The sequence below is a fragment of the Mastigoproctus giganteus genome, chromosome 5 (genome assembly GCF_048544385.1).
Source record: "Mastigoproctus giganteus isolate SK-2022 chromosome 5, ASM4854438v1, whole genome shotgun sequence".
Lineage (NCBI taxonomy): Eukaryota > Metazoa > Arthropoda > Arachnida > Uropygi > Thelyphonidae > Mastigoproctus > Mastigoproctus giganteus.
The window spans coordinates 236,312,641-236,422,976 of record NC_143579.1 but is presented as its reverse complement, the minus strand read 5'-3'; the positions used below and the strand labels follow the sequence as shown (position 1 = coordinate 236,422,976).

The 110,336-nt window shown below is 37.9% G+C and overlaps 1 protein-coding gene across 1 annotated transcript; it reads left to right on the top strand.

The window, feature by feature from the left end:
• The first annotated feature begins 29,326 nt into the window (after positions 1-29,326).
• rush (pleckstrin homology and FYVE domain containing family member rush hour) lies at positions 29,327-96,628 on the top strand. The gene is made up of 9 exons (XM_090374857.1): positions 29,327-29,369; positions 54,435-54,499; positions 59,017-59,154; positions 64,988-65,051; positions 70,803-70,928; positions 79,701-79,807; positions 89,984-90,140; positions 90,288-90,418; positions 96,014-96,628. Exons 1-9 carry the CDS (start codon positions 29,327-29,329, stop codon positions 96,149-96,151), a joined length of 969 nt encoding a protein of 322 aa, XP_090230983.1. The 3' UTR covers positions 96,152-96,628.
• The last annotated feature ends 13,708 nt before the right edge of the window (positions 96,629-110,336 follow it).

Here is a 110,336-nt window from a genome sequence, read left to right as displayed (position 1 = left end):
TTTGCGCTAGTTCAATTAAGTTACTTTATGGGCATACTCGGTAAGTTAAGTTTGAGTTTTGGGAAAGAGACTGAAGGCTGGGGGGAACAGATAGAGATAAGGGGACAATAGGGAAGGCATCCCCGTAAAGATCAGTGGTGACAGGCCCCACCAAGAGAAAAGGGGGAAGGCAGGGGAAGGGAGGCGATGGGAACCCGTCTGCTCCTCCCTGCCAGGGGATGGGGATTTAAAGAAACCACCTGAATCTGATCTTCTGCCAAATGACGGAAGGTCATATTCAGGTTGCGGTTCCTAACAGCCTGACTGGGGGAACTAGAAGGTCATTCCATTAGTTGGTATTTGTCATCCTTCAGTTGTATTTTCAGTTCTTCCATTTGCTACTTTCGGTTTTTTCAGGGAATCTTGTACTACTACATGAGGCTCATTTGGCAGATATCCATAATCAGTTTTGGGGCTGCCATAGGCATTCTCATCTTTATTCATTGTCTTCTCTGTTTAGTAGCATAGGTTCCTTGCTTCTCTGTCCTTGCTCGTTTAGTTTACGGCTCAGAAGAGCTCAAAGCTGTATACGGTTTGAGCTCTTCAGGGCTACCACCGCTGATGAGTATTCCTGGATCCCGGTTTCAGTAATTCTAAGTTGTTTTTGGTATATTCTGTGTCTCCTACACGGAGTGTGTCCCAGATTCCCGAAGTCTGACTTAGTTTCCTCTGGCGAGGCTGTCGCTTCTTCGTATGTTCCTCCTTCTGGTCACTGGGTTTGTTGTAGTTTGCTTGGGTTTTACGAGAGTGGGCGACTTAGGCCATGTTGCTCTGTGTATATTGTTTTCAAATTGCGTGTGTTCTGAGGTCGATTTTCTGTTTCTAGGACGGGAACGATGTACATCGGGTGGAAGAGGGTGTACAGGTTCTTTCTTCCTTCTCTGAGGTTATATCCATACTTGCTGCCGTTAAGCCTGGTGGATAGCGGGTTGAGTGCTAAACAGAACCACAGTGGGCTCAGAGTATCTCCCTGAAAGATTCCTCTTCTGATGGGGATTGGTCTAGTTGTGCTGTTCTCGACCTTAATGGTGGTACTCCATATCGTCATTGTTGCTCCTAGGAAGTTTTTCACTATTGGATTGACCTTGTAGATCTTCAGGGTCTCTACTAGCCAGCTATGAGGTATGGAGTCGAAGGCTTTGCGGTAATCGATGTAGGCCATGTATAGGATGCGGTGCTTCTTGTAGGCTTGCACCATAACTGCGGCATCTATGGTTAATTGGTCCTTGCTTTCTTTGCTCCTCCGCTTGCATCCTTTCTGCACTTCGGCCATTATGTTCTGACTCTCTGAAGTGGCAGATATCTTCTTGGTTATGCAGCTGGTCAAGATCTTGTACATCGTTGGGAGGCAAGCGATTGGCCTGTATTTCGTCGGGTTTCTGGTATCTTGGTCTTTAGGCTTCAGATATGTGACTCCTTCGGTGAGAAACTTCGGGATTGTCCCCGGGTTCCTTATCATTCGAGTGAACTGCTCTGCTAGGTGCTCGTGTGTGCAGGTGAACTTCTTGTACCAGTAGTTGTGAAAGTTATCAATTAGTATTAGTATTAGTAATGGCCGCATGGTGCAAGAAAGCCTATGGCTTATGCTGCACCAGCCAAAAAATAAATAAATAAAAAACCCGAATAAAACAATGATAAAAAAAATAATAAAATAAAATAAATAATAATAATTAATAAAAGAAAACGAAATTAAACCTATCATCCTATGCACTTCCCTGACCCGAAGGTACTATCCAGATGACCTTTGAATTTCCCCAAACTGTCAGCCTCTACCACCCATGTAGGCAACATATTCCAGTAATTATAACTCGCTGGCTAAAATAAAACTTCCTGCAGCCCAATCTAAACATTTCCCCCCCCCATAACTTGAATTTATGTCCCATAGTTCTAGCATCATTTATAATCTTGAAACTTTCGTCCTCATTCATTTTACTGAATGCCTCTCAGAGCCTTAAACACTTCAATCAAATCTCCTCTGTCTAGTTTCCAAACTCTGCAACCCACATATTCGAAGTCTTTCTTCATAAGGACGCCCTTTTGCTGATCTCACCAGGCGAGTTACCCGTCTTTGCACCCTTTCAAGAAGCGCGATGTCTTTCTTTAGGTGCGGTCTCCATACTTGAACACAATATTCCAAGTGTGGTCTAACAAAAGCCTTCTATAATTGGATTATAGCTCGGACACAGCATGGCTTTGTTAAGGGGAAGTCTTGCCTGACCAATTTGATTGGATACTATGCTACAGTCACAAAAGAACCGGATGCAGGGAATAGCTTTGATATTATATACTTGGATCTTAGAAAGGCTTTTGATACTGTTGCACATGGAAGACTGTACACAAATTGGAGCAGTGTGACATTGGAGGAAAATTGCTGCTATGGATAAAGGGGTGGTTGAGGGGGAGAAGACAGAGAGTGGTAATCAATGGATACTGCTCATCGTGAACTAATGTTATTAGTGGAGTCCCTCAGGGCTCAGTGTTGGGTCCATCATTGTTTTCTGTATTTATAAATGATATTGATGATGGTATATCAAGCTTAATGTCCAAGTTTGCAGACGATACAAAGGTTGGCAGGGTTGTCAAGGACACTACTGATACTATGCTGCTGCAACAGGATCTGGAAAGGTTGAGCAGATGGGCTAAGAGGTGGCAAATGAAGTTTAACATTGACAAATGTAAAGTACTACAGATGGGAAACAGCAACCCCAGAGCAACGTATCAACTCTGTGGTACTACACTGACAGTGGTAGAGAATGAAAGGGACTTGGGGGTAGTTTTGCAGGCAGATATGAAGTTCTCTGAGCAGTGCAGACGGGCTGCAAGAGTAGCTCATGGAGTATTGTCAATGATATACAGGAATTTTTCTAGCAGGGATAAGGAGGTGATTATTCCCTTGTATAAGGCAATGGTCAGGCCACACCTAGAGTACGGTATACAGGTCTGGAGGCCTCATTTCAAAAAGGATGTAGAGCTGCTGGAACGAGTACAGAGAAGGGAAACAAGATTAGTGAATGAAACAAAGGGGTGCTCTTACGAAGAAAGGCTTAAGTTTTGCAAATTACAGTGTCTGGAGACTAGGCACCAGCGAGGTGATCTGATAGAGGTGTATAAAGCCTTGAATGGTTTGAGCATGCTCAATGCTGATGGGATTCTTCCTCTAGCTCAGAATAATCACCTGAGAGGGCATAAATTCAAATTGAGGAAAGACAGATATAGGATAGACGTGCGGAAATTTGCCTTTAGCCAGCGGGTGGTTGGTTGGTGGAACAGACTTCCATCCCTTGTAGTGGAGGTTGATAGCCTAAATAAGTTTAAGGCTCAGCTGGACAGGTATTTTGAACGAACAGAGGGGTGAAGTGGAAGTGGGTTTTTTTTTTTTTTTTTTTTTTTTTTGGCTGATGCTGCATAAGCTTGCTTTCTTGCATCAAATGCCTCTACCAATGCTAATTATAACGTTCCTATCTCCACTTGCAAAAGTTCGATAGATCATCGATAGGACACCATGGGCCTTCCTTGCAACCTGTTTACAATGCCCAGAGAATTTCATGTCTGACCGTATCGTAACACCCAAGTCCCTTTCCTCCAGTACTGGGTTTAGTTGAACTCCACCAAATGAATACGTTTTTTTGGGATTACTGTTTCCCAGGTGTAATACCTTACACTTTGTTGGATTAAAGCATAGCTGCCATTTTTCTGACCATTCCTGAAGTCTATCTAGGTCTCTCTGAAGAAGCTCAGCTTGACAGTGATCATTAACTACTCTTAACAATTTTAACATCATCTGCAAATTTAGACATCAAGCCTTCTATCCCTTCATCAATGTCGTTTATGAAAATTAAAAACAACAGTGGTCCTAATACTGATCCTTGGGGAACCCCACTTCTTACATCAACCCAATCTGAGGAATAGCCATTTATCACAACCCTCTGCCTCCTGCCCTTAAGCCATCCTGCTATCCATCTAAGGATTTTCCCACTGATTCCAACCTGTTCCAGCTTATAAAGCAATCTTTAATGTGGGACTGAGTCAAAAGCTTTGCTGAAATCTAAATAAACAATGTCGAAATTATTCCATAAATCCAACTCGTGAGTGACCCTTTGAAAATAGCGAACCAGATTTGTTAAACATGATTTTCCCTTTACAAAACCGTGCTGAGTATCCTTGACAATTTCAATTCGATCCAAATGATCCTGAATTCCACCCTTGATCATTGCCTCCATGATTTTCCCTACCACTGAAGTCAGACTGACAGGTCAATAATTTCCCACTTCACTCTTAGAGCCACCCTTATGTATGGGGGATACATTGGCACTTTTCCAATCCAAGGGAATCTCCCCAGAGTCTAGTGACGTTCGCATAATTAGCCTCAATCGTTCAATGCACTCACTTGCCACCTCCCTTAAGAGGGTATATTCCATCAACTCCAGGAGCCTTACTGGCCTGTAGGCTCGAAAGTTTTTTCATTAAATAATCTTGCGAAATTTCAATATCATTAATTACATATTTTTTCAACTTCGCTCCCACAATTTCCCATTGGAACAAAAAATTTTCATTTGTAAATATCGATGCAAAATAACTGTTGAGTTCATCTGCAACGGCAGCTGGTGTATTTAATACTATCCACTTTCCCTTACGTAAAAGTCCGATCTGGTTTGTCCTACTCTTCTTGGCATTTATATATGTGAAGAATTCCTTATCCCCCTCCCTCTTTGTTCTGTTTGCTAGTGATTTCTCATAAACTGCCTTTGCCTGTCGAACCTTTTCATGGCTCTATTACAGATCATCTTGTAGCTGTTAAGGCTTCAGTACTTTTTATTGCTCTGTAACCTTTCCATGCCACTTTTTTCTGCTCAAGTAATGTGGCAACTTCACTATTCATTCAACTTGGAACCCGTCGTGGAGTATTTTTTTAATGGTAAATACGCATTCAAGGCGTCTGTGATTAATGTTTTAAAAGTACAGTTTTAAATTAATGTTTTAACAGCTACAAGGTGATGTGTAATAGAGCCACAGAAAAGGTTCGACAGGCAAAGGCAGTTTATGAGAAATCACTAGCAAACAGAGCAAAGAGGGGGGGGTTAAGAATTCTTCACATATATAAATGTCAAGAAGAGCAGAACAAACCTGATTGGACCTTTACGTAAGGAAAAGGGGATAAATACACCAGTATTTATCCCCTTTTCATATCCAAGTAATAAACTCAACAGTTTTTTTTTTTTTTGCATCGATATTTACAAATGAAAAGCCTTTTGTGGCAATGGGAAATTGTGGGAGCGATGTTAAAAATATGTAATTAATGATATTGAAATTTCGCAAGATTATTTAATGAAAAAACTTTCGAACCTACAGACCAGTAAGGCTCCTGGAGTTGATGGAATATACCCTATAATCGTAAGGGAGGCGGCAACCGAGTGCATTGAACCATTGAGGCTAATTATGCGAGCATCACTAGACTCTGAGGAGATTCCCTTGGATTGGAAAAGTGCAATTGTATCTCCCATACATAAGGGTGGCTCTAAAAGTGAAGTTGGAAATTATCGACCTGTCAGTCTGACTTCAGTAGTAGGGGAAATCATGGAAGCAATGATCAAGGGTGGAATTCAGGATCATTCGCATCGAATTGAAATTCTCAAGGATAATCAGCATGGTTTTGTAATGGGAAAATCATGTTTAACAAATCTGGTTCGCTATTTCGAAAGGGTCCCTCACGAGCTGGATTTAGGGAATAATTTCGACATTGTTTATTTAGATTTTAGCAAAGCTTTTGACTCAGTCCCACATGAGCGGTTGCTTTATAAGCTGGAACAGATTGGAATCACTGGGAAAATCCTTAGATGGATAGAAGGATGGCTTCAGGGTAGGAGGCAGAGGGTTGTGATAAATGGCTATTCCTCAGATTGGGTTGATGTAAGCAGTGGGGTTCCACAAGGATCAGTATTAGGACCACTGTTGTTTTTAATTTTCATAAACGACATTGATGAAGGGATAGAGGGCGTGATGTCTAAATTTGCAGATGATGTTAAAATTGGGAGAGTAGTTAATGATCACTGTCAAGCTGAGCTTCTTCAGAGAGACCTAGATAGACTTCAGGAATGGTCAGAAAAATGGCAGCTATGCTTTAATCCAACAAAGTGTAAGGTATTACACCTGGGAAACAGTAATCCCAAAAAAACGTATTCACTTGGTGGAGTTCAACTAAACCCAGTACTGGAGGAAAGGGACTTGGGTGTTACGATACGGTCAGACATGAAATTCTCTGAGCATTGTAAACAGGTTGCAAGGAAGGCCCATGGTGTGAAACATTTAAGGACTACTCAGGTTTTCACCTGTCCCTTCTCATAGGAGTGTCTTGGATATGAAAAAAGCATACCAAAGGAACCTCGTGAGGTACAGAAATGATGAAGGAAACAACACCGACAAAACAAAGGAAACAAAACGTACACAAGGACTTTATACAAAAAACGCAACATAGCACTGGCTGCCATGATACAGATGCATCGCTGCCAAAGATGGAACAAAGGTAAGAGGTGGTCCTCAGTAGGAGATATGGTCACCCCTAACATCGATGCACGCTGTGCACCGCCTCTCCATACTTAGAACAATGTTGTTGATGAATTCTTGCGGTAACATCGTCCATACTTCTGTAAGCGCCATCTTCAACTGGTGAACATTTTCTGCTGGGTGTGGACGTGCTGCTAGGCGTCTCTCCAGCGCGTCCCATATGTGTTCGATGGCAATTAGATCGGTGGAACGGGCAGGCCAATCCATTCGAACAATTTCCTCACTTTCTTTCCAAAAGCATGTCAACAGCTGCAGTGCAATTGGGTGTGGCGTTATCATCCATAAACAGGAACTCGGAGCCAATGGCACCTCGCAACAGACGCACATGGGGAAGGATTACCTCAGTATAGTAGCCTGCACCGGTTAGAGTACCGCCTTCCAGTATCTGGAGTTGTGTACGTCCATCCAAGATCACGCCTCCCCAGACGAGAACACCCCTACCCCCATATCGCTCCCTTTCAGTGATGTTTTCGGGATGATCCCGTGTGCCAACCACTCGCCAGATTAGCTGACGTCCAGAATCGCTGCAGAGGCTGAATCTACTCTCGTCATTAAAGAGTAACTCAAGTAAAGATTTTTTGGTTGTAACCTTCAGAAACAGTGTTGGTCCTTAAGTTTTGCACTTCAGTGTATTAACCGAATAGTTGAAACCGTCACTAGCAACCGATTAAGTCAAACTATACACTCTGCTGAACTGCCATCTATCGTATATCATGAAAAGTACAAATTTTGTTTCCATTTTTATTAAAATTCCAAATGGAACCTCCCAAGATTAAAATTAAAACGTGCCACAAAAAGCATTTTAAAGCATCTTAAACGCAGTTCATCAGAACACAAAAAATGGCAGTTAATCGTTGATACGCGGATTATGGGATTAACTGTGATTGCGAAAAGCAAAGATGCACGTGAAAAGAGAACACACACAAGCTTGAAAAGAAAATATTTCTCTCTAAAAATTGACAGATCCGGAAGAGTGAAAAATGTGGACAATGACGCCTCAGAAGTGGGTACAATCATCAAGGACACAATAATTCATTTTCAAATTTATTTGTACACACGGAAACATTACAGAGTTGACAACCAATATTTACAAAAGAAGGGTGAATTCACCCTCAGGCATATTTACATACAGCACAAACTGCACTTCTTCCTTAAATATCTTTTAGTTGTTAAACCACAAGTATTACAGATAGAACTTTTATTTAGACATTTCTTAAAATGGATTACGTTAATCACAAGTCCTGCCCATAATAATTAAATTAAAGGAAGGGCTCCATACAGAGGGAGCCCAATTAAAGCGGGCAGGACTTGAAAAGGCACCTTTGTCTAGGGGGTCATTTCCACAGTGGCAGCTACACTTCATTCTCGAAGTTTCCTTCACACAAGTCCTGCCTATTGTAAATAAATTAAAGGAAGGGCTCCCTAGAGAGGGAGCCCACTTAAAGAGGGCAGGACTAGAAAAGGCACCTTTGTCTTTGGGGTCATTTCCACAGCGGCAGCTACATTTCGTTCTCGAAGTTTCCTTCACACAAGTCCTGCCCATAATGATTGAATTAACGGAAGGGCCCCCTAGAGAGGGAGCCCACTTAAAGAGGGCAGGGCTAGAAAAGGCACCTTTGTCTTTGGGGTCATTTCCACAGCGGCAGCTACATTTCGTTCTCGAAGTTTCCGTCACACAAGTCCTACCCATAATGATTGAATTAACTGAAGGGCTCCCTAGAGAGGGAGCCCACTTAAAGAGGGCAGGACTAGAAAAGGCACCTTTGTCTTTGGGGTCATTTCCACAGTGGCAGCTACATTTCGTTCTCGAAGTTTCCTTCACACAAGTCCTGCCCATAGTAAATACATTAAAGGAAGGCCTCCCTAGAGAGGGAGCCCACTTAAAGAGGGCAGGACTAGAAAAGGCACCTTTGTCTTTGAGATCATTTCCACAGCGGCAGCTACATTTCGTTCTCGAAGTTTCCTTCACACAAGTTCTGCCCATAATAATTGAATTAACGGAAGGGCTCCCTAGAAAGGGAGCCCACTTAGAGAGGGCAGGACTAGAAAAGGCACCTTTGTCTTTGGGGTCATTTCCACAGTGGCAGCGACACTTCATTCTCGAAGTTTTCTTCACACAAGTCCTACCCATAAATAAATTAAAGGAAGGGCTCCCTACAGAGGGAGCCCAGTTAAAGAACAGTTTACGGGGGGGGGGGGGGCAGGACTAGAAAAGGTTTTTGTCTTTGGGAGTCATTTCCTATCTGGCCGCGACACTTCATTCTTGAAGTTTCCTTTTGTGGCAATTGTCCAACACAGATCAGCATCGAAATGACAAAATCAGAAGATCCTCAAAGTTCCTCAGTTATCTTGGTGAGCGTCCTTCTTGGTGAGCGTCCACGGCGCCCTGAATGAAAAGACACCGGTTACCTGCCGGTTCAGGATTCCAGTTTTGAATTCTTACTGAATGATTTTTTCTGCATTCTTTCATTTTCTTTTTCTTTTTTTTTTTTATGATTATTAATTTTTTTTTTTACCTCTCTGGCCATCCTTCGGGATTTAATCGCATTCATCTGAATTTCGAATTTCAAATTTTCTTAATGTAATCGAATTTTTTTTTTTTTTTGTATTAACTCCTTCAGTTTTTTTTTTTTTTAATTTGCTGCGATACTGGTTTTCTCCCTTTGGAACGGACAACCAGACGAACCGAGTGCATCTTCTGGGAACACAAAGTGGGTCGGAGTCCGTAATAAGACGGTACATGTTTTAGTGGGTTGGGCCCACCTTCCCGTGGTCAGAACGAAAACTCAGAATCATCTCTTCAGAAGACTCCTCCTCCTTGGTAGCCAAGTGACCAAAACACAACAACAGAATACGCACAGTACTCACAGAATCACATTTCTTGCCTTTTAAAGTTGATCCTGTTGTTCACATCGACACGAGGCGGAGTTTAGCAGACGTTCCGGTTGTCGCCCACTACACATACAAATTTAAACACCAATCATCAAGAGGTACAGCTTGAGTGACATCATTTTTCGGAGTCAGCAATTCTCAAATACCGACTATAATATGATGCGATCATCTCCAGAGTAGCACCCGTACATCCATTGTCCACTTTGCAATCATCAGTGTTCAGCAATACACCAATTAGCAGAAATATTTTCGACAGTAGCGACCAATGACGCTCACTATCAGACGAAACTCTAGTTTAACAGCTATTCTGTCTTCATCTGCACAATGGCAGCAACCGTACACATTCTCTACGATTACGGATGTGAAAATTCTCCTTTCAGGTTGAAATAAACACATCCATCTGTGATCAGTAAAGGTGGCAAAGAGCATATTCCCCCACATATCTATTTGCACCAGTAGCAGTTCAATTCCACATTCCTCATCATCTGCAGCGAGTAACAGGTTCATTGAGGCGTTCGTTGAGGTAGCAAAGGATGCCATCATCTCCAGAGTAGCAGATTCCCACGCACATGTATTAGCAGCAGTAGTAGTAGCAGTTCAATTCCACATTCTCTCACCATTGCAGCAAGTAACAGGTTCGTTGAGGCTTTCGTTGAGGTAGCAAAGGATGCCATCATCTACAGAGTAGCAGATTCCCACGCACATGTATTAGCAGCAGTAGTAGTAGCAGTTCAATTCCACATTCTCTCACCATTGCAGCAAGTAACAGGTTCGTTGAGGCTTTCGTTGATATAGCAAAGGATGCCATCATCTCCAGAGTAGCAGATTCCCACGCACATGTATTAGCAGCAGTAGTAGTAGCAGTTCAATTCCACATTCTCTCACCACTGCAGCAAGTAACAGGTTCGTTGAGGCTTTCGTTGAGTTAGCAAAGGATGCCATCATCTCCAGAGTAGCAGATTCCCACGCACATGTATTAGCAGCAGTAGCAGTTCAATTCCACATTCTCTCACCATTGCAGCAAGTAACAGGTTCGTTGAGGCTTTCGTTGAGGTAGCAAAGGATGCCATCATCTCCAGAGTAGCAGATTCCCACCACATGTATTAGCAACTGTAGTAGTAGCAGTTCAATTCCACATTCGCTCTTCATCTGCAGCAAGTAACAGGTTCGTTAAGGTAGCAAACAGTTAATTGAGGTATTCGTGAAGGTAAATATATTCGGTGGTCCTTTACACAAAGGCAGCGACACTGCACTCTCCAGGTTTCGATTTTGGCTTCATTCTCCACAGTTAGAAGGAGCCATTTGAACAGATTAAAAAAATTAAAAAATTAAAATAAAAACTATATAACTTGTACTGTTTGTCTTGAGAATTTTGATAGTTAGAATAAACATGGAAGCACGCAGGAAAGATACTCCATTGGACTGATACAATTTTGAAGAGCGTGCACCATGCCGAAATCCGGAATATAACTTCGAACTTTTTTTCTTTATTTTTTTTATAAGGGAGTATATGACACTCTGGTTATTTTTTGGCGTCTCATCTTTTGTTTAATCCTCGCATGAGGATGTTCAAACCTGTAATGGAAATTATCAGAATTAAATTTGTTTGAAATTAATCAACACCGCGCTTTCTGAGTGTTTGTGATATCTTTGAATATAAACGCAAACTTTTAATTCTTTGGTTTAGAATATCTTAGAATAGCTTCTTTGTATACTTTATTTCCAAGAAATGTGTAAGTGCAGTGTACTTTGCATGTTCCAAGATCTATTTCAGATAAAATTGATTGGACAGAAATACTGCAAACCCCATCTCCAAACCTCGTGTAGTGGAGGAATTTGCGTGGATAGAAATCCACTTTTACAAGGATTCACCGTCGAACTGTTGCTGCTGTAATTCTGGCCATAAGACGTGTGACGAGGATTTGGTGTACGTTTTTCTCCTCTTTTCTTTTTCTCTTTCTTTCTTTTTTTTTTTTTTTTACAATTTCAGACACAGATAGATGTCCGCGTCTGAAATATTGCAGACGACTTCCATCTTGACATGGGATCTCGGCATCCATGTGGCGACTTTATGAGTCGTACAGTCGGTCTCTCGCGACGATAGCAAAGGAACCCTAATATCATAATTTTTCTTTTTCGCGTGAACAGCGATCCCGCTGGAAGTCAGCATTTGCGAACCGGTTCCCGAGGCAGTAGGATGGACGAGTATTCAAACGTTGAACTGGCCGACATGCACCTCGCGTATGGAGCTGCGGACTGTAACGGGCGCGCCGCTCTGCGCTTGTACCAGGAACGTTTCCCGCACAGCGTGCTCCTCATCATACGATTTTCGCACGTGTGCACAGAAGGTTACGTGAGACTGGTTGTTTTACGAGAGGTACCATTAATCGAGAGCGAACGACGAGGACGCCAGACAATGAGGAGAATGTCCTACGTCTTGCAGAAGGCAATCCGAGTACGAGTACTCGAGCGATAGGCCGACGATTGGGTATTTCCCAATCCACTGTATGGAGGATACTGTCAACAAACCAAATGAGTTCATACCATCTGCAACGCGTCCAATCATCGGATCCTGCGGATTATCCATTCCAGAGCACTTTTGCTACTTGGTTTCTTCAACAGAGTGCGGCAGACAGCGCATTTGCTGCGTCCGTATTGTTCACGGATGAGGCAAGTTTCACAAGAGAGGGAACCTTCAATCAACATAACGTCCATTTGTGGGCTTTGGAGAACCCCCATGGTACGCGAACACGTGAAACTCAACGCCGTTTCTCTGTGAATGCTTGGGCCGGCATTGTTGGAGACACCTCATTGGACCGTATCTTCTGTCCCCTCGTCTGGACGGTAGGGCATACTTGATCTTCCTACAGCAAGTCCTGCCCGAACTTATTGAAGAAGCACATGTTCCTCAGTCGTTGCGCCGCTCAATGTGATTCCAGCATGATGGGGCTCTCCCACATTACACCAATGACGTCCGTCAACAGCTAAACGTTACATTTGGACATCATTGGATAGGTCCTGGTGGTCCGGTTCATTGGCCTGCTAGATCGCCGGACCTATCATGACTGGACTTCTTCTGCTGTGGTCAAATGAAGACATTGGTGTACGAGATCCCCGTTGATTCAGTTGAAGACCTCGTCGCTCGCATCTCTGTTGCTGCCGGGGAGATTCCAGACACGCCAGGAATCTTCCAGAACGTTAGGTATTCCATGCGGCGGCGCTGTGAAGCCTGTGTGACTGCTTCTGGTCGAACTTTCGAACGCCTTCTGTAGCATGGCTTTTTGCCAATGTAAAACTTGTCATTAAAATGATTTCTGTTACACTAACGAGTTGCTGTTTCTGTTCTTTTTCTTTGCTTCTTTGTTCACGCGACGCGACCTCCCGCATGACGAAGGCATTTTGGATCCTGCTGTGCTATGCGATTCCGATTCCTCTTTGTGCCTCCTACACCTCCTGCAAGTTTGTGGCACTTGTAATGCATCATCCTGTATACAAAATCCATACACTTTAAACCTCTGGCATTGACAGTGTTCTGTTTCACACCCACAATGTATAGCACGCGGAGATGGGGGAAACCCCTAGTGCTGTTTTACACTAGACACAATCTACACTCTACTCTTCATATATTTCGCACGCGCAAATCAGGTGGTCCCAACTTTCGAGGGAACAACAGAGACATTGTGGGTTTTCGGTGATGCTGAACGCAGTGAGGTTTCCTCTGATAGATCCACGATTAGTTAAAAAAATGGTGATGTATAGGCCAGGGGAGAACCATGTAGCGGATTTTGGGTTTACTGTTGTTGTTATTATAGGAAGGAAATTTCTGGTAACTTCTCCTTTTGAAGAATGTGCCACCTAATTTCCTGAGACTTCAGTGGCAAGGACCTAAAAAAACAAAGAAAGAAATCCGCTGCAGATAGGGGTCATCCAAAACAAAAGGAGCACTTGTTGGGCGATTTGATGTTATTCAGTTTTTGGGAGTAGGGCTCAAGCAATTTCCAGTTGATACGGACGCTAGTTGTAAGTTAGAGAAGGGGAGCGAGACTGAAGACTTGGGGGGGGGAGATAGAGATACGGGGTCCATAGAGAAGATGATGCCAAGTCAGTAGAGCAGGCCCATACCCACCAGAGTGAAAAAGAGAGGCGGTAATGGGGGAGGAGACCAGGGTTAACCTCCCTCTCCCGCCGGGGAGTGGAAGCAAAGGACCACGCAAGGGAGCGTGGCTAGGGAGGCCTAATGGCAGCAGCTGTGCTGGTGGTTGTGTCACTCCTGGGACGAACGAAGGAAGGAGTGTTTTTTTTTTTCTCTCTCTCTCTCTGTCATATCCAGGAAGTTTCTTATTTTGATCTTCAATGGGTGGTGTTTTGGTGCCTAACCCGTCTAGCAGTGAAGACAGAATGCGCAAACTCATTAAAGGCGGTGTACTGCTGCTCGTCCATTATAATCAGGTGCTCACAGCGCCCGGATTATCTTCGATTTTAGTTGCAAACCTTAGCCGGAACTCGCCATATTTATGGCAATCATACATCACGTAATCCCACGTTTCTTCGGCCCCGCAGTGACATAGTGGATCATCTTCAATGCCTACGGACGTTAGCTTCCCTTTAAAGGGTCCGTGGCCTGTCAATAGAAACGTAGTATGGAGGCCTGGTGAGTACCAGGGAGGAGGCTTTGTACTGATGAGGTTCACAGAGGGAATGAGCTTTTTGGTTATTAATCCTTTGTGGTGGTGTCCCATGTCTCTTTCCACGTCCTGTACATAACTTCAGAGATTCTGAAATATACGAAGATTTCAGATGCCTCCTCCTGACTAGGATGCATTACCTTCTAAAAACCAAGAACAGCACATCTTCGAAAGAGAAGAAGGCTAAGTCGCCTTTACGCGCTATGCACTGGATTTATTCGCACGACGGAAGACCCTAACATTGATGTAGTCTCTATCTGTGTCATCATCTAAACCAAGAGAAGACAACCACCTATATTCTGGGAATAAATGCAGAGGCCTACAAGCAAATTAGACTACACCACCACCAAATCTGAAAAGATCCAGCATAGGACAACGATAGCTGCATTCCTACTGACTTCCAACATCACCGGATAGGCCTTTAACTACGAAACTGGACATCACCACTGAAACTGATATCACGACCGGACCTGAGTGAGAAAAGTAAGAAGATTGTTCCAAATGGCGGTGACGCTTGTGCTCCCTTGCAACGCAACTTTTGTCCCATTCCCTTCCCTTATTTTCGCCTGTTGGATGTATTCCATTGAACGTATGGGATACTTTCTTCATTCCCCGTACTTTTACCTGTTTCCCCCTTTCTTGAATCTAAAGCCCACCCACTCTAAATTTTTTTTTTCTTTTTTACATCGATCTGTCAGGAAGCTTAGGCGACCCTGGCAGAGACTAGCCAGAGAATAATGGGCAGCCTGACTACCTCCTAGCGGTGTGTGTGTGTATGTGCGGGTAATGTGTGGTTCCACCAGGGACCTTGCGGCCAAATGCCAGGACTCTCAACAGAACCCAACACAATACTACACATTCAATACAACACTTTTCTGGCATTTACAGTAGTTCTGTATTTCTTCACAGTGTATGTGTGGCGCAGATGTGGGAAACCACAGACGGCGCCTGACCCTAAAACTATAGTCCATACACCCCGTCTGCGTGGGTAGGGCAGTGGTATCGTCAGCGTCCTCCCCACACCGGGTGGAAAAGGCCAGGGTTCGAGTCCCGTCGATGATGAGGAACTTTAATAGGCTTTTTTCACTCTGTGGCTGAGTTAGTCGGTCTTCAGGCGTAGATAGCAAGGGTTTTTCACCAAAAAATTGGGGGTTTTCGTCCAGCAAAACAGGCAAATCGACCACAGAACACACGCAATTTACAGACATTACACATAAACGGGTATATGTAATCATTTACGGGAGACCCTAATATATAATAATAGTACACACGCCCCGTGGACGGCCAGCCCTACAAATTCGCAGTCGAAAAGAAAACAGGCAGAACTTAATCCGTCGACTTCGTTCTGAGGACTCTCACGGGACATTATAACCTACTTCCGAGGATGTGTCCATCACTCCAGTGCTGAAACCTTTCTGCTCTTGCTCAGATGGCTGTCCTGCGATACAAAAGGACTTCTTCCTGAAAAAACGTTACTTGCTAACACCCTGTTGTATATTTTCATTGTAAATTTGTCATTTAGGTACTCCTGGCTTTAATCGTGTTGTTTAATTGGTCACGTTATGTCCTGTTATTTTTTTCTCATCTTTGTTTATTGTCATCTTATTCCTTTCGTGTTAACTCCTGGCTTGTAGCCCTCGAGGGTGTTGTATACAGGAATGTGCCTTTTGTTTACAGTAAAGAATTCTCTTTCTTCTGTACATAGTAGAAGAGGTCCGAAATTTCTATCCTGTTTTGATTCTAATCTCTTTGGATTACTGCATCACCTTTTAAAATCTCCTAACCATCACTTCTATAAAATAGATTTATAAGCATTTGGCTCTCACCGATACTTACCCCGGGTCCAATAAGATATGCACCCCCTTCTTTTCTTTCTTATCTCTCCGGATATGTTCCAAGAGTTCCTGTGAACTTCTAATGCGGTGGACTTCTACTGTAAATAGGTAACTATTTTGGATTTTGAGGGGATCGTCATCGCATTTCTCCACTTTAACATATTTGTAGACGCTGTATTTTCCATCACTGTAGTCGTAGTCGTCCAATTCAAAATTCAAATCAAAATCCCTTGAATCTTTTGGATAGAAGCAGGGAAAAACCCCTAAAAAATAAAAGCAAATGCAGAAATAAGTACAGTTTTAAGTTGAGCAGTTAAACAGTAATCGTCGATTCTTAAGAAGGGTGCACAATGAAACCGCTTTCGATTTAACTACCGAAAGGTCTTCTTATTATTGTAACGAAACGTGAAGAAGGCCAAAAAAGGAAAAGTATTCGATCTTATACCCGTTTAGGTGAAATTAGTCTTATCTGGTTCCGTTGTTGGAACAGATGAACAAATCAATTAAGAAACGAAAGAATTATTTTTTTAAACCGTAAGAAACAATTCATTGTATTTGGATTGTGTTCGTCCCAATATTTGTGCTTCATTATTACACCGGGCGATCATGTTTGCTTCTTTAGACACAAAAATGAGGATTTAATGAAGAAAAAGTACTTTTGAATAAAACTGTTTATAGGGTTTCTCCTTAAATTGCCTTTTGCTCTTCTTCTTAACGTGTTCGTCGTGGTTTGGCGTGGACTATTGACGATCGGACAGAGTCATAGTCATTGTCATAGGACGTCAGTTCATACGATGTGATAATAGAAAGAAGAAAGCTTTTGTTTATTATTAATATTAATAGTGGTCCAGGATGCAAGAAAGTTAGTTTAAATAGAATGAGACAAAACAAACAAAGAAACAAAACCCTCCCAGTTCACCTGTCCATCCTCTCAACTCTCAATTTGTGAAAACACAAGTTTCCTCGAGAATAGTAGTAGTAGTAGTAGTAGTAGTAGTAGTAGTAGTGGTGTAGTAGTAGTAGTAGTAGTAGAAGTGGCATGTGATGCAAGAAAGCAAATGTATGAGCTTATGCACCAACAGCCAAAAAAAAAAAAAAAAAAATCACACCATTCCCTCCAAATGCCTGTCCAGTTCCTCCTTAAATTTATTCAGAGATAAATTCTCTGAATCCACAACGACAGATGGAAGTTTGTTCCAGCAATTAACCACCCGCTGGCTAAAGGCAAATTTCCGCACACCTATTCTACATCTGTCCTTTCTTAATTTGAATTTATGCCCCCTTAGGTTCGTAATCTGAACAAGTGGAAGGATCCCATCAGAATTCAGCGTGCTCATTCAAGGCCTTATACAGCTCAATCAGATCACCTCGCAGGTGCCTAGTCTCCAGCCACTGCAATTTGCAGAACTTAAGCCTCTCTTAGTAAGAGGATCCCTTCATTCCCCTCACCAATCTTGTTGCCCTTCTCTGTACACGCTCAAGTAAATCTACATCCTTCCTAAAATGAGGCCTCCAGACCTGTACGCAGTACTCAAGGCGTGGCCTGACCATTGCCTTATACAGAGGGATAATCACCTCCTTTTCCCTGCTAGCAAAATTCCTATATATCATTGACAAAACCCCATGACCTGCCCTGGCAGCCTGTCTGCATTGCTCAGAAAACTTAATATCTGCCTGCACAATTACTCACAGGTCTTTTTCATTTTCTACCACCTTAAGTGTAGTACCACACAGTTGGTACGTTTCTCTGGGGTTACTTCTACCCATATGCAGTACTTTGCATTTGTAAAAGTTAAACTTCAGTTGCCACTTCTTAGCCCATCTGCTCAAATTATCCAGATCCTGTTGCAGTAGCACACTGCCATTACTGTCATTAACAACCCTGCCAACCTTTGTATCATCTGCAAATTTGACATTAAGCCTGATATACCTTCATCAATATCATTGATAAATATACAAAGCAACAGTGGACCTAACACCGAACCCTGTGGGAGTCCACTAATAACATTAGTCCAAGAAGAGCAGCACCCATTGATTACCACCCACTGTCTTCTCGCACTTAACCATCCTTTTATCCATTGTAGCAACTTACCCTTAATACCATTCTGCTCCAATTTGTACAATAGTCTTCCATGCGCAACAGTGTCAAAAGCTTTCTCGAAATCCAAATATATGATATCAAAATTATTTTTTGCATCCAGTTCCTTTGTAACCACATCATAATATCCTATCAAATTTGTCAGACAAGACTTTCCCTTAATAAACCCATGCTGTGCTTGAATTATTGCTGCAGTCTTGTCTAGATGATCCTGCAATGCATCTTTAACCAGTGACTCCATTATTTTACCCGGAACAGAAATTAAACTAACTGGTCTGTAATTACTCGTGTCACCCTTCGATCCCCCTTTGTGAATTGGGGATACATTTGCACATCTCCAGTTCGTGGGAACCTCCCCTGAGTCCAAGGATGCTCTCATAATTATGGCTAAGGGCTTGCTTAGTTGCTTTGCCGCCTCCTTTAATATAACTGGATAGATCCCATCCACCCCAGGTGCTTTTCTTACGTTTAACTTCAACAATTTCTCTTCCACTTTGCTCTCAGTTATTACAAGATTATTAAGCACCCTGCTACAATTTGATAACCTTCTGCCATTTTCAAACCTTAATAATTCCTCACGTGTGAATGTAGATGCAAAATACTCATTCAGTTTGTTTGCTATCTGAGCAGGATCATCAACAGTCGAACCATCGATGTCAAGTGGACCAGTCAGATTCATCCCCTTCCTTTTAGAGTTTATATAAGTAAAGAAATCCTTGCTGTTTTTCTTAGCATCTTTTGCCAAGGATTTCTCGTAATCTGCCTTCGCCTGCCGAACCTCCTTTGTGACCTGATTACAGATTAACTTATATCTGCCATAGGCTTCTGAGTCGCTTGATAATTTATATGCATCCCATACATTTTTCTTCTCTGTTACGAGTCTCATTAATTCATTTGTCAACCATTTAGGCCTAAGCCTTGAACAATATTTCTTAATGGGTATGAAACTTTTATTAGCATCTACGATTAATTCCTTGAATGCTTCCCACTTAGAATTTACTGTTGGTAACATCGTCAGTTGATCCCACTGTACAGAATTTAAAAACTGTCGGAGACCACTGTACTCACCTTTACGGAAGCAAAAACCCTTTTCTTTACTCCTGATGGTAATTATATCTTTAAGTAAATCCCACGTCAATACACTGTGATCACTGCCACCTAGTGGTTCTTTTATCTGCAAATTCCTAATACATGAATGATCACTGCTGATAACCAGATCAAGAGTATTACTTTCTCTGGTTGCCTCTCGAACATGCGTCTGCAGAAAACAATCATCCAATAATTCCACAAAAGTCTTACTAATGTGTGAGTGACCAACCCACAAGTTCCAGTCAATATCCGGGAAGTTAAAATCCCCCATTATAAGACATTCCGATTTACTAGCCCATTCTATTTTTCTGTACAATTGTTCATTGTACTCATTCGAGTCATTAGGCCTATAACACACTACTACTCTTATTTTTGCTTTCGCAGTGCTTATGTCACACCAAACTGACTCAACAGTGCACTGTTCATCTATATCAACTGGATGCACTTCTTTTGATTTAATGTTTTTCTTAATTAACAGCATAACACCTCCTCCCTTCCTATCCTGTCTATCCTTTCTGTACACGCAAGTATACATGCACCTATTCCTATTCCCAGCCACTCTAAAGCATCCCATATACCCACCTGTTTCACGATGACTGACATCCGTCCCTGAAACCCCCAAACCCCTCGCTCCAGGTAGCTACTTATTCTAATAGAAGTTGTATTCTAGTTGTCTAACAGAATAAAAAATAAAAAATAATAAAAATAAAAAAGTCATTCAACCTTCCCTTATGACCGAATAACTGTGCGAAATTTGTACAAAGCCCATAAGAGTTGCTTGCGTCATTGGAGGGATTGAAACTGTCCCCATTTTTACCTGGTTGGAGGACGATGATTTTGACCTTTTGGTACACGCAAGGGCTTCGTGGTAATGTGTCGTGTAGTTTCAAATGGGACGATTCTTCCACAAGCAACGTATAATTCGACTAACGAAAGATTTAAATCTAAACGGAGAAAACCCTTTAAGAAACACTGGCAGACATCCATTCATAAACTGCACTTTTAATCGGACAGTGGAACGCTAAACGTGGATTAGTAGGACGAGTGAATCTTTGAATCCTCTCGCAATTTAACTTGTAAAAAGTATAATTTTTAAAGGGTGGAAACAAGATTAATTAAAGCAGTAAGTCATTTACGACCACTAAATTGAATATCAATGTTTGTAAAAATACTCACTTTTAAGAAATGCTTTAATTTTACTCATTGTCTCCTGTTTTTCTGAAACAGATTCTCTGATCTCTGGCAACACTGATTACTTCCTAATATTTAATTCTGAAAACTATTAGATCTTCTTCCCGTTTAACTTAAAGTAGTCTTAACACGTTCAGTTGAGCTGTGAGAGTGAGAAAGAGCGATTGTTGGCAGAGATGAACAGATGAATGGATTGAGGAATTGTTGTTACCAAACCCTAAACAACAATTCAATTCATTTGGATTGTTGTCGTAATAGTAGTAGTAGTAGTAGTAGTAGTAGTAGTGGCACATGATGCAAGAAAGCAAGTGTAGGAGCTTATGCAGCATCAGCCAAAAAAAAAAAAAAAAAAAAATCATCACACTATTCCCTCCAAATGCCTGTCCAGTTCCTCCTTAAATTTATTTAACCTATCAACTTCCACAACGACAGATGGAAGTTTGTTCCAGCAATTAACCACCCGCTGGCTAAAGGCAAATTTCCGCACATCTATTCTACATCTGTCCTTTCTTAATTTGAACTTATGTCCCCGTAGGTTCGTAATCTGAACAAGTGAACTGAACCTACTAATTCGTAATCTGAACTAGTAGGTTACGTCATCATCATTATTGGAATGGGCCAATCATGTAGTAGTAGTAGTTTGTTTCCCCAGGCAAAAAAAGGAAAGAAAAAGCGAGATATTTAATGAAATAAAACAAAACAACATCATTCAGCGATATTCTGCCTTAGCAACCCGTGGCGTTGCATTGTTTTGAGCAAAAGTTATTCCATCGATAGCCTTGATCCTCAAACACCAATTCATACGATGTGCAATCTTGCTATCTATTGTTGGCTCACTCTTCAAGAACGCATATGCATCCTGGAGACAACTCTAATTTTGTCCTAAATCTTAGCAGCAAACAATTGCCCTCTGACCAGATCGATCTTCTCGCCTCCGGTATGAAGTTTCCAGTACTCCCTTCGAAACCGCCCATCACATAAATTGCCATGGGGCGGAGGCATCCTTAGCCCACCTCCCTGAAGAGACTGCTAATGACATCAGCTTCAGGACAGCCTCAACCGACGCCCTTAACTCCATTAGAAAAGAGAACGCCATTGTCGTCCTTCCAGCCGACAAGGAACGCCGCACGGTTGTAATCGATCGTACAAAATATCGGAACAAGGCACTGCTGAATCCTAATGTCTAGGAAGCTGTACAGGACCCCCTCATCAGGGTCTTGGGACGACTAATGTCAAAAGTGAACAAGTTGGTTTACGAGTGGTTCAAATCGGAGAAGATTTCCAGGTCTACCCATTGGCAGTTACATGCTACGGCATGCCAGCTCCAGCAATTTTATGTCTTACCAAAAGTGCATATACCAGGCGTCCCTCTCAGAACCATTGTCTCCTGTTGCAATTTACCAACTTACGAGCTATCAAAACACATTTAAAGGTAAAATAAGTTACCCCATTGGACTTACCTTCCCAAAGGTCGGAGTGACGGCTGAGGCAGTCACTCGCGAGAATTAAAATAAAATAAAATACTTTGTAAATAAAAATAAACTACTGGACATAAGCTGAAGCTAAACAAGTCCACCTCCATAGATGGATAATGTCGCAGAGAAATATTATTCAAACTGCGTCGAGTGTGGCGCAGGATAAAGTCACTTGTGTTCAGGCCTTAGCGGAGGGATCGGTTCGAAAGTTGGAGAAAATCTCCCGACCAAGACAGTGGAGCAAGTGGCGGGGTCCGCCGTAAGGCTACCATAAGAGAAGGGCAAGACCATCCAGCCGCACCAACTGGAAGCGCTTCCTGAACAACTGCGCTGTGACCACTCGGGAAGGAAGAAAACGCCAACGCACGAAGTGGAGCATTGAAATGAATAAGTACATCATGCCAGCATACTATGAAATAACCAGGCTAGAGACTGATATGACAATGTACAGGTCGCGACTACATACCAAGTGTTTGGAACGATACCCGGAAATTCAGATCACCGAACAGCGATTAGCAGACCAAAGAAGGACCATCGTCACGAAGAACCTAATAGCTCCTGCCATCTTGGGAAAATCAAGCAGCATGTCAGCGTTCAACTACAAAGCACAAAGAATATGGTCAATATGGAACAAGAGTGGGAACAGCAAGAAGAAATACAACCCAGAGTAGATTAAATTGAAAGAGACGAAGTCATGATATCCAGAATAGAAGAAGAGTAGAGGAAGGCCCTAACAGAATTCGAAGGAATGGGCCCCACAAGAACCCACGTGGTACCTAAGCAGAGGCCAAATAAAATCCTGTGAAGAGTAACAGACCATCTCAATCGGCAAATAATGCCACATCACCTTGATAACAATGGTGCAACGCTCGAGTCTATTCCCGCCGCTGTATACTGTGCGGCCATAGCAGCTACTAGGATTAATGGAAAATAAACAACGAGAGACAAGCAGCAAAAGAAACGAAAACAGACGGAACGACCAGCAAAAGAACCGAAAACAGACGGAATAACCAGCTTGGGAAAGAAAACTTCTGCAGAATATAAAATAAATTAAAAATTAAGAGTCAAAGTAGGTCAGTTGACCTAGTAGAATAAGTTAATAGACGTAATAAACTGATTGGTAAGGTGAAGAGCATCCTCAAGACATAAAGCTTCCACATCAAACATGAAACCAGAACTCAGAGAATAGGAGAATACTTGAACCCACTGAAGCAGAACCTCTTGTAACTCAGCAAGAGGGTACACCGATACAAAGAGAGTTCCGAGTGGAAAATAAAGAACCGAATCTTCGATGAGGACCAGAGAGCCTTCTACAGGAAACTGGTTGAAGATGAGAAAGCAGGAAATGGACCACCCGAGAAGAAGACGATTGAGGAGTTCTGGGGAAATATCGGGAGCAGGAAAGTAAGACATAACTGTAGGGAACCATGGATAGAAGTAGAACGGGAGAAAACCAAGGACATACAAGAGTGAGAGAATGAGAGATTGGAGGAGAAGAAGTAAAACAGTCGACCAGGTACACTCACAACTGGCTAATCCCAGGAATTGGTAACATCCACAATTACTGGTATAAGCAGCTCACCTCCACACACAAGCATCTAGCAGAGCAGTTCACTCAAATGATAAGGTACCCGGAGACAATCCCGAAGCGTTTCACTAAAGGAGTCACATATCTGAAGCCTAAAGACGAAGATACAAGAAACCCGACGAAATACAGGTTAATCACCTGCCTCCCAACAATGTACAAGATCCCGACCAGCTGCATAACCAAGAAGATATGAGACCATTTAGAGAGTCAGAACGTAATGGTCAAACAGCAGAAAGGATGCAAGCGGAGGAGCAAAAGATGCAAGAAACAATTAACCATAGATTCCGCTGTTATGCGGCAAGCATACAAGAAGCATCGCAACCTATACACGGCCTAAATCGATTACCGCAAGGCCTTCGACTCCGTACCTCATAGCTTGCTTATAGAGTCCATGAAGATTACAAGGTCAGTCCAATAGTGACAAACTTCCTGGAAGCAACAATGGCGAAATGTAGTACCACCATTAAAGTCGAGAACATCACAACCAGGCCAATCCCCATTAGGAGAGGAATCTTTCAGGGAAATGCTCTCATCTTAGATAATAACCTATCCTTCATACCTCACTTGAAACACATAAAAATGAAAATAAGAAGATACTCAGCCCTACTGGCTAGGATTACGAGGAAGGATTGGGGACTGAAAAAACGAACCCTAATGCTATATTATAAGTCAACCTTCATCCCAGCAATAATCTATGCAGCTGCAGTATGGTACACCAAAACATCACTGGTAACCAACAAGAAAATCCTGGATATGACTCATAGGATCATCCTATTGATAACCACACGAGCTTGCCGCACGGTAAGCACACCTGCACTGTAGGTGCTTGCTGGAGCGCTACCCCTGGATTTAGAAGCTGTGAAAGCAGGACTGCTCTACCTGCACTCAAAGGGAGTGGCGGCAAATCATCAGGACTTCAAAATCAACCCAGCAAGCAGTCAAAAAACGGAAAGAGCACGGCTACAGACCTACCTTCTTCAGGAGTGGCAACAAAGATGGACAGAGACGACAAAAGGCGAGATTACTCGTAAATTCTTTCCAGTACTGAACAAAATATACCCAAGGCAACCGGGCTGGTTCTTCCCGGGCTTGCACCTGACCTCGTTACTCACAGGACATGGACCCTTCAACCAGAAACTGTTCAGCTCTGCCTCGTCGAAGACCCAAATTGCACGTGCGGGGAGGTCGAAAGCTGGGACCACCTGCTTTACGACTGCCCACAATACGAAGACCTCAGATGCACCCTCATCACGAAAATCCATTACCTCCCCAAAGGACTTGAACATCATTTCATTGACACGCTCTCCCAGTATGCACGGGACCTCTTCACAAGGAGAAGGGTGTTAATTGCCATACACCGAGACTGATAGTACGGTAACATTAATCGCATAAAACAGAGACAACTCCTGGAAAACAAAACTGTGGAAGAAAAGAAAATGAATGGAAAAGAAAGGAATAAAGAAAAGAAGAAGAAAAGAGAACCAACGGAAAAAAAAAAAAAAAAGGACAGGGATTGCCTCATAGTGTCCCAATCTGAATCAAGTGGACAAGAATAGAGACAACAAACAACAAACTACAGCCTTGCTCCCAAAGCCTCACGGCAGCCTGAAGAGAGCACCCTAGCTCCCTTCACCTTTAAACCCTACTCCCCCGGGGAGACGATTCTCTCGTCGTCCCCCCTCATTTCTACTCTGGTGGGGCATGGGCATGCCACACTAAACTTGGGGCTGTCTTCCCTATTGGCTCCATACTTCTGTCTTTCTCCCCCCAGTCTTCAGCCTCCCCCCTCTCTATCTTCACGCTAGCGAAGCCCCACACACCTAAATTTAAATACATCCAAAATATCTTCCCACGTTCTGGCCCAACTCAAGCGACGTCAACCCCACGATTGACGTTGGTATGTGTATGCACGTTGCGTGTACATATGTGCATGTGTGTATATATGTGCTTGTATGCACGCATACATGCATGCAATATAAATTCAATAAAATTTTTATTTTTATTTTTTTATTTTTTTTTTTTTAGGTCCTAGCCACTGAAATCTCAGGAAATTAGGTGGCAGGACCTGCCAGAGTAACTTAAGCCTACTGGGTTTCTGGCCTGCCTCCACGGGGCAAAGGTGGGGCAACGTTGGGCCTCTGCAGGGGTCCAGCGGCTAAACGACCAGATGAACAACGGTACGCGACACTACACATATACAATATCCATACACGTTTAAATCTCTTGCATTTCCAGTGAACTGGTACACCCACAATGAAAACTACGCGGAGATGGGGGAAACCCCTGGTGCCGTCTGACACTAAATACACCTTACACCTTAGCCCACTGTGGTTCTGTCTAGCACTCAACCCGCTATCAACCATGCTCAATGGCAGCAAGTATGGATATAACCTCGAAGAAGGAAGAAAGAAACTGAACACCTCACCCACCTGATGTACATGGATGACATCAAGCTCTAGCGAAAATCGAGAAGCAACTTCAGCAACTACTCCGGATTACCGAAGAATACAGTAAGGACATCAGGATGGAATTTGGTCTAGACAAATGCAAGACCCACACACTGCACCAGGGAAAATCAGTTGGCCGAAACTAGCTACTGCTGACTGTTAAAGAGATCGAAGATATCACAGAAGGAGAAACCCACAAATAGCTGGGGATGATGCAAGCTCAGCAGTTAGAGCAGAAGGAAATCAAGAAGTGCCTGACCGAAAAATATCATCAGAGACTCAGAACCTGCTGAAAGCAAAATTGAATGTAGGGAACACAGTTAAAGCCATAAACACCTATGCAGCTCCAGTACAAATGTACATCTTCGGGGTCACAGACTGGACTAACACCGAGCTAGAAGATATTATGCGAAAAACAAGGACAATGATGACCAACAGCTGATTACACTACTCGAAGTGAGCAGTGGAGAGACTAACAATAGCTCGGAAAGAGGGAGGAAAGGGGCCTGATAGAGCAACAGAAAACAGCGATAGTTAACGTGAAGGATTACTTTGAGAACAACAAAGCAACACTCCACAAGGCCATAAGGAAAATAGATAAGTGGTATACCCCACTCAACCTAAGCGAGGAAACCCTTCCTGCCCAGACGGTACCAGGAACGAAGTTAGAAAGATGGGGTAAGGAGACACTCCATAGAAGACACTACAATGATCTCAATCAAGATCTCATCGATAACATTGCTTCCAATACATGGCTCACGAGTAAGACGCTCTTCCCCGAGAATGAAGGATTCATGCTGACCATCCAAGACCAAGTAATCAACACCAGAAACTGTAGAAAATGGCAAAGGAGCCCCGAAAGTCAGATGACATATGTCGTCGATGCCACCTGGCCTCAGAAACGATCCAACACATGACTGTGGGGTGCAAGGTGATCACCCAGACTGAGTACACTCATAGACACGACCAGGTAGCCAGGATAATACATCAGAAGCTAGCGAGGAAATACCAGTTGATCAAAGAAAGTGTACCATGTTACAAGTATGAACTCTAGGCAGTACTAGAGACCCGAACCCACAAGCTGTACTGGGACCGCGCCATAATAAAGGATAAGACCATCCCGCACAACAGACCGGACATAACACTTGTGGACAAGATGGAAAAGGCTACCTATGTGATTGACATAGGGATGCCAAACCCTAGAAATGTCCATAAAACCGATGAGATGAAAATTAGGAAGTATACGAACCTGAGACAGGAGATCAAAGAGATGTGGCATATGGAACAAGTAACGATCATTCCGATCATCGTGTCAACAACCGGTATGGTACCAAAGACTCTACATAGCAGCCTAGCAGGAATAGGTCTCCCAGAGAACACCTACAAGGAACTCCAGAAAGTCTCAATCCTGAACACCTGTACGATAGTCAGAGATTTCCTCCAACAACAGTAACATGAGACATTACAACCACCCTGTGTACTTGGTAGCAGTACCAGTCATGGAGTGGAATCCCCCAATTAGGGAGAAATAATATAAGAGCAACAACAATTGGGACAGAAGTTCTGTCCAAAGTCACACTGTCTGAGATACCTCCCCAGTCAAGTGCCAGATAGAAACGTTGCAGCCGCGCAATAACGGCTACCTATCTATATGTAGTAATAATAATAGTTTAATTTTATTTTAAATTTTTTATCAAGTAAATTTGTTTACAATAAATAATAATAACACGGTCTGCAACGCTGTGTAATTTGCAATCTGCTGCACTGCCATCTCTCGTCTACCATGAGAAGTACAAATAGTAATGGCTGATACGAGATTATAAGATTAATTGCCAATGCGACAACCAAAGATTCAGTGGAAACAAAACACACACGGGAAAATGAAATATTTCTCTCTAAAAGGATTGGCAGAGATGCGGAAGAGTAAAAAATATTGACAATTGACCTCTCAGAAATGGATTGTACTTTCTTTCTTTATTTCAAAGAGGGGCATTTTGTTTAATATCATTAACGGCTAAAATGCAACGGACGGCGTACAATAACGAACTTGTTCCCTTCCTTCGATGGGTTTGTTGAAGAAAGGGAAAAAGTGAACCAATGTGTTTGTGTCCTGTTGAAAGAGGATTGCGATGTAGTCAGGATTTTTGAATTTCTTCCTTTGTGCGTAAAGGTTATAAATAATGAATATTTAAAACACATTTTTCGAGGAGAAAATTGCAAAAAGTAAACTTTAATGCTCAAAAATTAACCCTGAAAGCTTCGTGTCATTTATTATTAAAACTTTTCTGGATTATACAGAATTCATCTCTCCATGCTTTATGTTACTTCTTCTAGGCGGATACAACCGACCAAACAGTACTGTATCGAAGCTTCCTGGCTTCTCATCGGTGCGTGGGCAGGTACGCTGGTGTTGACGCCTTAGTCATAACCCAGTCATGAAGTACAACTCGACAATATGAGAGATGCCTGATGGTGTGTGTGGTTTAACCTAAAAGATATTTCCTGGCTAAATACCTAAGAGTATCAAAGAGTGTGCGTTGACCATGCTTAAGTAAACTCCTTCATACCCTCAGGCATTTAACCAAGAAATATCGTTTAGATTTAATTTCTCTTTCAAGTATTTGACATGTTACATAATAAAAAAAAAAAAACTAACGCTCCTACAAGCGAAAACCCAAATAGCTGACTCACCTTGCATACCTCGAGGAGACCTCCCCACAGCGTACAAGAGGTGGCCAAGTCAAACTGAGCTTACCCTTAAAAAGGAGAACCACGGTCTTTTCGTTGAAAAGCTGTAGCTTTTGTAAATTTGGCCAATTTAGGAGTTCCTTCTATGAAGAACAGGAGTTGTCCTCAAACTCTTTATCGAGAATCCCCTGCAACAATTAACCCTAAGTATTCCGAGTAGGTGATGGTTCAAATTTTACTCATATTACGCTCAAAAAGTCGTCGAAAAGTGTGTTCCACATAAAAGGCCCGAAATTCTACCCATGGAACACCTGCGCTCAAGAAGAAAGAACTCCGTTTTCCAACGAGACTGAATCAGAATCCGCGGTCAGAAAATAATCGTTAAAGAAGTGAAACAGATTTCGGAGACAGGGGGAAATTCTAGCCTTCCGTAGGATACTATCTCACCACCCCACATCGAACTCACTCCTGAAGTCCATGATCAAACCGAGGACATATCGCCGCAACTCTTCCAGAACACTTATGAATTTTCTAATTGCATCCTTAGTTGTATTACCTTTATTAAATCCGTATTGTTTTGAAGATACCCAACGATTCATTTCTTGTCGGATATTATAGAGAGATTGATCTCTCATAAACTTTGCCCAAAATTTCTAAATGAGCAATCGGAGATATCGTGTTCACTGTCAAGCTGCACAAGGGGGGGGGGGTCCACCAACTATGAGCAGTAACTCGTCAATGCATACAGTTCACTGTAATGGCCAGAATGTGTATGTGAAAGGTTAGCGTTTATGACGTGTAGTTTTGAATTGCGTTTTCCGTCTGGCCTTTGGGGCCTCATTGCTTGTCACTCACCATTGGAGGTAGGCCACGCAGTAGACGAGAAGCAATGATACTATCGCAGGGTCCACCACGGAGTAGCCTAAACTTTCCATGGCGGGTCCTAAAAATATATTCAATTAGTGGAGCACGAGGACATAGTGCAAAAAGGGACTAAAGCTGGGAGAAAGTGTAACCGCTGTAGAGAAGGCAACTGCCCGAGTTCGGTGGAGCAAAGTTTCTCCATGAGGAGAAAGAAAAGGGAAGGGAACAATTCTCTGTAAAGGAAAGAAAGTCGCACAGCAAGCGAGCCGTGTAAAAATTGCCAAAATCGGCGGGGTTGAGGTTGAAGACATGTAGAATCCTACTCACCTAAGCACCTGTGAAGTGACATGATTCAGGTGTATAAGGGCTTGAATGGATTGAGCAAACGGAATGCTGATGGGATTCGTCCTCTTACTTACATCACTCACCTCAGACAACATGAATTCAAATTGAGGAAAGACTGTTGTAGGCCAGATGTGTGGAAATTTCTCTTTAGCCAGCTGGTGGTTGATAGTTGTAATGAACATCTACTAATGACGTTCCTCACATGCCTCTACTAATGCTAACAATAACTGCAAATTTAATCCTGTATATTCTCCTTGAAAAATGATTAAGCGGTGCAGAGCATCATATCAGTGTTGGGCGAAGCAAAACGGGTTGTGGTCTGAAGTGTCAAATGCCTTTAACAGGTGGATGTAAATAACATCTGCCCAGTTTCTTCCATCGATTGAGAAGCAAAAGAGAGTTTCGGGTCAATCGAGCCCACCCCCATGAAAGACGAAAACCGAACAGATCATGCGATAACTTGGTGTTTATATACGATGACGATTCTTTCTGGATAATTGAATCTAATATCTTAGCTGTTTAGAAGTGTTATTGAACTGAAGTCATCAGATTTTTTTGGTTAATTTACATATTATTTCCTGTACCGTGGGATCTTTTAAGTCTTTTTTGATCTGAGCTGAGCATTTGGCTTCTTGAATAGATTTCTTAGAAATACGTTTTGTTCGTGTATGAGAGGGAAGGAATTGACTTTTTCCCAAAAACAAAAAATCATGGAGATTTGATTGCATCCCCGAGAATTGTAAATTTCAAACTATTTAATAACCACTGCTATTTATAATTGGAAAAGAGGCTGATGATTGCACAATTCTATTGTGTTTATACGATCTCAGTTCATTACTTTATTGGGTTGTTTTATGCCAGTGCGCAGCCTTTCGGTCACTGTGCAAAAATCTTGTCAGCCTACTTTGAACTCTTGCGTCAGTCATTGAGTCCGACACTAGGACCGCCAGTGGCTGGATGTTACTTAGTTCTTGGTGAAATATCGATACACACCAGATATTTGCAGGAATGTCTCGTGCACACTACTTGCCACGTTCAACGTCACTTAAATCTGCCGCCTTGTCCATTCTCCAATCGAATTTCCCAGGAACAGCATCCCGACTATGTCCTCCTGCTTCACATTGAACGGTTCAAACACGTGACGCTGTTACAGAAGGGGTACCCTTCATGAAAACGTCAGGTAGATGTACCTAATAAAGTGCCCACATCGTGTATACACCATTTTTAAGGGAGTTGTTCAAAACTTAGTAGCACCACGACTGCTAAAAAAGCATTAGCCACTGAGTACACCAGCTGTCACCTTTCGGAACAAATCAGTCTCAACGATTCTTATCCATGAAATGGGAAAATGGGGGGATGCTCAAGACTTTCCTATTGCCTTAACGCCTTCAAAGCATATACCACATAAACTTTGATTATTTCGAACTACCGCACTGGATAATTTACAGCGTGCTGGTTACTACTTAACATAAATGCCACGTGCTACGCTCGTTTCTGGAGAAGTGCACTTCCATTTAAAACAAAAATACCACCACCCCTATCTTTTTTTTTTATTTAGTTTTTTTTCTTTTTTTTTTAGGTCCTAGCCACTGAAATCTCAGGAAATTAGATGGCAGGACCTGCCAGAGTAACTTAAGTGTACTGGGTTCCTGGTCTGCCTCCACGCGGCGAAGGTGGGGCAATGTTGGGCCTCAGCAGGCGTCCAGCGGCTAAACGACCAGATGAACAGCGGTACATGACACTACACATATACAATATCCATACACTTTTAAATCTCTGGCATTTCCAGTGAACTGGTACACCCACAATGAAAACTACGCGGAGATGGAGGAACCCCCTGGTGCCGTCTGACACTAAATACACCTTACACCTTACCCTTAACAGTGAGTATGTCTTCTATTTTCCTTTTCCTTCGCCCTCGTGGGCATAGTCCATAAGAACACCGTCCTCCCCAGGAATTTGAACTCTGATCTTTAGATCAGAGTTCAAATTCCTTCAATGACAACAAAATGTTTTATAGGTATTTTCACAACGTGGCTGAGTTAGTCGGTTTCAGGCGAGTGTAGTCTGGTTTTTTTCTCCAGCAAGTTCGAGTTTTTCGTTCAGAAAACAAAACATTGACTCAGAACCCGAAAGTTAGAGACAAAATATTATGGACCAACAAGGCCTTAGTTGCTGATGCTGTTAAAACACTACAACAACAACCAACTTTTTCCGTCTTGGACAAAACCGAACAATTCTATTAGGATCGCCCGGTAATTTCTTACAGATATTCCCATTTATTTGGCTTGGGCTTTCTGCTTGTATCCTTTGCTCCTCCGCTAGCACCCTTCCTGCTATTCGGCCGTTATGTTCTGATTCTCTAAGTGGTCTGATTTCTTCTTGGTTATGCAGCTGGTCAGGATCCTGTACATCGTTGGGAGGTAGGTAGGTGATTGGCCTGTATTTCGCTGGGTTTCTTGTATCTTCGTCTTTAGGCTTCAGATAGATTCAACAGATTTGAACCCTTGGGGTTTACATTTAATCAACATCCAAATTATTTTTATCATAAGGAGGAACCTATCCCTTTGGCCTTACCTTCGTTTGCTGCTGGTCTCATGCGACCGAAAATGGAGCCGCGTTGCGAAAAAAAGCATTAAAAATTTCTCGCATCGTTGACCGGATTCGGATATAGGCCTTTCCTCTCCGTGTGGGATTACGGTGTTTATATTTGCTGCGTCCTGCGAGGGGATGTCTAGCCTCTATTACTGGTTGCACTCAACCTGGCAGGGGAAAATTTAATTTTGGTTGCCATTTAATTCAAATTAATTTTTTGAAGTTTGAGGTTCTAGCATTGATTTATTTATATGTTTAAGCTGGCAACAGGCATAAACTTGATACAATTTGTTGAAACCCCAGGGGCTCACATCTGGTGAGTATGGGCTTGGCACACCCAGGGTCCTCAGCTGGATATCATCATTCTTCTCTTTCTTGGTGATTTCCTTCTACTTCTCTCTCTCTCTCTCTCTCTCTCTCTCTCACACACACACACACACACACACACACACACACACAGGGTAACTAAAAATTTTTTTTTGGCTGGTGCAGCATAAGCCTCAGGCTTCCTTGCACAATATGGCTAATAATAATAATAATAATAATAATAATAATAATAACACACATACACGCACGGACAAATGCACACGCCATTATGTCACATTCCTTTATTTAGTGAAGATTGTATTGTGATGAAAACGATTTTTTCAAAATGTTTCTTTGCATCTTCACTTGTTCCTAATAAATAATCCAATTGTAGAAAATTATGATCGCATAGTGTTTACAGATGGCGATAGTGCCTCAGATAAACATCGTTTTATTGCCTAACGAAATAATCACCTTAATGAAATAATTGTAACGGTAGGTGGATTTGTGTTTTAGAGAGTTCTGGCTGTCACTTATCTTTGATGGGCGTGCCTGTGTTGTTTGATAGTAGGTGTTTGCATTAGTAACGCCGCCAAAATGGTGGATAGGTTAGGTGAGTTTGTTAACAGATTGTGCTTTGAAAAGCAATCAGTGATATACATATTACTTGCATAGGTTACTAAGTGATTAGAAGTAGATGAATGAGTGAATTCAGTATGCTCAAATAGCGGGCATCGTAGTGCGCACGTTGTGTGTACAAGAAAATAGGGAAGATTTTCTCTATTATGTCGTGAGTTAAAGTTGCAGCAACTTGTGTTTGTTGATTACTGTTGTGTTATTACGTATTTATTGTTATCCCCTAAATTTGGGGTTCGGGTTCCACGAGTTTACCCAAATTTCTCCATGTATATTATTAGTGTTATTAAGTTTCAACATTAGTGATAGCGTCATTAAGTAGGACGTGTTTTAGTGGTATCTTTTTTTTAAAATTCACATCACATTTGGACTAGGCCGGCCACCAGATCGTCTGGTGTTTTTTTTTTTTTTTTTTTAATTTACTCTGATATATTTTTTCTCAGGGAAGATATTGTAGTCTTGGATCAGACTTGTGATGGTCTCCCTCTCTCAGTTACGTAACACTCAGCTAGTTGAGGTATTATGTTGCTTTCAACCAGAACATTCTTTTGTTCCTACATAAATTTTTCTGGTTGACATCTTCAATTTTCCACATTTCCATTACTCCCTGTTACAATCTTTGAGTGTCCTCTTGCTCAAGTATAATCTACGATCTTAAATTTAACAAAAAAGTGATCATTTCTTCTTGCGTTAGAATGAATTTTATTGTAGTTTATTTATTTCATAAGAAATGTATAAAAAATATATCTTTTGTGGTATGAACCTCAGACAAGTTTTCATCGGTGTTTTGTCACTTACAAACTCACTAAAATTGAACAAAACTTCATACAAGCTCACTAAAACTGAAGAAATCGTAGTTTTTTAAGTGAGTGTATAACAGTAATGACACGCTGAGAAAGTTGAGAATCATACTGCAAATTATGTTTTTTGTATATATTCTTACATTTATTCTAATACAAAGAGAGGTTCCAATTTTTGTTCTTAACCTATGAATGGATGCTCCTTTATATAAAGTACTGTATATCAGAGCCCTTTATAAATTTGAAAAAAATATATATACACATCTATATAAATTATGTCAATACCAGTTTTACTTTATTACTCTGCTTCCTTTTAATCTGCATCATTAACCATCTAGGTAGCATGCTTGAAGCATTCAGCACACTGAAAAACAAAACCTTTCACAGCATGGATTTGTTAATGGGTGATCTGGTCACACCAGTCTAATTGGTTACAGTGAAGTAGTAACAAAGGACCTGGATGCAAAATATAAGTTCAGCATCATATTTAGATTTCAGAGAAGTTTTTGTTATTGTTCTACATGGAAGACTGCTGTACAAATTGGAGCAGTGTGGTGTTAGGGGACAAGGGTTACTGCTAGTGTTACGGTTAGGGTTAAGTGGAAGAAGACAGAAAGTGGTTATCAGTGAGCACTGCTCTTCTTGGACTACTGTTATTAGTGGAATTCCCTAGAGTTCATTGCTGGTCCCATTTGTTGTTTTCCATTTTTGCTAATATTGATGAAGATGTTGCGAAGATTTGCAGGGTATTTAATCACAGTAATCAGGGTATGCTATGGCAACAAGATTGAGAAAAGTTAGTCAGATGGCTGAGAATTGGCAACTGAAGTTTAACATTGACAAATTTGTGGTACTATATATGAGTAGCGGTAATCCCAGAATGATATTCTGTGTGAGAATATTAGAGAATGAAAAAGACCTAGGCTAATTGTGCAGCAGTTAAACATGAAGTTCTCTGAGGATTGTGAGCTGGCTGCTGAAACAGCCAGCCCACACTCCTCATAATATATAGGAATTAGTCAGCAATATATAGAAAAGCCAGCAGGGATAAGGAGGTAACTATTCTGCTGTATAAAGCAATGGTAAGGGTATGTCTTGAGTACTGCGTACAGGTCTGGAAGCCTCATTTTTTGCTTTTATTAGGAAGTTGTGAATCTGTTGGAATGGGTGCATAGAAGAGGAATGAGATTAGTGAGGGAATAAAGGGATATTCTTACCATGAAAGATTTCATTTCTGTAAATTACTGCTTCTGGAAACTAAACAGCTGTGACAAGATCTGATTGTGAGATGTTTAAGGCTCTGAATTAACTGAGTAGACTAAATGTTGATAGCATCCTTTCTCTCATTCAGACAACACACACGAGGAGGGGGCATAAATTTAAATTGAGAACAGATGGTTGCAGGATAATGTGCAAAAATTTGTTTTCAGCCAGAGCATAATTGATTGTTAGCACAAACTTCCATCTGGTATTGTGGTAGTGGGTAGTTTGAGTAAATTCAAAGAACGATTAGACAAATTATTAGGGGGGATGGACAGGTAATGTGGGAATTTTTTGTCTGATGCTGTATAAGCTTGATTCATTTGCAAATTTATAAATTTAAATATCTATTAAAATTACATCAATGTTAATTTTATTTCTCCAGTATGATATTCACTTTTGATATGTTATTAATTATTTTTTAATTGGAAAAATTTAGTTGTAAAAAAATTCTTTACATCACCATTTACATTCAGGTATATGTGTTTTTCAGCGCTCGTTACCCTGAATTTAACTGTACAGTTTTCAGATTGCTTTTGTGTGCTGCTCATTTTATTTGAAATGAAATGGAATTAGCATTAGCCATATAGAGCAAGGAAGCCACAGACTTTTGCTGTGCTGGAAAAAAAAAAAAAGAGTACGTGAACTGAGAAAAATAGTTGTTATTAGAAGGAAAAAAAAAAACAATTATAAGAGGTGTCATGTTTTAATAGACTTTCATTTTTATTTAGTGAAAAATGGTTATGTTTTATGTGACTTCGGGAAGGATTCAAGCAAAAACTGGTTGTTGGTCATGGCCAGGGGTTATTGTAAACTAAAGTTTTACTGAAAATACAGATAATTTGTATTAATATTACAAATAATAATTTGGTGGATGGAGATTGGAAAGATTGAAAAAAGTGGAAAAAAATAATAAAGGAATGACTTTTCGATGTTGGGTTGAGGAGAACCGTTGTAATTACGGAATAAATCCTAAGAAGAAAGACAAAAAAAAAAAACAAATCAACAAGGATTATGAATGATATTTTGCATGTTCATGAGTGAATTTCATTAGACCCATTAGAACACCTGTCTATAAAGTATGCTAGTCTGTATCTTATACATTTAAAAAAAGTATTTAAAAAATATACATTTACCATATAAAAAGTTTGCATTGTTAATAGTTGTGTCCTCTGTAGTGTTAAAATAAAGGACGGCGTCAAAAGTTAAAAGTTTGTATTATTTTTTGCCTATTTATAAAATGGAATAATTTATACAAGCACACATTTATTTGAAGGCATGAAATTGGTGTGCTGTCTACACATTAAACTCTTTTTCCATTCCTTTTCTTAAATATAACTACAGTTAAGAGTAAAGGTAAGGACTTTTGTTTCTGCAAAACCGATTACAATGATCTTAGACAGTTATTAAATTCTTTTCATTTGAACAAACAGATATTAACAAATGCCAAATGGAAAACTTTCAGGGAAGTAATTGTATAAGCTTCTCTGCTTTTATACCAGCTAAGAGCTGCTGTTTATGGTTTAGACTTAATTGGGTGTCAGGTGAAAAGTGGTATTGAAATTCCAAAGCAAATCAAACAAATGCAGTGAAATGGTGAGTTAAATAAAATAATTGGGATGCCAAACTGTGGCCCCAGTAATTTGGAGCAAGAGTTGCATTTTGAATTTAATTAATATAAAAAAACATATCATTTGTGTTATCACTAGCATAGTTGTTACTTGAAGCCAAGCCGTTTCTAGTGAGTTCGGCATGGGTTTGAGTCCTGTCTATTCAGGAGAAATTTTATGGGCCTTTTTCATTCTCTAGCAAAGTTAATTTGTTTTAGGTAAAGGATATATCAGTTTTTTTTTTTTTTTTTTTTTACTCAAGAAAACTTGGCTTCATATTGAAGTAGGTACTTTGCTGCAGGGGTTGTCCTATCATGGAAACTACAGCTGGTGAGCCCAGTTTGTCTACAGCAGTGGTTCTCAAACTTTTTAATGTGAAGGCACCCTAAATCCATTATGAAAAATTCCTGGCACCCCAGCACTGGGTGCATAGGTGCTGGCAGAATATTTTGTAAGATTGTGCATGTGGAAGGGCAGTGAGGGAATTTTTTTTTTTTTTTTGAAAAATGCATGAAAAAAATGTTTGCCTGTTGGTACAGGATTTTTAAACAAAAATTTTTTTATTTAAAAATTGGCCTCATACCGCATTTTATTCACAATTTCTGTATCTCTAAGAATAATAAATTGTATGAAAAAATCTAAATTAAAGAAATAATATTCGATTGTTTTTTCATACTTATTTTAAAGTTTTTAGAACAATAAGTATGTTTTGTAATTTATATCCAGAAACTAAAATAATTCAAAATTAAAAAAAAAATAACAATATAAAATTAAATTGAAATTTTATTAATTTTAGGAAAAAATGCTTATTACAATAAAAATATTCTTAAAAAGAGAACAAAACATAAAACAATTAATGTAAATCATGTGCTTGATGTGATTTACATAGATCATTTATATTTGGGTATATTTTTAGACAAACATTTTAAACCGACTTCAGTCTTTCCCTCTTTTTAGCTTTGATATTAACGAGCATAGAAAACCAGAGTTCGCACAAGTACGAGGTAGAAAATTGTACCAAAACTTGAAGTGCTCTGGCTCCTATGTTGGGATATTCCTTCTTAATTAATATCCAAAAGGATTCGAGTGAAATTTCAGAGTATTTTAATTGCAATGTACGGTCATTGTGAATTTGTATTAATTCCTCTTCTTCTTTAAGGCTTAACTCCATTTTATTAGATGTCAATTCAACAAACGGATTTTGTATTCAGTCAAAACTGTTGATAGATATATCAGGAAAGTAATGACAAATCTATTCTTCTAGTGATGTTAAGTGTTCAGAAATTAACTTCTTTATATTTTTATTTTTTGTTGCAGCTGTCTTTGAAAACATTTCCATGTTGGCTTTGTTAACTTTAATTTTACAAAATTTTACCATGTCTTTAAAAGTGGCAATTTTATCAGAAGATTTTAATAAATTTTCATCTCTTCCTTGCATACTGGAATTTACATTATTCAATTGTTCAAATATATCTGTTATATAAGCAAATTTTGTATGCCAAAAATCATTTTTCAACAATAGACAAAATCCATTCTTGTTTTCTTGTTCAAAAAAAAAGTGAGTAGTTCTACTTTTAATTCGTAAACACGACTCAATACTCGTCCTTTGGACAGCCATCTGACATCTATATGAATAAAAAGGTTCAAATGTGCAGATCCAAGTTCTTCACACAGTTTTGCAAACAACCATGATTTGAGAAGCCTGCTCATAATATAATTAACCATCTTAATTATTTCATTCAGGACAGTTAGTAATTCCTCTCCCTAGTGTTTTTGCAATTAAAGCTTGTTGATGTAAAAAACAATGAGTAGATATGATATTCTTATTTCTTTTTTGGCTAGTGATAGAAAACCCTTTAATGACTCAACCCTGGATGGTGCACCCATCTGTGCATATTCCCACACACGATTCCCATGATACATCTATAGATTTTAAATACCCATTTAAAAAGTTAAAAGTATCCTTACCTGTTGTGGTTTGTTCTAATTCTTTGCAACATAAAAATTGTTCTATTATTTTTTTTCAATAATACAAACAAATTATTATTATTATTAACCATATAGTGCAAGGAAGCCTGAGGCTTATGGTGCACAGCCAAAAAGAAAAAATTTCTGAATTACCCTGATGGAGAGAGAGAGAGAGAGAGAGAGAGAGAGAATGAAAGTCAGAAGTAGAAGGGAAAGGAATCACCAAGAAAGAGAAGAATGATGATATCGAGCTCAGGACCCTGGGTGTGCCAAGCCCATACTCACCAGATGAGAGCCCCTGGGGTTAAATGCCAGTAGTTGGACTTTACCTCCAATATCTATAGATTCGTCTATTGTAATGCAAATATAGGAGATTCTTTAATTTTAGAAGAAACAATTTTTTCAATACAGTCGGTCCTCGTATAACACGTGTTTACATTACACGAATTCGATCATACACGATTTATAAATAGGGGAACGTTATCTTATATAACACGAACCGAATTCGCTTATACACGATTCGCCTTTGTGTTTACAAGAAATGGCAGTCGAACGCGGAATCACCCCAACTGAACGCAACACGATAGGAATGAAGAAGATTCCGAAAATGTATTTATGTGTTTTATATCAGTGAAGGGGAAACACATTTCACCATAATAACGTAAAAACCAACACAATTCCAGCTATCGATATAATAGCAAATGCAATTAGATGGAGTTTACTACCAGTTTATAACAGATTCCATTAGCAGAAACGCAACTGGAAATTGTTTTTATTGTTTTGTGGTAGTAACCCCCAGAAATGTGCTTTAGTAAAATGTGAGGTGTTAATAGTGTATCTCGTGCTTTACGGTGTTGTTTATTCAGTTGCTACACGCGCACAGCTTTGTTTATGTGTATCAAGCGTGCCTCCTCGTTTTATAATTGTGCTTTATTCCCTAAAAATGAGTAAAATACTTAAAAGGTGTGAAAAGGAAGCGTTCTGGCTAAGATACTGCAGATTCAGAGAGGAAAAAAAAAAAAAAAAAAAAAAGCAATATCGATAAACAGAGGCGGACTGGATCAAAAATTCTTAACCGGGAAAATTTATAGTGGCCTCATACTACGGTTTATGGCCAAAATCACACCGGCCTCCGGCCCACCGTGGTTTCCCCCGTAAGGCTTCTGTCCGCCTCTGTCGATAGAGAAAAAATATGAAATTGTGAAACGCTTTGAGCGAAATGAAAGGCCATGTGATATTGCACGTGCTATAGACCTAAATCAGGCAACGCCGAGAATTACAAAGAATGCAGAGAAAATAAAAACAACTTTCATAGCGGGAACAACTCAGTGTAATTAAAATCCATTAGATTAAGACACAAGAATTGGAAGAGATGGAACGGCTGTCATCTGTTTGGATAGAAAATCAAATAAAAAACAAGTTTGCTTACGATAGAAGCAAAAGCATTAGCAATATTTTATTACGACTTACGTATTATAATTTATACTTACGTATTGTAAAATATGTAAGTATTTTATTACGACTATTTTATTTAATATAATAATTTTTTTACGAATAAAATACGTATTTTATTCGTAAAAAATACTTTTTTACTATTAAAAAATACTAAAAATACTTTATTATAATATTTTTATTACGTATTTTAATCGTTATAAAATACTTAAATTTTATAACGATTAAAATTACCCGATTATTTATTGTTTGGTAATGTTTTGGTTCCAAATGTGTGTTCAATCTTGGGTGGTCGGCACCTAACCCTACTTTTCCCATAGGGCCTGTTGTTTATATTGCACGATTTCGCATTGCACGAGGTTTTCTAGGAACGCAACTATCGTGCTATACGAGGACAGACTGTATTATCTGACATATCACAAATATGTCTGCAAATCGTATCATCAGACAAAGGAATTTTCTTTAATTCTTCTATCCCAAAATTTTTACAAAGTACTGCACAGGCTGGGAGAATTAGTTTCTCTACAATAGTATGCAGTTTCATTTCTTTGGCTATTATTTCTGCCACTAAATAATTGGCTTCTTGTGCTTGCTCAGCAACTTGAATTTTTTTTTATAAAACTAGCACTTTGTTTTTCTTGTGATTTTAATAATCTTTTGAAGTAATCTGTTATCTGATTAGAAAGGTTACTGTTTTGTAGTGAAATGTTGCGATAATTTGCTTGGATTCATAGCGTCATCTGCCAATATTACTCCACAAACAATACACATAGGATTAGGTGCAAACTATCGGATCGGGTGCCAAGCTAATTCGAGGTCAAGCATTCCTGTTGCGAAATAAATAGTGATTTTCCCAGTGATAAGTTCTTTTTAAGTTATATCATTTACTATCAGCAGTTCATTTATAAACCAGTTCTACACTCGAAAAGCCTCAAGTAAGAACAAAGAGGGGAAACTGACCTTTCTCCTTTATTACATATATTTCTTTATTTACTAATCAACAAACTTTTCTATCCGCTTGGCTTCCTTGTGGCACTGGTCCTCCCTCCCCGTGGTGGGGCCGGAAACTTGGGTGGGAAAGTTAACCCCCCAGGGCAAAAAGGAGCTAACCAGGGATTACGATGATTATCCTGCACTTGAGCAGCCTAAGCGCTCATCTAGTACTTCAGTGATGCCGATCATGAGTCTAACTATGACGCAACAAAATCAAAAAGAATGCTTAAGAACCCAGAACAGCAGGAATGTCCAACAGAAACAAAGAAAAGGAGGTGATTGTCCCTCTGTATAAGGCAATGATCAGACCATGCCTTGAGTACTGTGTACAGGTCTAGAGGCCTCATTTTAGGAAGGATGTAGATTTGCTTGAGCGTGTACAGAGAAGGGCAAAAAGATTGATGAGAGGGAATGAAGGGATCCTCTTACCAAGAGAGGCTTAAATTCTGCAAATTGCAGCAGATGGAGACTAGGCACCTGCGAGGTGATCTGATTGAGGTGTATAAGGACTTGAATGGGTTAAGCACACTGAATTCTGATGGGATTCTTTCACTTGCTCAGATTACAAACCTAAGGGGGCATAAATTCAAATTTAGGAAAGACAGATGTAGAATAGATGTGCGGAAATTTGCCTTTAGCCAGCAGGTGGTTAATTGTTGGAACAAATTTCCATCTGTCATTGTGGAAGTTGATAGGTTAAATAAATTTAAGGAGGAACTGGACAAACATTAAGAGGGAATGGTTGTGTGAATTTTTTTTTTTTTTTTTTGGCTGATGCTGCATAAGCTCATTCGGTCCTTGAAGTTGTCACAGACATTCTCTCAGATATACCAGAGAAGCTGTACTTACAATCTGGGAATCTAAAACGCTGATGGAACTGATCTTTGGGTGATTCAAGTCAAGTGGACCCAATTTCGGTGAATTCCGGACATTACTAACAGTCCCACCAATGTGAAGGTGCAAGCAGTGGCTGTATGGACAATCCTAACCATACAGCCAAAACGCTTGATCTTTTTCTCACAAACAACTCTTGTAAGTATACCATCGAAGTGAGTGGTTCTTTAGGCACCTCAGATCATAACTTGGAGCCTTTATCTCATGGCTATTCCCAGGGGTCAAGATGTGGTGCCCGCACCACATGGAGGAACCGCCCCTCTGTGTTACCAGGCAATACTAGGTGGCAGATAACTCTCATCAACCGGTGCAATACCACCACTTTTCTTATTGGAGGCTTGAAGTGGTGGAACCCATGATTTGTCTCCAGAGCTAAGTTCTGGTCAACCTGTCCCCATTCTTCCATCATGCAGTATGACTGATGACTTTTGAGGTTATGATGAACATCATGGTGAGATCCAATCTTCCTTACATTTCAGAGTACAGCTCTAAAATGGTGTTCGCAGGCCGGCCTCTAGTTAGTACACTGGACCGAAACTATTGGTACCTCTGTAGGAGGCTTCTGGATTAGCTAGTGTATAATCTTGCTATCTGTACTCTGCCAGATAGTGACTGCAGGGAGTCCTAGTAGTGTATATACAATTCTGATCTCAGCGATGTCCATTTCCACTTGCAGTCTGCTAAACCCCATGTACTTTTTCTGACAAAAATCTGTTATCGGTTGATTCAACTACTGCTCATCTCAGTTGCCTAAACTATTCACTGTATGATTCCTTTTGCCTCAAAGGTGGTACTTGGCATATGTCCATTCCGATATTCCGTCAGAGACTTGGTAATTTGGAATCTTCTCTTTTTGATCTACTCTGGCTTAAAATCTCTCTACCTCACTGTGTCAAATTCATCGGTTGTCTCTACTGTTCTCCCAATTCCGCTAATCACTTGGAGCTCTTTGACTTCCTCTCTTTGCAACTTGACTTTCTCCAGTCTAACTTTCCTAACAGTGAGGTAATTTTCCTTGATGATTTTAATGTTCACAACTCCAGCTGGCTTCCGTTTTCTAGTCATACCGACCCAGCTGGTCGAGATGCTGAGGCTTTTGCAATTACTAATGACCTTGCACAGATTGTTCATTTACCTGCAAGAATACCGGACAATCCTAACCATACAGCCAAAACGCTTGATCTTTTTCTCACAAACAACTCTTGTAAGTATACCATCGAAGTGAGTGGTTCTTTAGGCACCTCAGATCATAACTTGGAGCCTTTATCTCATGGCTATTCCCAACCTTGTGGCGCCTCCGTAGCCAGGTGGGAAGGAGTAGCAATGCGTAGCACACGCTTCTTGATTAGATCGGGTTCGAGCCCGTGACCACCAAATACGGAGGATGCGGGAAGGTCAGGGAATGACCACCGCATATCCCGGAGCAATATGGCCTTAGTTGCTAATGCTCCTAAAAAAAAACCAATCCCAACCTCGTATTGTTTGGCATTACAAGAATGCAAAATGGGATGAGCTGCGAGATTTCTTTTCTTCTTTCCCTTGGTCGGATTACTGTTTCAAAACTTCTGATGTCAATGTTTGTTTGTTTGTTTGTATCGTGTCAGTGAAATTATTCTTGTAGGAATGGAATCCTTTATCCCACACTCCACTTTAAAATCTTGTCCTTTATCTAAACCTTGGTTTTCCAATAAATGTGCCAAGGCTGTTCAAGAGAAGAACGTTCCATATCATAATTGGCTTGTTTCCAATTCTTCAATTTCATTTTCTGCCACAACAAAGCTCGCAACAATTGTAAAGCAATTATTAATCAGTCCAAATTAGATTTTGAACAGGCTAAGAGTAGAAAACTTGTTTCTTGCCCTAATGGTAGCCGAGCGTTCTGGTCTCTTGCCAAAGCTATTGGCCGCAACTTTTGCCCATCTCTGCTCCCCCCCCTCTGCAAAACCAGATGGTTCTGTTGTCACTTCAGCCAACGATAAAGCTGACCTGCTAGCATCCCATTTTTCTTACAACTCATGTATTAATGATCTTTGTAAAACACCTCCCACCATTCCCAACATGCTCCATTCAATGCCTCTGTGGTCTTCCGTCAAAAGAATGTCAGAAGGATTTTGACGAATCTGGATGCTAAGAAAGCTCCTGGTCCTGATGGTATTTTTCTACTTGTTCTCAAAGCCTGTGCTCCTGAACTTACTCCTCTTCTTTGCCACCTTTTTTACTATCTTATTCCAAAGATGTTTTTCCTTCTGCTTGGAAATTTGTTCATATCCAGCCAGTTCCTAAAAAGGGTGACAAATCCTTCCCATCCAATTATCGTCCCATTGCAATTACTTCTACTCTTTCTAAAGTAATGGAGAGATCAATTAACCGCCAACTCTTAAACTATCTAGAAACCTTCCACCTGATCAATGACCGCCAGTATGGATTCCGTCAGTGTTGATTCACTGGTGATATTCTGGCTTATTCTACCCGTTTATGGACTAATTCAATGGTAAAGTTCATTGCAACATAAGCAGTTGCTCTTGACATCTCAAAGGCTTTCGATCGTGTTTGGCATAAAGGTCTTCTAAACTAGCTTCCATCTTATGGTTTGCCAGCTGTTTTTTGTAATTGGTTATCCAGTTTTCTCTCTGATCACTCACTGAGGATGATGGTAGATGTCTCTCTGTCTTCTAACTTCTCCACTAATTCTGGTGTCCTCCAAGGTTCAGTTCTTTCCCCCGCCCTTTTCCTCTTGTATATTAATGACCTTCTTCCATTGACTGGAAATCCTATCCATAGTTTTGCTGATGATAGCACATTGCATTCCACTTTCCATTTTGAGAAACCTTGCCCTGCTCAATCAGCTTCAACTTCTCGAATATCCGCTACCAATTCATTAAATGCTGATCTCCAGTGGGGCAAAGACAACTTAGTTGATTCCAATCCTTCTAAAACTCAGTCTTGTGTTATATCTCGCAAAAAGGATTCTTCTGCTTTTATGCTTATCTTTTGTGACACTCCGATTTCTAGGCAAAATGATATATCTCTTTTGGGGATTACCCTGACCTCTAATCTCTCTTGGCACAAGCACATTACAAATATTGCTTCCTCTGCATCTAAAAAACTTGGTTTTCTCTTTCGCTCCCGGTGTTACTTTCTTTCAAAACAGCTGTACACTCTGTACAAATCGCAAATCTGCCTTTCCATGGAATAGTGTTCCCACATCTAGGGCGGTGCCCCCAATATCTCTCTCTCTCAGGCTTCGTTTAGAAGAGGGCAGTTAGGTTAATTAATGACTCATCTCTAACAGAATCTCTCCACTCGCTGTCTCTTAGACGTACTGTTTCTGCTGCATGCCTTTTCTACAGATACTTCCATGGGCACTGTCCTGAATTGCCTTCTATAATTCCTGCTCTCTCTTTCAAAACAGTCTGAACAGGTGCCGCCACCAGCCAACATCCATTTACTGTCCAACTTCAAACTCACAGAACCAACTTTTCATCTTCCTTGTTTATTCATTCAACTGCCGCTTTCTGGAACAACCTTCATACGTATTTCCTGAAAATTACAGTACAGGAGTTTAAGTCTAATATCAACGAATATCTTCTTTCGTCTTCTCAACCTCCAACCCAAGCATGGTACTAAGTACTATAGGTTCTAATACTTCTTTTGTTTTGGGTTTTCATAAAAAAAAATAAGCTTGCTTTCTTGCATCACATGCCACTATTACTACTACTACTAACTTCACTCTATGTCAGATAAATCTGTGAGCACTTTATCACCATTTTTCATACAGAAATGTTTAGAAAATATGACGGGCTCTTCCAAAATGGTGAGAAGACAGATCTGGACACCTTGGTTGAGACACTGACTCTGAAACATTCCGAGACTCTGCTGAATCTAACAGCATTAGGAGGACTACCCATACAGGTATTCCTCCAAATGCTGTTAGATTCAGCATTTGGAGGTGTTTAATGTTGCATGTCAACCCACATGCAACATTAAACATGTCCATGGGAGTAATTTCAGAGTGGATCTGATGAACGTAACAGAAGTGGAACTGGTCCAGGAACTGAAACATCAAAAAGTGATTCAAGCCAAACGCATCATGATTAGGAAAGATGGAGATCTTATTCCCACCCACAACATCATTCTGACTGCCTATCTTCCCATCTAGTGTCAAAGCTGGCTATCTGAACTGCTGAGTACGACCTCATATTCCGAATCCTATAAGATGCTAGAAGTGCCGAAAATTTGGTCACTCGCAAATGGCTTGTAGAGAAGATTGTCTGTCCAAATTGTGGTTCCAAAGAACATTCACAAACAAATTGTGATGCTAAAATATTGCACTGTCCTAATTGCAGAGGGACACATCCAGCCTATTCAAAATCATGTGATCTCTGGAAAACGGGGAAAAAAATCCAGAAGTACAGGGTAGAACGAAAAGTTTCATACCAAGAGGCTGAAAAACAAATTATGCTTAATGAACGCAACACAAACTGAAGTATCAGTTCCCCCAACCGTATCGATTGCAGATTGGGCCCGATGTATACTGTCATCGTCGATGAAACCGACTCCTAAGGAGCAAAAGGTAGTAGACACAGCCAACAACACACCAGTCACAGTTCACCACCCACACGTCGATCATCAGATATTACAAAATTAAAAACAGACTCAGCTCCCAGTAGGAAGACAAACAATACCTCTCTAGTAAACATCAGTACCAATAATAAAGCAGACCCAAATGAACCTACCTTAGACCTTCACACAGAAAATGACATGGATACTGGACGCCCAAACTTTCCAAGAAGAGAGAAAGTGAAGTTCGATCACCATAAACAGCCTGGGAATAAAAAAAGAGTCAGAAACATCCTCATGCAGCAAAATCAAATAATGCATCGTATCATACAATGGAACTGTAGAGGAATTTGCAGTAACATTGATGATATCTACGAGCTAATCAATCGTTATCATCCTACAGGCATCTGTTTACAAGAGACAAATTTAACACCACATGTACCTCTCTCAGTTAAAAATTATACTCTTTTTAGGAAAGACAGAACTGTTACAAATACTGCTCATGGGGGGATAGCCATACTCCTAGATTGAAGAGCACTTTGCAAGCAAATTCCCTTACAAACCTCCATTGAAGCTGTTGCGGCATGTATAACGATTAGTGTTCTTAATGATTAGTATTACTGTGACATTTGTCTCTGTCTACCACACAGTCAACCCTATACCATTCATGAACTTGAAGATCTTATTCTGCAGTTGCCAACCCCTATCTGTTTATTGGGTGACTTCAGTGGACACCATTCATTGTGGGGTTCTCCCAATGCAGATGGATGAGGACAACTCATTGAACTGCCCCCTGACAGACGAAACCTAACTATACTAAATACTGGCCCAACACCTTACAACCGTCTCTCTACAGGTACAACCTCTGCAATAGATCTCTCCATCTGCTCTCTGTCCCTCTTTCCTAGTATTGAGTGGATGGCCCTTGACAATACGCTCAGCAATGATCGCTTCCCAGTAATATGTAAAATTCAAACAGCACATTCCATAATTTCAGAAAACCTCATAAAATGGAAATTTTCCAAAGCAGATTGGGCAAAGTTCAGATCCTGTGTGTCCTTTGATGACCAGATCATCGAAACCTCTCCAACCAACACAGTATCCGATCACATTACAAGGCAAATACTGGCTGCTGCATCTGCGATTCCACAATCACAGTCAATCATCCATAGAACCATAAATTATTAAAGGAATGAAGAGTGTAAGTGTGCAAAAAAAGAAATAAACCGAGCATGAAATTTGTTTCGCAAACATCCTACTTCGGTCAGTCTTATAAACTACAAAAGACTTAGAGCCAAGGCCCGTCACATTAGGAAGAAAGCTAAAAGAGACTCTTGGATTCGATTTGCAAGCTCAATTAATAAAAATACTGATACAAGAATAATATGGAGAAAAATAAAACTGCTAAATGGCAAATTTCCCCCATTATCCTCCCCACTTCTCAACTGGAATGGGCAGGAGCTTTCTACTCCCACAGAGATAGTGAATACCTTAGGGACCGTATTTTCACAGTTGTCTGCCTTGACAGCATATGATCCATCATTCCAAAAGATCAAAGTATTAGCCAAAAAATCCCAATTGAACTTCAGATATAGATGTTCTTCACCCTGCAATCAACCGCTTACAATGCTTGAACTTCAAGAAGCCATATCGACCTCAAAAAACAGGGCTGCAAGCCCCGATAGAATATATTACATAATGCACCAACACTTAGATAAAAAATTGGTCTCTTCACTGCTCACCTTTTTCATTTGCATCTTTCTTGAACATTCTTTCCCGAATTCCTGGCATCACTCCTATATAATAGCAATTCCCAAACCAGGGAAAGATCAGTCCAGAGTTTTATCTGAAAGATCAGATAAAACTCTGGAAAAAATAATTCACCGTTGACTCACATGGTATCTTGACTCCAAAAACCTAATTTCTGATAATCAATTTAGCTTCAGAAAAAATTGATCAGCCCTTGATCTCATGGTCAAAGTAGAAACAAACATCAGGAATTCATTCATCTGAAATAAGCATCTCATCATGGGTATACCTTGATATAGAGAAAGCCTTTGACCCCACATGGTGTTTTGGTATCCTGAGAGATCTGCATTCCCTTGACCTGAGAGGCCATTTACCATATTTCATACAGAACTTCCTTCAGCACATGTCCTTTCAAGTTCGATACTGACAAGTCCTCTCCGAAACATATGTACAAGAAGGGATCCCACAAGGCTCTGTGCTCAATGCCAACTTATTCGCAATAAGAATAAATCACATGACTAAAAATATTCCCAGCACTGTGAGTTCATACCTCTATGCCAATGATCTTACTGTTTCATGCAGTTCACAAAACATGATCTTCATTGAGCGGCAGCTCCAAATTTCAATTAATAACATTCAGATATGGATGGCACAGAATGGGTATTGACTCTTGTTAAAAATGTAAAGTAGTTTGTAACAAATGCAAAATGCATCCAGATCCAGAGCTGCATTTAAAAAATCATCCTATTTCAGTTGCGAACAGCATTCGTCTCCTTGGTCTGATATTCAATAGAAAATTGAACTTCGTGGAATACATCAAATATTTATGGACGTCATGCCAGAAAAAAATGAACATACTCAGAATTATTTCTTCAACATCGTGGGATGCAGATAGGTACATGTTACTTCATTTGTATAGAGCCCTAATCAGATCTCGCCTTGATTACAGTGCCCCAGTGTATGATTCTGCTAGGGAGAGCACGGCTTGCCCCTATTCAACATTCTGCCCTGAAGATAGCTATAGGCGCTTATAGAACTTTGCCAATTCAAAGTCTTTTCATTGAAGCTCATGAACTTCACATAAGCCTCAGGAGAAAGATGTTACTACTCAACTATACAACTAAAGTCCAAAGTCTACCTACCCATCCCAACAGACTGATAATTAATGATCCTCAGTTCACAATGTACTATAGAAATAAACCCAGGGCAGTTCGGCCTACTGCTCTCAGATTTCAGGCATTATTACAAACTTGGAATATACATTTTGACAAAGTTCAAGATCCAAAAACGTCCGGATCCCCCATGGTATTATATTAAACCATCCTGTGACAGTTATTTCCTAAACTAGTGAAAGCACTCTCTTGCCAATGTCAACATACAACTCCACATTGCCTACACACAAAATCATCTGCATTTTACAAAAATATATACCGATGGGTCAAAATCTGAGTAGAGCAGGTGCTGCAGCCATCTTCCCTCATAAAACCTTCTCTGTATTGCTTCCCAATGAATGCAGCAGCTATACAGCTGAATTATATGCCATCAAACTTGCAATAGAAAATATTCTCCATCTGTCCATCCATAAAAGCATGATATATACAGACTCTCAGAGTGCACTTATAGCTTTACAGAACATTTCTTCTCAAACATCCTTTAAGGTTTTAAGAAGGAATATATGTGGGTGTAATCCTCCTGCCCCCTAATTTTTGAGTTTGGGAAAGTGGTGATAAGAGACTAAATTCTAGATTGTTTGTTTATTTCATAAATTTTTCCCAACTAGATGACATTTGTTTATATAATAATTAGTAGTAATGGCAAATGATGCAAGAAAGCAAGCTTATATAGTATCAGCCAAAAAAAACACAGTTCACCCATCTGTACCCTCCATGAATTTGTCTAGTTCTCCCTTGAATTTATTCTACCTATCCACAACAACAAAAGATGGCGCGTCTGTTCTAATAATCAACCATCCTTCCTCAACCTGAATTTATTGCCCCTCGTGTGTAGTCTCAGCAAGTGGAAGGATGCCTCAATCCATTCAGAGCCTTAAACACATCAATCAAATCTCCTTGCTGGGGCCTAGTTTCCAGCTGATGCAAACAAGTAATACTGAATAGTTTAATTTAGCTATTAAAATGGGGGGGGGGGGAGGATTTGTTACACTTGGGTTGAACTACAGTAAGTCCCCAACATACGTAAGAGATGTGTTCCAGGACTTCTTACATAAGTAGAGTTTTACATAACTCAGGAATGACTAATAAAATATTGGTACTATATGCCTGATATGCCAAAATTACAAAAACCACATAAATCCTCAGACGAATGAAGAAAAATAGTTATATACCATAACAATTAAAAACTTTATCTGGGGACAGTGGTCGTGTAGCCGGAGTGGCACCTAAGAAAAGAAAACATTGTATATATTTGTGTATATATTTAAAAAAAATTATCTAAACCACACAATGATACATTAATCACAGGGTGGCACAAGCCTTTGCTTTGATGAGGTGGAGGCTTCAAGGGATGTGTTTTTGGATCTGGTCTTCCATCCACACAATAAGTAACTTTTCCACCTTGCCTATTAGTCCCGTTCTAGCCTTGGTTATTATAGTTACTTCATTGGTGCTGATCCCTTCACTGCTTCACGTATTCTGTCTTTGTCCTTTATTATTGTGCTCACTGTTGACACTGACATATCTAAATTCCGTGCAATACTTGTTAATGTTTGACTATTTTCATACATCCTTATTATTTTTATTTTCTGATCCAAATTGATTACTTTCCTTTTCTTGGTAGATTTACTAGTACTGCTATCACTTATTCTCTTAGTCGGCACCATGATAACGGTCAAAAGGAAATTTTTTCTAATGAACTTCACATGGTTAAGGTGGAAACACCGACATCAGAGGTGCCTCCGTGGGCAGGAGCAGCAGTGCGTAGCACATGCTTCTTGATTAGACCGGGGTTCGAGCCCGTTACCACCAAATACGGATTATGCAGAAAGGTCAGGGAATGACCACTGAATATCCCCGGAGAAATATGGCCTTAGTTGCTAATGCTCCTAAAAACCAAATAACAACAACATGTGAAAACACAATGTATTATCACCTTACTCGAGCTCATATTTTACTAAAGCACATTTCTGGAGGTCACTACCACAAAACAGTAAAAACAATTTGCAGTTTTTGGTTTATTGGACTTTTCTGTTAGTGCAATTCTATAATAAATGGGTAGTAAACTCCATATAACTGCATTTGCGCTAATACCGATAGCTGGAATTCTGTGAGTTTATATGTTATGCTGAAATATGTTTCCCCTTCCATTAAATGTTCGATCATATAAAAACATAAATTTTCAGAATCTTCTCTTCATTCCTAATTTTTAAGCTTTTTACACTTATTACTCAGTATCTCACTTGTGCAGTTTGTGCGTGCCATGTTCGTTGTTATTTATTGCTTATTTATTTATTCTTTTTTTTTTTTTTTTTTTTTTTTACTGTTTTAAATTTTACAATCTAAAAAAAAAAACAAAAAAAGCCAGTGAACAGAGAAGAAAAATGCATGGGATACATACAAATTAACACGTGACACAGAAGCCTATGATAGATACAAGTTGATCTGTAACCAAGTTACAAAGGAGGTTAGGCAGGCGAAGGCAGATTACGAGAAATCTTTGGCAAGGGATGCAAAGAAAAACAGCAAAGAGTTCTTTACCTATGTAAACTCTAGAAGGAAGGGGATGAATCAGATTGGTCCACTTGATATCGATGGGTCAACTGTTGATGATCCTGCTCAGGTAGCCAACAAACTAAATGAATATTTTGCATCGACATTCACACATGAGGAGTTATTCAGCGAGGGGAATGCCAGAGGTGTCTTCAACTCTGGCAGTAAGCTAGAGAATCTTGTAATAACTGAGAGTAAAGTGGAGGAGAAATTGTTGAAGATAATACAAGAAAGGCACCTGGGGGTGGATGGGATCTATCCAGTTATATTAAAGGAGGCAGCAAAGGAAGTAAGCAAACCCTTAGCCATAATTATGAGAGCTTCCTTGGACTCAGGGGAAGTACCCATGGACTGGAGATGTGCAAATGTGACCCCAATTCACAAAGGAGGATCAAAAGGCTACACAAGTAATTATAGACCTGTTAGTTTAACTTCTGTTCCCGGAAAATTAATGGAGGCACTGGTTAAAGAAGCACTGCAGGATCATCTAGGCAAGACTTCAGTTATAGCTCGGACACAGCATGGTTTTGTTAAGGGGAAGTCTTGCCTGACCAATTTGATTGGATACTATGATGCAGTCACAAAAGAACTGGATGCAGGGAATAACTTTGATATTATATACTTGGATCTTAGAAAGGCTTTTGATACTGTTGCACGTGGAAGACTGCTGCACAAATTGGAGCAGTGTGGCATTGGAGATAAATTGCTGCTATGGATAAAGGGGTGGTTGAGGGGGAGAAGACAGAGAGTGGTAATCAATGGACACTGCTCTTCATGGACTAATGTTATTAGTGGAGTCCCTCAGGGTTCAGTATTGGGTCTATTATTGTTTTCTGTATTTATAAATGATATTGATGATGGTATATCAAGCTTAATGTACAAGTTTGCAGACGATACGAAGGTTGGCAGGGTTGTCAAGGACACTACTGACACTATGCTACTGCAACAGGATCTGGAAAGATTGAGCAGATGGGCTGAGAGGTGGCAAATGAAGTTTAACATTGACAAATGTAAAGTACTACATATGGGAAACAGCAACCCCAGAGCAACGTATCAACTCTGTGGTACTACACTGACAGTGGTAGAGAATGAAAGGGACCTGGGGGTGGTTGTGCAGGCAGATATGAAGTTTTCTGAGCAGTGCAGATGGGCTGCAAGAGTAGCTCATGGTGTATTGTCGATGATATATAGGAATTTTTGTAGCAGGGATAAGGAGGTGATTATTCCCTTGTATAAGGCAATGGTCAGGCCACACCTAGAGTACTGTATACAGGTCTGGAGGCCTCATTTCAAGAAGGATGTAGGGATGTTGGAATGAGTACAGAGAAGGGCAACAAGATTACTGAATGGAACAAAGGGGTGCTCTTACGAAGAAAGGCTTAAGTTTTGCAAATTACAGTGTCTGGGGACTAGGCACCAGCGAGGTGATCTGATAGAGGTGTATAAAGCCTTGAATGGTTTGAGCATGCTCAATGCTGATGGGATTCTTCCTCTCGCTCAGAAAAATCACCTGAGAGGGCATAAATTCAAATTGAGGAAAGACAGATGTAGGATAGACATGAGGAAATTTGCCTTTAGCCAGCGGGTGGTTGGTCGGTGGAACAGACTTCCATCCCTTGTTGTGGAAGTTGATAGCCTAAATAAGTTTAAGGATCAGCTGGACAGGTATTTCGAACGAACAGAGGGGTGAAGTGGAAGTGGTTATTTTTTATTTATTTATTTTACTTAATTTTTTTTTGGCTGATGCTGCATAAGCTTGCTTTCTTGCATCGAATACCTCTTCTAATGCTAATATCAGTCAGTATGTATATATAAAAGAATTTACATAAGTCTGAATTTACATAAGTTGGGGACTAACTGTAACCTGTATTATTGTGTGTAATTTGGAATTAGTAAATTACTAGCATTACAACAAACCAAAAAGTAAAAAAGTTATTGCTTTTTCTTATTTGTCAGTTAAATCTTCAGAAATTTCAGTAGTTTAAAATATTTTCTGTTATATGTGTTAATTAGATTTTAGAACCTTATGAGAAGTGGGCATACAAATATGCCCATTTAAATCTGAAATTTATTTATTTTACTTTTTCAGTTAACAGCGAAGCAAATGCCCGAAGAATTGCTTCTGTTGAAAATGGATTTGGTACTTCTGGTGAGGTATGTGCTTGCATTAAATTTTTTATATTCTTAATGGAAAGTTCTGTTTTTATATCTTAGTCATATATCTTTTTATAATAATTTAAATGGAAGCAATGATTTTACTTTGTGCCATGGTGTGACATTAAGCTTCAGTATTTTTATAATTGTTCCTTCACCTTCATTTTTCTCCTATTCATATGTAATATGTCACTATAAAGTAAGGAGACTGATTTTTTCCTTAACAAACATGCCTGAACTTATACACCCAAATGTATTAGTTCACTCACTAATTTTTAAAAGGGCTTTGGAACTACTGAACGTTATACAGTCCTACATATGCTGTCTTAGCTGCATATAGAACTATAATGCAGCTGCCTAAACATAATCAACATAAAAAGAGGAGTCTGTCAGGGTGATGTTTTTTTCTCTCAATTTGTTCACTATGCTGGAATGCACCTTGTAAAAAGAAACCAGAGGATGGCACAAAGTGAAAAATCAGAATTCTGTTCATCAATGATATTGTTGAGTTCAAATTCTCTCAGAACTTGAATCAACAGCTATAGTGTGCAAACTAAACTCACCTGACAAAACTCAGTGGAAGAAAAACAGCCTCAGTAATAGATGAGTAATCCATTTTAATGTGTACCCACAGCAGCCAGAAGCATCTGTCTGTCTTAACCAACTATTCAAATAAAAATATTGCAGTTTTTGAACTTGATAGAAGAAAAAGAGCAGCCTTGAGCTACCCCACTTAAATATTCCAATAACAGATATAGCAACAGATATGTAAACAAGAATAAGTCTTTTTCAACAATGTCTCCTTTATATATATGAAACCACAAAGAAATAAGGCATTAAAAACAATGCAGTGGGAAATAATAGTCTGCATCTGCAGTATCATTAGAAAGGATCACATTAGAAACTCCAATATATGCAAAATGATAGATGTGGTGTGAAAAATAAAAATGGAAGATGGGCAGGACATGTAACTCAAGGACAACAGATGAATATATTAGATAACCAACTGCTATAAGGGACTAAATAAGAAAACCTAGCAGGCCACCCACAAATTGCAAGACTTAGTTGTTTAGGTATTGGGAAACACTTGGTGGAGAAAGGTTAAAGGCAGAGTAATAGAAAGTATTAGTAGTGGCAAATGGTGCAAGAAAGCAAGCTTATAAAGCGTCAGCCAAAAAAAAAAAAAAAAAAAAATACCTTCCCACATCACCTATCCATCCTTCAATAATTTTAGTTCTCCCTTGAATTTATTCAAACTACCCACAATAACAGATGGAAGTTTGTTCCAGCAATCAAGGCACCTGCTGGCGAAAGGCAAACCTCTACAGATCTATCCTGCAGCCATCTTTGCTCAGTTTGAATTTATGCCTCCTCACATGTGTAATCTGAGCAAGAGACAGAATGCCATCAGTATTCAGTTTGCTCAATCCATTCAAAGCCTTAAACAACTGTTAGATCACCTCACAGGTGCTTGATTTCAGATGATGCAACTTGCAGAACTGAAGCCTTCCTTGGCAAGATTACCCTTTAGTTCCCTTCACCAATCTTATTACCCTTCTCTGCATCCATTCCAGCAGATCTACATCTTTCCTAAAATGAGGCCTTCAGACCTGTATTGTATGCAGTACTTAAGATGTGGCCTAACCATTGCCTTTTACATGACATAACCACCTCCTTTTTCCTGCTAGAAAAGTCCTGTATATCATTCACAAAACCCCATGAGCTGTTTTGGCAGCCTGTCTGCACTACTTAGACGACTTCATATCCGTCTCCACAATTACCCCTAGGTCTTTTTCATTTTTCACTATGCTGAGTTTAGTATTTGGTTAATCTAGGATTACTGCTACCATATGCAGTACCTTGAATTTGTCAATGTTAAACTTCAACTGCCATTTCTCAGCCGACCTGCCTATTTTTTCTAGATTTTGTTACAGTAGTTTACCTTGATTACCATCATTAAACACCCTGCCGGCCTTTGTATCAGCTGCAAACTTAGACATTAAGCCTGATATACCTTGATATACAAGTAATATGCATCTGTGTGGGGATACTCCAGATGACATCATGCTACCATCAAGATAATACATTAATTTGCTGTTAATTTAACAATTTTCTGAACTAATAAATCAGTCTGCATTAGGGTCACTCAGAAACTAATGCCTTAAAATTTTCCTGGATAACACTGTAGGTATGTCACTTATTCCACATATTCACCACCACTATATTTTCTTCACTTCTGATCCAGAGCCTGCATCCCCTGTCTCATAAAAGTTTGCTGTCAGCTTTGAGACTCCTCACTTTTTGACAGCCACAGTGACAGCATTGTTGTTGGCAAGGTGTTCCCCACAGAGGCTGTCCTTTATTGTGCCCTATTGGTGAAAGTCTGGCACAAGGTTTGGGAATGTGCAGGGGATATAGTTTTGATGATAGACAGCTATTAAGTGCTCAATATAGGGGATATAGTAGAACAGTTCCTTTAAATTCTGCAACGGGTTCTCTTGTTAGTATACTGGTATGGGGTCTGGCATTGTGTTGAAGGAGAAATTTTCGTTTTCTGGTATTACTCTGACATTTATGAAAAGCAAAAGCAAAGAAGCATTTTTTTTATTAGAAAATTTAACAAAAAAAACTTAACAGAAACAACGATAATGATATTTCTATTAAGGTTATTATTATATTAATACCACTCTTGTACCATGTGAAATTAATAATATAGTTTATTAAGATACCCGAAACGTCACTTTAATATATAGTAAGGTAGATGAACAGCCTAATAAACTGTATTATTAATTTCACGTGGTATAAGTGTGGTATTAATATAATAATAACCTTAATGGAAAACAACCATGTAACCTCCTTTCCTAACTATAAAGATATTTCCGATTTGTTTAATAGATTATTCAATAACCACAGGTTAAATGAAGTATAGGAGAATATTTGGATAATTTTTATCCAGTTAGAAAGCAGTTAAGAAAGTTGGTCACTATATTTAAGACAGATTCTCGTGTCATTGATATCTGTTGGAAATATGTATATACATTTTTTTTTTTTGCTTAAATCCTATTTTCAAGTGATCAAGTTTAGTAAAGGTGCTGTTAACATATTGCCAAATAATGGTTTGATTGTGGTATAGAAGAGTATAAGTAATTTTCATCAATCTTTAAAGAAATGATTCCTGCACTCCCAGACTGAGATTGTTGTAACAGGATTTTACTGTGTATATATATATATATACATATACCGATGAGCCAAAACATTATGACCACCTACCTAATATGATGTTGGTCCTCTACTTGCAGCCAAAACAGCTCGTACCTGGAGAGACATGGATGCTACAAGATTTCTAAATGTGTCTTGTGGTATCTAGTATCAACACATAACCAGCAGATCCTTTAACTCCTGTAAGGGCCTTGGTTGAGACACCGCAGATCGGAGTTGCTGTTTCAACACAAACCACAGATACTCAATGGGATTGGTGTCTGGGGAATTTGGAGGCCAGGGTAATACCTGGAAGTCTTCCTCATGTTCCGTGAGCCAGTCTCGAACAATCCTGCCTGTGTGGTATGACGCATTATCCTGCTGAAAGACAGCACCGCCAGAGGTAAAGACCGTTGCCATGAAAGGGTGTACCTGGTCAGCAGTGATGTTTAGGTAGGTGGTAGACATCAGAGTGCCCGGCACATGGATGACTGGACCCAGGGTATCCCAGCAGAACATTGCCCAAAGCACGACATCGCTGCCACTGGCTTGTTTTTGTCATACGGTGCATCTGGGCGCCATTACTTCTCCAGGTAAACGACGCGTGCATACCTGGCCGTCCACATGGTGCAACAGGAAACGTGATTCATCAGACCAGAAAACCTTTTTCCAATCACTCAGGGTCCAGTTTCGATGCTCACATGGCCATTGTAGGTGCTTTCGCCAGTGGACCGTGGTTAGCATGGGCACTTGGAGCGGCATGCAGCTACGCCATTCCATTTTCAGCAGGATTCGATGTTCTGTGTGTTGTGGCACATTACTCCTGTCACCAGTATTCCAATTACCGGTGAGTTGTGTCACAGTCGCCCTTCTGTTGCCACGTGCCATCCAGGAGAGCCTTCGCTCACCTTCAGCATCGATTAGCCGTGATTGTCCAACACCTCTAGCGGTTCGTGGTTCCCCCTCCTCGGATCACTTTCGGTAGTTACTAACCACACTGACCGTGAGCACCCCGCCAGCTGTGCTGTTTAGGATATGCGCTGACCCAGTCGTCTGGCCATTACAATTTGGCCTTTGTCAAACTCGCTTAAGTCTGCTGCCTTTCCTATCTGAAGAACAAGAGTAACACTAATTAACGGAGCTCAGTATCGGATGTTTTTTATACCTTTGTCCCGACCTGTGCACGTGCCGTAGTTCACCTGCAGTTGCTTCGATTTGCATAACGACTCGTTGGTCATAATGTTTTGGCTCGTCGGTGTATATTGTCATAGTTAAATATTTTGGTGTATTGCAGAATTTTTTTTTGTTTTTCTATTCAGCCCCTTGCTATACAAGGGCGGGTACTTGTTGGAGAAGGAGTTCTTACAAAGATGTGTCGGAAGAAACCAAAACCTAGACAGTTTTTCTTATTTAATGATATCTTAGTATATGGAAACATAGTTATAAATAAAAAGAAGGTAAGTTTTGTTTTTTATATAGTATGTTTTATTTTAAGAATTTTTAGATGATATAATAGCAGAATGGATTCCAAGATCCCATGTGAACTTATCAATCAGTAGTTCTTAACACAGAATTTCTGTCTGTATGCCATAAGGGTATTATTACTCCTATATTGAAATCTTCTAAATACAAAATAAACAATAAAGATGTTATTTAATTGCATCGTATAACCCACTATAAAATAACTAGGAAGAATACAGGAAATGCTGAAAAAATTGACATTCCCCCACACACCATAACTCTTCATAACAGCTTTAATCCCCTTAATCGTAATGAAGTCATTACGATTCAAGTCATATCATGTAATCCTTCATAAAATGATCTAAAACCAGTAATGCAATATTGAAGCATTATATTGTTACAGTGATAAGAAACAATTTATTCTAGTTTAGTATTGAATACATATCATATTTGTTAATGTAATTCATTAATGGACTAGTGCATTAATATCACTGTCTATTTAAAATAAGTCACATGCACTAATTAAAAACTTAATTTTTAATAGTGAATTAGTGCATACCGAGACCTGAACAGACCCACAACCTTGTTTTGTTTATTTGAATTAGTACAATATAGAGGCAACTTTTTATGAAGACAATTTGTGTTGCTTATTATTAAAGAAAAAATTCTTTTCTAATACTGTAATTAAGAAAAAAAGTTTATTTTTTATTTTGTACTGATATTGTGCCGTGCCATTACAGGAAAAAATTTTGTTTTACTAGTGCTGTATAAAGGTTTATTTGAAGTAGTGCAGTAGCAAGCAACTTGTGTATGTGATAAAAAAACATTATTTTTAATTTGTTTGTATAACAGTTGTACATATACTCCACCTAACTCAGTGTGTTTTATCCAGTACTTAAGTTTTTGTATGTTGTTAAATAAAATTCTTTTTATGAGGCCAGCCATCTTTTCATGGCTGTTTTAATTCTGAGATATTCTTTAAGGTTTGAGAACAAAACTAGTCTTGGGCTCAAATCTGGGCTGTAAGGATGATGTAAAACAACTTCAAATTCCAGCAACAAAATTCTTTTCAAAGTTGCACGACTACAGTGAAGTCATGCAGTGCTGCTTCATCTTCCCCTTTATTTATTTATTTGTTTTATTTTTATTTCCCCCCTTTAGCTTGTCCAGTGCCTAATTGTACTGGGCTGTATTGATTGGGCTCTGTTTTTCAAAGAAAATAAAATAATAAAAGAAACATTTTTGGCATTCAGAACCTCAGTTGCACAGTGTTTTTATTGTATATTCAAAGATTCTTTGGTTTAAAACTGTAATTTGCAAATAGTAACAAGAGATGATATTTGGTGTTATCCTTACAACCCACAGAATGTCTGCCATCTGAATGGAAGTTTCCTGTATCTTCCAGAGAAAAAAAATTTGGATTATACTAGAATGGTTTTTAAAAATTTTAAAGGCTTATTTTATGACCACAAAAAATTTTACTTAAGTTTTTAAAGGTGGGAACTTTAAGCTTGATTATGAACTCATAATACATCACTGATTTATGACTTCCTATTTTATAACAGGAGGTCATACTATTTATTAATAAGGCCATTACAGGAAAAGGAGTTATTCAGGAAGGAGAATGATGTAGGTAAAGTAAACATTGGCAGTGAGCTGGATGATTTTGTAATAACTGAGAGGAAAGTGGAGGAGAGATTGTTGAGGATAAACATAAAAAAGGCACCTGGGGTGGATGGGATCTATCCAGTTATATTAAAGGAGGCAGCAAAGGAAGTATGCAAACCCCTAGCCATAATTATGAGAGCTTCTTTGGACTCAGGGGAGGTACCCATAGACTGGAGATGTGCAAATGTAACCCCAATTCACAAAGGAGGATCAAAGGCTGACACAAGTAATTATAGACCTGTTAGTTTAACTTCTGTTCCAGGTAAATTAATGGAGGCACTGGTTAAAGAAGCACTGCAGGATCATCTAGACAAGAATTCAGTTATAGCTCAGACGCAGCATGGTTTTGTTAAGGGCAGGTCTTGCCTGACCAATTTGATTGGATACTATGATGTAGTCACAAAAGAACTGGATGCAGGGAATAACTTTGATATTATATATTTGGATCTTAGAAAGGCTTTTGATACTGTTGCACATGGAAGACTGCTGCACAAATTGGAGCAGTGTGGCATTGGAGGCAAATTGCTGCTATGGATAAGGGGATGGTTGAGTGGCAGAAGACAGAGAGTGGTAATCAATGGACACTGCTCAACGTGGACTAATGTTATTAGTGGAGTTCCTCAAGGTTCAGTGTTGGGTCCATTGTTGTTTTCGGTGTTTATGAATGATATTGATGATGGGATATCAAGTTTAATGTCTAAGTTTGCAGATGATACAAAGGTTGGCAGGGTCGTTAAGGACACTACTGACGCTATGCTGCTGCAACAGGATCTGGAAAGGTTGAACAGATGGGCTGAGAGGTGGCAAATGAAGTTTAACATTGACAAATGTAAAGTACTACATATGGGTAACAGTAACCCCAGAGCAATGTATCAACTCTGCGGTACTACACTGACAGTGGTGGAGAATGAAAAGGACCTGGGGGTAATTGTGCAGGCAGATATGAAGTTCTCTGAGCAGTGCAGACGAGCTGCAAGAGTAGCTCATGGTGTCTTGTCAATGATATACAGGAATTTTTCTAGCAGGGATAAGGAGGTGATTATTCCCTTGTATAAGGCAATGGTTAGGCCACATCTTGAGTACTGTATACAGGTCTGGAGGCCTCATTTCAAGAAGGATGTAGAGCTGCTGGAACGGGTACAGAGAAGGGCAACAAGATTAGTAAATGGAACAAAGGGTTGCTCTTACGAAGAAAGGCTTAAGTTTTGCAAATTACAGAGTCTGGAGACTAGGCACCGACGAGGTGATCTGATAGAGGTGTATAAGGCTTTGAATGGTTTGAGCATGCTCAATGCCAATGGGATTCTTCATCTTTCTCAGAATAATCACCTCAGAGGGCATAAATTCAAATTGAGGAAGGACAGATGTCGGATAGATGTGCGGAAATTTGCCTTTGGCCAGAGGGTGGTTGGTTGGTGGAACCGACTTCCATCACTTGTTGTTGAAGTTGATAGCCTAAACAAATTTAAAGCTCAACTGGACAGGTATTTCGAACGAACGGAGGGGTGAAATGGGAGAGGTTTTTTTTTTTTTTTTTTTTGGCTGATGCTGAATAAGCTTGCTTTCTTGCATCATATGCCTCTACTAATGCTAATGCTAATGCTAAGGCTGTATACTTAAAAGTCACTAAGTGCTTGAGTGATGCAATGAGAAGGAAGAAACTTGAACTATGGGTAAGGAAAAAGTGGAAATAACTCCATGATAGTGCTCTTGCTCATTGTCTAGTATTAATTTCTGAATACCTTTTCAAACGCTCTGTAATTGTCTTACAATATCTTCCTTATTCAGCTGATCTTGTGTCATATGACTTTTATTTTTTCCCAAACTAAGGAATTCATAAAAGGGATGATGATTTTTCAGTGAAGAAGAGGTTATGGCAGCTATGACAAATGCAATCAAGGAACTTTCAGAAAAAGGTCGAAATAAATTTTTTGAAATTATATAACTGACAGAAAAATGTAAATAACCCAGGTGATTATTTTGGAAAATTTATGTAAATATCATTATATTTTTTAAATATAAATTCAGTCCTGGAATTTTTGATCTTGCCTTTTAGAACAGCAATTATTTAAATTAATTTATTTGAAGTTAACCACTGAAATTTGAGTGGTGACCATGTATGAGGGTTCACATTTCAACTTTATTCCTAAGTATAATATTTAAATATTTAATTTTGAAATACAACAGAATATTATTATTTTTTTTTAATGAAATGGGTGAGACTGATAGGTTCATTTATTCAGTAAGAGAATTTCATTACATGAAAAGTGTCAAGAGTAATTTCTTTTTATAGCTGTGTACAAAATTGAGACTGTTGTTCTAACCTATACAATAATGTTCTGATGTGTTGAAACTGTCTGCCTGACTAACAGTTATTAATATGGATTCTGTTAAACTTAGAAACCTGCTTATGTAAAATTGGTGGTGTTATCAAATTCTGGGTAGTGTCCGGTTTCTAAACAGTCTGCCACTAACTCTGAGCCACTTCATCTGGTTTCCTCTTTTTTTTCTTTTTTTTTTTTTTTTTGTAGCTATGTTTAAAACACTTATGCTTCTGCAGATGAGTGTATAAAGAATTTCTAGTACAGCCTACATATAGGCAAGGCAGTCACATCCTTGCTTGCCTGGGATAGCATATACCACATTTATTTCCTGTTTAAAATCAATATCATTAACTTTCTTCCTCTAACATCTTAACTTTCCCACCCAGATTTTTAGATATGAAATTTTTTTTTCGAACTGGCAAAAGCAAAATATTTAAAGACCTTGGCCCTTAAATATTTTGTTCAAAAACAATGGATATGTTTCATTGTATGATAATTTGGTCCTTAGACTATTCTGTGGACTATTGTTTGAAGTTAGGTGTTTCTTTTTAACGTCAATTATGTCATTAACTTCTGATTTAGTTCTATTGCTTAACATGGTATCAAATTCAGCAGAGTGGTGGTGGTGGCAGCAGCAGCTGTTAATGTTTTCTGTGGACGTACATTAGTGTGCAGTAATTTTATATCAAACAGATAGTCCATCATTTGAATCTAATTGTAGAGTACTAATAAGAAATTCCTCTAATTTCTACATTCAGCTTTATTTTCCTTTTTATATAGTGGTATAGTTAATACTCAGTTAATGTCTTGCTCAGTGCATTATAGCCTTAGTTATTGATGCACCAGTAAAATCCAAGACAAACAAGCAGTAAATTATTAATATCTTGCTTCACTCTTTTGGAACTTGTCTGTTGGAAAATAACCTCTGGATAATATGATACAACCACTGTGACACTATGAAATTATCATATTTCTTTAAATTCATGTTATTCATGTGTGTGTGGAACTGTGGTTTAAATTTGTAAGTTAATATAATAATTTTGAAATTAATATATAGAGATTGAAAGTTTGTGCTTACAAAAATGTATTAATTAATTACAATCAAGATAGTGTACTGAGCATCACAATTGAAAGTATAAATGTCAGAGTCATTGACATGGAAATTACTCATTTCAAGCTGAAATAGACTTACCTTTTGTCCTGCTATTGAGTCTTTGATGGTATAGCTAGTTTGTCACTTGTCAGTTGTTTTGGGCAGCGTGTATGCATTCAAGGCTCGTCATTCAAGAAGCCAGCTGATCTCAAGTAGTGGTTGGGGGGATTGCCCATGAGTTATTCTGATTTTCTCAACCTGTACAGTATGCAAAGTGTTCTATGAGCAGACTTGTACAGATATTATTCACAATAAAAACCATACAAAATAGTATTCTATGTGTATTGACATACTGTGACCAAAATCTCAAAAAGAAAACCACCAGTCACCTGCTTAATGAACAGAACAACAGTTATTGAGAACTGGATAAATTGTGTCCAAACACTTGCTTACAGGCATATTATTGCATGTAATAGCAGCCTACCTTGGGCATGTCCAAATGTCCTTAAAGGTGATTGTTAATAGAGCCTAAAAAAAACTTTCAAGTGATTTCATTTCTTTTATTAATTGTCATAAAGATGAATGTCAGAGGTACTTGAGATAAATAAATCTGTCACTTAAACAGAACTTTGACATTTTGTTACAAATGAACATTGTGTAATTATGAATACATTTAGAATTATTTAATTGACAAATATTCGTAGCATTGTGGAAAAGTCCATTATGGTATTTATATTCTTCCAGTACAATAAGCAACATATAATTCCTCTTGAAGACGTAAAGCTGGAAAATTTGGAAGATGATGGAGGTATGTGTTGTACATCAGATAATTTTGAAATTGATATTGAATTATGATATTACTGTTCTTTTCATTTCACCGTCAACCCATGGCTCAAAATGGAATAACAAACTGTTTTCATTTAAATTCCATTTCACAGTTTCAACTTAGCCTTGTATTCGTGCAGTTATTCTTCAGCACTTTTAGATGTGGTTGAAAGAATGGCTTCTCCAAAGTCTGCTCAACAAATTATATGTATACTTCAGGACAGCTACATAGGGTCAGAAGGGTTTACACACTATAGAATACAAGAATATTTATTTTGTTCAAATGGATTCGAACACATTTTGTGAGTAATGCTATGCAATTGACTTTCAATTGACCACTCAGTTGTGATTTGGCTTTCTTTCTTTGCCACTAGTAACTAGATCTGCTCAACTGAATTTTCATAATTACTGTCACCTTTCACTTGTCAGCCAGGATTGTAGCCAAACCTTTTAATGTAATATCAATATAGAATATTTTTATTATTTTTTTTTTAATGCTTTTATGTATAAATGAAGCATATCTCCACCTCTTTTTATGTGTACTTTAACAGTAATAAATTTCTGTGTTTTGTTCCACACTTTTTTTTTTACTACATTCTTTTTGATCCTGTATAGCACAGTTATGTTATTTACATGATATGAACACAGAAGAATAAAAGTTTAGTTTTATTTTTTTTATCATAAAATAAAAAAAACTTGCAGCACCAGTTTTTTGTTTATAGTCTGAGATGACCACGTAAGGTTAGAGGAGACTATAAGAATAATATAGGATGCCTATAAATTATTAAACTGATTGTGAAGCTCAATTGAAATTTTATTGTAATAGGTATCTTAAAATGGTTTTCTGCAGTTATCAAAGCAGCTCAATAAGTTTTATTTCTCATGTAGTTGGCAGCCATGATCACAGCATGTATTGCCACAGTGCAGCATTAAAATGGCAATTGAACACATAGCATGAGTAGCTCTGCTGGCAAATGATTACTTGGCTAAGGGCATTCCTGCAAGAGAATTGCAGCACACGCCTCTCGTTCAAAACAGTATCTATTTCGAAGATGAGTTGTGATTTAATGAGTTATGGCAAAAATCATTTGTTTATGATATTGTATAGTTCAAGAAGTGGAATATAACATGATCTTATTTGTGTTCTCTTTCAAGTACCACCAAAGAAGATTTGTTGTTTCCTGCAAGTTGTCAACACAAAATTTAGCAGTTGAAAGTTGGATTTCCACTGCTGTGGTCTCTGAATCCAGATAGTTAGATATCGTATTGAGTACAGGAAATAGGAATTAATCTTGGAAGCTGCTAACTTTTCATACCAACTAAGAAATACTGTTCGGAGTTTAGGCCTAAATAGATGTCAGATGAAATAGACTCGTGGCAGAGAAGAAAAATGCATGGGATGCATATAGAATCAGGTGACACAGAAGCCTATGTTAGATATAAGCTAGTCTGTAATCAAGTCACAAAGGAGGTTAGACAAGCAAAGACAGATTATGGGAAATCTTTGGCAAAGGATGCAAAGAAAAACATCAAAGACTTTAATTATATCAACTCTAGAAGGAAAGGGATGAATCAGATTGGTCCACTTGATATCAATGGTTCGACTGTTGATGACCCTGCTCAGATAGCTGACGAACTGAATGAGTATTTTGCATCTACATTCACATGTGAGGAATTCTGTACAGACGTGGAGGACAGAACCTTATTAAACTAACAAGGAACTAAATGATTTTGTAATAACTGAGAGCAAAGTGGAGGAGAAATTGTTGAAGTTAAACACAAGAAAGGCACCTGGGGTGGATGGGATCTATTCAGTTATATTAAAGGAGGCAGCAAAGGAAGTAATCAAAACCTGTTCTTCACTAATTGTTCTTAGTTTTGTGGGAGTGTAAAAAATGTACCTTGACACTCATGTTGCAGTCCATCTTGAAGTTTGCCAGCATATTTTCAACTATATTCTTGTAGTCTGGATCCTTGTTGTTTCCTAAGAAGTTCTCAACAACAAACATTAAGCTAATCTATGCCGATTTTTGTCTTTTATTCATAGTTCTCAAAATCTCGGTTCCTCATCAGTTTGAAATTGACCCATGTTTATTTCCACTGTGGAGCAAACACACCTTTGAGACTCCTTTTTGACGAGCGATAAAAAGTATCCACTGTGCAGGATTGTAAGTAATTCCAAAATAGTTTAGTAAGTCATTTATATCACTCCAAAACACCATAAAAATCATCCTCTGAAAAGTAGAGAACTCGTTTTCGTTCTGTGTCTATACTACGAGAAAAACATCCCATGTGCTAGAAAATTTTTTTGCCTTTTAATTTTTTGAAGTTTAGAACCAAGGAGTTCATGCTGTGAAAATAGTTAAGGGCTGGACTAAAAATCTCCAGTCATGTAGAGGGTGCAGTTTCATATTCAGAATCTTCACTTTCAACACTCTTTGCTGCTACATTCTCCAGTATATTGCCGAATTCGTGTCCTCCACTGGAGGACATGAAATCGGAAGGTTATCTGCATGTGGGACTTGTCTAATGGCAGATGGAATATTAGGATACATAATGCCCTTCTTACTCTTTGCATTGTATCCCTCTACATTGACTAAGTAAAAAATAATAGTCATCACAATGGCTTTGTAGGCTTTTGCCAAATTGTGTGAATTGTAAATGGCATAGCCTTCTTTTTACCATTTTCCCACAGTCTCATGTTTCAACAACACAGTTCATCAAATTTATGTGGAGCTCATTGTTTATCTTGGTCACCAAGTTTTACTTCAAAATAAGAACAATACACATTTTTTACAAATTCTGTAATATCTTGTCTTTGCTTGAGAACTACATAACTTCCAAAAATATAACAAAATAAGTTTGGATTATTCAATCAATTGTGTGAAGACATTTTACTCGCTTTTCAGCACATGTCTGACACGATAATCTCAAAAATAGACTGAGCTCACACTGATAAACACTGCTGCGTGGAGCTCTCAAGGTCAAGAAACAAATGACTGAAGGCAATGTTGCCAGTGTGTGAATATTTAGCATTTACTGAATACACTCAATAATACAACTTATGAAAGCAGCATAAAAAATTGAGTTAAAAACAGCTATTAGTTTACAAACATTGAAACCGTGCAGAGTGGTGTAAATGGATACTAGGGTTTTTTTTTTAATTTTCATTCATTTATATTTTTTTATTTATCTGGCTGTCAGAAAATCAGATATCCAAAGATATCCAAACATTATGGTTCTTATTTTATTTATTTATTTTTTTTTCAAAACTGATTTGGTGCAAAAATCTTGTTCTCTGAATAGCACTTTAGATGAAAAATTTAACTTGATGCTTCTGAAAACTCTGTTTGTTGTCTATGAATTCTGCTTGGTGCCAGCAGGCTTTTGACTGCCATAGGTAAACATGCTTTGGTCTTAAGTCATGATAGAAAGTCTGCTGGCAACCAAACTAAGCCTACAATTTACCAGATTTATTTATAGTCATACAGTTTCTGTTATGAGTGTATTAAATATTTGAAGTTGTAACACTTTATTGGATATGAGCAGACAAATCACCTTTGACATCATGTTGACAAACTGCACTAATACTTTTTTTTATATCGTATGTATAAAACATTTACAGTAAAGTATGCCATAAATGTGTTATTGAGCAGTTTGTCATCTATCAGTCTCTTAACTTTCATGACATCGTCTCTTTGTCTTGCACTGGTCTTTCATAATTGTCATGGCGCAGTATAACCGTAGTTGTTTTTGCACCAATAAAATCAATCAATCATAATTGTCATTGACAAGGAAGGCAACTTTAACTAATTTATTGACAGTGTTATTGCTCATATTTCAAGGCTTCCAACTCTGTCTGCAGTACAGCTTAGAGGAATTGCCATTTCATGCATTTATTTTCTTTGAAAATAAATCTTTATTGATATTAATTTAATTTTTATTGTTTTCTAAACTGGGAGAGGATACCAACCCTGGGTTGTATTATATGCATTGCATTAAAAATGAAAACCTGCAATAAGGTTTGATTATTTCTTTTTATGGTTAACTGAACAATTATGACAAACTTTTCTCAGGTATTTATTACAACTGTATTCATTACTTTTCTTTCTTCAAGAGGAGTGTTTCCATTTACAATGGGTTTCCTCAGCCTACAAGTTATTTCTTGTTAGGAATTTTTTTCTGCCATAAAGTGCGGTTCAAGGTGTCTTGGTCGGTTAAGCCTCGGGCTGTCATTCACTCCCGTACTCCATCCATCCATGTCCTCCTAGGTCTTCCTCTTCTCCTTCTTCCAGGAGGTATCCATTCCAGGATAGCCTTTGGATATCTGTTTTCTTGCATCCGTTTTACATGTCCATACCATGTTAGACGCTTTTCTTTGATGGTGTCAATAATAGTCTTTCTCACTTCCATTTTTTCCCTTATGTCTTCATTCCGTTTTCTGTCTCTTCTAGAAGTTCCTGCTGAGCGTCTCCAAAAATCCATTTCTGTGGAGAGCAATTTGTTTTCCGCTCGCCTATCCAGGTTTCCGCTCCATACAATAGAAGACTTTGTACAATCGTTTAAAATATAAGTTTCTTTGTTTTATTTAGGATATTTTTGCTCCACAGAACAGAGTTTAACATGCCGATAGCCTTTCTGCCGTCTGTAATTCTCTTATTGATCTCTGCTTGGGATGATCCATCACTTTGTAAGATTGATCCCAGATATTTGAATTTATCGACTTGTTTGATTTTAAAACCTGCAATATTTAGAACGTGTCCTGGCCCTGAAGACAACATTTCAGTCTTGCTAAAATTGACTTTTAGACCCCATTGTTTATATTCCTCAAACAATTGACGACATGCATACTTTGCATTTTCTATTCATTACTTTTGCCTTTTTAATTATGTATGGTATTGCTGTTTAATATTCTGGTTAATCAAAGAGTATCCAGCCACTGCTATGGAAAGCTTTGTTTCCAGCTGCCACTTTTTTACTGTTGTTGGTCATGGAATACATTTCTGTGCTTGCCAGAGTAATAAAGTGTTCTCTGCCAGTTATTGTGGGGGGGGGGTCTAAATGCTTCACTTGTATTCCTTTATACAGGGATATAGTCTTTGACATTTGAAAATATAAAAATCATTTCTGTAACTTAATTGTGCATGAGTGTATTTGTCATTTCAAAATTTATGATGTCCCAAAGTGGTAAAATAAATCAAATAATGTAGTTAATAAAATTAAAAAAGTTAATCATTTAAAGAAATTGGCAAAAAAGGAGGAGGTGAGCTGTCAGTGCATGCATCAACAGCTATTTTATTTTTATTTTTTTTTTTAAGCCCAAATTTTGCCAGTTTTTATTTGATTAGATTTACTGTCTAAAAACTGGAAAAATCCAAAAATTGGCACTTTCTGGGATCTGCCAGTTTTTGGATACAGCAATGTATACTAATAAAATGTAGATTTTTTTTTTTTTTCCCTACCTCCATGGTAATTAGTGTTTTCTTTTCTGCAATAGCCTTGGAGACATGGACATGTTGGTCTTTATAGTAAATCATTTGTATATTATGAAATTTATAGAAATTGTTATCAAAACAGGCATCTGATTATCATGGTCTCTCATACATAAAATAATATGCATAATAAATATTCAAGAAATTTCACATTTTCTGATATTTTTATATATATTTTTTGGCTCTGTTCGTCTTTAGTTAACCTCATTAACAGCTTTTTTGTTTGTTTGTTTTTTATGCAGTATTTAAAAATGGTTGGTTAGTCCGTACACGAACAAAGTCCTTTGCAGTTTATGCAGCAACTTCCACAGAAAAATCAGAATGGATGGCACATATCAATAAGTGTATTGAAGATTTGTTGAAGAAAAGTGAGTATTTTTTTAAAATTTTCTGTGAAGTCCTTGGTAATCTCATATTTGTATGAGTAACTAAAATGTTCTCATCAGTGTTAATGTACTGAAAATGTTTAACTCAATAATTGCAATTATTTCATCCTCACTTTCCCATTGCAATTTCTCAGTTGCATCTGAACTGGAAGAGTGAGAATGGCAGTTGAGATCTAAACAAATGATTTCAGAAGCCAAAACAATTATGTAATTGTTTCTTCATTCCTTATTAATTTTTATATGAATGGATTTACACAAAGTTATTTGGGCTTGCTGTGTGCTATAGCAAATGCAGGTGTTTTCATTGGCACTTTTCTGAAGTCTGTTTCATTTCTTCCAGTTCAAACACATACCTTGAATAATCAATATCCATTCATTGTTCATATCAACCCGAACTGTCTTTTCCTTGTTTATCCTTTCTATTTTAGTTCTTTGGATTTACCTTACTTAATGTATATTTTCTGAAAAATTGCAAACCAGAAATTCATGTTCAGTCAGTAACTGTTTTCTGTCTTCTTGACCTTCAATCGTGCACACATGGTGCTAGGGTGCTATTATAGGTACCAGTACCTTTTGTGTTTGGAGTCACTGTAAAAAAAAAAAATAAAATAAAAATAATAATGCACCATAACTCTGACACTAAAAGAAGAAATTTCTTACCTTGCTTAAACCTTGTTATAGCTTCAAATTCTTCTAAATTCTTCTTGTTATAATTCTTATATGACATCAGTCTAAAATTTTAAGTTATACCATATTTTACATAGTATTAGTATTAGTAACGGCCGCATGGTGCAAGAAAGCCTATGGCTTATGCTGCACCAGCCAAAAAAAAAAAAAAAAAAAAAAAAAATCCGAACAAAACAATGATAAAAAAAAAAAAATAAAATAATAATAATAAATAAATAACTAAATAATAATAATTAATAAATAAAAGAAATAAAATAAAAAGGAAATTAAACCTATCATCCTATGTGCTTCCCTTACCCGAAAGTACTATCCAGATGACCTTTGAATTTCCCCAAACTGTCGGCCTCTACCACCCATGAAGGCAACTTATTCCAGTAATTTATAACTCGCTGGCTAAAATAGAACTTCCTGCAATCCAATCTAAACATTTCCCCCCGTAACTTGAATTTATGTCCCCTAGTTCTAGCATCATTTATAATCTTGAAAATTTTGTCCTCATTCATTTTACTGATGCCTCTCAGAGCCTTAAACACCTCAATCAAATCTCCTCTAAGGTGTCTAGTTTCCAAACTCTGCAACCCACATATTCGAAGTCTTTCTTCATAAGGACGCCCTTTTGCCGATCTCACCAGGCGAGTTACCCTTCTTTGCACCCTTTCAAGAAGCTCGATGTCTTTCTTCAGGTGCGGTCTCCATACTTGAACACAGTATTCCAAGTGTGGTCTAACATAAGCCTTATATAATGGGATTATCACGTCCCTATCTCTACTTGCAAAAGTTCGATAGATCATCGATAGGACACCATGGGCCTTCCTTGCAACCTGTTTACAATGCTCAGAGAATTTCATGTCTGACCGTATCGTAACACCCAAGTCCCTTTCCTCCAGTACTGGCTTTAGTTGAACTCCACCAAGTGAATAAGTTTTTTTGGGATTACTGTTTCCCAGGTGTAATACCTTACACTTTGTTGGATTAAAGCACAGCTGCCATTTTTCTGACCATTCCTGAAGTCTATCTAGGTCTCTCTGAAGAAGCTCAGCTTGACAGTGATCATTAACTACTCTCCCAATTTTAACATCATCTGCAAATTTAGACATCACGCCCTCTATCCCTTCATCAATGTCGTTTATGAAAATTAAAAACAACAGTGGTCCTAATACTGATCCTTGGGGAACCCCACTTCTTACATCAACCCAATCTGAGGAATAGCCATTTATCACAACCCTCTGCCTCCTGCCCTGAAGCCATCCTTCTATCCATCTAAGGATTTTCCCAGTGATTCCAACCTGTTCCAGCTTATAAAGCAACCGCTCATGTGGGACTGAGTCAAAAGCTTTGCTGAAATCTAAATAAACAATGTCGAAATTATTCCCTAAATCCAGCTCGTGAGTGACCCTTTCGAAATAGCGAACCAGATTTGTTAAACATGATTTTCCCTTTACGAAACCATGCTGAGTATCCTTGAGAATTTCAATTCGATCCAAATGATCCTGAATTCCACCCTTGATCATTGCCTCCATGATTTTCCCTACTACTGAAGTCAGACTGACAGGTCGATAATTTCCAACTTCACTTTTAGAGCCACCCTTATGTATGGGAGATACATTTGCACTTTTCCAATCCAAGGGAATCTCCCCAGAGTCTAATGATGCTCGCATAATTAGCCTCAATGGTTCAATGCACTCGCTTGCTGCCTCTCTTAAGATTATAGGGTATATTCCATCAACTCCAGGAGCCTTACTGGTCTGTAGGCTCGAAAGTTTTTTCATTAAATAATCTTGCGAAATTTCAATATCATTAATTACATATTTTTTAACTTCGCTCCCACAATTTCCCTTTGCCACAAAAGGCTTTTCATTTGTAAATATTGATGCAAAATAACTGTTGAGTTCATCTGCAACGGCAGCTGGTGTATTTATTACTATCCCCTTTCCCTTACATAAAGGTCCGATCTGGTTTGTCCTGCTCTTCTTGGCATTTATATATGTGAAGAATTCTTTATCCCCCCTCTTTGCTCTGTTTGCTAGTGATTTCTCATAAACTGCCTTTGCCTGTCGAACCTTTTCTGTGGCTCTATTACACATCACCTTGTAGCTGTTATAGGCTTCAGTACTTTTTATTGTTCTGTAACCTTTCCATGCCACCTTTTTCTGCTCAAGTAATGCGGCAACTTCACTAGTCATCCAACTTGGAACCCTCCTCATGGAGTATTTTTTTAATGGTATATACGCATTCAAGGCATCTGTGATTAATGTTTTAAAAGCGTACCACAGTTCAATTGTATTCATTCTCTGCGCGATATCTACCCAGTTAATAGAGGCCATGTAGTACCTTAAGGCATCGTAATTTCCTTTTCTGAAATTAAAACCCATTCCTTTGCCTTTTACTTCTGCTACCTCTCTCGTCATCATCCACCGTAGAACTCCGTGATCACTTCCTGCTACTGGTTCCTCTACTGTCAGCCCTGTTATGTCATCTGATTCATGTGTGATGATGAGGTCTAGGATATTCTTTTCTCTAGTATTTTCCCTGACATGTTGATACAAATAACAGTCATCTAGTTGATTTAAAAATTTTGTTCCCCATGTCGAGTTTCCTTCCCATTTACTCCAATCAATTAGAGGCAGATTGAAATCACCCATAATAAGGCATTGACGCTTACTTGCCCATTCCATTTGCATGTAGAGGCTTTTGTCATAATCTTCACAATCACCTGGTCTGTAAATTACTCCTACTCGCATTATACCTTTGTTTCCAACTATCTCACACCATACAGACTCTATACTAGCATGTGAGACGTCTGAATCCGGGAAAGCTATCGTCGCACTCAGGCTGCTTCTGATAAGAAGCATTACCCCACCACCCCTTCTATCTAACCTATCCTTCCTAAATACATTATACAAGCCGTACTGAAACTCATCATCCCCAATTTCCGGGTGGCACCACGTCTCTGTAAGCCCTATTATGTCCGCGTTACTTGTTTTAACCAGCAGTTCGAATTCGCTCATTTTATTGACGACACTTCTAACGTTACTGTATAAACAATTAAGATTTACTGTTCTTGTATATTTAACAACCCTAACACAACCCTTGAAGTTTTTTAGGCTCTCTTCCCTGGCATTAGCTACCCGCCCACGTGAAACGTTTGTGCCCCCAGAACATCTAGATAATACGTCCAGTTGGGGTAACAGATAAGAACTCTTGAGGTATGTGCAAAAGTTACTTTGACCAATATTATCAGATAAACGCGTGTCAGTATTACCCACATCCCCCCTAACTAGCAGTTTCCCTGAACCTTTAAGGTATCCTCAATAATACTGGCAAAAACTTTTGCACCACCTTTGTTTAAGTGTATCCCGTCTCTACAAAACATATATCAGATGTAACTATGAAGTAGTGGTGTGGATTTTATTGTGTGATTAAGAATGCATGGACTCTTTGGGGCACAATTATTTTTGTTTGAATGGTGTTAAACACCACCTTTGCCACCATTCTACAAGGGGAAAATGCCCTCACTAAGAAATGGCCAAGAATCCCTCTCCCCAATCATTTGGTCATTTCAGTTATGTAGAGGTGTGAAATTTTTCTATTTGAGGAAGGAAAGCACACACAATACTAAAGTATTTCCCTTCATGAAACTCATGAGTTGGTACTGATTGTGCAATTTGTTTTCTTCACTATATTTTACTCATTAAGTCTTTTGGTTTCTTAGAATTGGCTTTCTGTTCTCTATTTTTCCCTTGGCCAACTTCGACTTTGTTGCAGAATGTTTTGAGTGGCATGTATTGGTAAAGTTTATTGCATATTGTTAATGTAACAAATTCTGTTTAGTACTTTTCATGCTGTATATAATTTTAATATGTGTATGGTCTGATCAAAAAGTTCTAAACTTTATTACAAAACAAGTGGTGGATGTAGAGGGCTAAGATTGTGAGTACGCATGGGGGGGGTCACCATACTACTGGTTTGAGCCACTTCCACTCCACCAAACTTGTGTGAAGAACACAAAAAATGAATCAGAAATCTTACAGATTTTAAGAATTGCTGTGGTGATGCTTGTTTAATTAAGGCTGTCATTGTTGTTGTTGTTATTTGGTTTTTAGGAGCATTAGCAACTAAGGCCATATTGCTCCGGGGATAGGCAGTGGTAATTTCCTGACCTTTCAGCATCCTCCGTATTTGGTGGTCACGGGCTCGAACCCTGGTCTGATCAAGAAGCGTGTGCTACGCACTGCTGCTCCTGCCAACCTGGCTTAAGGAGGCACCGTAAAGCTGTCCTTTATCAGTGGATGAAACGTTTCCAAGATGGCTAAGAATCTGTAAAAGATGATATGTTCAGGGCCACCTTTATCTTCAAGTGGTTGCATGAAAAATGTCTTGATTGGGAATTAACCATACAAGAACTTGCCACTGAACTGGGAATCTCTTTTGTATCATGCCAGGTGATGTTGATAAAAAAAAACCTTGAAGTGTGATATGTGTCAGAAAAAAATTTTTTAGTACTGTGCAACAAGCTGAAAAGAAGGGTGGAAATGTACTCTAAATTCTTCCTTTTTGTTGTTAATAGTGATGAAACATGGGTGGTATGGCTATGATGTGAAGACAAAATTCCACTTGGTCCAATGGAAGTCAAAATAAAAGCCCCTATGTACCTTGTACGCACAAAAGATATTTTATGTGAAAACATCTTTGATGAAAATGTGAAATGGAAATTAGTATTAGCATTAACATTAGTAGAGGCATACGATGCAAGAAAGCAAACTTATGCAGCATCAGCAAAAAAAAAAAAAAAAAAAACCCCTCCCATTTCACTCCTCCATCTACCAATCAAATATCTGCTGGCTAAAGGCAAATTGCCGCACATCTATTCTATAACTGTCTTTCCTCAATTTGAATCTGTGCCCCCTCAAGTTCTTAATTTGAGCAAGAGGAAGAATCCCATCAGCATTCAGTTTGCTCAACCCATCCAAGGCCTTATACACATCAGTCAGATCACATCGCAGGTGCCTACTCTCCAGGTGCTGCAATTTGCAGAACTTAAGCCTTTCTTGGTAAGAGCACCCCTTTGTTCCTCTCACCAATCTTGTTGCCCTTCTTTATATTCATTCTAGCAACTCTACATCCTTCCTAAAATGAGGCCTCCAGACTTGTATACAGTACTCTAGGTGTGGCCTGACCATTACCTTGTATAATGGGATAATCACCTCCCTGTCCCTGCTAGCAAAATTCCTATATATATATCATTGACAAGACTCCATGGCCTGTCCTGGCACCCCCTCTGCACTGCTCAGCAAACTTCATATTTGACTGCACAATTACCCCCAGGTCTTTTTCACTTTCCACTTCCCTGAGTGTAGTACCACACAGTTGGTACGTTTCTCTTGGGTTATTGCTACCCATATGCAGTACTTGGCATTTGTCAATGTTAAACTTCAGTTGAAAATTTTCAGCCCATTTGCCTAACTTATTTAGATCCAGTTGGAGTAGCATACTGTCGGTAACAACCCTGCCAACCTTTGTATCATCTGCAAACTTGAACATTAAACCTGATATACCTTCATCAATATCATTGATAAATGACATTGATAAATTGATAAATATACAAAACAACAATGGGCCCAACACCAAACTTTGGGTAACTCCACTAATAACATTTGTCCACAAAGAGCAGTGACCATTGATTACCACTCATACTTTAGATTACAACTCTCTGCCATCTCTCACTCAACCATCCCTTTATCCAGTGTAGCAACTTACCATTAATGCCATATCTCTCCAATTTGCATAGCGGTCTTCCATGTGCAACAGTATCAAAAGTTTTCCCGAAATCCAAGTATATCATATATAAAAATTATTTTTGGTATTCAGTTCCTTTGTGACCACATCATAGTATCCAATCAAATTGGTCAGACAAGACCTCCCTTTAACAAACCCATGCTGTGTGTGAACTATTACTGTAGTCTTGTCTAGATGATCCTGCAATGCTTCCTTAACCAGTGATTCCATTATTTTCCATGGAACACAAGTTAAACTAGTAGGTCTATAGTTACCTGTGTCACCTTTTGAACCTCCTTTGTGAATTGGCGATACAATTGACATCTCCAGTCCATGGAGACCTCCCCTGAGTCCAAGAAAGCTCTCATAAATATGGCTAAGGGTTTGCTAACTTCCTTTGCTGCCTCCTTTAATATAACTGGTCCATCCACCCCAGGTTCCTTTTTTGTGTTTAACTTCAACAATTTCTCTTCCACTTTGCTCTGAGTTATTACAAAATCACTTAGCTCCCTGTTAGAGTTTGATAAACCTCTGGTACTCCCCTCATTGAATAACTCCTCATGTGTGAATGTAAATGCAACATACTCATTCAATTTATCAGCTACCTGAGCATGATCGTCAGTAGTCAATCCATCTATGTTAATTGGTCCAATCTGATTCATCCCTTTCCTTGTAGAGTTTACATAAGTAAAGAACTCTGCATCCTTTGCCAAGAATTTCTCATAATCTGCCTTCGCCTGCCTAACCTCCTTTGTGACTTGATTACAGTAGTTTATATCTTCCATAGGCTTCTGTGTCACCTTTATATGCATCCCATACATTTTTATTCTCTGCCACAAGCCTCATTAGTTCATCTGACATCCATTTAGGCCTAAACCTTGAACAGTATTTCTTAGTTGGAATGAAGCCTAGTAGCCTCCAAAATTAAGTCCCTGAAGGCTTCCCATTTAGAATTCAATGTTGGTAACATCATCAGTTGATCTCACTGTACAGAATTTAAAAACTGTCTGAGACCTCTGTAGTCACTTTTACGAAAGTAAAAGCCCTTTTCTTTTAGCCTTGATGGTAGTTACATCCTTAAGTAATTCCCAAATCAGTACATTGTGATCACTGTCACCTTTATCTGCAAATTCTTAATGCATGAATAATCACTGCTGATAATCAGATCAAGAGTATTACTCCTTCTGGTTGCCTCTCGAACATGTTGCTCTAGAAAACAGTCATCCAATAAATCCACAAAAAGTATTGCGAGTGGCCGAACCACAAGTTCTAATCAATATCTGGAAAGTTAAAATCCCCCATTATAAGACATTCTGATTTACTGGACCACTCTATTTCTCTGCACAATTGCTCATTATACTCATCAAATTCATTAGGCCTATAACACACACCTACTCTCATTTTTCCTTTCCCAGTGCTTATGTCACACCACAGACTCAACATTGCATTGTCCACCAACATCAATTGGATGCACTTCCTTACATTTTATGCATTTCTTAACTAACAGCATGACTCTTCCATGTGTGAGAATTGTGAAAATTTTTTAACCATTCAACATATTTTATCTGAGTTTACACATTATAGACACGAATGTGTTTTATATTTTATAGCTTTTAGTTGTCTGACTGAGCCTTATACACTCAGTCAGATTTTATCCAACAATGACTGCATGTTAACCATTTTTAATTATTTAAAGTCCTTACACCTTTTACTCTTATTTAAAAATGTATCTTTTATATCTTTGATATACCTTTATTATTAGACCTTTTGACATAGCAGCCTAATTTGTTAGGTCACTGAAATCTTAACTTTTTTTGTTTTTCCTGACTTGGTTTTGCCACATTATAGCCTTAGTTGCTAATGCACCAATAAAACCCAAACAAACAGGATTTTTGACGACAAAAAAAAAAAAAAAAAAAAAATCCTGTATTACTTTGCCCCCATATGATTGTTTTCTCTTTGCAAACTTAAAATTAAACAAAAAAAACAAAGGTCTGATGAGATTACACATATCCAACAGAATGTAGCAGTGAAACTCAACCAGTTCACAGTTTAAGATTTTCAGCAATGCTTCTTGAAGTATCCGGAACATTGGGACACTGCCACATCATTTTAGTCCTAAAACTTTTTCATCAAACTTTGTAAATACCGTGTGCACTTTTGAGACTTAAGCAATGAAAACCTCAGCTATTTATTGCATTGTTCATTTATTATGTGCCCCTTTGATTTTAAGTACAAATTAAAATAAAATTTATATAAATCAAAAGAACTGAAATCACATTTATTTTGTAGCTGGCAAGAGAGCATCAGAAATACATGCTGCAGTTTGGATTCCTGATCCAGAAGCACACACTTGTATGCACTGCAGGAAAGTACAATTTACAGTCCTGAACAGAAGGGTAAGCACCATCTTCTGTAATTTATTTTAATAAATTGAGTAATTTATAGCAAATGAAGTTAGTTAGCACAACGTCTTTTTTCTTTACGGCATTGACCTTTTATATTTTGAGGCTATTGCTACAAATTGCTGCAGCATTGCATTACAAATAAACAGTACTTAAAAGGAAAGTATTGTAAACTATGTATTTCTTAGGATAGCAGTTTGAATGAATGAGAAGCTAATGCTAGGGCAATAAACTTAAATAATTTAACAATGTGTAAGAGTAGTAAACAATATAAAAAAAATAAATAAATAACAGTGTGTGTACCCTGTATGCATGAAAGACGTTTTATTTTATGTAAAAATATCTATGGCGGCACTAGAGTAAAACCGGGGCAGGTGTTAGGCTGGACGTCGCCCACCTGAAAAGCTGAAATGGGTGCCCCTGCATTGCAAGGTGGGCACCCCCAAACATACGAAACTTCATACTAACACTTCAAAATGGCACTCACCTTGTAGTGGCACCCACCTGCAATGTAGGCCTACTTCCGCTGGCCCTGAGTAAAACCATTAAAATTTTTGAACAGTTTGATCGAGACTTACTTATTCTACTTAGAAGGTTGATTTTGATTAAAATCTTGAGAAGCAGGTTTCATTAAAGTCTGCATTTTTTCTGTTCACTATGTTTTTGAACTCGTTCCTTTTCAACACGAGAGGCTTCTTCTTTGGCTTTGAAGCTTTTATTCTTGCATAATATTACTACCCGCTACTTACTCTACCTAACATAATATGACTAATGGAAGTTTGCTGTAACCCAAAGCAGGGATAATGAGCCTTATTATGATGTATATAATGTATTTAGGAAGGATATTCAGGAGAAAGGGGTGGGCCATTTTTCTTGTCAAAAGTAGCCCGTGCATGATGAGAGCATTTCCAGGTTCAGAACTAATACATACCAGCATTGAGTCTAGTATTAGGTTGTAGAAAGCAAAAGCAAAAAGAATGGGAATATGCTACTGACTAGAAGCCTTTCAGAGTATTGATGTGAGCCTCTGTAAACAGATGGAATGGGTGAGTAAATTCAAGTGCCTTGTTATGGGAGATTTCAGTCTGCTCCTTAGTAATCCTCCTCAGTTGGGAGGAAAAACTCACCACGAGCATAAAAATTTTTAAACAAACTGATTGCTATATATTGTATTAGAGTAAATGTTATAGGAAAGAATATTCTGTACCTTGATGATCACCTCTGATCCCGATAGTATCATTGGGTTGACAGTACAGGAACCATTAGTATGGAGTAATCATTCAAATACACTAAGGTGGTAGAGGATGAGTGAAGTCTTAGTTATTGGGTCCCGTCAGGGAAGCTTACACTTGAAAAGTTGAAGATCTAACTCATAAACATGATAGATGTCAAAAGGTGTACAGAAATCAAATGTAAGTCATTTAAAAGTGAAGTTTTCAAACTTTTAAGAGTGGGAACCACCATTAACCTGGCTGCAGTCACGCTCTTGATCATAATGAAGACAGTTGCTCAGCACCTAAAAAAAATGCTCAAATTTGTATTTCTGGAAAAAGAGTTTTTTTTTTTTTTTTTTTTTGGAATTCTGTTTGATGTGCACTAATGCTTGATCTTTTATTAATGGAAAAGTTGCAAAACTTTTTAAATGTGATTTTTTTCTAATGAAAAATATCTATGTTAATTCTGCTTAAAATAAAAGCTAAAATCATGAAATATAATCATGAAACTATTAATCACTTCCATTTACCAGTTCAGAAACCTGTTAAGCATGTGAAATTCAAACTTATATGTGCACACATATTAATATGTTTTGTCAGATAAATAAAGGAATAAACAGTGTTTATTCCTTTATGATGCAAGAAAGCAATCTTATAAAGTATCAGTGAGAACAAAAAAATATAAAAAAAAACCTTCTCACTTGACCTGGTCCTTTTCCCCCCAATAATTTGTCTAATTCTTCCTTGAATTTATTCAAACTACCCACTGTCTGAAGGCAGACTTCCACACATCTATCCTGTGAGTTAATAATTGAAACAGGAAATCATTTTACATCAGTAATAATTGAGACAAAAACAAATTGTGTGTAACAGTTAAATGTGAGGAATCTAATTTCAGTAGTAAATGCATTACCTAATGGTAAAGAAACCTACTTGTTTATATTACTCTGAAAATGAAACTAGCATAATGAAGTAGAAGGCAAAAAAAGTCATACGAACAAAGAAACCTGCTTGTGTATATGACTCTGTAAATGAAACTAGCATAATGAAGTGAAAAGCAAAAATAGTCAAACAATCACACTGCACCTTACATGTGCTTTACAAGTATAATTCCAAATAAAAAATAATTGTTCACTTTCAAATAAAATTTTGTCCCTATTTAAAGAAGATACTGAAAGTTTCAGCCATTAACCTTACACAAAAGCTAATGTGCAAGAGTAATTTTGCAGAGGACTTGTCAGGTCCTGCTGTAAGGATAAGATCAGTTAGTGACTTGAGGGCCACTAACTGATTTTATATACTATTTGTAAGATTTAAGGTTAGCAAGCCTAAGCATTAAAATTAGGTAGGCTGGCAAGTTTCATAGAATAGGGTCACAGTAGACTTTTTTGTAGATTTAAGATCCATGGTTTATGGGAGTGGATAAGTTTTTAATGTCTGCACATATTTCTTAAATCACAAGTCTAATCCTGCACACTTTTACTAGGGTTAATTCTTCAGAAAGTGACTATGTCACTTTCTTTAATTTTTAAATATGGAGAGATTAAATCTGACTTTGAGTGTTTAGCTATGGAAAAAAAAAAAAAAAAAGAACTTTAAGAACTCCTAACTCATTTCATCTTGTGGCACTTTCCTTCAAACTACAAATGATTTATTTCCATATGTAGTTGTTTTTCAAATGGTCAGAAAACTTCCTGGCTTTATTCAGAGATATTTTGGTGGAGACACTTCAGTCAATAAAATGCTTCCACAAGACATTCTCTTCACACTCTGTTCTGATGGTAGCCAAACATTGAAATCTAGCTTTAAATAATTGCCATTATACCACTAGACCTTGTTTGCTTTGGTGGGTAATTAAGTTTTCGTTTGCTTTTATTGACAATCAGAAGCAAATTTGAAGTATATTGTTCAGCATTAATTTTATGAACAAAACCAGGTAGCATTCCTTGAATTTTTTTTACCTGTCTAAAAACTGATATTTTTATTTAACTACAGAAGTAGTGGCCACATCATTTATCCATCACCTCTAATAATTTGTCTAATCCTGCCTTAAATTTCTCCAGCCTACCCACTTCCACAAAAAACACCAAAGGACAACACCTAGAACCTTCACCAAAGGTTCTACTGTAATAGCCAAGTTACAATTGCTGAAGAAGCAAAGGAGAAAACAGCTGAAAAATGTGCAATTGTTGTTAAAATCGCACATTTCGCAGTTGTGTGATAGAAATTAGTAGTAACCAGATTCTAAACTTACAGAGGCGAAGTGTTTTTGTTTCAAGATTGAGATGACTTGTCCAACATGCTGTTCAAATGTTTTATTGATGTTCCTGTATATTGCCAATAGAATTCCATGACATATCTATCATCCTGTCTGTTCTGCTCAGAGAACATCATGTTGGACTGTACAATTACCTCTAGGTTTTCTTTGTTCTCCACTTTTGATCTTGAGTAAGGTACCATGCAATTGATATGTTATTCTGAGATTACTGCTACCCAGATGCAGTACCTTGCATTTATCAATGCTCAATTGTCACTTCTTGGCTCATTTGCCTAGTTCCTCTAGGTCTTCTCACATTAGCATAACATAATTCTGTAATAACGTAAATTCAAGCACACTGCTAACCTTTGTTTATTAGCAAACTTCAACACATACTTTATATATTGGTGCATGAATAAATACTGAAAACAGTAAGGGGCTTGGCACTGAACCTTGAGGTACTCCACTAATAATCAGTTGATGAAGAGCAAAGGCCATTAATAACTACAAGGTGTGGCAATAAGGTTCCCAGACTGATGCTGTCTATGTCATGTTTTTTAATGAGTTTGAAAATAAACAGAAGTGGTATATTATGGTTTACACTTCTTTCAACAGATGATGATACAGAGATTGCAACCAGTAGGCTGATAGGTTGCAAGTAACAACCAGTTTCATTAGTAGCATTAACATTCCATATCACAATTTTGCAGTGGAGCAACAGATGAATATCAAATTTTGCTTTAAACTGGGAAAATCTGCAACAGAAATGCATGCAATGTTAAAAACTATTTATGGTGATGAAACGTTAAGTCATACCAGTGTGTTTGATTGATATAAGCAGTTCAAATATGGGTTTGAGAGGTTGACACACCCAAAAAGTGGGTGTGTCAAACTCTAAAAATGAGGACAGAGTTGCAAATGTTCAGGACACTATGGCAAGATGTCATCTTTTGACCCTCAGAATGAAGGCCAATGAGTTGGATGTGAATAATGAGATGATACATCAAATTCTGCATGAAGATTTAGGGAAAAGAAAAGTCTGTGCAAAATTTGTACTGTGTGGCCTTACAAATACAGATCAACAATCTGTTTTACTCTCATACAGATCAACAATCCATTCTGCTCTCCCAATGAGCGGAAGCATTGAGGAGTATCATCATGCAAAGATTTTGTCCAGATTTGTCAAGACAATTCTGATTTTCTTGACTGAATTGTCACTGGGGGGAGATGAGTGTTAGGTGTTTAAGTATGACCCAGAGACAGTGTCAGAGCTTGCAGTGGACTACAAAATTATCACCAATGCTCAAAATGTTTCATTTACTGAGGTCCAGGATCATGATGATGCTGATTGTGCTTTTCAACAAGTGGTGTGATTCACAAGGAATTTGTACCCAAAGGTGAGAGTCAGTGCTGCATTCTACGTAAAGGTGCTTCAGAGACTACTGAAGTGTTTTTCCCATGTATGCCACAATTTCGATAGAAAGGCAGCTGGTTCATATTGCATGACAATGCCCCTGCCCATTCTGCACTTGTGATGTTGAAGACATTTGTGACGAAACCTGGCATTGTCAGGTTTAACCATCCATCCTACTTTCCTGATCTGGCACTACAGGACTTCTTCCACTTTCCTAAAGTGAAAACTGCCCACAAAGGAAATATTTCAGGATGTTGAGGACATAAATAAAAATGTAACTGCCGAATTGAACATCATCTCTTTGGAGCCTTTGCTGACTGACTCTTTTCAGAAACTTTTAAATGGTGTAATAAGTGCATTCATTCAGGTTGTGATTACTTTGAGTGAAAATAGAACCATTTTTGGAGCCTTTGCTGACTGACTCTTTTCAGAAACTTTTAAATGGTGTAATAAGTGCATTCATTCAGGTGGTGATTATTTTGAGTGAAAATAGAACCATTTTTGAGTTTTTTTGCTTTGTATTTTTTTTATTATGCCAGTCTGGGAACTTTATTGCCACACCTTGTATTCTCTGTCTTCTGCCACTCAACCATTCCTTTATCCATGGTAGAACTTGCCCTTCATGCCACATTACTCAATTTGTGTAGCAGTCTTGAATGTGGAACAGAGGCAAAAGATTATCTAAAATTAAGTATATTATGTCAATTTTTTTACATCCAGTTCCTTTGTATCATAGTAGCTGATCAGTTTGTTTAGACACGACTTTAAAAATCTCCCCTTTAAAAAAATCTGTACAATGATTTCTGGATAACTACATTCCTGTCAAGATGATCCTGCATTACTTCTTTGCTTGACTCCATTATTTTCCTGGAACAGAAGTCAAGCTTACAGGTTTGTAAGATCTCACTTTGTCCTTACAGGTCTGTAATTACTCATTTTGTCCTTTGTTTCCTTCTCCATCCCCTTTGTGAATAGAGAAGACATTAGTAGATCTACAGTCTCTAGATACCCTCCTGAATCCAAGGATGCTTTCATTATTATGGCTAAAGGTTTGCTTACCTCTTTTGCTGCTGCTGCTTTTAATATAATTGCATAGATTCTATCAGCCAGGATGCCTCATCTACTTTTAGCTTCAGCAATTTTTCTTTCACTCTCCTCTCAGCTAATTCTACTGCTTCGAAACTTAATGGATGTGCCAATTACATGAAAGCAGCAGCCCCTTTTATCTGTGCACAAAACACACCAGTCTTTGACTTATATGCCACTTTCTCTCTCTCTCTCTCTCTCTCTCTCTCTCTCTCTCTCTCTCTTCTGATTGACACTTTTGCTCAGTTGATTTTGTTAAGACTAGTTATTATTTCAACGAGTGCTTACTACAAGGGCAATGCTTGACAATTTTTTTCTCAATCTATGTACTAGATTTAAAATGAGAAATCACAGCATTAAAAAAAAAACCCCAGTTGTGTGCAATTTCATTATAATGAGGTAATAAACACAACATATGGAATCAAACTGCTATGGTCATCCTATAAAAAAAAATGCATTAACCTTACTTATAATAGGTAACATGTCAGGAAGTAGTTTGAGGCAAGAAAGCAAGTGTATGAGCTTATGCAGCATCAGCCAAAAAAAAATCACACCATTCCCTCCAAATGCCTGTCCAGTTCCTCCTTAAATTTATTTAACCTATCACCTTCCACAACAACAGATGGAACTCATTTTGCAGTTAACATTATTTGTTATTTGGTTTTTTTAAGGAGCATTAGCAACTAAGGCCATATTGCTCCGGGGATATGCGGTGGTCATTCCCTGACCTTTCTGCATCCTCCACATTTGGTGGTCACGGGCTTGAACTCCCGTCTAATTAAGAAGCGGGTGCTACACACTGCTGCTCCTGCCCACCTGGCTATGGAGGTGGCGCAGCAGTTAACATGAATCTGTATCAAACCTACTGGACTCTTAAGGAATTTTGAAAGCTGCACAAGCTGCCTGAAGTAAGTACTTCCTAAGGAATTTTTAGAGATGTGCATACTGCATTATGTACATTCCAGTGTTCTCCCCAGGACCTATCGAATGGGTGCACTGCCCGGCTAAAATTTAAGCGATTCTCGCAGTATCATATGGTACTGATCTCAAATAATATTAATTCAAACATACTATGCGATCGAGGTCAATGCGAAAGGGTCAGACACCAATAGAGCTGGAATTGTGATTGGACGCTGAAAGATCGGTAGAACTCAGCTTTCCGGTACGTAACCTACCTACACAGTTATAAGACCTCCCACTATTCGAACATTGTGCTGACGTCATGTGGCCATCGCATAATTTGACGCTGCGAATCCAGATTACCGAAAATATTGTTGTGTGCTTTATTGAGTGTTGGGCTGTCAATTGACGGCGTCGATATGTTGGTTGAATTCTGTGATTCACCGAGTCAACTCAGATTCACTTTTGTTATTCATATCTTTTGGACATTTTCTGAATTGACTTAGTGTATCGACTCACTCACTCTGCAGCGATCTCTATGGCAAGATGAGTACAATAAACTTGCTATTCGCAGGGGTTACATTCCTGAGAAATGCCGCGAATACTGAGTTATGGTGCCCATAGTAATGAAAGGGTTCCCTTCCAAAGTATGAAATATATTAAGAAAAACTAATCTAAAATTTTGTCTATGTATGTATTATATGTACCTAATATTACAGTGTCTGTCTTTTGTCCATTTTATCTATGTATGTATGTATTATATGTACCTAATATTACTTCATAATATTACAGTGAAATACAAGCATAAGGTATCGAAATGAATATAAGAAACAATTTAATATTAAATGTAACATTTATTAGAAATTTCAAACAAATCTTTCAAAAACATGGCATTCTCTTCCAAAACAACCCAGTTTTGTCTGTATTGAACACCTGTTCTGGGACATATCCTTTGTCCGTAATTAATTTTTTTTAAATTCAGTCGGGAAACTTTCTGCAGCCACAAATTAAGCTGATGCAGAGTGGCCTACAAATTTCGTGTTATGTGAAGGCCATCGATTTTTAAACCTTTCAAACCAGCCTTTGCTAGCTAAAAAAAACTTATCCCGCCAGTGCTATTACCAGTTTCACTTAAGTGTTGATAAAGGTGTTTTGCCATTTAACAAATGATGAGTGAACTTAACGAAATTTTATTTTGAGTTCGGTCTTCTATTCACAGGTTTAAAGCCTTTTCCATTTTTTCTAATTTAACATCACGAGTTACAGAGCAAATTTTTGAGGCAATTAGCACGTTTTCACAGACGCGACAGCGGATTTTTTCTTCCGATTTCTTGATTGGTCGTACCTTTGACTCATTGATTTTATAATGTTTTGCCACTGATGTGACACTTTCACCATTAGAAATTTTGTCTAATAACTCAATTTTACTCACTAATTTCACCACCTTCTTTGATCTTTTCACAGTTCCCATCATGTTATTTATAGCCATATATTCATAGGGGTTAGAAAAGAACTTGTCCACAATAAAGTCACTTTCTTTTACACACCCCAAAAAGTTTTTATTTACACTAACACACTGCAAAATGGGCAGATTTTTCACTTTTGTAAGCATATAAATTAAAAGCAAATTACAAAACCTTCCTTGACAAGTGCATAACACATACTGAACAAGGATTAGTGGGAAGCATCTGTACTCGCAATTGTGTCACCCCTCATCCACTGAGCACTTTTGACCAGGAAAGATGATTTTTGCCAAAGCCATATTTTTTATGGCAGAAAATGTTCACGGCACTTTAAAATTGGCATTTTTTTAGGTTTCATTTTATATTTAATCAGTGACTGCGAATAGTGGGGATTTACTGTATTATAATTCAGTAAGCTAGTACTCCTCCACGTTAAATTCTGTGAAGTGTTAGATGTATTGTTTGTCTTGATCTCTGTACAGGAGCACAAACATAATAATATCTATTGCAATAAAATAAAACAAAATAAGAACCCATAATGAGTAAGAAGTTAAATCAGAAAAACATTTAAATTTAAACATTTTTCATTATTTTTTTTACATTGAATTCTAATAACATTGTTTTTTTAAATTTGTTATTAAAAATTTTTACTTTTTAAATAAAAAGTACATTATTTGTTAAATTTAGTGTGTTTATGTATATACATTGGAATTTTAATTGTTCAGTTAAATTATGCAATTAATTTTTGCTCTGGATTGCTTAAGTCACATTTATAATATTGCGAAGAATTGCATGTCTTCACCTGGCTACTTCATAATGCCACCCGGCTGGCAAAATTTTCTAGGGAGAACACTGCATTCAAATAAAAACACCTAGAATGCACAAATGAACTGCATGTTCAACTTGTCGATCACATCTTTCTGTGATCATCACATAATCATTCCTGCTTCCATAGTTACCCTTCTCTTGCTAGTGCTCACACACGAGTTAAGATTATCCATCTTTCTATGTACCCATACATACTGCAATTTTTATCTTGTTTTTAGTTACTAGTTTGCTTTGTAGCCTTTATATAAATCACGAATTTTAACCATTGTTAACACTGACTTGCATGCTGACTTGTTGCTGCATTTAATATGTATGGTGCATATATAAGGCATCTCAAAAAATATTGCATATTTTTTGTAAATTTATCCCCCTCCCCACACACCTAATGCACATAACCTAATGTACCAAAATTTTGGTTGAACTCTTACTTTTGATTAAAACTGTAAGAAATGTTTAATAATCGTGGAGGAAATTTGAACAACTGAAATTTTGAGACTGAATGTTACCTTGCAACATTCTGTATTCTTTCCCCTAGTTATTTACAATTTAGGAAGTTCTGTCTCATTTCTTCTAAATTAGAACAAATGTAGAGTGCCATCATTCATTCAGTTTATCCATAAACTTACCAAGTCATTCTCTTCCTCTCCCACCCCACTTCCTTCCACTCTGATACAGTATTGTTTTGTGTGTATTTCTAAAAATTTATTCCTGATATTCAAGTGAAATTAATAAGTTTTTTCTATCTTCCCAATCCCCAGCCTATCCCATGGTAGGATGCTGCAGATTCAGCAGCCTTTGTATAGGATAACAATGTAAATAAAAGAAAAAAAAAAAAAAAACCCAGAAAACTGAAGTACTTTTATGAATGCTTCTTTTTATTGGCTTTGCAAATTTATTGCTATTACTTTATCTTGCGAAAACCTTTTTTTTTTTTTTTTCATCAATAAATGGTTTTATATGGTCAGTCTGGAAAATATTTTTATCTTATTTATTTTTATTTTTTTATAGCACCATTGCAGAAAGTGTGGTTCTGTAGTGTGTGGGCCTTGTTCAAGTAAAAAGTTCTTGCTACCTTCTCAATCATCAAAGCCATTAAGAGTTTGCCTTAGTTGCTATGATACACTTTCCAATGTCCGTTTTCCTCCTACAGAAGGAATTGCCAAAGGTAAGTATAAATGAAATTCAACATATTTTATCTGTATTTAACCATGACTTATAAAACATGTTATGATTTTGAGTTACTTTATGTAACTATTTTGCACTTGATTAACGTTTTTTGTCAGGAGCTGATTTTTTTTTATTATTTTTATAGGGCAAGAAGAACTAAAAAGTCCTGATTCATCTGGAGATGATTCTGATGACAATTCTGATGAGGAAAAATCAAAAACCCAGAGAGAACCAGATGTGATCAAAGGATTAGAAGATCTAAATATTGACATTAAGGTATGTTATAAAACACTTGCTTCTGCCTTTGTGGCATTTACATCTATGCTGTTGTCACAGTAATGTGGGAATTTTTCTAGAGATTATGAAATCAAAGGTTAAAATGTTGGGTTTACAGATATGATTAGAACATTAAAATTTCACGACTCCACCAATGGTCACTTGCCTCTCAAAAAGTCTTGGCTTGCCAGGCTGTAGTGGCTTCTTAATGCCCTTGGATAAAAAAGAATACATTACATGATAAAAAATAAATAAAAATGGTTTTAGCTTAAAGCTGTTTAAACATAAATTGCATGAATAATGAAAGGAATTAAGCAATAGGTCATGAAAAGTCTAGTTGTGAAAATTTGGTCAACCATTTGCTCAGATTTTATAAAGGTTGGCAAAACTGACTTGAAGCCGGAGAAATATGCTTGCTCTTGAAATTGGGCATATTTGATTGGTTCGAGCCCTTTGTGGCTTAGCTTCTTTTATCTCTTATGGTCCTACAGCACACTATGACCTTGGATGCCATAATTGGCATCCTAAGTCATTGTATTGTAGGATCATAAATGATAGGTTTCCTGCTACTTTTTTAATGTTACTAGAGCAGTCTCACTTCCCCATTTCATGTCTAGTTCCTGATAACCTGTTATCTGGAGTAGTAGTAGTAGCCTAAAAGAACGCACAAAGACAGCTAACTCGCTATGCCTTCATAAGTGTCATGAATAAATATCAGAAACAAGGAATTCAGTACTGAACTCTTCTTCACCATTGTTGTCCCACTGCTGGGCAAAGGCCTCCCAAAATTTTCCATCTTTTTCTATCCCATGCCGTGGTGGCTAGTTTCCTCCTGCAACTCCTTCAACTTGTCCCACCATCTCTTCTTTTGTCGACCACTGTTTCTGTGTCCTTCCAGTGGTATCCATTCAGTCTCTGTTTCTGTATCCATTCAGTTTCAGCTTTACTCCATCTGTTATCTTCATTTCTCATAATATTACCTGCCCATTTCCACTATAATGTCCTTAATACTAGTTCTTTTACATAGTTCTTCAGTTCTAATTCTGTCTTTATATGACAGACCCAACATACTTCTTTCCATTGCTTTTGTCCTAATTGTAATTTTCTTTCTTGTATCTTGGTAAGGGACCAGGTTTGCTCCGTAGGTGAGTACAGGATTTATGCATGTATTTAAGAGCTTTCTTTTTAGACAAACTGACATTTCTTCTTTCATATAGTCCCAAAGCATCTAGTATTTTTTTTTTTTTTTTTTTGTCATTTGTGAAAAGATAGAATTTGACCTAGATACTTGAACCGATTAACAGATTCGATTGGTATGTCATTAAGATCTATAATGGGGTGCTGTTGGCAATTTGTCATGATTTTTGTCTTTTCAAGGTTGATGTCTAAGCGAGCATGTGCACTTTCCTTCCTCAATTCATCTAACATTTCCTGCAATTCCTCTGCAAGAACAAAACGTTATCATCTGTGAATCTTAGATGGCTTAGCTTCTTTCCCAAGATATTAATTCCTCTACTTTCCCAATTTAGGTTTCTGAAAATATACTCTAGTGTAGCTGTAAAAACTAGGTGGTAGATGACTCTCATCAATCGGTGCAATACCACCACTTTTCTTATTGGAGGCTTGAAGTGGTTGGAACCCATGTTTAGTCTCCAGAGCAAAGTTCTGGTCAACCCCCTTCCCCCCCATCTCTTCCATCATGCAGTATGATTGATGTCCTTTGAGGTTATGATGAACACCATGGCAAGATCCAAATTTCCTTACATTTTGAGGGTATAGCTTTAAAACGGTTTGCAGGCCAGCCGCTAGTTACTACACCAGACGAATCCTATTGGTAACTCTCTAGAAAGCTTCCAGATCAGCTAGTGTATAATCTTGCTGCTTCTACTCCTCCAGATAGTGACTGGAGGGCGTCCGAGTAGTGTGTATGTGGGGGGGGGGGCATTGTCGAGGCCATGTTATGTTAAGGATCTGGGTATATTCTTACAATGTGTATGCCATATCCAAAAATTTCATTACTTCATACAGCATGTCCCCCCCCCCACACACTTTTTCTTACTATTAAATACACCATGAATTGTCAAACTAATAGAGTAAGCTTATCTGCGAAAAGATCTAAACCTCCCAAGCACTTTCTAATTCATTTCACAAATATACGTGGTCTCAATTCTAATCTCGACAATGTCCATTTCCACTTGCAGTCTGCCAAACCACATGCACTTTTTCTGACAGAATTTCAGTTATCAGTTGATTCAACTACTGCTCATCTCAATTGCCCAAATTATTTGCTGTATGATTCCTTTCGCCTCAAAGGCGGTATTTGTACATATGTCCGTTCCAGTATTCCCTGTCAGAGACTTGGTAATTTGGAATCTCCTCTCTTTGATCTTCTCTGGCTTAAAATCTTTCTACCTCATTGTGTCAAATTCATCTGTTGTCTCTATCGTTCTCCCAACTCCACTAATCACTTGGTGCTCTTTGACTTTCTCTCTTTGCAACTTGACTTTCCTCCAGTCCAACTTTCCTAACAGTGAGGTAATTTTCATTGGTGATTTTAATATTCACAACTCCAGCTGGCTTCCGTTTTCTAGTCACACACCCAGCTGGTCATGATGCTGAGGCTTTTGCAATTACTAATGACCTTGCACAGATTGTTCATTTACCTACCAGAATACCAGACAATCCTAATCATACATCCAACACCTTTGATCTTTTTCTCACAAAACAACCCTTCTAAGTACACGGTCGAAGTGAGTGGTCCATTAGACACCTCAGATCACAACTTGGTGATTGTGTCTTCTCCAATGGAGCCTTTATCTCATGGCTATTCCCAACCTCGTGTTGTTTGGCCTTACAAGAATGCAAAATGGGATGACCTGCGAGATTTCTTTTCCTTGGTCGGATTACTGTTTCAAAACTTCTGATGTCAATGTTTGCTCAGATTGTGTCAGTGAAATTATTCTTGCAGGAATGGAATCCTTTATTCCATACTCTACCTTAAAATCTCATCCTTTATCCAAACCTTGGTTTTCCAATAAATGTGCTAAGGCTGTTCAAGAAAAGAATGTTGCATATCGTAATTGGCTTGTTTCCAATTCTTCAGTGTCAATTTCGGTATAGATCAGAGCTATCGACAATTGTAAAACAGTTATTAATCAGTCCAAACTGGATTTTGAATAGGCTAAGAGTAGAAAACTTGCTTCTTGCCCTAATGGTAGCCGAGCATTCTGGTGTCTAGCCAAAGGTATTGGCCACAACTTTTGCCCACCTCTATCAAAACCAGATAGTTCTATTGTCACTTCAGCCAGGGATAAAGCTGACCTGCTAGCTTCTCATCTACTAAAGATTTTATTACAACACCTCCCACTATTCAATGCCTCCAGTGATTTTCTGTCAGAAGGATTTTGTCCAATCTTGATGCTAAGAAAGCTCCAGGTCCCGATGTTATTTCTTCACTTGTTCTCAAAACTTGTGCTCCTGAACTTACTCCTGTTCTTTGCTGCCTTTTTTTCACTTTCTTATTCCAAAGGTGTTTTTCCTTCTGCTTGGAAATTTGCTCATATCCAGCCAGTTCCAAAAAAGGGAGATAAATCCCTCTCATCCAATTACTTCTACTCTTTCTAAAGTAATAGAGAAATCAATTAAGTGCCAACTCTTAAACTATCTAGAAACCTTCTGTCTAATCAACGACAAACAACCCTGTATGGATTCAGTCCGCACAGGGTTATTTGTCGTATGGATTCAGTCAGTGTCACTACATTGGTGATATTCTGGCTTGTGTTACCCATTTAGGAGAAATTCAATGGAAAAGTTCAGTGAAACACAAACAATTGCGCTTGACATCTCAGAGGCTTTCGATCATGTTTGGCATAAAGGTCTTCTAAACAAGCTTCCATCTTATGGTTTGCCAACTGTTTTTTGTAATTGGTTATCCAGTTTTCTCTCTGATCGCTCACTGAGGGTGATGATAGATGGCTCTGTCTTCTAATTTCTCCGCTAATGCTGGTGTCCCCTGAGGTTCAGTTCTTTTCCTCTTGTATATTAATGACTTTCTATTGACTGGAAATCCTATCCATAGTTTTGCCGATGATAGCACATTGCATTCCACTCTCCATTTTGAGAAACCTTGCTTTGCTCAATCAGCTTCAACTTCTTGAATATCCGCTACCAATTCCTTAAATGCCGATTTCCAGGTAATTCTCCAGTGGGACAAAGTAACTTAGTTGATTTCAATCCTTCTAAAATCAATCCTGTCTCATATCTCGCAAAAAGGATTCTTCTGCTCCTATGCTTATCTTTGGTGACACTCAGATTTCTATGCAAAATGATATATCTCTTTTTGGGACCCTGACTTCTAATCTCTCTTGGCACAAGCACATTACAAATATTGCTTCCTCTGCAACTAAAAAACATGATTTTTTCTTTTGCTCTTGCCATTACTTTTCTTTCAAACAGCTGTACACTCTGTACAAATCGCCAATCCGCTCTACCATGCAATATTGTTCCCACATCTGGGGCGGTGCCCCCAAAACCTCTCTCTCAGGCTTCTAGATTCCATTCAGAAGAGGGCAGTTAGGTTAATTAATAACTGATCTCTAACAGAATCTCTCCACTCTCTACCTTATAGATGTTTTTTCTGCTGCCTGCCTTTTCTACAGATACTTCCACGGCCACTGTTCTTCTGAATTGGCTTCTATAATTACCGCTCTCTCTTTCAAAACAGTACAAACATGTGCCGCCATCAGCCAACATCCATTTACTGTCCAACTTCAAACTCACAGAACCAACTTTTCATCTTTTCTTCTATTTTCTGGAACAACATTCCTTCATATGTATTTCCTGAAAATTACAGTCTACAGAAGTTCAAGTCTAATGTTAACAAATATCTTCTTTCATCTTCTCAACCTTCAGCCCATGCACAGTACGAAGTACTATAGGTTCTAATACCTCTCATGTTTGGGATTTTGATAAAAAATAAGTTTCAGTGAGATTAGGTCACCTCGTTTGATACCTCTCTTAACCTGGAATTTCTCTCCCAATCTATTCAATTTTATTTGGGCTGAGCTGTTCTTATAGATTTGCTGTAGTATGTTGATGTATTCTGTTGAGGTACCCTGTTGATGCAGGGGCACCGAAGAATACTCTGTGGTTCACAGTCAAAAGCTTTAGTGTAATAAATAAAGGCCAGGTAAAGTATCTTGTTGTATTCCTGGTACTTATCTATTATTTGGTTCAAAGTGTGTAGGTGAAAAACCTTTTCTGAATCCAGCTTGTTCCACAGGTTGGTTTTCATCTAGCAAACAGGAAATCTGTTCTTGAATTATTTTGATAAAATAACTTATTTTGCAAAATCAAGCTGATACTCACCTTTACTGAGATCTAATTGAAACTGCTTCACTGAGATCAATAGACCTTTATAATAGCCATTTAGTTAGCTCACAGCTTATAACTTAAAACAGGTACACAAGATTTTATCTATCAGTACAACATTACTAAATTAGTGTATCTTGGTATATTTCTGTGATATTTAAGATTTATCTGTTAATCAGAATGAACTTGCATTGATTTTTTTTTTTTTTTTTTTTTTTTTTTAAGCCAATGTTTTATGGGGATGCAGATGCAGTTGTAGTAGCTGAAGTTGCTGAAACTGTTGAACCTTCTAATGAAGCCACTAGTACTGAAGAGGACAACGAAACAAAGCATTCAGTTTCTACTTCAACAAACTGTGATTGAAAAGTATTTTTAGAAAGGAATTTTAATATTAACAGATGGAGTGAGACTTTCCTATGCTAGAATTATAGTTTGACTTCACATCTAAGGAAATTGCCATCAAAACAGTCCTATGTGCAGGCCCAGAGTTGTTAATATATATAGTTTTGCAACAGTTTGTAGGTCTCTTCAGACTGTTAATAAAAAATGACTTCCACTTTGGTGCTGTCTTTGTATATCCTGCCATGGATAAAGAGGTATGTATTGGTAGCATTTGTACAGAGGATTTTATATATGAGACCATTCACTTTTGATTCTGAAATATTTTAGGATCAGATCACTGAACAGAAGATAATGTACCATGGTATATATTTTGTTACTGAGCAATAGTATTTTACAGCTTTGTAAAGTTGTAATAAGTGTGATTTTATTTTCTCCCTTAGTATTTGCATTCATGGGCTGAAATCTTTCATGTTGCTGAATATTTATCAATTCAACCAAAAGCACATATAGAATTTTTTTATATATATAAATTTTGATTGTTACCTGATAAGCACCGTTTTATGAGATTCTTTGTTTAATGAGAGCCATTTTGATTGAGAATTTTTTTCATCTTCTCTTGCAAAATCAGTTCTTGGAAGGTTATAAAAGTGAGGATCTGAATTCTTGAACTGAAATAAGTAAAATGCTTTCTCGTGAAAATTTTAAAATTAATTTCATAAAGTGAATAAAGGAAAATTTTGAAATGTGTGTGACTTTTCAACTATAGCAATTATGTTCCATTTATTCCTTTACAGCTTGCACTTCAGTAATAAAAACTTAAATTTATTTTTTATCTAATTAACATCACCATGATTTCCTTTTGAGGTGCTAATTAACAGCTCAAAGAAGTAATTCTGTTTAAGGACAAACTATTGTGGATTTATGTAATATATTTATAACAGTATTACATGCTGTTAGTATTTTCATATCATATTGCATTGTTTAGTGTTAGGTGCATTTGAGATACTAACTTGGGTATCTCTTATATATATATTGTTATTATTATTATTAAATTTTTTTTTTAAAATTTCCATTTGTGTCATACTGAATCTCAAATACAGTTATACAGGTTTTAACAATAGACAAAGTACTGTACTGTGAATATATATATATCTATTTATAGTATAGACCGCCAAATGACCTTGGCCTTTGATTTATTATTTTCAGTGGTGACAATTAATATATTTCAAGATTCCTCCAGTTACCCTATTTTTAGAAATTGAGCTCAATTTCCTGTCAGCTAAGCACTGAAGATTCACAAACCCAAACATAAATTGCAAAAAAGTAGTGTGGGCTTTTTAATTTTTTAACTGCTATTTTACTGACTTTAATTTCAGATTATTTTGCAGGAAGAAATCATAACCTAGAAAATATAAAATTTCTTATCAGTCATTCGTCTTTCAATTTTCAGATATGTTCAATTTAAAGATTGCTTATTTTGTGCTTAACTCGTGTTTTTGTCAGTTGTCACTGAGGTAACATTATTTTATTGAATCAGATGCATTTCTTCTAAAAACAAAGCTGTTTTCCATAAAGATATGGTCATGAGTTTGTTTTCTAATAGGTTAATTGAAATATTGTAACCATTGGTTTTGAAAACATATTTAATTAAATCAAATGAAATGCATTCAAACCATATTCTATGACATACTTTTACACAACAATTACTTGAACAGATATTCTCAGACTGACCTTTATTCCTCACAAATGTATGATTTCAGTATTTTTTTTTTTTTTTTTAAACTTAACTGCACTACCTCTGATAAAGACCACAAAATTTATAATGATTTAATCTCAGCAGATTGATGGGGAACATATCACAAAACTCAGCTAGACAAAAGCCTCATAAAACAGATAATTGACCTGTGATACAATTTGCAGACAAAGTTATGATTTTAGTTGCCTTCGTGAAAACTAATCAGCCAGTCATATTTTTTTTTCTTCCCCTTTTAGTATTATTATCCTGTTATGAATACTCAATTTCTTTATCCATGGAAAATGTGCATTGGTATAAACTATACTGTTGTTTTCTGCTTCCTTCTCTTGTGGAAACATTTAATGGATGTATTATACTTTATTTCAAAGGTCATTAAAATTGCTCCACAACATGCATACCAGTAAATCTAAATATATTACGACTTCTATACAATAGAGATTTTCTTCAGAAAGGTTTTCCAAATAAAAATCTTTTTTTTATATGTAAAGGCCTTTTGTGATTGGAAATGATGGCAAATACAATTAATAATTTGTATTTATTACCAACTTATAACCCTGGGAAACTATGCTATCCCATTTTCTAAAATTATAGCCTGGTGCTGCATCCAAGTTAATACATAATTACCTAATATGATAAAATGACTAATCCTTATATGAAAACATTAATTTGGAATTGTTGAACTGTTTATTAATACCATTTGTGTGTTTTATCGTTGAAGACTGCAGAGCTTGCATCCATTTCTTTATTATATAAAGAAAGCCATGCAAATAAATATGTTTGGAAAAAGATAGTCTTTCCACAAAGTCATTTTTCAAATTGTGATGCTGTTACCTAACTATGAATGAATAAATACCATTTCCCTTTTAAAAAGTGAATTTTTTTCCCATAATCCTTTCCACCATCCTCCATGTTAATGTTTGCTATTAAATTTTTCAGTCAGCTAGATGCCAGTTGAGTTTTGAATTCTTTAAGCTTATTGTTAGTTATATATATATATTTTTTTTTTTTATTAAAAATGCTCTGCTTTAAACAGAACTTGTGAATTTTCCATGAACAAAATGAATAAGTGATGATATCACCTGAACATTCAGTTTTATCGAAACAAAATATTAATCAGCTGTTTAGCCAAATAGAACAAGTCCACTTTTTTTCCTCAACATAATTAATAAAAATAATACTTCAGCTTGGGAACCTCCTCTCCTTACCCTTATTTACTGAGGTGTTTATCATTAACTTTAAAAAGAAATGGCTATAGGTTCCTTCCAGGTTTTTTTTTTTTTTTTTTTATTGGAATCCCACCCCTCCCACAAAGTCTAGTGTTACCAGTTGTGCAACAGTGATCTCACTACCACAAAAACCTATTTTCATATCATTCCAACACAAAGCTACCTCAATGCTAGTTATTTTGTTGTGCTTTCTATTCTTTTCACGAGTTGCCTGTGATTGTAACATTCTCCCAGCACTGAAGTCTTGTAAAGTTAGGAATGTATGCTGTGTTCTTTCCTTAGTTTTGTAAGTTAAGAAAAATATTTGTTGCTTTTTTAGTTAAATGCAATACATTAAAAATTTGTCTTCATGAAATAAGACATTGATGAAATACCAGTTTTAAGCTTTCGCTATCCTTTACTAGAAATACCAGTTTTATATAAATCCACGTATCCTTTTTTTGTGTGTGCGCTAGGCATTGCTTATTTAATTATGTTACTTAACTGCTTGGTTTAATGTTTTTACATAAATTTATCATTTTGCTTTATTCCACCATAAAATAATTGTAGCTTTTAATGCTATTATCATTCATTCCACAAACAATCCTGAAATGTTAGCTGTTACTTTTAATTTGTATACTGAATGTTCACTAAGTGACTGTAATTGCTGATATAGCAATAATTGAAATTGATGTTTAAATAATTACAAGTAACAGTCCTCTCATATCTTATAATACATGCTTTTAATTCAGAGCTAAACATATTAGTCAATTAAAAAAAAAAAAATATATATATAACTTTTATATTAAATAAAAAATACAAGATAATGGCATAATGCTATTCCAAAATACAAATCCTTTACACTGAAACATGGGCAGACCTGATTTAATTATTTAATGGAAGTGTCCATTTATAATACTTTTAATTCAAAGCTAAACATACCAGCCCATTTAAAAAATACAAATCATTTACACTAAGAAGTGCAATAGGTTTGTAAAAGGTTAGGTATATTGTTCTGCAGTTAATCTTTGGCAATTCACTTGAGGCATATTCTCATTATGTTATATTTCACTATAATTAGATATGAAAATTTCAGTGTCTCCTTTATAATTAAAACACTTAAATTTTTTTTTTTTTTGAAATATTAAGTATTCTAACAGGTAACCCTTGGTTAACAAAGGTTTGCTTAAAGAAATTTATATTGTGGAGGAGATTTGAATAATGAAACTCAAAGTTTTGAATTTTTAGATACATAGGATAACACGCAATATTTAGATAACTATCTTATACTTATTAATGAAACACTATATACTAAAAGATTAATTACACTGTAAATAAATATACAACGTATACTACATAAATAATTAATTTATGTAGTATATGTTGTATACAGGATTGTCTATATTTTATAACGTGATTATAAAATTAAAAAAGAAAACAGCTTTTGGGATATAAAAAAATAAAATCTGATGATCATAAGATATCAGTATATAGTACAAATGTTGTGATGTCATTTGCTAGCTACCTATGTTTGTTTGGAGCTTTTTCTAAAGCCATGAAATGTATGGTGAACAAAACTCTCACAGAATTATATGCAAGCTGAAACATCATCTGTTAGCTACATGTGTTCATTTAGAGATTTCCCCAAAGCAACAAATAATTTTGTTTTCAGCTGCTGTTGTCATTTGAACACCATAACCACCTATGCATGGCCCTGATTATATATTAATATTTTCCATAAACTTATCACTTGTAGATTACAGATTAGTTTAGGGCTAAAGCCTCAGGTTACGTAGGGAGCTAACTGACGTACAAATTAGTGCACTTGCATCATTTCTGTACGTAGCCAACTACTTAAGTAGTTATAAATTGGAATCATTAAGTATATCTCATATTGTGAATACCTCTCACTTGTATTTCACCTTGCCTTCACCACTCGTGAAGGTATTCACAATGAGATATACTTATGATGCCAATTTATAACTACTTAAGTAGTTGGGCTACGTACAGAAATGATGCAATTGCACTAACTTGTACGTCAATTATCACTTGTATATTAATTAAGTCTAATAATAATCTTTATTTTTCTGCTTTCATTTCGCCATGTTCTGAAGGTCAAATTCTTTATGCAAGAACAAATCTTGGATTATTTAAAGGAAGTAATTGAGAAAAATAGATTTTGCTTAGTGTGAAAGACTTTTCAGGAAGATATTCCTTCTAATAACCAAAAAACACCATATTAGGATTTTCCTCTTATCATCAGCTTTGAATAAAATTAATATGTGAATTTTGACAGTAGTTTCCACACAAATCTTTCTCTGTGTGTTTAATTTTCCCATTTTGTGTTTATTAAAAAATAAACCACTATATTCTGCAGAATTAACACACACACACACACAAAAAGTATTTGAAATAAAAACAGACAGACAGATACTCTTTTTAACCAAAATAACACAAACCATTCTGTAATTTTTGCTAGTATTCTAATACTCTGAACTGTTAAAATTCTTAAAATGATAGCCATTTTGAAAATGTGAATTAAAATTAAACCTAACAATTTTTGAAGTGAAGTATTTACTGTATTAAAAGATAAATACTGGCAGTTTTATTATATCCACTTATCAGTCACTGTTTTTTCTTGGCTCAACTTTGTATTGCTCTCTGAAATAGATTTTATTCCAGGGTTATGGCTGAGTAAACTGCCACATATGATTAATTTTATTCAGAGATAAGGCATATTTAAATAAGCATAATGTGTTACATAATGTTTTACTTCACCCTACAAGCAACAGGACACTTGAATTATCATGTACATAAAAATTCTTTTTGCATTCTAAATTAGTATCTTCACAAAAGTCTTTAAATAATTTAGACGGTGGGAAGCAGACTATTAATATAACACTATTAATGCCATCTGTTTCCTTTTGAAACCCTAAGATCGTAATTGGATTGCTATTAGTAAAAGAAGAGTGACTTCATATTTGTCCATTTGTTTTAAATAGTTTACTGAATTTAATAATAGTATGCATAATTTTCTTATTGTTACAATGCACATTAATTTGGAAGAAACTTTCTGCTGTGATCCAACTGAATAATAGATCTGTATTAAAAGTTTTCCAGATTCCAATTACTAAAAGTTGGCAGATGTGAAGAAATTTATTCTTCTAATTTTAGATTTGTACTTTCATATGTGCAATATTTTTGATAAGGTAATTATACGTGGATTTATGTTATGTTGTGGATTTTTTTTTTTTTTTTTTTTGCAGATGTTTCTGTCAGTGCTCGCTGTAGTTACAGATATCATGATAACATTATTTTATATTAAAAACTTCGCAGTTTTTGAAATGAAATATTTGAAATTTTGGAATTGTTGCATACAGTTAAGATGCCCCCTTCCTATGTGTAAATGTAATAAAAAATGTAAAAAACAGTTATGGTTTAAGAATATTTTTCCATTTATAGAAGTTGAATATATGTATACAGTGTGATAATGCTTTTCATATGTATATTAGAAGTCTTATAAAAAGTTGGTGAAAATTTAATAATCAAAATATTGCCTTCCCTTGTTATTTATTATTTATTTTTTTTTTTTTTTGGGTGGGAGGATTTGATGTTCTTGGCCAAAAATAATTTGGATGTTTTTGTGGACCGCTGATTACAAAGTACCTGCATGCATAAATATAAAAGTAATATTTTTTAGAAATATATTGAATATTTTTGTGCTTATATCAGCTACTGTGGATGTACATATTGTGATAGAAGATAATTTTCTTGTATAGTCAGTGATAAGACTGGATTCAGCTTTGACAGGCTGAAGAGGGGAAAAAAAGGTAAAATTGTTTGTTACTGTGAAGTGTTTGGCTTTCACTGCAAAATCATTGAAAGGTTATTTTGAATAGTTGTGTATAATAAAGGGGAACACATTGCTTTATTAGTAGTAGTATCATCAAAGTTAGTAATAATTATTTGAATATCATATTTAGTTATGTAATATATTCTGATATTTTTTGAGATTAAGTCCCATGCAATTGCAACAACTTCCATGACAATTATGCAAGATAATATGCATATAATGTAGAATATTTCTGTGTGGAGTTTAATAATTGATACCTTCCTTTAAAGATGTGAGTGCCTTACTTGAGAAATAAAGTTTTGAAAATGTTGTTACAGTATATCTGGTGATTTTTCTTGTTTTGTATTGTAATTGTACTGTATATGGAAAAAAGAAGTCATGTACTACATATAGCCTTTAAATTTGATTGCTGAAAAGCAAGGAAATATGATGGAATTAAACAGAAACCGACATTAATCTTTTTTAATAAAATTATATTCTGTCACCAAATGAGTTGCAATACAAATAATAGATGCAGATTAAAGCTGTCATCTTTACAATTATGGCCCCGAGTGCCATTCGATTTTTCCCAAATAGTATATAGTGATTTCATTCAGTTTAATTTCTAGTGCCTTTATTATTATCAGTTCACTATAAATAGTTCTGTACTTAACAGATTTTGAGTGAGAACCCAGAAAAGAAAACCACCTTTCTTTTCTTTGTATATGTATTAGCTTTCTCACTAACCAACTAAATTCTCAAGCCACTTGGTCACTAGGTGGCACCGCTCCTGCCTTCATGTGGGTGGGCCAGTAACCTGGGGGAAAAGTTATCATCCAGGGCAAAAAGGAGCAATAATGGATATAAATGAGTATTCACCTCTAGAGCCTTCTAACTGAAGGGCAGACACATCAACCAATAATGACTTGAACCAACCGAAAAGACTTCGAAGGGAAGAACAGTGCTATGACTTGCTGAACTTTTTGGTAATACACTCTGTATCCACCCAGACTGTAGGCAAGTTATCACCATTTCTAATTCAAAGATATTTGGAATTCATTGCCAGATTACCAAAAATGATGAAACGACTGCAATCGTGAGACCTGATCGAAACAGCTTCCTCTTAACATTCTGAATGGCTGCTAAAGATGCCAGTATCTGTCACTCCCCACAACACCTTAAATTCATCTAAAGGTGTTATCACAAAGTGGGACCTATTTAGTCTCTGAGGAAGAATTAGTTCAAGAACTTGACAGTCAAAAAGTGATCAGTGCCAAACGAATAATGACAAAAGATGATGGGTCTTGGGGATGGCCAGTTGCTGTGCTGCTGTTCTAACGGATTTTTGAGGACTACAAACAAATGTGTCTCTCAACTTCCACTCTTTCCTGCATCAATGCTGGTTGACCAAGGCTTTTCTTAGGATGGATGCTACCTGTTTCCTTGAATAGCTGATACCACTTTCTGATGCTGTTACGGGTTGGTGGTTTATCCCATATTTACTCCTGAAATTACGCTGAACCTGCGTTTCAGACCGGGTTTCAATAAACCACTCCACTACCTGTGCTTTGGTCACAGGATCCATTTGTTACCCCTACTTAAACTTCAGGACAACCGTCACAATCTGCAAAAGAAAAGAACGGATTATTGAAGTAAAAACTTCAACTGTTTTCCTCACATTTAGTGCAGGTCTGGTGTTTCTATCATTAAAATTACATTTGTTACAAACATTTAAAATTGGTTACACCTTTTTGGGACATCCTGTAGATCATCCCTAGACATGCTCATCAAAGCCCGAATCTCATATCTGCAATACCTTTGTCAGGATACATCTAGTCATGGTCAACTTAGATCTTGAAAAGGCATTGACACTACTTGGCGTCATAGCATTCTCGTGGATCTTTACCATCTGGGATTTAGGGACCATTTGCCTGAAATTTTTCACTTTTCTGATCTAGTATAAAAGCATACTCTCTGATTCTTACATTCAGGAAGGAGTCCCACAGGGATCGATACTTAGTTCAACACTTTTTGCAGTTAGCGTTAGCAGTATGACATCCCAAAAACTGTTGAAACTTGTATGTATGCAGACAATCTTACTATTTCTTGCCAGTCTCAAAGTATCAATATCATTGAATGCCAACTACAACTTGCCATAACCAAAATTGAATTATGGACTTGAAGGAATGATTATCGACTATCAGAAAAGATATGCACTGCCACCCACTTTTGCAAGCATTGTGCCCTCCATCCTGAATTACAAATCAACAATACTCCAATCTCACTTGCTACTAACATCAGATTTCTTGGTTTGATACTAGACAGCAAGCTTAATTTCCAAGCTCACATCACTCAAGAAATGTTTGCTAAAGCACATGAACATACTTCGATCAGTCTCATCCATGTCTTGGGGAGCTGATCGATATACTTTACTTCACCATTACAGAACTTTTAATCCATTCACACTTAGATTATTGTTGTCTAGCATATGACTGCTAGAAGCACTACTTTATGTCTAAATATCATCCAACACAGTGCTGTGAGGATTGTGTTGGGTGCTTTCAGGACTTCTCCAATCCAAAGTCTATATCAAAGTGCATGATCCTCCATTACATCTTCGTAGGAAAACATTACTGCTCCAATACGTTGCTAAAATCCAAGTCTTCCATCGCATCCCAGTTGGGAGTATATAATACTTGGGATTTGTTCTATGAGAGTAAACCAAATGAAAACAGAACTGCTTCACTCGAGATTAAAAAGCTTGTTCAGAATTGGACGTATGACGTACAAAATGTCACTTTGCAATAGGCATTTGCACTCAGCTCATGCTACTCTCAACTCCCATGCCTGTAAAATCTGACTTAAAACTGATGGATAAAAAACTGCGAGTATGGTAGGTGCTGCTGCAGTTTTAATTTCATTTACTGTTAGTCTCACTACCATTAGCCTGCAGCATCTTCACTGCTGAATTATATGGTATCAAGTCAGCACTTGGTAAAATTATTGAGCTATCCATCTCACCTGCCATAATGAAGAATTTCTCACCTTCCCATCCTATCTTGAAATACATTCCTTCCCAGTTAATCTCATGCAGCATGTCTAATTAGTCAATCAGTTTTTGCTGGATTCCTGGTCATTCTGCCATTCCAGAAAATGAAAGTGCTGACATTATTGCTAAACAACCTCAACTGCTCTCTCACATCCTCAGGTTCCTTACAGCGACTATAAGCCTATCGTTCGCAAAGCATGGTGCGATAACTAGTCACAGATCTGGAAAAGTAATGCCAACAATAAATTTTACCGGATAAAACAAGATCAAAAGCTGTGGCTCTCTAGCTTCCGACAAAACAGAAGAGGAAGTGGTATTGGCAAGACCCAGAATTGGACACACTCATCTCTTCCTACTGTTGGGAGAAAACCTACCTGTGTTCATCCTGTCTGATGCAACTCACGGTCTGTCATCTGGTTGATTGTCCTTTACATTCAATCTTCAACCTCTCTCCACATTGAACATCTCTCGTGACTTATCTCACTTCATAGGGTGAGGCGTGGACGCTACAAGATTTCTAAATGTCTTATGGTATCTGGTACCAACGTGCTGCAGATCGGAATTGCTGTTCCAACACAAACCACAGATGCTCGATGTCTGGGGAATTTAGAGGCCAGGGCAATACCTGAAAGTCTTCCTCATGTTCTGCAAACCAGTCTCAAACAATCTGGGCAGTGTGGCATGCCGCATTATCCTGCTGAAAGATGGCACTGCCAGAGGGGAACACTGTTGCCATGAAAGGGTGTACCTAGTCAGCAATGATGTTTAGGTAGGTGGTAGACGTCAGAGTGCCTGAAACATGGATGACTGGACCCAGGATATCCCAGCAGCACATTGCCCAAAGCATGATACTGCTGCCACTGGCTTGTTTTCGTCCCATGGGGCCATCACTTCCCCAGCTAAATGACACACACACATACCTAGCCATCCACAAGGTGCAACAGGAAACATGATTCATCGGACCAGATAACCTTCTTCCAATCACTCAAGGTCCAGTGATTTCGATGCTCGCATGTGCATTGTAGGCACTGTCATCGGTGAACAGTGGTTAAGATGGGCACTCGGAACAGGCTGTGCAGCCCCATTTTCAGCAGGGTTTGATGTACTGTGTTGTGACACATTACTCCTATCACCAGCATTCCAATTACTGGCAAGTTGAGCCATGGTCGCCTCTCTGTTGCTACAACCCCCCCCCCCCCCAGCATTGATGAGCAGTGTGTCAGTCCAACACTTTGCTGGCAGCTCGTGGGTTTTACCTCCTCCGACCACTTTTGGTAGGTACCAACCACAGCTGACCATGAACATTCTATCAGCTATGCCGTTCCAGTTGTTTGGCCTCTGTCAAACTCACTTCAACTCCACTGTCTTTCCCATCTGAAGAACAAGAGTAACACTCATCAACGGAGCTCAGTATCGTGTTTTTTATATCGTGCACCATTGTTCAGTTGCTTTGATTTGCATAATGACTCACTGGTCAATGTTTTGGCTCATCAGTGAAAAATATATTGACCTGTACAGGAGCATATAATTTAACATCTATAGCTATATGTTGCCTGTAAATAAACAACAAACAGACACAATTTGGCCTCAGTAGCCCTTGTCATTAATCCGTATACCAACAAGATCATGACTGGCACATCATATAGATTTTCTTGGCATTCATGTAAAATTTCTACAAACCAAATTCAATGCATCTTTGCTGTCTACAAAAAAAAAATAAATTATAGAAAGAGGACACCTGTTTGTTGCACAAACAGCACAGCCTAGATGTCCTCTATAAATTTTTTGTATAATTTTTTACTGAGGTCTATCTGGCTTCTTTTAAAACTAATTTGAAATTTACATATAACAGTGGCAGACCACAGCTTGTTGAACTCCACCATGTTATCATATACAGTCGATTCTGGTTATTTGGGACACATTGGGACTAGTGCATTTTGGCCTGATTAAGTGGTTGCCCCAATTATCCGAATTTTCACGTAAAAAAAGGTAAAAATACTATGGACCCCCCCCTTTACAATTGGTTCACTGTACAATCAAATCACGTTACGATGGAGTCCCCATAGTAAAGTACCGTTCACTATATGATGTGTAGTAAGCTCCTGTCATTGTGATCACATTTGTGAATTGAATTCTATTAAACAGCAATCCTAATTAGCAAAAATAGGAATATTATCCACAGGCTATAAAAGCAAAGACATTAAGCACAAATTTACCCTTTATTACCTTACCAATTAAAAAATTAAATGATACGTGAAAATCGGAATAATACGTACTGTAATATGTACATATAACTAGTTGACATTTGTGGGTGGGGGTTAAAATTTAAAACAGTAAAAAGATAAGCAATCAATAACAAAGAACACCGCAAACACAAATTGCAAGTAACACGATACACGCAAGTGAGAACGGACTAACAAGTTACGGAGCTTTAAAAATAGGAAAGAAGAGAAGATTCTGAAAATTTATTTTTTTATATGATTAAAGATTCCATGGAAGTGTAAACACATTTCACCACAGAATTCCAGCTGTCAGTATTATCGCAAATTCAATAAGATTGAGTTTACTATCCGTTTATGATAGATTACACTAACAGAAAATCCCAATAAACAGGTGACTGTTAATTGTTTTATGGTTGTAACCTCCAGAAATCCAACTGTAGGGTTGGAGACAATCGTAGGGTAATCTCCAGTGCTGCGGTCTCCTGCCCCAGTTAAACGGCATGTTGTCCCAATTAAGCAAAGTAAACCGTGGCTATTTTCTTGATTGAGTTCTGTTTTTTAAGATTTTCTCCAAATAAACGGCTGCCCCGATTAACCCGTGGCCCAAATAACCGGAATCCACTGTACTTGGATTTTAGGAAAGCTTTTGATACTGTTGCACATGGAAGACTACTGTACAAGTTTGAGCAGTATGCCATTAAGGGCAAGTTGCTGCTATGGATAAAGGGATGGTTGAGTGGGAAAAGACAGAGTGGTAATCAATGGACACTGCTCTTTGTGGATTTGTGGACTAATGTTATTGGTGAAGTCCCCTGGGGGTCTGTGTTGGGCCCATTTTTGGTTTCTATATTTATGAATGGTATAGATGAAGGTATATCAGGCTTAATGCCCAAGTTTGCAGATGATACAAAGGTTGACTGGGTTGTTAATGACAGTCCACTACTGCAACAGGATCTAGACAAATTGAGCAGATGGGAACAAGAGGTGGCAACTGAAATTTAACATTGACAAATGCAAAGTACTGCATATGGGTAGCAGTAACCTCAGTGTAACATAACAGCTGTGCAGTACTACACTCAGGGTAGTGGAGAATGAAAAAGACCTTGGGGTAATTGTGCAGGCAGATATGAAGTTTTCTGAGCAGTGCAGACAAGCTGCAAGAGTAGCTCATGGGGTCTTGTCAATGATATGTGGGAATTTTACTAGCAGGGATAAGGTGATTATCTCCTTGTTTAAGGCAATGGTCAGGCCACACCTTGAGAAAGATGTAGAGCTGCTAGAACAAGAACAGAAAAGGGCAATGAGATTATGAGTGGAACAAAGGGTTGCTGTTACCAAGAAAGGCTTAAATTCTTCAAATTGTAGCATCTGGAGACTAGGCACCTGTGAGGCAATCTGATTGATTAGTATAAGGCCTTGAATGGTTTGAGCAAGCTCAGTGGTGATGGGTATCTTGCCCAGGTTCTGCACCTGAGGGGGCATAAATTCGAATTGAGTAAAGACAGTTGTAGAATAGATTCGCAGAAATCTGCCTTTAGCCAACAGGTGGTTGACTGCTGGAACAAACTTCCATCTGTCGTAGAAGTTGAGAGCTTAAATAAATTCAAGGCTAAACTAGACAAACTTTTGGAGTGAATCGATAGGTGAAACAAGGTTTTTTTTTTTTTTTTGACTGATGCAATATAAGCTTGCATCATATGCATCTACTAATGCTGGTGATAAACATTTGAAGATACCATCTTGTCATCTGGAAGTGGTTTCAGGCTGGTATCATGTACCTTATTCACAAAGTAACATTTATTTTGTAAAGGAGATTTGAGGAGACCCTGTACTTTGGATTCAAGATTAGAGATCAGGATGAAAGCTGGCTTTCCACATGTTTCCTTCATTTTGCCTCTGATCTAGTTTTCAAGATGATTATGGAATTTGCATTCATTCAATGCTCCACTTAACTTCATGTTGCTTTCACTAAATCTTTTACACAATCAAAGAACACACATGATGAAACTGTCCAATTTTCATTTTGAACTGAACCAAGGTAAAAAACTCTAATGTAATAGCAGGCATTCTAAATGTTAATTAGTAAACTTTGACAGATTTTTTGTCCAAGCAAGTAACTTCTGTAAAACAAACCTAAATTTA

Coding starts and splice junctions, on each gene's coding strand:
- rush (XM_090374857.1), top strand. CDS start 29,327: ATGCATACAGTTCACTGTAATGGCCAGAATGTGTATGTGAAAG. Junction 59,155..64,987: donor TAGTTATAAATAAAAAGAAG/GTAAGTTTTGTT, acceptor ATATTCTTCCAG/TACAATAAGCAACATATAAT. Junction 90,419..96,013: donor ATCTAAATATTGACATTAAG/GTATGTTATAAA, acceptor TTTTTTTTTAAG/CCAATGTTTTATGGGGATGC.